This window comes from Pinus tabuliformis, chromosome J (genome assembly GCF_031772625.1).
Source record: "Pinus tabuliformis cultivar Carrire ecotype Pingquan chromosome J, CPIR1, whole genome shotgun sequence".
In the NCBI taxonomy this organism is placed as follows: Eukaryota; Viridiplantae; Streptophyta; class Pinopsida; order Pinales; family Pinaceae; genus Pinus; species Pinus tabuliformis.
The window spans coordinates 1,231,204,169-1,231,348,347 of NC_142295.1; the positions used below are offsets into that span (position 1 = coordinate 1,231,204,169).

Genomic DNA, 144,179 nt, shown 5'->3' on the forward strand with positions numbered 1-144,179 from the left:
TTTCAACATTTTATAGCCATGTCATTATAGAGAAAATATCACGAGTACAAAAAAGCTGAAAATTTTAACATTTTCTAGCCGTGACATTATAAACCAAATATTATACAAAAAAGACCTTAAAACTCAAGACCTAAATCTAAGGGTAATTATACCAAGATAATTTTTTTATTAAGACTAAAGTTATAGATCTTTTGAGATCTTAGCCTAAGACAACTTCACCCATTTTCAATTAGACACTAAAATTGCAATATTTTTTAACTAACTCTTAGAAAATCATTATTAATATACACAAAATCATGAAAAACACCCTTTAAAAAAAAACAAAAAACTGCCACATAATTTGGTTTTTTTTTTTTAAATTAAAAATATGTTTTTGAAAGAAACTAACTAATTAAAAAAAATGTATTTTCTAGAAAGAATGAAAAAAGAAATAACGACGACAAGCAAAATGAATGTAATTAAAAAAAAAAACAAAACAAAACAAAATTTATATTTTAGAAAAATGTAGGACATTTAAAAAAATATGTAATTTTTGTTTGAAAATGGAAAATAATAAAAGTATATGTTAAAAAAGTTTCAGAAATTTAAAAGAGGAGAAATTAATAAAAAAAAATTAAGAAAATAAAAAATTCTAATTCTATAAAGAAATATATAAATGAATTAAAAAAACATATTTAATTAAAAAGAATTAAAAATAAATAAAATATAAAATATAAAAACAAAATGCTTGTCATCACCCCATTGCCAGGTAGTGAGTGTCATAACAGGCTACGGGATGTGCCGCCCTTTGCCTGGGGGTTCCCATGGACAGAAAAACGATGACGAGCATCACCCTCTGCCACACAACACACATGTGTCTCGCATTATGTGGGGTAAGACAATGCTCATTGTTGGCCCCCACCCGTGGCGACCCCATGGCCAAAGGGGTGATGCCCCACAATAATTTTTTTGTTTCATATTTGTTATTGTTGTTGTTGTTGTTATTATTATTATTATTATTAGTATTGTTAAATTAATATTTATTTTTAATATATTTACAGATTTTTTAATGTTTGTTTATTTATTTATTTATAACTTATTTAATTCTAAATTCTAAATTCACACCCATGAAATCCCCATGGAGTGGTGATGCCTCACACTACATTTTTTTGTTTTCGTGTTTTTAGTTATTATTAATTTTTTAATTAAATTAGTATTTATCTTTAAAAATTTTGTTGGTTTTTTTAATGTTATCATCAAAACCTCAATGAATAAATAGATTAGAGATGTCGGTTCACAAAAAAGTTGAAAAATCTATTTAACATCAATAAAATAGCAAAAATTAAAAATAAAAAATAAAACTTAGATAAAAGGAAAAAATCAATAAAATTTTAAGAAAATATAACGAAATATGAATAAAATAACTAAATAACCTAAATGTAATGTAATACAAATTCATTAATATGTATATTTTAATACTAAATTATAATAATAGGTCTCAGGGTTAGTTCAATTGTTCAAGTACCCATTGCTAAAGCACCTTGTCACTGGGAGGCCACAGGGTCAATTCTCCTAGACATCGTTAAGGTTAGGCTCCGATTAGTTCGATAGGCGGGATGTGACCCCTTTAGGTCGATCTATCCAGATTTTCCTTGGGAAAAAAAATATAAAATTATAATATATAAATCTTAATGTAATGTTATGCTTATATGTAAAGAATAAATTTATATTAATATATTAGTCCCTAAATATAACTATTAATACACTAATAATAAATTAAAATATTAGAAATGAATGATTCAGATAATAATAATAAATTATTTATAATAATAATATCTTAAATTATTAACGTTAGACTATAAGGGGACAAACAAGTGAAAATTTGTATTAATAATTATATATAATACTTATATACAGATTTTAAGATTGTAAATTAATCGAATAAGATAAAGGAAACACACAAAAAAAACTGAAGGGGGTGACCAAACAAATAAAGATAGATTAATATGACAAGGGGGACAAGGAGAGGATTAATGAAAGGAAAAGGTTTAAAGGGGAAATACAAGAGAGTAGACTAAGGATAAAGAGAAAAGAGAAAAACAACTAATATATACAAGAGAGGAGACTAAGGATAAAGATAAAAGAGAAAAACAACAAATATAAATGACCAATATTGAGCAAAACAAGAAGAAAAAAGGGAAAGAGAGGGATTAAGGAGGAGAAAATTCTGAAGTAGGTTGGAATACAATTCATACTGATTTTACAAACATCATCCCAGTTTAGATTGCCCAAGTATTTTTCAACCTCAATGGATTCTTTGAATTTCTTAAAAATTTTAAATCTAAATAATAATTAATAAATAAACAAAATTTATGTAATGTCACTTTTTGTTTGTAAGTTAAATTTTCGTTTTCTGCAATTTTCAGATTACATCCCTAGTACATCAATATTTACAACATGTACACAAAACTGGGGCATTTCCCATAATCAAAATCTAGATCTAACAATAATTAACGAATTTTTTGATCTTCCATCATTGAACATGGGTGGTTTCTAAGTTACTTTTATTGTTTGATACATCAATCGATTTCTAGGGCTTGTCTCGAATGATTTTTGAGGATAAAAATTATTCCTTTTCTTGAGGCATATCTACTTCTGAAGGGTTTTAAGTGTTGGCTTCTTCCTTATCATTATCTGAATGGTTCAGTTCATGGAATTGCTTGTGCCCAATCATAAGTGAGGCCAAAATTATTCATGAGTTTTGTTTCAACCTATTCATGAGGAGATCCCCAACATTATAGGAATGAGTAAGGATGGTATGTGGCTATACTAAGGTTGTAGGACTTGAATTATATTAATGTGTTTTTGGTTGCTACTTCCTTCCTTGTGGATGAATAGGAAGTTACTTAAAACATGTTTAAGTTTTAGGATCCTACTACCCTTGGGTCTTTTTCATGTCTATCGAGGGTGGAGAGGGCCCTTGAGAAGAAGGAAATTCATTAGCCTACCTTCAGTTTGGAAAGGTCTTGCACAGCCTTTTCCAATATTATACAACCTTTTTCCACCATTTTGACACATCTAAAACCTTCAAAACTCCTTTAGATGAGAACTAGGACATCCTATAGTAATTCCTATAAAAACTACAGGAAACCCTATAGCGGTCCCTCTAGTACTACAAGAAACCATGTTTAAACCTATTTTGAGTAGAGGTTCATCTAGGGTAGGCCCTCAACTTGACTTCCTTTTCTTTCTCTCATTTCTATAACATCTTTTAGGCCCTGTACAAAAGCTAGAAGGAGATTAGAGACCTCTTGGAAAGCCTCTTTTCATCACTGTAGTTTGAGTTCTATTTTGATGGTGAACTATTTCTTTCCTCTTACTGCCTTATACTTCTATTCTATGGCCTAGGTGACTGCCTAATGGCCTTGTATTTCTCTGTTTTTATTAGGTCTCTCTTAGGCACTGCAATTTTGGGTTTTAGCACAATTTGTTCCTTTCTTCCTTCTTGTAGCAACATTTTGTCTTCCTGTAGCAGTCGTTCCTGCTCTTTCAGGGTATTCTAACTATATGGGAGTGATGAGAAATGATGTAGAGGGTTTAGAGGATGATGCTATGGCTCAGAGGGAGTAGTGTAGGTTTGTGAAAATGGATAGGATATGCTTAGTGTGCTTTTTCAAGAAATTTTTAGGGTGAGAGAGTGTAGAGTTTGTTCTTCAAAAATATTAATTTTTTATTTATGAAATGGGATGGGTGAATGATGGATAGATAGTGGATATGAAGTGGATGGAGGTCTTGGATTGCTTTGTTGACTTTAGCTTTGCACAAATTTCCTCTTTTAACTATTATCTCCATTCCTCGAAATCATCACCCTTCATAATTTAGTTTTTCCACTTTGCATGAGTGAAGGAGTGAGTTGAAATTAACTATTTGAAGGCAACTAACATTGTTGAACCATCCTTAGCATATAAAACCTCATATATCATGCATTGACAACAAATTTCTAACTATAATATGCTCAAGAGAAGAGGTCAAGAATATTTCATACCTGTAACTACCTGATGGTTGTTGGAGAGACATGCATGTTGATGTTGAGTTGAAGATTGATCCATGGTCCTCTAGAGGTGATAATATCCTTTTATTTCTTGTGCACAGGTCTTCATAGCTTGGTGGTTCTAAGCTTCTGTCTTATAGCTACCATGACCAAATTATCTTAGTCAAATCCAATCTTCTTGGAGTGTTGGGCTTAGCCATGGGTGATGTTCACCTTCCCTATACCTTACTCCACCATTAGACAAATTTCCCACACTTCATTCTACCTTTCCTAACATATCCTAAGATTGTGGCATGTTTCATGTAGTAACAAAGGGCATCCTGTAGTAGAACTAGGATATCCTGTAGTGGTACTACAAGAAACAACAAATTTGCCTTGTTTTATCAATATCTCCCAAACGGTAGAATGGATTGACCTGAAATTTTTTGAGCATGTTTCCATCATCCTTATGCATGTCCCCATAAAAAAAAATTGGCCAATGGATGCATGAATCTAGAGAAAAATTAAAAATGGATTAAGCTGATGGAGGTCGATTTCATGGAAACCGTGCACTGGAATTTTCTAAAATTTCTTGTAAATGTTACCATCATCCATATTCATCTCCCCATGAAACAACTTTTTAAATAGATTCACGAATATTTAGAAAATTCAAAAAAATTTGTAGGTTATGGAGGCCGATTTCTCACAAACCGTGCATTGGAATTTGTTGAAATCGATTGACAATGTTACCAACATCCATATGCATATCCACCTGAAACATATTTACAAATAAATGCATTTTTTTCAAGATATCACAAAAATAAATTTATTCTCTATGTATTTCTATTTCCTGTAGTAAAACAGACCATTCCTGTAGTATTTTAGGACAACAAGGAAATTTAATAGGAAAAGATTGAGAATGATGGGTGGATTGTGGATATAAATGAGGGTGACGGATTTACATGGCCTTGGCCCTTCTAAAGCATCTGAGAAAGGGAGGAGAAAGTCCAAGTTTGACTTCCTTCGACTAGAATTTTGACCATTTTTTCCTTTTTTCAGTGCCAACTTGTTTTTGTTGCTTGCAAATGTTGGAGAGAACCTACATTCATAAGAGAGATACATGGAACGAAGAAGTTTTTTTTCCTTTTTTTATTTTATTTTATTTTAGGCCTACTATCCGCCTCAATGAGGTTTTCAACCCGTAGGTCTACCTAGGTACCTCAAAGGAGGTTTTCACCTAAGATCTTTTATTTTTCTCTTTCTTTTTTTCCTTTTTGCCAACCCATTGACTGCCTCGTGGAGATTTTCAACCAATGAGCCTATATCAGGCGCCTCAAAGGAGGTTTTTGCTTGGGATTTTTATTTTTTCTCTTATTTTTCATTTTTATTTCATTTCCTATCCTACTCTACTTGAAAAAAGGAAATCATTTTCAAGTGTAGGAATACTTCCAATGATGCCAAGTGCACATCAACATGGCAGATAAATTGATGTGTAGGCTTGAAATGTATTACTTGACATGTACCTGGATGTAAGAGACCGAATGATTTTACTTTTATGATATCAAGCACAGTTCAAGAAGAGAGTATTGTTGCAAATTAGTGATTATCTGGAACCATATTTCAATATAGTTGTGATGCCCCTAGTCCACATGCTCAGTTGGATCATCTTGGATGTCTTCTTCTTCCATGACCTTCAAATATTCCTCCTTTTTCTGACTGTTCTCTTGAAAACATGGAGGATTTGATGGTAGCCATGAGGGAACATTCTCAATCTCTCATTTTGATGTCTACTCTTTATGATCCTTTTGTATTATCATTTGAATATTCTTCTTCTAGATGTGGTCCTTCAATGATATCAAGAGAATCACTTTTTTACAACACTCTTCCTGAGCTGAGATGAATACCATTCACAACAAGAGGGGTTATTTGGAAATGTTGTACCTCAACATTGTAAGTGGGTTGAGTTACTTCATTGTGTGGGTTTGGAAATGGTGGTATAGGTAGTTGAGTGGGAGTGGATATTTGAGATGGATGTGGTTAGGTTTGTGATTGTGGTGGAGGTGGATGGTGTGGATAACATGAAGTTGGATATGTAGGATATCGAAGAAAATGTTGAGGATATTGTGGATGGATCCCATAAGTTCCTTGCCAATCTTGTTGCCAATATTGGTTTTGGAGTTTATATGGCCAATGTTGCCAAGGGAAGGGTGTTTTCCAATTACTTTGAGGTGGATATGCATAACCTTGAAATTTTGAATTAGGCTCTTGCATCATACTAGGTTGACTATGTCACCATGGTCATCTTAGAGCTACATAACATAGTTCCATTGGCAATTTACTTGCTCCATTGTCCTTTTGGTAAACTTCCTTCAAACTTGGTAATGATGGACAATATTTAACAATATGTGATTCTACATGGACAACACAAATATCAACATCTTATTTTTCTCCATCTTGCATTCTTAACATTTCTACTTTGTTCACTTAGATGCTAATAATTTATGTTTTAAAGTTATCAAGCAAATTTCCAAGTTTAACTTGACTTGTTGATCTTGATGCTGATTGACTTACCCTTGCCCTTCCTCTTGATATGTGTTTGCATGTTTCACAAATTTCTTCAAATGATAACTAGTATACATCGCCTCAATTCATGAGACCAAGGAGATCAATCCACTCATCCCTAATTATTCCAAGTAAGAGGGTTTTTAGTGTGCCAGATCCTAAATGATGAAGTTTTTCCCTCTTAAAATTATACATGAACCTCTCTATTATATCTTCTAGACTCTCATCTTCTTTTTTATTCATTCTAAAGGTTTCTTCTTTAAGATCATAGCCTTTATATTTTTCTAGAAATACCTTTTGCATACCATTCCATGATCTTATTGAATTATTCCGTAAACTCATGAACCATTTAAGATATGTATCCTTCAATTTTTCCAAAAACAATCTCAATTTTTGAGTGTTTAATAAGTAGCCATAAGATCTACAAAAAATTTCAAATTCAAAGAGAAAGGTTTCCTGTAGTACTACTACAAGAAACAACAAATTTTCTATAGGGACTTATAATTCATGGAATGACCAACCAAATCAAATACAAATTGGATGGAAATATTTTTTTATTGACTAGGATGTCTTAGGTCTCCATTCCAAGTAGAATCACTCAAAAGGACAACTGTTAACCCATGCTAAGAAATGGCAGAAACTTACTAGTCTAAAATCTAGAATTTGAGAACCAGTGAGCTAGTATGTTTATCAAATTCCTAACCTAATCAAGTGAAAATGAAATGGGGTAACTTTTTTTGTTAACTATAATGTATTTTTTATCTAATCCAAGTGGAACCCACTTGATTGAAGCTCGTTAGAAGTATCTGAAAAGTAAAATAAATTTACTGTTATTTTCCATAAAGAAGTTCCAAAATTATAGATTTTGGAATAAACAAACTAATCCAAGTAGCTCAATGATTACTATGACCTTAAAAATATTTTCCAAGGATGAAATTACTCTTTTGATCTTTCAAAATAACTGACATCAACCATTTAACCTAATCCTATTGTTACACAGTAATTTGTCACTGCCTTCCTGTCAGTCACCCTGTTGTGTCAATCACTAAGCTTCATGCCTTCTGAACTGGCCCAAAAAAACCCATTTTCCTAAAGTTTTGTTCATCAGCGCGTCTGTTTGAAAAATACCCGCGATGACTGGCGCTCCATAGTGTATCCCGCGCGTTGCCAGCTCGGAAGGACATCACTTTTCCGCGCTGGTGGCCAGCGCGACTTTCCCGTGTTCTTCCGCGCTGACATGACTGTCCTTGTTATGTGGACGCGGCGACATCGCGTCAGTTTCCTCATAATCCGCGCTGATCCAGTTTGGGCGAATTTGTTCAAACAACTAGCCTTCCAGATAACTCCAGGCTTGGTTGTTAGCTTTGTGAATGTCGACTCCCTTCTCTGGCATGTCTGTTCGACCCTTTGCAACCACTTCCCTTGAAGATAAGCTCATCCTTCCAACCTTTTAGGAGGCTCCTTCTCCTACATATACTTTCACCATTACCATGAGCAGCTAGTTAGAGATAGCTTGGATTGTATAGAGCTTATAGTGCTCAGATTGCTGCTACTATAGGTATTTGGTGTGCTAGGTGTGGAAGTGATTGATTGCTTAGGGAAGGTTGTTTTGTGTTGCTTGTATGTGAGAGAGAGTTGTTTGTCTTGGGAGAATCATCCTCAAAGGTGAATGCTTGAGATACATGCTGACTGGCCCCTCCTGAGAAGGTTACCGACGTCAGAACATTTGGTTGTACTCTTCTCTATTCTGATTAATAATAGATGACTGCTATTATTGTTCCATTCTCATTTGTACTTGCAATGGTTAAATGTGAATTACATCTTTTCTGACTGATGTATGGTTGCTTTTACTAGATTTCACGCTTGCGTTTGTTTCCTCTTCGTGTGTGCAGGTATCTATTCGCGGAGATCACGGAGGATTGTGACCAGCCAAAGCGAAGGAGCGAAGGCAACATCTCTTCGTCAAACGACAGCGCTGGAATCCAAGTAGGTGCTCTTTACCTCTTGTTTAATTGTAATTAGGAACATGCATAGCAGCATTGTTTGATTGTTGCTAGACCCTTGCTGGGCTAGTAGGGATCGCCTCTATCCGTAGAGGGGATTTACCTCATCAACAATTTGGCGACTCCACTGGGGATCAACCTTTTTGTCTCTTGAGTCCACTTTTGTGTTTGACTTTGATTGATCTCTTTTCGAGTTTTTGGGATTGTCTCTTTGCTTATGAACTTTCTGGGTATTTCTGGGAAGCATTTTTATTGTTAAAAGGCTCTTGCCTTTGGTTTGGGGAGCTTTTATTTTTGGCCTTGCTTGTTTTTTCTCTCAGCGCGTTTTAATTCCGAACAGCCGCGCTGACATCGCGACCCTGTTCATTTATTTTTCTATCCATCGCGCCTGTACGTCTAACAGTCGCGCTGACCTTGTTTTCAGAGACAACACGCTTTATTCGTGTCCTTCCGCGCTGGAATCGCGGCCCCGCTTCTTTGTGGTTTTTGTCATCGCGTCTGTGTGCTTTCTTTCTGCGCTGACCTCATTTTTCTGAGACAGCGCGCTTTATGTAAGAATTTACAGGTTAAGTTCCACAGAAAGAATACCAAAAGGACACCGCTCACAACCAGATCTCAAATCAATACACCAGTATTTTTGACGTGGTTAAAACCCTCAGAGTGCAAGGAGGGAAACAGTCCACGGCCTGTCCCAACGTGGGTACTACAGGCAATTTATTAATCAAAGAATGAAAATTTACATAAGCTTCTCTCATGCACGGATTACCCGAACAATGACCCTCCATGCGCTTTAAATAGAACTCATGGACCAATCGGGTGTCAAGCCACGGATCAAGTGTCGGTAATACCGAGGTGAGAGTGAACCGTCGGATCACTACATATCGTGACCGTCGGATTGTAAGTTACAAAATGTACAACGGTAAAGAAACACACTTTACCTAACTCTAACCTAACTCTATACTAGACCAAGTTGAACTTAACTATATCCTATGTGTCGGAATATCCTAACATCCCCCCTTAAGAACAACTTGGGATAGGATTGAAGGATTTACAAATATGACACAATAGGAGAAGGAAGGAGGCACTAGAGCCTATCCCCCCTTAGTGACAACTTCCTGAACTCCAAGCATATATCGAAGTTTAGTGAACTTCGCCTCTGTGAGAGCCTTTGTGAAGATGTCTGCAACCTGATCATCGTTGGACAATATTGCACTTCAAGAACATGGTCATGAATGAGCTTTCTGATGAAGTGCATGTGTAGTTCAATGTGTTTGCTGCGCTGATGCTGGACTGGATCTTTGCATAGCTGAATGGCACTTTGATTATCACACCAAAGTGTGGTTGGATGCTGCTGCTCAAAGCCAAACTCTGATAGGATCTGACGAAGCCACAAGGCTTCCTTACTAGCTTCCACGGCACCACGATACTCTGCTTCTGCTGACGAAAGAGAAATGGCAGCCTGTTTCTTACAAGCCCATGTAATAGGTCCTGAACCAAGAGTGAAGACATAACCGGCAGTAGACTTCCGATCATCAAGGTCACCAGCCCAATCAGAATCAGTGAAACCAACTAACAGAGGAGCTGCTTTGGCACTGTAATGAATCCCAAACTGTACTGTACCTCGAACATAACGAAGTATTCTTTTAGCTGCTTTCCAATGACTTTCACGGGGGTTTTGCATAAAACGAGCAACAAGGCCAACAGCAAAGGAAAGATCAGGACGAGTATGGGTTAAATACAAGAGTTTTCCGACAAGTTGACGGTATAAGGTAGCATCAACTTCAGGAGAAGTACAAGAGACTGAAAGTTTGACTCCAGACTGAAAGGGAGAAGGGGCTGGCTTACAGTCTTCCATGTGAAAATGACGAAGAATATCACAAGCATACTTGGACTGGGAAAGGAAAATACCTTCTTGGGATTGCAAGACTTGAAGACCGAGAAAATAGTGTAAGTGTCCTAAGTCTGTCATTTCAAATTTCTTTTTAAGGCTGGACTTCACATGGTTTATAAGGTTGGGATCACTACCAGTAAGAATAAGATCATCAACATAAAGAACAAGGATGATAAGAGAGTTGCCCACTTTCTTGGTGTAGACAGTATTGTCAGAATGACACCTAGAAAAGCCAGATTCTAAAAGAAAGCTATCCATTTTGGCATACCAAGCCCGAGGAGCTTGCTTGAGGCCATAAAGGGATTTCTTAAGTCGACAAACGAGGCTGGAGTCTGTTTGTATGAAGCCAATGGGTTGTTCCATATAGATTTCTTCCTGCAAGTCCCCATGCAAGAAGGCAGATTTAACATCCATTTGATGGACTTCCCATTTTAAAGAGGCAGCAAGGGAAAGAACAAGGCGGATAGAGTTCATTTTGGCAACTGGAGAGAAGGTTTCAGTGTAGTCAATGCCTTCAACCTGTGAAAAGCCCTTAGCAACTAGACGAGCTTTATGTTTATCAACTTTCCCATCTGGTCCATACTTGGTTCTGTAAACCCATTTGCATCTAACAAGTTTGCGTCCCTTTGGTAGAGGAACAAGATCCCATGTATCATTTGTCATCAATGAATGATATTCTTCATTCATAGCTGCTTCCCAATGTGGATGGCCTGAAGCTTCTGCAAAAGTGTCAGGATCATGATTTACTGGAGCTTGAGCCAGTAAAGAAGAGGCTCTTTCAAACTGAGAACGTGTACGTCGCTGATCTGTAGGATCACCGGCAAGATCACCTGCTGCATCCCGAGTAGCACGGACCCATCTTGGAAGTTGAGGATCCTGAGAAGGTGGGGGAGGATTATCATCCTCGCTTTCATCATCAGAAGAAGAAATGTTTTCAAAGATAGAAGAGATAGGAAGAGGTGGCACATCCGCCGGACTAGGCTCGCAGGCCGATTTATTTTCATCAAATTTTACATCTCTTCTAATGATAACATTTTTGGACTTAAATGGAATAAGTCTATAACCTTTTACATCTTCAGAATATCCAACAAAAGTACATTTCTCACTCTTAGGTTCTAAAGCTTTATGCTTTTCATCTGGAATATGGGCCCATGCTTCACTTCCAAACACACGAAAGTGACTTACATCTGGTTTAATGGAACTCCAAGCTTCTTCTGGAGTGATATTCTCTAGAACCTTAGTAGGAGTGCGATTGATTATATAATTTGCACAATTAATTGCTTCGGCCCAAAAACTAAGACTGAGTCCTTTAGATTGCAGCATACAATTAGCCATTTCCTTTAAGGTGCGATTTTTCCTTTCAGCTACACCATTTTGTTGTGGAGTGTATGGAACAGTATGTTGCATTTGAATTCCATTTTCGGTGCAAAAGTTGATGAATGTGTTTTTAACATATTCTCCACCATTATCAGTTCTTAGCTTAAGAATTTGATGTCCAGATTGTTTTTCAACAAATGCTTTGAAGGCCAAAAAAGTGTTAAATACTTCGCTCTTGAGTTTTAAGAAGTATACCCAAGTGCGTCTAGAGAAATCATCAATGAAAGTTAAGAAGTACTTGCAGCCAGAGAATGAAGCAACAGGAAGAGGACCACATAAATCACTGTGCACAAGCTGTAAAGGGGCTGAGGCGTGCCAAGAGGCACGTTTGTCAAAACTGTCCCGATGATGTTTTCCGAGTACACATCCGGAACAAACACCATCTTTGCAAGATACCATAGGAAGACCTGTCACCATATTTTCTTTACATAGATGCTGAAGGGAGCGATAGTTTAAGTGACCAAACCGCTCATGCCAAAGTTTGCTCACTTCATCATTATGAGCAACAAATACTGAGGGAAGATGGGATGACCCAAAGTTGTGAAACTTATACAACCTTTTGGAATCATCAGCAAGACCAGTAGCTAGAATCTGTTTAGGATCTTTTAGATCCTTGATTACAACATCATGAGGTGAAAATTCAACAATTTTACCTTCACCTGAATGAGTTATCTGATAGACAGATAGAAGGTTGCAGGATAAGTTTGGAACACATAATACATCATTGAACTGACCATTGTCTAGATGAACAGTTCCAGTCCCTACAACATTAAGAGATCTATCATCACCAACATATATATTTTTGGTGTTACAATCATTTAAAGAAGAAAACATGGCTTGGTTTTTGGCCATGTGACAAGAGGCTCCAGAATCAATGAGCCACTCATGAGAATGAGAAGAAGAAGAAGATACATTTAATGCATAACCAGACTGAGATGATTGACGATGACATGCAGAAAGTGCCGTTCCGGAAGTTGAAGTTGAAGTAGGCTCCACATGGATGTTATGTTTCTTCATTGCGGCTTCCAAGGCTTCCATCTTCTTAAAGCATTTAGATTCTAAGTGGCCATCTCGATTACAAAAGTTACAATGTCTATCAGTCTTCTTCCATTTGTTTTTATTGGTCTTATCATTTTGCTGAAATGATCTTTCATTTTGAGGCTGAGATGGTTTAGGACCATTCTTTTGAGGATATGACTTCTTAGGATTCTTTGAATTTGGTTGCTGCTGGGCGGCTAACGCTTTTGTGGAAGAGTTTCCAAGATTAAGAAGACCAAGGTGTAAGAGTTTTTCTTGTTCTCTTATTAAGGAATCACAAAAGGAGTCAAAGGAAGGGGCCTTGTAGTCTTGTCCTTGACAAATGAAAGCTTCCCTTGTAGAATGGAAAGTGGAAACAAATACAGAGTAGGCTGGTCCAACTTAGTAAGGATGGAATAAATAAGGTTACCATCTTCTTTCTTAACTTTAACACCTTCCAAGAGATATCTAAGGGTCTTGAATTTTGACAAGAAATCTTCAATGCAAGAAAAATTATTAGGATCCAAAGTAAGCAGCTCATTTTCAAGTTGATGGGTTCTAATTTCATTTTTAATCCCAAAAACTTTAGCAAGTTTTTCTAATGCTTCATGAGGAGTCTCAAGTTCTGTAATGTGGAATCTAAGATCAGGAGAAATAGACATCCCTATCAAACCACGTGCTTGATCTTGTCTATTTTCCCATTTTGCCGCCTTGTCTTCATCTTTGGGTTTCTTCTCTTGGTTTGTGGCTATTCTGAAGAGACCTTTACTTCTAAGTAAATCTTCCATGTATTCTACCCATTGGAAGTAGTTAGTGCTGTCAAGAATGACTTGGCATGGACTTTCCATTTTAAAAAAAAAAAACTGAAGCTGAAGATGCTGAAAGTAAGTGTACCAATGGATAGATCTCGAAAAAATAGGCGGTTTTAAAAAAAACGGCTCTGAAAAAGGCTTCCGGATGAAGAAGTTATGGCTTTTTGAAAAAAACTTGTTGACGTTGCCGGCAAAGTGCGCGAATGTGCGGGAATGAAAAAATCCGCCCCCACAAAATGGAGACTTGAACCCAAGACCTCTACTCTCTTAAAATAGCTTTGAACCAATTGATCTATACAAAAAATTTGAGAGAGAGAGAGAGAGAGAGAGAGAGAGAGGGGGGGGGGGGGGGCCTCGATTTGCGTGCTTGCCTTGAGAAAGCTCTTTTTCCCTACAAAACACAAAACACAAAACCCAACACGAATATGCAAAGAAAAACGAACCTTGCGGCTCGAAGTTAGCTTTAGCCAAAAAACTAGAAATTTTAAAAAAAAAATCTCAAGTTAGCTTTAGCCGAAAAACTAAATATTTTTCTCAATGTTTCTGATTTTCCGAGATCACACTAAGGTGCAGGGAAAAGAGCATACGCATGAGAAAAATCCTTCCTTTCTGTTTCTGATTTGCCCAGATCGCACAGAGTCGCAGGGCAAAGAGCATACGCAGAAATGAAAGGTATAGATCCGGTTAAAAAAAAAAGGCTAAATAAACTGAGACCGAAATAAGCAGAGAGAAATTAACAGTAAACTGCAAAAAAACACTGTATACCTCCCGATCTAAAAAATGACGCAGCTAGGGCTACCGGAAACCTTTTCGCATGAAACGAAAGGGGTTCCTCACTGGAACAGATGCTCCGAACGCAACAGAGCAGTCCTCTCAGCCCGAAAGCAGTCAGAAATAACAGATCTAGGACACGACAGCCGCATGCAATTCTACCGGCTTCAGATTTGGATCACCAACGGACGCGGCCCTCAAATAGCTCCGATACCATGTAAGAATTTACAGGGTAAGTTCCACAGAAAGAATACCAAAAGGACACCGCTCACAACCAGATCTCAAATCAATACACCAGTATTTTTGACGTGGTTAAAACCCTCAGAGTGCAAGGAGGGAAACAGTCCACGGCCTGTCCCAACGTGGGTACTACAGGCAATTTATTAATCAAAGAATGAAAATTTACATAAGCTTCTCTCATGCACGGATTACCCGAACAATGACCCTCTATGCGCTTTAAATAGAACTCATGGACCAATCGGGTGTCAAGCCACGGATGAAGTGTCGGTAATACCGAGGTGAGAGTGAACCGTCGGATCACTACATATCGTGACCGTCGGATTGTAAGTTACAAAATGTACAACGGTAAAGAAACACACTTTACCTAACTCTAACCTAACTCTATGCTAGACCAAGTTGAACTTAACTATATCCTATGTGTCGGAATATCCTAACACTTTATCCCTGTCATTCCGCGCTGACGTCGCAAAGTTGCTACAGGCCTCCCCCTGTCAGTGCCGAGTTGCTGAAGGCTACCCACGCTGATCCTGTAAAATTCATTTTTGACCAAATTGGCCTCTTGAACCTCTTGCTGTGACTTTCCCTTCTTCTCTCCACCTGTCTGATGACTTGTTTTTCATTGTCTGAACTCTGAACTGCTTGATTGCGGAGCTTGGTTCCATAGGGTTCCGTTTTTGCTCAGTTCTTAAGTTTGCAAATACCTTCCCTTTTTGCTTTCGCTGCTTGGTTCGTGTTTCCATCGTTACTTTTGCAATTGTTGGATTGTGTTGGGTCTCTAGTTGACTGGTTGTGACTCTCGTCCTTCGGGTGTTCGCTTTTCTCCATTGATTTCACACTCTAGCCCTAGGACATCTAGAGGCCGTGTGTGTGTCAAGCCTACCGTAGGGATCTTGTTTGCTTGTTCGACCAGCCGATTTCAGATTTGTTTATGCACTTGTTCAGTGATTGTTGGAGTGTTTGGATTGTGTTTCCGAGTGGTTTTTCGCTTCCTCCTTGCTTGCAATCCTCGCTTGTCTTGAAAGAGCTTAGATCACATAGCTCGTGCGGATTTTGTTTTCCTTTGATTTGGAAGCTTTGGTTGAGTGTTTCGGGAACTTTGTGTGCTTTCATTAAGTAGTTTACTTGGTGTTCCGGTTCCTCCAAATTCATTTAGATGCTTTGTGTCATTGAAAAGAAATCAAACTAGTAGCTTTGCTTTAAAAAATTGAAAAGGAAAAGAACATTTCATTGATTTGCATCTTCAAAAAGAAAAAGTTTCCTTTCCTCGCTTTAGTTGCATTAAGTTGCTTGTTTGCTTGTACTTGTTTTGTTTGATTAAAAATTCCTTGCCCTCTCGTAGCTAGAATTCATCGAACAAAACGGAATTTTTTGGCATATAGATTGCATCTAGGTAATTGTGAGAGAACATACGATAGGACCTGAAATCGAAACTTAATCTCAAGATCAACTATAAAATGAACCGAATGAATCTAAAAACGCATTGGAACTAAACGCAAACATCTACAGGTCTAGGTTAGAGACGTGTTCCGGCGTCTTTAAACATAGTCACTGTTGTTTCACATTAGGTTGGGTGATTCCTCCTTCTGTGACTCGATAGTGGTCTAACACGGACTGCGCTCCCACGTACTGTCGCGTATATAGGGAGACCCCACTAGGATTTTATCCTTTATCCATAGGAAGCCGAGTCGGCCGCCCTACGATTCGCAATGCAGTGAACACAGCATTCACGAAGATCGACCACCCGTACCCTAAAAAGTATTCTGTGGTTTTGCGAAAAGTTTGGCACACCCTCTACCTAGAATTCCAGAGCAGTCACTTTTGATCCTTTTTGAACTCCCTAAACGAAAAGGTGCCTGTGAGCGTCTTGTCACTTCGTGCTCATTAAACATTCGAAGGAGACTGGAGTCATCTTTTCGTCCTTTTCTCGACTCTTGAAACATGAAAAGGTCAAGTTTGGTTCTTGTGTCTTAAAAGTTTATTCGGCCACGATAACATCACCTGGTTAGATCTTGTGTGCGTTAGTTTGAGTAGGTTTCGTTTTCGTTTGCTATGGCAACTTTTCCGGGATTCACTAACCCAGGTTCCCCCTCTGGTGGGAATCCAGGACAATTCCCTCCTCTTGGGAATGTTGGTGCTCCGTATATGGTGACGTTGTCCCTACCAGGGTTAACTGTCGGGTTGCCTGTGTGGTTGTTTTCAACCTCTTTGGTCCCTACCGTATCGGCTATTAGTCCCCCTCGACGCCTACTTCTACGTCGTCCTCTTGTACTTCGCCTGGTGAAATTCTCGATGTGAGTAACCAGGTGGCTAAGAAGAAGAAGAGGAAGACCAAGAAGAAGAAGTCCCCTCAGGGAGAGCCTACACACACAGTCCCCCTCTCAAGTCCAGCTATCTACTCCAGTACACCTGAAGTCAGGTCACCTTCTGCTCCTCTGAGGAAGGTCAAGTTTCCTTGTTGATTATGCAAGGAGCACCATCTGCTTCGTGATTGTCCTGGCATTCCCAGGGTATTAGAAGTTTGGTCTCATGATCCGACCCGCCCTTCATCATCCACTGATGATCATGGCAATGCTACCTAATCCGTTGGGAATGGTAAGGAGAAAGGGAAGCTTCGAATCCCCTGTCGACTTTGTGAAGGAAAACATCCCCTTCACCTTTTTCCACTCATGGATAAAGCCTTTGCTGTACTGGAAAGTCTTGCTGCTCCTTCGAATCCATTTCCTGCTGGTTATCAACGTCTTTCTGCGACTGCAGATCGCGTCCCTGCTGACCAAGAGATTACTTCAGATTCTTCTCTTGTACAACCCCCTCTTCCTGAAGCCGGCTGTTCCCAGCCTGTCCCAGACCAGTCATCGGTCGGACAGAGTGTTGGCTCGAGTTCGCCACTCGCTCACTCTGTTCCGGAAGAGCAAAATTCTCATGTTCTCCTCATCTCCTCAGATTCTCCTGAGCTTGATAAAGGTTCTCCTATTGCAACCGCTCCGGAGAATTCAGATTCGGTTCTTCCCGAGTAGGGGGGCAACCATATGGTTCCCCCACCAAGTAGTTCGGTCATCTCCTTTGATTGGAGTCGTTTGACTGCCCCTCCCCTCCCGTCCCATGTGCCTTTCTGGGTCACCGCCTATGCCTGCAATAAGGCACTTCCCGAAACTGTGTTAGACGAAGGAGCATCGGTTAGTCTTATGCCCGTTACTACTTGGCAAGCTTTGGGTTCCCCATCGCTTGTACCTGTCGCACCGCATCTCACTGCGTTTGATGGAGGAACGAGTCAGCCATTAGGGATCCTTCCAAAGTTTCCTATTACTTTGGGGGGCAAGACTGTCTATATAGACGTCTCAGTTACCCAAGGTTCTTTAGACTTCAGTCTTCTCCTTGGTCGTGATTATGTGTATGCCATGGGAGCCCTTGTTTCTTCACTTTTCCGTGTGGTCTGCTTTCCACACGATGGCAGAATAGTGACATTCGATCAATTATCGTTCGTTCGTCCACAAGCCCCTCCGGCGCACTCATCCTTCCCTCCTGGTTTTCATCCACAAGTTGCATCTGCCTCACCGCAAATCAACTACGTGGCCACCTACCCCGTGCCCGTACCCAGTGATGACACCATCGTGCATAGTGTCCTGGGGGCATTAGGTCCTGATTTCCAAGATGTCGGCCTTCCCTCCGGAGCCACTTTCTTGGGGGCCTCCACTTCCCGTTCATTATGATGAAGTCTGGATGGAGCATAGTTCCTTTCCTGTGTCAAGCTCCTTAAAAAATGAAACTAGGTCTGATTGGAGCATAGTTCCTTTTCGATGTCAAGCTCCTTAAAAAATGAAATTGGGTCTGGTCGGAGCATAGTTCCTGATCTTGTGTCAAGCTCGTTAAAAAATGAAACAAGGGTTATGAGGATAGTTCTTTTACTGTGTCAACCTCATTAAAAAATGAAACAACTCCCTTTCCAAATCGAGTCTTTTGATTAAGATCTCGTAAAATACAAGTCGAGTATTTCATCGATCTCGAGAGTGAACCTTCATTCCATCCACTTTGTTGAATGCAATGAAGCTTGGGGGGCATGTACCTCGATTTGCGTCATTATGCTGGGGGCATGCGAGCTTATAACAAGCATAGTTTTTCGTTTCAAGCTTGTGTCAACATGAAACTGAATCCAAGCAAAGTTCTCCACGGTTCAAGCTTGTGTAAAAATGAACCCATACCTGATTTACATCTCGTGATTGCCTTTTATCTGCAAATTTCTGTTAGATGAACCTTGGTTGTTTCATTCCATTGCTACCATCTCTTTCGCCGATCATATGCTCTCACTTGGTTGTTTATCCTTTCCTAAGGAACCACAACGATCAGTGGTTTTATTAGCCAGCCTCTTGACCATTACATGTTTTGAGCAGTTCCACCATCACCGGAACCAGTTGCTACCCTTTATACCACTCGTTCCTCTAGGACGAGTCTTCTTTAAGCTCTTTTCTGACTCGTAAAATGTGAAAAGATTGCCGAGTATTTTTCCCTTTTTGACTCGTTAAAGAGAATAAAAATGGAGGTCTGCTTTCAGCTCTTTTCTGACCGTTTAAAGACGAAAAGATTGCCGAGTCCCCCTCTCGGCTCGTTAAAAGGAACGAGAGGCGGTCGCATTTAAAGCTCTTTTTTCGACTGTTTAAATTAAAAAGATTGCCGGGTGTTTGTCGTTTCACGCTCGTTATTGGCTTTAAAATGACGTGTTTCCGACCGCTTTTTTACTTTTTCGGGTCGAAGGCACTATTTACGAAAAGTACTCCTCGATCGTAATGGTCGGGCGGTTCTTTCGAGCATTGTTTTATACTTTTTCGGGCTCGAGAGACACAACTGTACGAAAAAGGACCCCCCTAGAGTCTCCTTTTCCGCTGTCTTTTCAGACTCTCTAAACAAGAAAAGACGTCGAGTTTTTCCTTTGTCAGGCTCGTTAAACACTTGATGACATCGGGCATCCTCGAAATGACACTCTTCAAGCATATGCTATCCCCGTCAAGCTTGTCATCCAAAAATAATCGGGGTACCTGCCAGAAATGGTGGGGAAAATGGAACTGTAATCATAGTTGCGTCGGCAGTATGTCGCTCTTGAACATGGCACTCTTCTGCTTCGTGTCTGGGTGGGACCATCTCATCTTGTTTTTCACTGGCCTCCGTGGGTTTGGGTTATCCTATTCGACCTCTCATCTGCCCATTGCCATCATCACTATACCCTTTGCTCATTTGATGTCAAATACTTCCAAACCCACTATAGTGCCACCGATATGTTCAAGAGAAGTTGACCTCTGCAATAATACAACCTCATCTGCTATCTCAAACAAATCATTTTTCCTCTGTCTCGCGTCGATGATGTGGGAAAAATTATGGCCCACCTTCGATCAAGGTCACTTCCTGTCGACATCAGCTCATTATCCGGGAAGGTGACTTAGAGACTCCCTTCAGGTGCCTTAGAGCCTGCATGCCCTAATGGCAGGTTCTTCGTGTTCGACGTGAGGTTTACATCATTGGCCTCCGATCGAATGATTCTGTGGGTGTTCGACACCAGCTCATTGATTCACATGCCGCGGATTGTACCTATAGTACCTTGAGGGCCATTGTCATTATTGGTGGTACCTCTCGCGTCTGTTAACAGTTTTCATCATTGACTGGTAATCAGACGATGTTCATGCATGTTCGACTCCAACCCATATATTCACATGCTTGAACTTGTACTTTGTTCGGATCGGGACGGAGTGCAAGACCCTGGATCCCTGTCTGTTACGGTCCAGGCTGCGATTTTGTGGATGATCATTACATGACTCATTGATGGATGGCTGCGCCCATACCTGAGTCTTCATGGATGGCTGCGACCATACCTTATCATTCTTTTGGTCTCTTTAGCTGGGTGGCTGCGTCCATTCCACAGACCTTTTCGCATGTCTTTTTGGATGGCTGCGCCCATGCCTAGACTGCATGTATTTGATTATCAGAGATATTTCGGTCCTTCCTGGTGGTGTTCCAGTTCGGCGTGTGTTGTACAACATTTCACCCCTCCCACTCTCTCGGTCTTCATGCTTTAGGGGGCATCTGTTACACAGTAATTTGTCACTGCCTTCCTGTCAGTCACCCTGCTGTGTCAATCACTAAGCTTCATGCCTTCTGAACTGGCCCAAAACAACCCATTTTCCTAAAGTTTTGTTCATCAGCGCGTCTGTTTGAAAAATACCCGCGATGACTGGCGCTCCATAGTGTATCTCACGTGCTGCCAGCTCGGAAGGACATCAATTTTCCGCGCTGGTGGCCAGCGCGCCTTTTCCGTGTTCTTCCGCACTGACATGACTGTCCTAGTTATGTGGACGCGGCAACATCGCGTCAGTTTCCTCATAATCCGCGCTGATCCAGTTTGGGCGAATTTGTTCAAACAACCAGCCTTCCAGATAACTCCAGGCTTGGTTGTTAGCTTTGTGAATGTCGACTCCCTTCTCTAGCATGTCTGTTCGACCCTTTGCAACCACTTCCCTTGAAGATAAGCTCATCCTTCCACCCTTTTAGGAGGCTCCTTCTCCTACATATACTTTCACCATTACCATGAGCAGCTAGTTAGACATAGCTTGGATTGTATAGAGTTTATAGTGCTCAGATTGCTGCTACTATAGGTATTTGGTGTGCTAGGTGTGGAAGTGATTGATTGCTTAGGGAAGGTTGTTTTGTGTTGCTTGTATGTGAGAGAGAGTTGTTTGTCTTGGGAGAATCATCCTCAAAGGTGAATGCTTGAGATACATGCTGACTGGCCCCTCCTGAGAAGGTTACCGACGTCAGAACATTTGGTTGTACTCTTCTCTATTCTGATTAATAGTAGATGACTGCTATTATTGTTCCATTCTCATTTGTACTTGCAATGGTTAAATGTGAATTACATCTTTTCTGACTGATGTATGGTTGCTTTTACTAGATTTCACGCTTGCGTTTGTTTCCTCTTCGTGTGTGCAGGTATCTATTCGCGGAGATCGCGGAGGATTGTGACCAGCCAAAGCGAAGGAGCTAAGGCAACACCTCTTCGTCAAACGACAGCGCTGGAATCCAAGTAGGTGCTCTTTACCTCTTGTTTAATTGTAATTAGGAACATGCATAGCATCATTGTTTGATTGTTGCTAGACCGTTGCTGGGCTAGTAGGGATCGCCTCTATCCGTAGAGGGGATTTACCTCATCAACACCTATGATAAGAAATCATTAATTCTAAATGCAGAAATAGAAAGAAACTAGAACAAGAGATGCATGTGAATAAGAACTCAAAAGAAAAAAACAAATGATAAAAAAGTTCTTTGAGGATCTTGGGATGTAAAATACCAAGGAAAATCAAATTACCATGGAGGAGACTAATATTTAGAACCCGACGATGACACCAATATTCATTATTTCCATCAATAAAATTACATCCCTGCAAGAAATGACAATGGAGCTGTGAAAATACGAGTTATCTCCCCATGAATAATAATAAAAATCAATGCCTAGAGGAAAATTGAACCTAGTACTTATAAAAAATGATTAGGAATCATTCCCCATGAAAGGAGGAAGCTTTCCCCACCAAAATCCCTTGATTAGTTGATCTGGTTCCCAATATTAGGAATCTGCATTAAATGGCAGGGAACACATTCCTAAATTTTCTCAATCATTGGATCTCTACAATATGTGCCATAATTCCATAATATCTTGTTGATTTATTATTTAATATTGATCCTCCCGTAGTAGGGACTAGGTCCCTAGATTATCTCCTCCTCCAAATCTCCATAATCTTCCCAATATTCTCATAATATTCCAAAAAAATAAATAATATTAGGCACAAATATATAATTATCCATAAACCTTCCTAATAAACACATTAAAGTTAAAAATAAATTATATAATGCAAAAAGAGAGGTTTAATGTGCTAAAGGATGGTCATATGTGCCTTAATTTATGTCTAATTTAGAGGCCCATCATAACCCTAAGAAAAGGGGTGATGTTGCATCAATAATTTTCCATTGCAACATGTTTTTTCATGTCTTTCATAGTTTTGATATTTTGTCTTTATTGGGCCATCATTGAAAAATGTTTGAATTTAACCCTTTAAAATAAAATGGGCAATTTTGCATCACCGCTTTTGCATTTCAATGTGTTTTTTCATGTCTTTCATGGTTATGATATTTTGTCTTTAATGTTATGATTGAAAAATGTTTGAATTTTAACCTTGAAGAAAAATGATGGTGATGTTGCATCACTACTTTTTCATTTCAACGTAGTTTTTCATGTCTTTCGTAATAATCATATTTTTTTTTTAATGTCATGGTTAAAAAATGTTGGAATTTTATGCCTGAAATGAAAAAAGGGTGATGCGGCATCAACAAAATTTATAATAAACATGAAAATTATGAGTTGATGCGACCTCCAAAAATACGAGAACTTGTTAAAGTTCTTGTTAAGTTCTAGGTGGCATTGTTTTTCCTTCTGAGAATTTTTTTATGAATAGATCTTAGAAATTAAGGGCCACTGTTCCCAACAATTATAATGCTTTGACTCCTAATACAAGATCAAAATGATCCATTTGGATTGAAATAATGGTACTAACCAATAAATACTCCACCATATTCAACTTAATATTATTGCACTTCCCTTAACAACTTATGGTACCTCCATCTGCAATCATCACTTAGAAATATGGGGCTAGATATAAAAAGAAATTAATAATTTTTTCCAAATTTGTAATTGGTGAAGTTATGGGTACTACCTAAATCAATAAAATATTTTACCCTTCCTTTTGATATGTCCTTCTATCTTGAGGGTTTGTTGAGTAAATATGTTGTCCATTTCATGACAAGATATTGTTGGAGTAGTCACATTAGTATTAGATGACGTGAAGTTTCCACTTCTTGATCTTCGTCATCTTCACAGTCTACATAGAATAATTTATTGTCAATGAACTTATTCCCTTTACTGTACTTTTTTTCATAGTATAAATATAGTCCCATTTATTTTCATTCATCCATTTGTTGAGGAGTCCACCTTGTTTGTTTATGAAAAGGAGCATGATTTTCTCTCTATTTATTAGTCACCAATTTTCTAGTGACCACATTGTTAATTTCAAATTTGCTTTCTAGATTGAAAGCATGCTCTAGAGATTTAGGTTCAAAGAGATTCACCTCATGTTATATGCTTTCCATTAAAGTTCCCATAAATAGGTCTAACATGTTATCCTATGAAATATTCATTACTATGAGACTCAATTTGTAGGATTGTTAAATGTGCTTCGTAACTATACCTTTTTGTCGAAAAGTTACCAATTGATTAAAAATGAGTTTCCCTTGATACCCCCATAATTTTCTATCATTTCCTCTATAAAAATGGACCAGGATATAATAGAATCATTTTTTCTTTCACAAAGCCATTGATACCATACATGTTGGTCTTTTTCTAAAAGTATGGATGCAATATTCACCTTTGGTAAGGATGCCTCCTAGTGTATATCAAAGCGTTTCTCCATCTGAAATATCCATATTACAAGATCATTACCATCAAATTTCCTCATATCAATCTTTATAATGTACCCATTCCTTGCTGCTAACTTGAATCCCCAATGATGTGAATCTTGGATTTAAAATTCATGATTATGGTTTTGCGATTCAAAATTTTTTCTAGCCAATTGTGATAGCATACTCCCCATATGAAATTGATTCTCAATAGTGTGCTTCTCCTTATGTTCATTATTTCCTTGGATCTCCACATCCCTTTTAGGAAGTTTCTCCAAGGGAACAATTTCCATGGCCAACATGGATTTTTGTATTTCTTCCTTACTTTCATTCATCCTCTTTTCTATTCCTTTTTTCCTCTTTTGTATTCCTTTCTTATTTTCATTCATATTCATTTATATTCCTTATATCCTCTTTTCTATTATTTCATTATTTTAATTAATATTATTTTCTATTCCTTATATCCTCGTTTATATTGTTTCCTTATTTTAATTCATCTTCTTTTCCATTTCCATTTTAAGCCTTTCTCTAGAACCTGAGAAATCACTTTTTTTAGCATACTACCATCCATTTCATTTATTTTCTTCTCTAGTTGAGATAACCTAAATTATAAGTATTCAATTTCTTCATGAGTCAATGATGGGCATTTAGAATATTTAATTGATGTAGTAACTTTCTTTGGACAGATGTTAGAAAATAGTAGTATCCCTCCTCTTTATTACAACAAAAAGGGGATATTTTAATCAACAATTGGGTCACTAGTATGTTACGCACCATAATTTGGAGAATATAAGAATGATTGAAGATTTAATGGTATAACTCTAATATTTGATCCCTCTTCGATCTAAAAATTTGTTCTGTAATACTCTGATATTTAGTTTATGCAATTCCACATGTGTGAACTGAATCTCATGTGCCAACTTAAAGACAGTAACTTTCCATAAACTTGTTGATTTTTTTGCCTCTTCCCACAAGAAAACTTACATAGCATGACATGTGTCAAATTATTGAAATATAATTATGAAATTTGTACATGTGGTACTTCTATGTCTCCTAAAATTCCTAAATATTTCACAGTATGAAAATTTCCAGACAAGAATATATAGCAAAAATATCAATATGACTTTTTTAAAATTTATTTCGTGACTGTTCAAGAAACCCAAATTCTATATGGTGAAACTCTAAAAGTATAGAAAAAATGATTATGAAAATGGAACCAAATATTCCTCGAGAATTATCCTCAATATGGTCCAATTTTCCTTTTATGATGCAAAACATTATAGCACAAATGCCAAACTGACCTGTTTGAGACTACTTTTTAGAGCATATAAATACCATAAATTCCTTTGAGAATATATCTAAAATGTTGAAAAATAATATTTGTAACTTTTACTAGATGGTCACCACAAGTTCACCTCAACATGCTCCAATTTTCACAATCTGAAGCCTCACAAAGAAAATGTTTTTGTGAAAATTCGGAACTAATTTGCTTGAGACATGATTTAGGATAATTAAAAAACCCTAACATCCTTGGACCATATATCCAAAAATATATTGAACCAAGATTTAAAACCTAAACCAAGTATTTCTCAAGATGTCTTCTCAATCTTTTCTAAGTTTCACCATCTAAAGTCTCCCCAGAAAATAGTTATAGCAAAAATCCCATGAAGACTTGTTTGAAGAAGCAAAAACCTATGATCAAGAGATATGAAACCAAATGTTTTGATCCTTTCACCTTATAATGATAAGAAGCCGATAATTAATTTCTTATTTTAGAGAAAAGCCTCATTTCACAATAAATGCAATTGAAAAGATAATATTTGATGATCTTAAGAATAGGCCTTATAATAAAATAGGGCCATGAGGGGTCCTAGCCTACGTAACAATATAACAATAGAACTGTAGTCACTCAATAACTAGGGTTTCATAAAGGTTTTTCAGGTTAACATTGGGATTATATAGGGCCTATACCATATGTCACTTATCCTCCTCCACAAGCTAACTCAACCACTACTTGGCATTTCCACCTAGTATTTCCATGTTACTGCTGATGTCATAGTATGGAAATTTTTAAATTTTGAAATTTATAATTCCCTTTTCATACAATAAGGCTTATTTTCAAAAAAATTCGTATACATGAACTTTATAGCTTCACTACTCTAATTGATCCCTCACCTCACTGATTATGAGCTTGTAATTATTGACTCGAAATTTGTATTTATCATTCTTAGTGAATTTCATCCCAAATTGATAATTTTACCTAACTTCATCCCTTGCAAAATTATATCAAATAATTTCCATGTAATATTTAATATTTCCACTACAAGAAATGTTGGATCCATACATCAGGCTGTGTTGTAACATGGGCTTTGTTACCACTTTATAACACTTACAACCACCTATTGGGATATCTCAATACTCTTGTACCCTGATTTTTCTAAAGTTTTACTTTAATTTATTTCATGTAACATATCTTATGCATGTCTAATGCATTCTATAATGCAATGCACTCATATACAAGAATGATTTTTCATAATAATTCCATTTAAATTACTATTCACACACAACACATAAAAACACATAATTAGTTATAATGGGAGTCATATATATATATATATATATATAGATAATAAGAGACATCGACTAGGTACAAACCTCAGACGTTCCACCTAACCATAAAACAAGTGCTCATAATCCCTTAGGCGTAGGTCACCCCTAAGTTAGGGATTCAACTCCATATGGTAGTGGCTTACCTAAGCTAGGTACATATCAATATCATACATAACTAGGTCAAGGTACTAAACCCAACAAACTCCAACCAACAAACTCACATCCCCCATCAAACCCAAAGCCTAGGTAGTGCACCCCCTTCTTTGGATGCATCATCTATTATACCACTACCCTTCTTAGGTGTCCAACTTGCCTGAACAAGGATTTCTAATAGCCCCATGGTTTCCAAGGATACCAAATACTTCAAAGGTCTCAAATTTCCCATTCACCTCACACCATGAAACCTATTCCATTTACCGTGAATACCACTCAGACTTTACTTGGGGTCCATCTTGTCACAGGCTTGCCCTTATTTACCCTCGAGGGATTCTAGTCACCCCCTTAGTTAGATGACGTAATGTGTGTGTAGTGATTTTGACAATCTTCACTTTTATGTACATTTCATTCTTTTGATACATGACGCTCTGTAAAGTCACTTTATGGACCTTGGTAGAAGCATGTCCACTTTTTGACTTAGATTTGTTTTAATAATAGACTAGCCACCTAGGATGAAGTCCTTTCATTAATTATCCCTTATCCCCCCTTTACAATAGTGGGTCCTTATCCCCCATATTATTTTTCTTGACCACTTCTGGTGTAGTGGTGTGTTTTATTAATATGCACGTGACTTCATTTTTACAAAACTAGGATCTTAGGCCCCGAAACATATGAACACAAGCATACTAGATTGAAACACACATGCACATGGGAACACTAGCCCAAAAATAGTTTTTGGCTCACTATCCTAAACTTAATATTTACATCACACACAATGGTAATCTTAGGGGTGTTACATATAACTCGTATGACACTTGTCCAATCATACGAATAATCTTGTAGAGCCTATACAATATTAGAGATAATTTCTTATTCTTTTTTTTCTTGAGTATATATTTCTTATAAGGTTGTGGTCTCATAAATACTTAATCACCCTCGTCAAATTTTCCTTCACTTTGATGTTGATCCACTTGTTAATTGATCTTGTTTTGTGCCTCCTTGAGAATTCAAATTTTCTTTAGTCTTCTACATACGCGAGTCTATTTCTTGTACTTTGGACTTATCTTGTAAAAGATATGAGTCCATGGATATTTCCTATTTGAAGAATAACATCATATATAACCCTATAAATGTACATTTATGATTTATATTTGACCATATGTTAGTGGATGATATGTTGAACTCATCGCTAGCATTGTTCCACTCATATTCCATAATTATCTCCAAAAATTACTTGTGAATTTTGGATCTTTGTGACTTACTATTTCGTTAGGAAGACCATGAAATTTATGAATTCCTTTATGAAAACTTCTACCACTTGGCTTTCTATGTATATAATTTGAATTCCACAAAAATGTGCATATTTTGTGTCTATCAATGATGACAAAAATGGAATATTTATCTTCATATTTTGGTAAGCCTATAATTAAGTCCATTGACATTTCTTTTCAAGTTTGATTAGGTATGTGTAATGGTTGAAGTAATGCTAGAGAATTTACTGTCTCTCTATTTTTTTGGCATAACTCATTTTCACTTAAATTTTTTTAAATATATTTGTTCATTCCTTCCAAAAAAATATACTTTTTGATTCTTCAATATGTTTTAAGAAACCTACATCCCTGCCATTAAAGGATCATGGGATTCCATTCAAATATTTTTCTTCAACTTTGATTAAGGGCATACAAATATCTTACCCTTGTACAATAGTATATCTCCTTTCAATGCCCGATGTTCCATAGAATTCATTCCTTCCTTTTTAGATTGTATTTTTTTTTTTTTCAGTATTGTTGTCATTTTGCCATTCATGGTGAGCTTATTCCATCCATATTGGGATATAAAATGTAATAAAATATAAGATCAGAGATTTTTCTATTCTATAAATAACATCCACTACCACATTGTCTTTCCCCTTCTCATAGATTATTTTAAAAATATTTGCATTTTGTTGCTCTTCTAATAAAAATATTTTCTCGAAAAAGTAATTTAGTATATCAAAATATATATTGAATTTAAATTTTTTCCCAAAAGGATAGTACCTCCCAATGACACTTTAATTTATGCCATTTTCTTAGTCTCCCCTTTTTGTTGATGATGATATCTAGAAGGATTTTTACTAGGAGGATTGCTTTCAGCTATTAATTCAATTTGATGTTCATTTTCATTATATGGAGGTATACCTTCAAAAATTTCTTTGGAGACCATATGGTTATTTTCCAAGGTACCTTTTAATCCTTTGTGAATATTTTTGTCTTCCTTCTTAAGATCCGTAGAATACAATTTAACCACAATTCCGTTGCTACCCGTTTTTAGGATCTTTTCCATTCTATGAGAGTTGATGGATTCACAAGGCATAAATTTTAACCATTTTGTCTCATATTGAACTCATTCCAATTAAATTATCATGAATACTTCATTATAGTTTATAGAAATTATACCCAATGTTATCAACCATTGAATTCCTAAAACAACATTTACACCTTCGATTGGAATGACATACATGGAGATTTCTGATTTATATTTTCCAATACTCATTTCAAGGTCATGGAATTTTCCCACATAATAAATACTCCCTTAATTGAAAACTAGAAATTGACGATTTTTCATTGGATATACAAAAAATTTGAGGAACTATGCAATATTTTATTAATGAAGTTATTGGTACTACCTGAGTCAATAAGCATTGTGAATATTTTCTTCTTAATTTAACCAACAATATTATGGGTCTGAGGAGATAAAAGCAACATGAATGCATGAACATATATCTCACACTTATTTGAATCAATGTTGTGTACAATTTTTGTATGTATTTCCTACTTTTTAAGTTGGAAAGTTATTCCTCACTTCCTTGTGTAGATGCCTCCATTTCCTCTTCATCATTTTTTCAAAGGTGAACAATTTTGTTTCTTGACATTTATGTCATTTTGATCATTTGTTGTTACAACCAAATCATATTCCTTTTACTCTTCTTCCCTCCATTTCCTTCTATTCTATTCTAGTAGGTTGAGGTAGGATTGTCTTACGGAACCAAAAATGGTCTTTGCTTCTTGTATATTCTCCCATGGTAGGCTTGTGTGTATCCTTAATCTTTTATAGAGAATGACATGAAAATAGCATAGCCTCCATAAATTATATTTCTATTTTAGGAAAAATGAATGTTTAATGTCTTCTTTTAATCCACCCATGTAAGATTCAAATAAATGTTGATCACTTATGCTATCCACCCTTGTGGCCAAAAACATAAAATTCAGAATTATTGTCTTCAATATCACCAACTTGCTTGATTCTCGTGAGTTGACTGAAATAATCTTCTTCCCATGGTTTGCCATATTGAACTTCTAAGCCTCTTATAAATAAACACCATGTATAATGATAAAAATGGGGTTTCCTTTTAAACACTGATTGACACCAATGATAGGGTTTATCATGAAGTTCAAAGTTGATACTTGAAAGTTTCACTTGCCATCCATAATATTATGAAAATAAAAAGAAATTCCATTTGGTACAGCCAGTAAATACCCATGTTCCATCAAAATCCTTTAATTCAACATTGGGAAGGTTCACTCCTTTAGGAAACCATCCATGAGTAGCTCAATAATTAGAGTCAAATCCACTTGGAAAATTCTTTTTATTGGAAACTTGTTTAATTTGAATATTACCTTTATTTTCATGAGTCCCTTCAAACACATTAATAATTTTATGAAACCTTCCATTTATGCTTCTATAATATTTTATTCCATTTTTTTCATATTCTTATCCATTTATTCCATTTTTTTTCCATTGTTTGTTTGATACCCCTTTTGATTGATTCTTAAAACTATGATAATTGACTTTCCAATTACCTAGTAATTAAAATATTCTATTTCTTAATGAGTCATGGATGAACCTTCAGGAGGTTTAATCAGTGCAATAAATTTTGAATATTTATTTGGAGGCATGTGGGATGATAATAATAATGATATCCCTCTTTATCACAACTTTAGTTACCTAAAAGAAAATGGATCTTCTAATAAGAAGTTATGTGACTTGTAAGTTATGCACATTAAAACCTTAATTTGGAGAATATCTAAATGGTTTACCTTTTTCTTTATATATATTTGATATTTGAGCTCTTTTGAGCCTAAAATTTTCATTCGTAGATAATTATTCTCCCCAATTTCATAGGTTTCACCAAAATTTGAGATTACAAGTGAAATTTATGGTAACTTTGCTAGAATTTTTTATTTTTCACCTCTTCCCAAGAGAAAACTTGTATAGATTAGCACATATCAAATTATTCAAATATAATTATGTAATATGTATATGAGGTACTTTGTTATGTATAAAGTTTCTTATTCCATGATATCACAAAAATAGGTTATTGAAAACATTCGAAGCTCACATGTTTGGAACTGATTTTATGATTAGTCACAAACCCCAACTTCCATGGAGTGTATCTTAGAAAGTATAGTGAACCAAACTATGAAATTATAAAGATATTTTTTGTAAGATCTGACATCAATATGGTTCAAATTTGACTATATCAAATTTCCTATAAAACTATTTATAGAAAAAATTCCAAACTAACCTATTTGAAACTAAAACCTGGAGCATTTTAGAACCCTAACTTCCTCGTAACATATATCTGAAATTATACTTATACAAGATATGAAATTTTAACAAATTGTTCCCTAAGATCTCACCTTAATATTTTCCAAATTTCACTATTTGAAATGTCCTAGGAAAAAATTTATAGAAAAAATTCCAAATTGACAAATTTGAAACTAATTTCTAGAAGTATTGAGGAACCCTAACTTCCTCAGAGCATATCTATCAAAGTATAGAAAAAAATGTATAAACTTAATTAGATTCTCCCCAAGATTTTTCCTCAATATGGTGCAAATTTCATCATTTGAAACATCCCAAAAAATAAGTTATAGAAAAAATATGAAGATGACTTATTTTGAAGTAGAAAAACCATAGGTTCATATGCTCTGATTCGAAATGGTATGAACTTGTGGCTTAAAAATTATAAGAAACTAATAATAACAATCCAATTCGAGGGATAAACCCCCTTTTACAATGAATATGATACGGGAGATAAGGTTTGATGATCTTGAGACTAGGTCTCCTTACCGTCTCTCTCTCTCTCTCTCTCTCTCTCTCTCTCTCTCTCTCTCTCTCTCTTTGTATATATATATAGGAAACAAAAGGTAGAATTATAATAAAATAATACCATAAAATGTTTTATCCAACCTCCTAATATAATAATTGAACTAATAATAAATGCTTATTAAAGCCTTGATATAGGACCTAAATCCACAATAATGTATATCAAAAATAACATTAGATAATTAATTTTCCAATTATATAATGCTAATCTATAAATAATTACTAGAAAATGCACGAATAATGCAATAATAATTCTAATATGTAGATATAACTTTTATATATTATCTCATTAAAGTTAAATATTTAGTCCCCAAATTAAATAGTAATAAGCTCTCTATGTGTGGGGAGCAAATAGTGCTCATACTCTAGTTCTTATTTCCATATGACTAGTTACCAATAATCATAATGGGGTATTCCTCTAAATGATTATCATTTTCTTCCAATATTCCTAAGCATTTATGTGAGTATTTATTCAAAGGTATAGTAAAAAATTAATGGTCGTAGTGTATTTATTCAAATAGAGGCTATAACTCCAAATCACATTAATAAAGGGACAAGTAAAATATGTTTTTGCATGGAATTAATTCCCATTATCCATTGGAATAGTCTCATGAACTCTAAATCACTTTGAACATTTTTGGAGAACGAGTGACTATTCAATTTCTAGATCACAATTTTAATGATAATAACTCTTTGATTTTATGAAGGGAAAAAATGTTTTAATTCCAAAACACTACAAAAATGTTATAATTCCAAGTATTCCTCTAAAACATTATTTGAGAATTCACTCATATATTTTTATTTTCCAATGTATCATTTTAAGATGTAACTCGAAAACAAAAATTTCAATGGGAATGAAAGATGCTCAAAATATTTAATCTTGTTGTGAATTGATTTTCCACAAGATACCAAGCATATGAAGGGATATGAGGTTGACCTATATGTGGAAGGTATTGAAGGAAGTTGTCTCTTGCAAGAAATCAATTTTAATTATCTAATATAAGTGTAATTCATATAAAATGCCCAGGGATGGTGAGAGGATTAAAAACTTAATATAAAGAGTTAGAATAAGAAATCTAGTTGAGTAAAGGAAAACTCTTTTACTATAGACAATAAACTTATTAAACTAATTTAATGGATAGTTTGAGTTTTCTTTTTGTTGTGATTAGAAAAATAATGGCGAGGAATAGAATCTAGGTAGACATGAATATATCTATAGTCTAAAATTTGTTATTGCAATTTAGTGAAAATAGGTAGTAACAAAAGTACCATCATAGAATAACCACACAACAATCATATAACGATTAATGACTCACTGGATTTTTTTTTTTTATGATAGATGTCCAAATGGAAAAACTAAATTTGAATGACGAGGCTTAATACTTATATAAATAGATATCAAAATGGAAAAACTAAATTTGAATGGTGAGGCTTAGTACTTATTCTTGAAAATTTTAGGGTTGTAATGTAGGCTCATGGATCTTTGGGCCATCTAGAAAGTCACATAGCCATGATCTTGTTCTACATCCACTCCTCTCTATAAAATCCCCTTTACATGTCAATCTACAAGAATGTATATGAAGCATTGGTGTATATGAAATACCAAGCTTCCTTGTCCCGCCATTTCCTATTGGCTAACTTCTATTTACCTATTTCATCATTTTCTCATGCATTTTATTTTTATTTTTTCATTTAATATCTTCATTCTTGAATTGTCATTCCCCATTTCTTAAACCTCATCTTTTGTTGAGTTTTTGTGTGTATTGCAACTTGTCCCATTCATTGTTTTTTTTTAAATACACTTTAGATCAAATAAGCACAATAAATTTGAGCATGTTTACTTTCATCATTTGTTCACCATTACAAACATCTTTAAATGTTTTTATAACTAGTTTGTCAGGTAGAGGTGTAGCTTCAACTTGGATGACATTTTGTTAATGTGAAACCATATTTAATACAATGAGTTGAATTCTGTATTAACCTTTTAAGATCGCCATTGTGATTTTGTATTGTATTATTTATGTAATATTTATATTTTATCTACAAGGAAAAACATTCTATAGAATTTTGTGTCCAACATTGTTGAAGGAGAGTTTCTGAGCCGAAGCATCATTCTAAACTCTTCAATTTTTCTTTTCCGAGTGTTTTGGTGAGTATGTCTAAAATTTGTTTATTTTTGAAACAATATGATGAAATTAATAGTCTTGGAATTGACACCTAATCTTTGGGATTAGGAAATTTATGTAAATAATGTGAATAGAAAATAAAGAGAAAAGGAATATGAAGAGACATTGGGAGGTGAAGCCTAAGAGTATCTCCCTCCATGTATATATTTATGAGAAATATTAATGCAAAAATGCAATTCTCATTGTTGATTTACCTCCTACCTTAAGCTGGTATTAGAGCTAACTCCAGTTCCATCTCTTCCTTTGTAACTCCATCCTGCTTATGTTCTGCCTATTTTGCAGATCTAACACCTCTTCCATATATTCTGAGGCTCGAACCCACCTTATATACACTTACATATGTGTTTTCAATATTCAAGGCCTAAATGTTGCCTGAACACATACTCATGAATGTTGTTTGTTACCATGCATACTACTCCGCATATTTTTAATATATTACTATTTCCAGATAGTACTGCTACCCTCGCAGGGGAACCCAGTCCTCCCCTCGGTGGATTTTTCCAAAGATTCACATTTAGCCTATACATAGTCATGACTCATATTTCCCATTCTCCATCGTGACTGGTATTTCTTGTTCACCCTTTTGCATTCTCCCATCGTGAAGGTATTACATGAATGGTGTTGCATGGTAATACACTGTATCATTATCGTCTCCCCTAAATGTTGTATCATTTGGTGATATGTTACGTTGTTTGGTGATACCTATAGTTACCATTGCAAACAACTCCTGGTTCTCTTATCACAATGTTCACCCTCCCCAATGTGTAGTGGAACTCCCAATCCCTTTGGTTAATGACTGAATGTTAATACTTCGCTTTACCACAACGCTCCTCCTCCCACCGGTCACCATACGTTGATCCTCCCATCACCTCCGTGTTATATGTCGACCCTCCTACCCCATATAATACCCTCCACGCATACACCCTCCCCCTTATAACAACTCCCTCAAGTAATACCCTTTTCCAAAAAAAAAAAAATACACCATAATATTTCTTTTACCACCAGAAGTGAAATATTTTGCAGTATATTGCGAGCAGAGTATATTTTTTTTTTACAGAGTACACAGTCTTTAAGATGGATTCACTTATATCAACTATTGGAGTAGTCCTCTCTAGAAAAGAGAACTATCCATAATGGTCAAGGAATATTAAACACACTCTCATTTTTAATGAGTTGTGGAAAGGAATTTGTGAAGGAGAAGGAGATAATGAACCCAAAAAGCCCACCTCATATAAGGAGATTGCCATTTGGGAAAACAAGAACAACAAGGCCTATTCTTTGGTTGCAACATATGTAAATGAAGAGGTGAGTCACCATATTTCACCATTTTCAAATGATTTTGAAACCTTATAGAAGTTGAAGGAAGTCTATGACTCACACTCTAAACTTGAAGTTGTCCAATTGAGGATTAAATTGTTCAGTCTTGAATTGAAAATTGATGACCCTCTTGCTTTAGCATAAGAAGTAAGATCTATTATGCATGATATTAAAACCACTGGTGTTCAAATAGAAATGTCACTCATAGCTTATTTCAAGGCACTATATGCCTCTTATTCAAATAATCTTGAGTCATTGCAAGCAAGTGGAAACCTCAAGGAGATTACTTTTGACTCCCTTGAGAAGACGTTTTCTAAGAGAGAGAAGGATTTCGGGAAGAAGACAACTCCTCAACCTTCTGAAGAAGTTGTGTGTCTTTCACATAGAGAGAATAATCATTCTCAAGTTTATTCTAGAGGAATAGGTGGTCGAAGACAAAGAGGAAGCGGAAATTTTAGAGGTAGGGGTGGCAAATAGTTTCAAGGAGAAAAATCTAATCTTCATTGCATATGTTCCAATAGAGATGGACATAATGCATCCACATGTAAGTTTCGTTGAGACAGAATTGAGAAGGAAAGAAATGAAATGAAAGGTAAAATCCATGATAAAGAGAAAGGTAAAGCACCCGAATCTGCTCACTATGTTATGGCACATTGCAATATTGGAGTAATTGAAGACTTGTTTAATGCTTCACTTGCTCCTTGGAAAAATGATTGGTTTCTTTATTGAAGAGAAACTTGACACATGAATTTTAGAAGAGACTGTTTTGAAAAATTTACTAACAATGTGGATGGAGCAATATACTTTGTGGACAAATCAAAACTCATGCCATTAAGGCTTGGCACCATCAGGCTCAAATTCCTTGGTCTTCCAAAATTTCTTCTACATGTTGTTTTATACCTCCCAAAGTTGAGGAGAAACTTGTCGTCCTTGTTCCACATCTGCCAACAAGGAAACTCCATTCATATTTTTTATGGCAAGGTTGAGGTGAGAAAAGCATCAGATCATTCACTTGTCATGACAGGGATAGAAGAAGAAATACTTCTGAAGCTGCAAGATACCTATGCTCGTGAATACAACTTCTCATACAATTCTCATTATGATGAACATACACTTCCATCAAGTCTTTTATGGCATGCTATGTTTGGACACATGAATTATGACAACCTTCATATGTTGAAGAAAAGTTGTGTTACTGGTTTGCCTACAATTTCTAGGAAACTTAAGCAATGTGATGCTTGTGTTCTAGGAAAGCATAGCAAAAAGTATTTTTATGATTAACATTCCAGAGCATATAGAAAAATTGAACTCATTCTTTCAAATTTATGTGGCCCAATGCTTGTTCCTTCTACAAATGGCAATAAATATATGATGACATTTATTTATGACTACGCGAGAATGTGTTGGGTTTATTTATTGAAGAAAAAATATGATTCTTTTCAAACATCCAAGAACTTTCATGCATGGATTCAAAATGATGCACAATCTCATATTGGATCTATTTGCACTGATAATGGAAAATAATACACTTCAAATGAATTTGAAAAATATCTTTGCTAGCATGGGATAAATCATAAAAAAAATATGCCATATAATCCCCAATAGAACGGAGTAGCTAAAAGAATAAACATGGCAATCTTAAATATGGTACATTCCATGATGTTTTTCTAGAATCTAAAAATGATTTTTTGGGTTGATGCAGTTCTATGTGTTTTGTATGTAAAGAATATATTTCCAGCTAATTCTATTAGAAACAAGACTCCTTATGAAATGTGGTATGGCCACATTCCTTTGGTAAAGAATCTCAGGGTCTTTGGTTCCACCTGTTATGCCTTGATACCAAAGGAACAAAGAAACAAACTTGGTGCAAGGAGTCGTAAGTGTATCTTCTTGGGGTATTCAAATAACTCCAAAGCATATTGTCTATGTGATGAATTTAATAAGAATTTTTTTGTATCTAGAGATTGATATTTAGTGAATCTTCCAAGGCTGAAAATGTTGTTGAGTGGCAACTTGATTGCTTGGATAGATTCAGACATGCAAAGTCATTTCAAGAATTTTATAATCAAATTCCACATCTTGAATGGGGGATTCCTATACTAGATTAATCTATGGAATCTTCTTCTGAAGAACTCTCTCCCCCCACATGAAGCTCCAGCCACAAATGAAAATTTGAGTGATGTGATTAACAGAATTGGGAGAATCAATCTTGATTCGACCCTAACTTAGTGCGTTGAGCATTTTGGGCGATATCAAAAAGGTCCTCCAAAATGGCTAACAAAGGCACTTGAAATTGTTCCTCCTGATGTGGATGGAAAGACAGGAACATGAAATTCAACTAGGAAAAAATGGAGGTGATGTAGATGATTTTGATTCACCTATTGATATGGATTTTTTTGATGATTGTGAACTAAATTTGTCTACAGATTTTGAACCAACTTCCTTCAAAGAAGACACTTCTAACGATGAATGGAAAGGAGTGATGTAGAAAGAGTATGATGGCTTGATAAAGCATGGCACTTGGAAGCTGGTTCATCCTCCATTGGGAACTAAACCGATTGGATGCAAGTGGGTCTATAAGAACAAGTATAAATATGATGGCTCACTTGACAAGCACAAAACCAATCTTGTGGAAAAAGGTTTTGCACAGAACAAAGGGGTCGATTATGAGGAGACTTTTTGTCGCATAGAAAAATGGGTTAGAATCCAAACACTCTTTTCCTTGGAAGCTCAGAACGGTTCGAAAGTACATCAAATGGATGTAAAAAACTACTTTCTTGAATGGAGATATGAAAGAGAATGTTTTTATGTCCCAGCTAGAAGGATTTGTTGTGAAGGGACAAGAACACAAAGTATGAAGGCTTTTGAAATCCTTCTATGGCCTCAAGCAGGCACTGTGACCCTAGTATAAAAAGTTAACCGAGCATCTTCTGAAGCTCAACTTCAAACATTACGATCTTGATGATGCAAATTCATTTGTCAAGAAAGTTGAAAAATAATTGTATATCTTGTGGTGTATGTAGATGATCTTTTGATGATAGGGAATAATGAGAGCTACATTGCATCCATAAAGAAGGAATTGAGGAAAGGTTTTGAAATGCCTAACTTGGGATATCTTCACTACTATCTTGGTATTGAAGTAACTCAAGATCTAAAGTTTATATTCTTGTCTCAGAAGAATTACATTGGAGATATGTTTAACAGGTTTGGCATGGTTGAGTCAAATCCTTTGACTAATCCAATGGAACAAAACTTGAAGCTCACATCCATTGGAGGAAAATAATTTCAGCATGCAAAAAAGTATAAACATATTGTAAGAAGTATCAACTACCTGACTATTGCTAGACCAGACATTTAATTTTCTATTGAAATCCTCTCTATGTTTATGCAAAAGCCTTATGAGGGACATTGGTCTGCTGCAAAAATAGTTTTAATATACTTGAAGGGAACTCATGACTTTGGAATCAGGTCTACACAGGTGGGCAACCTCAACTTCATTGGATATTCAGATTCAAAGTTTGATGGAGATAAAGACACTAGGGTATCTACTTCATGTTATGCTATGAGTCTTGGATCAAGATGTGTCTCCTCGAGGTCACACAAACAATCAATTCCAACAGATTCCACAATAGAGGAAAAATATGTGGGAACAACTAAAGAAGCAAAGGAAATTGTGTGGCTTACGAAAGCTATGGAAGATTTACAGATGAAACAAGTGCATTCAACTCCAATCATGATTGACAATATTTCTGCCATAAAGTTGGCCAAGAACCTAAAGCTCCATGATCGAAGGAAATTGTTATGAAACCAGCTCGAGAAAAGATAGAAAAGATAGATCAGCACCTTATAATTCAGACTCTTCGAGGGGGAAACCTCATTTACATTACATAAGTGAACAATTCTTGGATGATACAAATGAAAAGACCTCCTTTCTATATATAGGAGTCTAAGGGGTCATAACATAATCTGAGCCGACATAACAATAATAATGTAAGGGCACAATAATAACAATAGTGGGATTCTATGGGGCACAATAGTAACAATATGGGCACTACATGGGTACATCAATATAATAAGTGGGTTGTACTAATAACAATAAGGGGTTACACTAGTAGTATAGGGCCCTAACATGCCCCTCTCCTTCAAAAAGCATTGTCCTCAACGCTTGAGTAGTTCTTGATTCTTCTGTATAAAATTCTTGTCCTCCCATGTGGAATCCTCAGTGGGTAAGTTCTTCCACTTGATGAGAGACTCTGAAATTGATCGACTTCGTAGCTATCAGGTTCTTGTTTCTGTGACTGCTCCAGGTTCCAATATGAGTTTTCCTTCCTCTTCAATTTCTGGAAATATTGTTTGAATTGGGATCTTTTGCAACTTTTGAATAAGTGGCCATACTTCTTTGTCCTTCTTCCATTCATCCCTTGCTTCATTTATCCAATCTGGTTGGATAATAGAAATAACAAAAAACAATGCTTCCACATCCTCATCGTTGAAGAGTCTTCCCATTCGGTAAGGTCGCCATTTTTATGTGCATGTAGTATTACCAACATTTCCTTCTCATAAATAGCTTGCTTGAGATGTAGGGGTAAAAATACCCAATCACCTACATCAAAACATTTTTCACTATGATGTTGATCTACCTGTTGTTTCGTTTGATTTTGCACCGAAGTGGCATTATCCTTTAAAAGTTGGAGAACTTGTTGTTGATGCTCGATGTGATCTTTCACTGCTTGAACCTTTTTCTTCTTGATATGTCCTTCTATCTCTAGAGTTTGAGGAGTGGTAATTTCTTCCAATCCTTTACAAGATATGGCCGGATTCATTTCTTGATGCTCGATGTGATCTTTCACTTCTTGAACATTTTTCTTCTTAATATGTTCTTCTATCTTGATAGTTTGAGGAGTGGTAATTTCGACCAATGAATTACAAGATATGGTTGGATTCATTTCCTCTTTCTCAATGTGATCTTTCACTTCTTGCACCTTTTTCTTCTTGATATGTCCTTCTATCTTGAGAGTTTTAGGAGTGGTAATTCTTTCCAATGCTTTACAAGATATGGTCTGATTCATTTCTTCTTTCTTTGGGGTGGGGTCTTGGCATATATCTTCTTCCTTTGATGTTTCTTTATCCTTTTCTTCCTCCTCTTCATATTATATGTAAAATAATTTCTTCTCATCGCACTTATGACCTTTAGTGCATTTACTATCACAATTGTAACAAAGCCCTTTTTCTCTTTTTTCTTCCAATTGTTGTGGTGTAACCCTTGTAGGTTGTGGAAGGCTAGGAGAAACAACACTTCCATCTTTATAGTTGTGAGGGGTGTGCTTCTTGGTTTCCGTAATTTTGCTTTCCACTATGTCACAAAGCCCTTTTACTCTTTCCAATTGTTGTGGTGTTGCTCTAAAAAAAGTGTTTCTCTTTGTATCCTCATAATGTGCTATCATTTCCTCTGTGAAAATTGACCACGTAACAAGTTGTTTACGAGAACAAAGCCCTTCATACCATAAAAATTGATCTGGTTCTAAATATGAATATGAAATACATAGCTTTTGTAACAGTGGTACACCATGTAGATCAAAATATTGCTCCATCTGAAGTATCCAATTTACCGGATCCTTGCCATCAAACTTCCTCATCTTGCTTTCTCTTGATTTTAGGTGCTCGATCTTGAAACGACTGTAAGTCTGTACTTTCGGATATTTAAGTTCTGAAATTGTGATCTATAGTAGTCCTCTGTGTCCTCTTTCCAATGCCACCAGTCTGATCCAAATTGGATTCTCCAAGAAAGAGTTATGCACAATCTCCCAAGATGACCTAATTATAGACCTTTCCAGAACAGAGAACTTGTATGAAGTGCCACGTGTCACTGTTTCAACCTTTGGCAATGAAAAATATATACAAGTAACTACAATCCGATGCTCAGAGAGAAAGTTATGACGATTTTCCCTAGATCACCTGTTTGGAATGTAATTCAGGAGTCTGCAAAAAGACCAACTTCCTCAGATCATATTTGTGCAAATATAGTGCGAAAAGATTGAAATTTGGACCTGAGATTCAGCACGATTTCTTCTCAAATAGGTTTTTTTTTTTAGCTTCTGAAACGTCGCATAAAAAAATTTATAGGGAAAATGCCACGATGACCTGTTTGGAGCAGCGAAACCCTAGAATCCAAAGCTCTAATATCAAATGTTATGAAACCAGCTCAAGAAAAGATAGAAAATATAGATCAACGCCTTAGAATTTAGCTTCTTCGAGGGGGAAACCTCCTTTACATTACATAAGTGAACAATTCTTGGATGATACAAATGAAAAGACCTCCTTTCTATATATAGGAGTCTAAGGGGTCATAACATAATCTGAGCCGACATAACAATAATAATGTAAGGGCACAATAATAACAATAGTGGGCTTCTATGGGGCACAATAGTAACAATATGGGCACTACAATGGGTACATCAATATAATAAGTGGGTTGTACTAATAATAATAAGGGGTTACACTAGTAATATAGGGGCCTAACATAAACACATCAATACAAAATACCATCTGATTTGACATCATGTTGAGTTTGATACAATCCATCTATGCCATTGTTCTACAAATGAGCAGATTGCAGACATCTTCACCAAAGCACTTCGAAGAGAAAAGCGCGAAGGATTTAGAATGATGCTTGGACTCACCGACATCCCTTCAGATTAGGGGGGAATGTTGACACCTAATATTTTGGATTAGTAAATTTATGTAAATAATGTAAATAAAAAATAAAGAGATTAGGAATATGAAGAGAGACTGGGAGGTGAAGCCCAAGAGTCTCTCCCTCCATGTTTATATTTATGAGAAATCTTAATGCAAAAATACAATTCTCATTATGGATTCACCTCCTGGCCTGAAAAAAACAACATGATACCAAATTAAGTGATACCTTGTGTTAATGATCTGAATGGACAAATTAGTGTTTGTTGTGCTAAATTCCAATTCAGAATAGTAAGCAAAGTGCTTGAGGATTATGAGATTAATTTCAAGTTTTACATGAGTTTTTTTTGTCGTTATATACAATTCATGAGCTTAAAACATGAATTAAAAAACATTAAACAACAACATAATAGTAATACACTCAACAATTGATAAAGGAGCTCACCCCTCCTGGGCTACGTCTTCTTTGTCCAACTTCGAATGGCTTGACCCAATCTCACTATGCTCAAAATACTTCAATGATAAAGAGTACATAAAGTGTGCTAACCAAAAGAGTGGGTAGTTTCCCCTTCAAGGAAACATTGTTTTGCAAATAACTCACACTCTGAGAAACATGAAAACCTAGAGTTAGTCATGAAAAAATTGGGAAGGAAAGGGTTCTCAAATCAAGACCCCATACTCCATCTAACGATGAGCATAACCAGTACAAAAATTCACCTCAAGTACTAAAAGAGAGTTTTCCTCAAATACACAATGATAAAAGAGAAACATGATCTACGCCATAGATGTATTAGGTAATACAAAAAACATATGAATGCTAGAAAACCCCTACAAGGTGCTCTTCATCCTCAAAAGCCTTCAAAAACTGATTCAACCTCCTGGTTGATCCTAGCACCCATAGACTTAGACCCGCAAAACGTCTCTTCACATGTTCTCCAATGGCTCAAAAACCTATTTCATTGGCCTTAGAAGACCCAAAAATGTCTAAGTAGTATGTTCCTATGCTCAAACTGGACAAAAACTGAAGACATTATGCGCTCTCTAAGTTTTGCTACTACTTGACCCACAAATTTGCTAATTTTGGCTATCTGCCCTATAATTTCGCCTTATTTTCTGCTAACAGAGCAACAAATTGGCACAATACCGATGCAATTTCTTGTTTAGCTCCCTCCAAATTGGCCCTTGGTTCCTGGGCTATGGTTGCATGCATTTGTTTTAAGGTCGCAAGGGGGGGTGTTTTGGAGAATTTAGCATCTACGGATAAATACTAATTCCCTATATAAGTAGCTATATCTAGAACAACAGTTTAAAGTGTTTTAGACTTTTCCTATAAACAATAGATAATATGAGAAGATAGAAGGCCTACCTATAGTTCCGCTTCTCTCTTGTCTCACTTGTATAGATTCCATCGCTCCTTCCCACACTTAATGTTCTTGAGAAGTATCCTGTAAACACAATAGAAGACAAAAACTGATCAAAGCATACGATCTATTGAATATAAGTGAAAGGAATCAGATACAATTCACACATATAAGCATTATGAAACAATACAGACATATGGGAAAAATGTTTGTTACACTAAAATTTGTCACCATGACTATTTGCAGTTAGTATGGCTCCATCAACTGTCATACTATCCTCCTTGGCAAGTCTCATACCTCTGCTCTTCATGTCAAACTCCAAGAAAGAGAGAAAGTCTTTAAAAATCTATATATCTCTGGGTACGCAGTTTCTCTTAGCCTTACCTGCGTGTACGCACCTCAAGTTCACATTCCATGCGTACTTGTACGCTCTGTCTGTAAAGGGGTGGGTGCGTACTCCTGTAAAGGTCAAAAGGCGCAAGTTTCACTTCAAAAAAGTTACTTGTGGTCATTTCTAGAGCATTCTAGAAGTTTGTTTGACGTGTATTGAGCGCCTCCAGATGGTTCATGTATCCCTATGAAAGAGGAACTTATCCCATCAAGAGGGGAGCTATCCCATTCAAAGAGGGGCTTATCCCATTGATGGTGGACCTGATTAACTTCCTCTAGAGCACTATAAATACAGGCATTGGGCCAGAAGGAGGGGAGGTTTAAAGCTGAACATTCCTAAGGGTAGATGCTGCTGGAATTAGGACTCCCTTGTAAAGCTTGAGAGGAGAGATTCCCATCCTTTCCTAGCCTTATTTGAGAGTGGGTGAGCTGATCAAAGTAAAGGAAAACTCTTGCTGGACCCTAGGAGGGACCTGCACAACACCAAGGCTCAGGTTGTAATGGTTTCTTTTGTTTCCTATTAATACAAATAAGTCCATTCTTCTCAGCAATTTTTTATTTATGAGTTGTTTCATATACTCCTTGGCTATATGTTAAATATGTTTTATTTTATGAGATTTTCAGGTGCTATTTAATCGTTTGATTGTTAGTGAATGCAGGTTTCGAAGAGAAGGAGGAGCTCATCCGGATCAACGAAGCTGGACTACTGCAACAGCGTTGGGTTACAGGTAGGATCTAAACACTTGATTACTCATATTGTAAATGAATATTTAGAGAAGGATTTCTCTTAATTGTCTTGTTTGTCACTACAAAGCCTTAAGCTTCTAGGGAGGTTGGCTTTGTCCACAAAGTTGACTCTTTCCGCATGAAAAAATGGCGACTCCGTTGGGGAATCCATGAATGTGTTTGAGTTCTTTTTGATTTGATATTTTGGTCTAATAAAAATCGCTTGTTTTCTGATTTTTGGCTGTCTAACTGTGTATTTGGGTGGGTTAGCTTAGAGTCAAATTAGATTTTTATTTTTCTTAGCTTTGCCAGCAGTACGCAGCCTCTGAGTTAGGCACAGTGCGTACTTGTACGCACTGCGTCTTTGTGCACAGGGCGTACCCGCGCCTGTGTCGACAGATCACCTGTGTACCCCTGTTAAATTTGAGAAAATTTCATTTTTTTTCTTTTTGCCTTTTAGATTTTAGTTTTCAATTTGTTTTTCTGCCCAGATCCACTGGTTTCCTGCCATAAATCTTCACCTAAGCTTGTTTCATTAGCATTCCTACTTAAAGCTTTCATCAATTGGGTGTTTTGAGTCTCTTTTTTGAGAAATTCTTGATTTGTTTTCCTTTGGTCATTACTTGGAGGTTTCTCTCAGTCCTTTCACAATTTTGGATCTTTTTGCTTTTGTTTTTGCAAAGATGAGTGTTAATCGCCTTTGAGTGTTTTTATTTTTGATCTTTGGAACTCTCACCCAATTTTCTCGTCTTGCACTTGATTGGTTCTTAGATTACATTAGAATCATCTTTTGTTTGAGAATTCTCTTGCATAGATCACATTTGCATAATTAGAATTCTCATTTTCAGAATATGAATGAAAAATGTGCATAGATTACATTTGCATACTTTTCAAGTGAATTGTGCATAGATTACAATTGCATAGTTTACATTCTGAAAAATCAATCATAGATTTAGATCATTTTTCTTTGATTTGAATTTACACAAAAATATAAAATAAAATGGTTTGGAATTGATTTGCATTAGTTTTTCTTGATTAAATTAGTGCATTAGAGAATTTGTTATATTTTCTCTTAGTGATCAATTTTTTTTTGCATTGTTGGAAGTGAATGGAAACTGTCTCCTTACTTTAGTTAGGATTCATCGAATTGCAAAGATTACATTATCATATTCGATTGCATTCAGTTGAGTCAGGTCATAACACCATTGGTTTCATATCCATTTACCCATTTGAGTAATAACAGCCTAAATAACAGAACGCTTAATTAAAATTCATCTAGTAATTTTTACATTTCTAGGGCTCTGAAACACCAACATAGCTTAGGCAAGTGTCTTGGAGTAGGAGAGTAATTAACTCTCCAAGATAGCAAAACCAAACAAGTAGCTCATCTTGTGGTAGGATAAATCCAATAGTTACATTTATGCTCTGGGAAAGCTCCTCTTAAAGGAGAAGCACGAGACCTTGTCCAAACCAGTGAGGGCATCAATCCTCCTTCATTGGGAAAGACGCCAGATACGCACGTACTACAAATGGTAAACCTTGGATTATTGTCGAGGAGCCTGGGGTCACTTGTCGGTAAACCTTGGATTATTGTCAAGGAGCCGGCAAGGGGATTGAGCTTGTTACTCTGCCCTTGCATGCTATCGGGTCATAAACTGTTCCCCCAGGTGTATTTGTTGCTGTTGGTGACCTTAGTGACCATTATCTTTAGGGTTCTACCCAAGGTGACGGTGGAGGGAAGATCCCACTGTACCTGGAGCAGACGTCGGCTAGACTCACTTGGATTTTCTGGGGCGTTCACTTCACTCGAGATGGTTAAAGTGGAGGAATTTGGTCCAGTCTATTCATTAAGCAGGTTGTCGGGGTAACTGTTCCACCCGCCATTTCTATACTGAATTCTGCGATGTTGGATTTCATCACCAACTAGTGTTTTCGGTCCGGAAAGTTACTGTTTTTGTGTGGTTTGACTCCTAGATTCGATAGCGCGTGTTAATTTGTTTGTTTTTACTTTTAGAGACCATAGGTGTGAATTGTGAATTTTAATTGTTAGGTGTGAATTGTGAATTGTTAATTTTAGTTTTAAAAATTGTTAATAAAATTCACTGAAGTTGAATATAATGGCAAATGTTCCGGAATTTACCAACCTAGGAACCCCTCATAACGAGAATCCTAGTACTTTTCCTTACTTTGGAAATGTTGGTCCTCCTTATATGGATACTTTGTCATTACCTGGATTTACAATAGGTTTACCGATATGGTTATTTTCAACTTCGTTGGCCCAAAATACTCCAATTGTTCCATCTCAACCGGATGCTTCACCTCAACAGAGTTCACCATCTCAACATCACCAACCTTCTGTTGACCCTTTACCTTCTTCGCCTAATTTTTCTTCCTCCATTTCTTCCTCTTCGCCTAGTAAAAGCCTTGATGCTAGTAACCCGGTGTCTAAGAAGAAGAAGAAAGGGAAGAAGAAGAAGAAGAAGAAGAAGCAAGATAAGAAAGAAGTCAACCAACCAACCATGACTGTAAGTGTTAGTGGTGTTGAGGAAAACTCCAACATGCATCGTAAACCCAAATACCCTTGCAGGCTTTGTAAGGGTGACCACTTCCTTGTCAATTGTCCTGGTATTCCAAAGATCTTGGAAGTATGGTCAGAAAAATCTCATCAACTTTCCATTGATCCATCAACCAGTGATAGTCAGATTCCTAGGAAAAAGGGTAAAGTTAGGTTTCCTTGTAAGTTATGCAAAGGGAGTCATCAAACTCACATTTGCCCTCACATCGATGAAGCCTCAATATTGTTGGAAAACCTTACTGTTCCACAGCAAGAATTTCCAACTGGTTACCGTAAACTTTCTCCCAACCTACCGTCAACTAACGGAGTGATTGATCCAATTTCAAGTACAATCAATCACACTCTTCCATTAGAGAGTGACACTCCTGTCACTCAGGTTGATGATCCATTAGTTGATCAAGTGGTCGATTCAATTTCACATTCGGTCGATCCCACTTTCCCTCTAGAGAGTGAACTTCATACCGCTCAGGTTCTTCTTGTTACATCAGATTCTTCTATGCTGGGGGGCATTTCATCTGTTTCTATAGAACCCCCTCCAAGTACTGAGGTCTTTTCCTTTGATTGGAATAGACTGACAGAACCTCGTCTTCCTTCCTCCATCCCTTTCCAAATCATTGTCAAGGCTGGTGGTAGGGACATACATCGTACTCAGGTAGATGAAGGTGCTTCTGTTAGTATTTTATCCTCAACTGTTTGGAAAGCTTTAGGTTCCCCTCAGCTTGCGCCTATTACGCAGAATCTGAAAGCTTTTAATAGAACCATTAGTGAACCTTTAGGGATCCTTCCTAAGTTTTCTATTACCTTGGAAGGTAAAACTGTCTGTATTGATCTTATGGTAGTTCGAGGTCCCTTGGATTTCAATTTACTCCTTGGGCGAGACTATGTTTATGCAATGAAAGTTGTCGTATCGACACTCTTTCGCGTGATGTCTTTCCCTCACAATGGCAGTATTGTGACTGTAGACCAGCTTTCGTTCCCTAGTCTTTGTTTCCCTAGTCTTTGTTCAACTACCAATAATATGACAGCCCTAAATGTTCCTGATTCTAAAGTGGTATCTACCCTGCCACGGGTTAATTATGTGGCAACCGGTCCCATGTTTTCAGTTACCGATGTAAGTGAACCTCCCACTGTTTGCTCATCTTCCTTTGATTTAGATCTGGTAATTGACATGGAAAACTCTATGGGATTACTTGAACACGATGTTTTTATCCCTTTTGAGTCCCTTGACATGTGTTCCTTCGAGAGAAGTATTCTTCCTTCTGATGAAGACCTCTTGGAAGCCATGATCAAGGTCAGTCCATTGACATGTCTTTCTCCCAGTTGGAAGCCATGATCAATGTCGTGAGGAAAGTTCCTTTTACTGTGTCAACCTCGTTAAAAAATGAATCAGTGTGAGTGAGGAAAGTTCGTTTTACTGTGTCAACCTCGTTAAAAAAATGAATCAGTGTGAGTGAGGAAAGTTCCTTTTACTGTGTCAACCTCGTTAAAAAATGAATCAGTGTGAGCGAGGAAAGTTCCTTTTACTGTGTCAACCTCGTTAAAAAACGAATCAGTGTGAGTGAGGAAAGTTCCTTTTAATGTGTCAACCTCGTTAAAAAAATGAATCAGTGTGAGTGAGGAAAGTTCCTTTTACTATGTCAACCTCGTTAAAAAATGAATCAGTGTGTGCGAGGATAGTTTCTTTTCCTGTGCCAACCTCGTTAAAAAATGAAACAGGCTGTACGAGGATAGTTTTTTCCTGTATCAACCTCGTTAAAAAATGAAACAGGCTAGCATGAGGATAGTTCTTTTACTGAGTCAACCTCATTAAAAAATGAATCAGGTAGATTTTAGGATATGTAGGTAGATTGTAGCAAGTAGGGTTTGGAGGATAGTTCCTGTTACTGAGTCAACCTCGTTAAAAAATGAATCAGGTATGAGGATAGTTCTTTTGTTGTGTCAACCTCCTTAAAAATGAAACAACTCCCTTTTCAAGGTAAATATTGAAAGTACAATCCATCTGGTTGAATGCAATGAAGCTTGGGGGGCATGTACCTCGTTTTGCATCATTATACTGGGGGGCATGTGAACTTTTTGAGCATAGTTCCTTGTCTTGTGTCAAGCTCGTTAAAAAATGAAACAAGGGTAGGTTAAGTAGGTAGATTATAGAGAGTAGTCATGAGCATAGTTCCTTGTCTTGTGTCAAGCTCGTTAAAAAATGAAACAAGGAGTCTTGAGCATAGTTCCTTGTCTTGTGTCAAGCTCGTTAAAAAATGAATCAAGGATTTTTGAGCATAGTTCCTTGTCTTGTGTCAAGCTCGTTAAAAAATGAAACAAGGGTAGGTTAAGTAGGTAGATTGTAGAAACAAGGAGTCTTGAGCATAGTTCCTTGCCTTGTGTCAAGCTCGTTAAAAAATGAATCAAGGATTTTTAGAGCATAGTTCCTTGTCTTGTGTCAAGCTCGTTAAAAAATGAATCAAGGTTTTTAGAGTAAAGTTTTTTGTTAGGTAGATTGTAGAGAGTAGTTATGAGCATAGTTCCTTATCTTGTGTCAAGCTCGTTTAAAAAATGAAACAAGGGTTTTGAGGATAGTTCTTTTCCTGTGTCAACCTCACTAAAAAATGAAACAACTCCCACAAGTCTTTCCATGATCTTGAAAGTAAACCTTCATTTCATTCACCTGGTTGAATGCAATGAAGCTTGGGGGGCATGTACCTTGATTTGCGTCATTATGCTGGGGGCATGCGAACTTATAAACAAGCATAGGTTTTCGTTTCAAGCTTGCGTAAACATGAAACCGAATCCGAGCATAGTTCTTTTCCTGTTTCAAGCTCCTTAAAAAAATGAAACAAATCCTCCTCTAATTGAGTCGAGAGTTTGACTAGATCTCATAAATGTTAAGTTGTATATTTAGGTTAGTTATTTCAGGCTTTTGCATAATTTTCTTACAGTTTTAGGTCGAGTCTTTCAAATGATCTTGTCACTGAACCTTCATTTCATCCAACTGGTTGAATGAAATGAAGCTGGGGAGCATGCGCTCTAGCAGTTATGCTTAGGGGGCATCAAGCACAGTTTTATCTCTGTTTCAAGCTTGTGTAAAAATGAAACTACTTTGAAGCATAGTTTTTCCCTGTTTCAAGCTTTTGTAAAAATGAAACCTATTTCGAGTCAATTTCAGTTATTTTCAAGACTCGTTAAACTCATGAAAATCTCGAGAATATTTTGCTATATTTCATTCTCGTAAAACAAATGAAAATGCCGAGTTCTTTCCGTCTTTTCCTGCTTGTAAATTAAATTGAAAGTCGGCCATATGAGTACATTTTTATCATTTTTTCGAACTCATTAAAACTTACGAAAAAGTGAAGACCATGAGTACATTTTTATCCCTTTTTCGAACTCGTTAAAACTTACGAAAAAGTGAAACCTTGGAGTTATCTTTTAAGCCCTTTTCAGACTCCTAAAATATGAAAAGATTGCCGAGCGTTTCTTTTACACTCGTTAAAACGGAATTAAAAGACGGTCCTCTTACAACTCTTTTTCGACCGTAAAAACATGAAAAGGTTACCGGATTTTTGTCGTTTCAAATTCGATATTGGTTATAAAACGACGTGTCGTTGATCGCTTTTTTTACTTTTTCAGATCAGTGACACTAATAACGAAAAGTACTCCTTGGTCGCAAGATCAAGCGGTTCTCTCAAGTATTATTTTATACTTTTTCGGGCTTGGGAGACACAACTTTACGAAAACGTTCAACCCTGGAGTCTTCTTAAGTTTTTTCAAACTCTGTAAAATTGAAAAACGCCGAGTTTCTCCTATACTGGACTCGTTAAAATTTCACAGTAAAGGACCTGTTCGATTACAAACAGGAACGGACCACTCCTTCTTAGGGTTCGAATCAAAACTAAGTTGGACTCATCCGAAGGATGAGCTTATAATCAAGCATATGTTATCCTCCTCAAGCTTGTAAAAAATAAAGAGGTACTTGCCAGAAATGGTGGGGGAAAAGAGAGAAAAATGAGCCCATTTGTTATCCTTTGTCTCAGAAGAAGCCTTATTACCACTCTTGAACACGACACTTTTCGTTCACCTGGGTTGGGAAATCCTTTGCCTCACAGTTGATCAAACCACATTGAAAGTCTTTAGCCGGGTATTAACTTTGGGTCAAATGTCACCAAGCCATCTGTCGTGTCGTTATGTGTTCAAGAGGTCTCTGCAATAAACATTCATCTGCAAAATACTTATCATCCATTTTGACCATCCCTGAGTCAGTCCTTACAGCTATATTTCTTCAACTTGATCTATGATTTCGTGTTGTGGGCTTGCCTGCAACGGGTCGCTTTCTATCGACATCAGCAAATTATCTAGAAAGATGACCTAGAAATCATCAGTACCTTGACATCTGCATGCATCAATGGCAGGTTTCTCGCCTTTGACGACGATTTACATCATTGACTTTCGATTGAAGGATTCCGTGAAATGTTCGACATCAACTCATTCATTCACATCTCATGGATTGTACTGGGTACTTTGAGAACCATTGACATCACTGGTGGTCTCTCTCACACTTGTTAACAGTTTACATCATTGACTGGTAATCAAGTGGTTTCTACCATGTTCGACATCAACTCATTTATTCGCATGGATAGAATCGTACTATTTCGGGAAGTAGAAATGAAGACCCTGGATCTAGTTTCCACCATCCAGGCTGCGAGGAGTTTTGTATTCATTGTATAGTAGACTAATCATAAACAGATGGCTGCGTCCATACTGTGTCTACAAGAGTCTATGATTATGATGTACTGCGAAATCATTCCTGTATCAGAGCAGTAGTTAGTTTGTTAGTTAAAGTTTTTGATCTGAGTATGGGAATGCCTACCTCAGCAATGATATGATCTCATACATGTATTTTGTGTTGAATATTTGCAGGTTCCGACTGGGCTCTCCACAAGATAATCCTTGAAATGATAAAGTACTTCACCCTTCCTAGATGATATGAAACCCTAATCTACTACAGGCTTCGCACTTTAGGGGGCAATCTGTTACACTAAAATTTGTCACCATGACTATTTGCAGTTAGTATGGCTCCATCAACTGTCATACTATCCTCCTTGGCAAGTCTCATACCTCTGCTCTTCATGTCAAACTCCAAGAAAGAGAGAAAGTCTTTAAAAATCTATATATCTCTGGGTACGCAGTTTCTCTTAGCCTTACCTGCGTGTACGCACCTCAAGTTCACATTCCATGCGTACTTGTACGCTCTGTCTGTAAAGGGGTGGGTGCGTACTCCTGTAAAGGTCAAAAGGCGCAAGTTTCACTTCAAAAAAGTTACTTGTGGTCATTTCTAGAGCATTCTAGAAGTTTGTTTGATGTGTATTGAGCGCCTCCAGATGGTTCATGTATCCCTATGAAAGAGGAACTTATCCCATCAAGAGGGGAGCTATCCCATTCAAAGAGGGGCTTATCCCATTGATGGTGGACCTGATTAACTTCCTCTTGAGCACTATAAATACAGGCATTGGGCCAGAAGGAGGGGAGGTTGAAAGCTGAAAATTCCTAAGGGTAGATGCTGCTGGAATTAAGACTCCCTTGTAAAGCTTGAGAGGAGAGATTCCCATCCTTTCCTAGCCTTATTTGAGAGTGGGTGAGCTGATCAAAGTAAAGGAAAACTCTTACTGGACCCTAGGAGGGACCTGCACAACACCAAGGCTCAGGTTGTAATGGTTTCTTTTGTTTCCTATTAATACAAATAAGTCCATTCTTCTCAAAAATTTGTTATTTATGAGTTGTTTCATATACTCCTTGGTCTATATGTTAAATATGTTTTATTTTATGAGATTTTCAGGTGCTATTTAATCGTTTGCTTGTTAGTGAATGCAGGTTTCGAAGAGAAGGAGGAGCTCATCTGGATCAACGAAGCTGGACTACTGCAACAGCGTTGGGTTACAGGTAGGATCTAAACACTTGATTACTCATATTGTAAATGCATATTTAGAGAAGGATTGCTCTTAATTGTCTTGTTTGTCACTAGAAAGCCTTAAGCTTCTAGGGAGGTTGGTTTTGTCCGCAAAGTTGACTCTTTCCGCATGACAATGTTCAAACACTTTATTAGATAGAAGAAGGAATTACAACCATTGGTTTCTGATTCAAAGCCATTCCTATAGCTTGGATCCCATCCACATCATATCAAAAGCATGAAAAAATTGTAGCATCACAATACTTGCTTCAAAGCCAAATCTCATAGCAGCATTATCTCCTTACAATTTAACATAGTCTAGCCCCTAATCACTTAGATGAGTGGTCAATTAATAGGAGGATGAAGGAGGTTTTGTCATTAATAATGGCATTGAATGGCCTTCCATACTTAGAATTAGTTCCATGAAGGAAGGGATGAGAGGATAGGATGCACCTTAACTCATTCCTCATTGTTATGAAACCAGCTCAAGAAAAGATAGAAAAAATAGATCAACGCCTTAGAATTCAGCCTCTTCGAGGGGGAAACCTCCTTTACATTACATAAATGAACAATTCTTGGATGATACAAATGAAAAGACCTCCTTTCTATATACAGGAGTCTAAGGGGTCATAACATAATCAGAGCCGACATAACAATAATAATGTAAGGGCACAATAATAACAATAGTGGGCTTCTATGGGGCACAATAGTAACAATATGGGCACTACATGTGTACATCAATATAATAAGTGGGTTATACTAATAACAATAAGGGGTTACACTAGTAGTATAGGGGCCTAACATACCCCTCTCCTTCAAAAAGCACTGTCCTCAACGCTTGAGTAGTTCTTGATGCTTCTGTATAAAATTCTTGTCCTCGATGTGGAATATTCAGCGGGTAAGTTCTTCCACTTGATGAGATACTCTAAAATTGATCGATTTCGTAGCTGTCGGGTTCTTGTTTCTGTGACTGCTCCAGGTTCCAATATGATTTTTCCTTCCTCTTCAATTTCTGGCAATATTGTTTGAATTGGGATCTTTTGCAACTTTTGAATAAGTGGCCATACTTCTTTGTCCTTCTTCCATTCATCTCTTTCTTCGTTTATCTAATCTAGTTGGATAATATAAGTAGCACAAAACAATGCTTCCACATCGTCATCCTTGAAGAGTCTTCCCATTCAGTAAGGTCGCCATTTTTTAAGTGCATGTAGTATTGCCAACATTTCCTTCTCATAAATAGCTTGCTTGAGATGTAGCAGTAAAAATACCCAATCACCTACATCAAAACATTTTTCACTACGATGTTGATCTACCTGTTGTTTCGTTTGATTTTTCACCGAAGTGGCGTTATCCTTTAAAAGTTGGAGAACTTGTTGTTGATGCTCGATGTGATCTTTCACTGCTTGAACCTTTTTCTTCTTGATATGTCCTTCTATCTCTAGAGTTTGAGGAGTGGTAATTTCTGCCAATCCTTTACAAGATATGGTCGGATTCATTTCTTGATGCTCGATGTGATCTTTCACTTCTTGAACATTTTTCTTCTTGATATGTCCTTCTATCTTGATAGTTTGAGGAGTGGTAATTTCGAACAATGAATTACAAGATATGGTTGGATTCATTTCTTCTTTCTCGATGTGATCTTTCACTTCTTGCACCTTTTTCTTCTTGATATGGCCTTCTATCTTGAGAGTTTGAGGAGTGGTAATTCTTGCCAATGCTTTACAAGATATGGTCTGATTCATTTCTTCTTTCTCTAGGGTGCGGTCCTGGCGTATATCTTCTTCTTTTGATGTTTCTTGATCCTTTTCTTCCTCCTCTTCATATTCTATGTAAAATAATTTCTTCTCATCACACTTATGACCTTTAGTGCATTTGCTATCACAATTATAACAAAGCCCTTTTTCTCTTTTTTCTTCCAATTGTTGTGGTGTAACCCTTGTAGGTTGTGGAAGGCTAGGAGAAACAACACTTCCATCTTTATAGTTGTGAAGGGTACACTTCCTGGTTTCCATAATTTTACTTTCCACTATGTCACAAAGCCCTTTTACTCTTTCCAATTGTTGTGGTGTTGCTCTAAAGAAGGTGTTGCTCTTTGTATCCTCATAATGTGCTATCATTTTCTCCGTGAAAATTGACCACGTAACAAGTTGTTTACGAGAACAAAGCCCTTCGTACCATAAAAATTGATCTGGTTCTAAATATGAAGATGCAATACATACCTTTTGTAAAAGTGGTACACCATGTAGATCAAAATATTGCTCCATTTGAGGTATCCAATTTACCGGATTCTTGCCATCAAACTTCCTCATCTTGTTTTTTCTTGATTTTAGGAGCTCGACCTTGAAATGACTGTAACTCTGTGCTGTCGAATCCTTAAGTTCTGAAATTGTGACCTATAGTAGCCCTCTGTGTACTCTTTCCAATACCACCAGTCTGATCCAAATTGGATTCTCTAAGAAAGAGTTATGCACAATCTCCCAAGATGACCTGATTATAGACCTTTCGAGAAGAGAAAATTTTATAAAGTGCCTCGTGTCACTGTTTCGACCTTTGGATCTGAAAAATTCATACAACAAACTACAGTCCGTCCTATTTCTGTACCTTCTTACGAAATTTCAATCCGATCCCCAGAAAGAAAATTATGACGATTTTCCCCAGGTCACCTGTTTGGAATGTAAGTCGGGAGTTTGCAAAAAGACCAACTTCCTTAGATCGTATCTCAACAAATATAGCGCTAAAATCTCTGAAATTAGTACCCAAGGTTCAACACAATCTCTTCTCAAATGGGTTTTTTTTGCAACTTCTGAAACTTCACAGAAACAAAGTTATAGCGAAAATGCCACGATGACCTGTTTGGAGCAGCAAAACCCTAGAATCCAAAGCTCTGATACCAAATGTTATGAAACCAGCTCAAGAAAGGATAGAAAAGATAGATCAACGCCTTAGAATTCAACCTCTTTTAGGGGGAAACCTACTTTACATTACATAAATGAACAATTCTTGGATGATACAAATGAAAAGACCTCCTTTCTATATATAGGAGTCTAATGGGTCATAACATAATCAGAGCCGACATAACAATAATAATGTAAGGGCACAATAATAACAATAGTGGGCTTCTATGGGGCACAATAGTAACAATATGGGAACTACATGGGTACATCAATATAATAAGTGGGTTATACTAATAACAATAAGGGGTTGCACTAGTAGTATAGGGGCCTAACACTCATCCATTTTCGAGCTCATAGGAGTTGATAAGTCAGGGAAACTTCTAGATGGCTCCAAAAGATAAGAATATTCCCCAAAGCCTATGTGAATTTCACTCATTCTCGCCCAACACAGGTGAAAGGAAGCCTAATTTCTCTGCAAATCACCCTAGCAGTGGACGTAATTTCTCTACAACACACCTTCATAAGGGCTTACCTATGTTGGTCCCTCTAGAGGCTATTTTTGGATGTCTTCAAGTCATGAAATTATCTGGGAAGGAGGAATTCAAAGGGGTGACTTGATTAGGGCATGAAGAAATTTAAATTAGGGTTTGATGAGCCCTAAAATACTGATATAAATGTTGGGATTTGATGTGCCCAAATGGATCTGTAACAGCTGGCACCTAAAGCATGAAGTCGAAAAATGCCAATGTCGAATGAAATGCTTTACGATGTGATGAGGAGTTATCAAAGTGGAAGGTGACCTGCATATATTACAATACATATATCATGATATTTGATTTTACATGAATTGTTGAGGGAAGGCATACCCATGCTCCACTTATAAACTTTCATTACATGTACATAAATATTCGTCTACAGATATAGACCCATGATCAGAATGACCATCAATGTAAATCCAATGTACATATGATTTAGTACTCCTGAAATCGCAACCTAGATGGATGAAACTAGATCCGGGTTCTTCAATCTCATTCAACCGTTTGCTCAAGTACGAGTCTAAACAAGTGAATATGTGATCTAAAGTCGAACAAGGGAAGAAACCATCTGATTACCAGCCAATGATGTAAGCTGTTAACAGATGCGAGAGAAATCACTGATAATGATAATGATCCTTAAGGTACTATAGTACATTATGCATGGTGTGAATGGATGGTTTCATGTCAAACACCATACAAAGTCTTTTGGTCAAAGGCCATTGATGTATGCCTATCGCTAAAAGTGAGAAACCTACCATTGATGCATGCAAGCCTCAAGGTACTAAATGGGTGTTTCTAAGTCAACTTCTTGGATAATGTGCTGATGTCGACAAGAAGCGACTCATCGCAAGAGGGCCTTGATGTATCCCACATCAACGACATTAAATGAGTGTAGTGATTTTAGAGATGGAATTTGACTAACAACACAAGGTTCAGGAATGGTGGTCATTAAAATGAAGGTTTATGCTATTGCAATGGATGAATTTTGACTGAATGACTTCTCTTGAAAACATGTCAGCAACACTAAAGTGAATTGGTAGCTTTGACCCAAAACAAAGTGATGGATGGTATGATAGACCAATGGTGTGATAACCATCAAGCTAATAACCCAACCCAAATAGTCACGGTGATGGAGTGAAAGTATCATGTTCAAGAGTGACCTGCTACCATAAAGTGGTTTTCCCCTTTTGCCATTTCCCCTAGTCATTGCTGACCAGTACCTCTTTATTTTTATCAATCTTGAGGAGGATAACATATTCTTATTGTATAATTTCACCCATTGGGCGAATCCATTGCTATTTTATGTTTTAACGAGTCTAGAAAATGTGAAACTCGATCTTGTCTAGATGGACAAGTTTGTCTCTATTTGATGTTTTAACGAGTTTAACAACAAAGATAACTCAGTCCTTTTCATGTTTAGAGAGTTTGAAAAGGGAAAAAAAGAAAACTCCACAAGTTCCTTTTTGTAAATTAATATCTCAAGCATGAAAGAGCGTAAAATAATACAAGAGAGATATCATTTCTAATCCATTAACGAGCTGGAAAGAACAAGCACTCGACAATCTTTTCATATTTAGAGAGCCTAAAAAGAGCTTAAAGAGGACTCCATTTTGAGAAACGAGTGGCTTCTAGGATAGAAACTAGTTCTGGTGATGTTGGAACTTCTCAAAACATGTTGATTTATGTGAAGAGATTGGCTAATAAGACCACTCATTGCAACTGTTCGTCAAAAAGGGTAAAACAACCAACTGAAAGCATATGATTGGCCAAAGGGATGGTGGCGATGGGATGAAAACAACCAAGGCTCATCTAACGAAAGAGGTTGATACAATGGCAATCACGAGGGTTAAAAATGGAAATGGGTTCATTTTTAAACAAGATTGAACCATAGGGAACTATGCTTGGATTTAGTTTCATGTTTACACAAGCTTGAAACAAAAAACTATGCTTGGAACTAGTTTCATTTTTACACAAGCTTGAAACGAGGAAAAACCTTGCCTGAAACTGGTTTCATTTTACACAAGCTTGAAGTGAGGAAAATATTTGCTTGAAACTGGTTTCATTTTTACATAAGCTTGAAATGAGGAACTATGCTGGAAAGTGGTTTACATGCCCCTAGCATAATGAAAGGGAGAGTCTCCTGTAACTAGATGGAAGTCACTGCGGTGAAGCAGGACGGTTATCCAACACCTTTTTGGCTTCGTCCAGATAGGGACAAAGGTGAATGGGGTGATTCCTTTCACATAACCTATGGGGAAACTTAACTTTACCACTAGGTGCATGCCCCCAAGCTTCATTACATTCACCTAGGTAGACTACTCGTGGCTATTAGGTGGATGGAATGAAGGTTTTTTTACGAGATCAAGTGAAAGACTCGACTGGGATTTTACGAGATATAATCAAAATCTCGAATTGGAACTTTTCTCCAAGGGACCTTGTTTCATTTTTTAATGAGCTTGAAACAAGACAAGGAACTCTACTCAGATTATTTGTTTCATTTTTAACGAGCTTGACACAAGACATGGAACTATGCTCATACTCCTTGTTTCATTTTTTAACGAGGTCGACACAAGACAACGAACTATCCTTAGACCTGTTTCATTTTTTAATGAGGTTGACATGGTAAAAGATCTATCCTCATGGACCTGTTTCATTTTATAATGAGGTTAACAAAGTAGAAGAACTATCCTCATATTCCTTGTTTCATTTTTTAATGAGGTTGACACAAGACAATGAACTATCCTCGGTGGAGTTGCTTCATTTTTTAATAAGGTTGACACAGTAAAAGAACTATCCTCATATCCTTGTTCACGACTCATAAGAGGTCATGACTTCCAAGAGGTTCTCATCTGATGGGAAAAAAATCCTTTGGAAAGAGAGATCTGGTTCCAATGCCCCTATTACATAATGTACAACATCATGGAATTGATCGTCCATCGATGTAGGCATGGAACTGGTTGCCACAAAATTGACCCATGGCAGGGATGATACCATTGGTACAAAAGGACCATTTAGGGAAGATGGTTAACTAGAAGACATATTTGGACCGGGAAATGTAAGCTAGTCAACGGTGACAATTATACCTTCATGCGGGAAACAAATCACTCAAAAGAGTGTTGAAATAATAGCTCCCATGCCATAAACATAGTCACATCTAAGAAGTAAATTGTAATCTAAAGGGTTTGGGACTACCATCATGTTCAGATAAATGATTTTTCCTCCCAAAGTAATAGGCAACTGAGGAAGGATCCCTAATGGTTGACTGGCTCCTCTATTAAAAGACAATAGATTCTGGGTAACTAGCATTAGTGGCGGTGAACTGAGCTCTTGCCAAGCAGTTGAGGAAAGGATACTCACTGATGCACCTTCATCTATACTAGTGCCTGATACAATCATATTACAAACTTGTACTATGATCTGGAAAGGCACATAAGAAGGAAGATGAAATCTTGCCAGTTGATTCCAATCAAAAGAAGTGACCAGACTACTTGGAGGGGGTCCCGTAGAAACAAGAGAATTAACCCCTTGAGTTATAAGAATCGGAATATTTTCCTCCTGTCTTGATGGAACAGGTGGATTGTTCCCAAGCTCATTTTAATCTGAACAAACAAAAAGAACCTGAGTGGTATCATATTCACTCTCTTCGGGAAAGGTACGATTTACTGAAGGTGAAATCAAGTCAACTGTTACCTCGTCCTGTTGATTTGGGTTGGGTATAGACTCATAGGAGTCACTTTCATATAGAATGGGTTTGATCGACAATTTATTTTGGTCAATCAATTCATCAACTAGTGAAGAATTAAGGGAAAGTCTCCTGTAACCAGATGGAAGTCACTGCGGTGAAGCAGGACGGTTATCTAACACTTTTTTGGCTTCATCGAGAGAGGGAAAATGGTGAATGGGGTGATCCCCTGCACATAATCTACAGGGAAACTTAACTTTACCCTTCTTTCCATGAACTTTACTATCACTAGTTGATGGTGTGTCACCAGCATGATCTCCAGAAGTTGATGATACAGGATGATGTGAACGAGAAGACCATTCTTCTAAGATTTGAGGAATATTAGGACAATTTCTAAGAAGATGGTCTCCCGGACAAAGTTTGCATGGATATCAAACTTTGTGAGGCTAGACAGACAGTTTCTTCTCAGATGTTGCATTCAAAGAAATAGTTGCTTGATTTCCCCTATGCTAAATTTTTTTCTTCTTCTTCTTCTTCCCTTTCTTTTTCTTCTTAGCCACTTTATTACTAGTACTAATGCTTTCACCAGGTAAAGAGGAAGAAGGGAAGAAAGCAAAAACCGAGGAAGAAGGAAAAGGGTCAACTTTAGGATCAACTAGAGGTTGATTTTGTCTAGTTGGAGGTGTACTCGATTGCAGAGAAATCATGACATTTTGAACCAAGGAGGTTGAAAATAACCATATTGGCAAGCCAATGGTAAATCACGGAAGGGACAATGTCACCACATAAGGAGCACCAATATTTCCGAAAGGAGGAAAAGGACTAGGATTCCCATTAAAAGGAATTCCTTAATCGGTGGAATCCGGATTTGTCGCCATATGTTTCAACCTATGATCAACTAAGGAGTGAGCGTGGAGGTTGTTATCCACATTCAATTAATTGTATTTTAATCAAAGTAACATAACAAAACAAAAGAAGGATAATCTAGGCAAAAGGTTTACCAAGCAATTGTGAACTGCAAAATACCTCTAGGCGAACCAAGAAGTATGGGCAGGCAATCTCCCCGAATGTTGTGTTCGGTGTATCACAGTATACAAGATGGCCAAATTGGTTACCTAAGGATGGATAGAAACCTAGTGTTGTCCTCCCATATATACCCAACGGTACATGGAGGCCAATCCGTATAAGCATTGTCTAATGCAAAACCACACAGTAAGAGCATTCCCATATACATTACATATTATAACACTTCCCTATATACGAAAGTACGTGGAAGAGCTATGATATACTCACGTACGTGGAATGAGGTATCACACTTGGGATGTATTGCAGACAAGTTAGCAACAATTGCTTTGTTTTACGACGTCGAAACACGTCTCTAGCCTAGAAACACTAAATGTTTTTTGTTAGGTGACAATGCTCCATTAGGTAAATTCAGATAAATTTTAATTTGATATTCTTTAGAATTTTCCTTTCAAGGTTCACCACGTGATGTATGTTTGAAATTCCTAAAATGAAACTAATATGATAAGCACTCTTTCCATTCAATTTAACAATTAAAATCCTTAGCTAGTAGGGATAGAGAAATCAGATTTTGACAAAGAGCAAAGAGCACATCTAATGCAATTTCCCTAGCTATTCCTTTCAAGCATTCACAAACTACAATATGAACGATGCAAGTTTTTCTTTTCAAATCCCTTAATGCTATGATGAACAAAAAGGAAATATGCACATATAATAAATCAATCTTTAATAAGAACGAAGACTTTGACGACAGTTCTATTTCGAAGGAAAAGAAGACTTTACGACACTTTCTTTCGAAGAAAGATTAATCAAATGTATTCTAACTTTCACTATAGACTGATAATGACAAAGAAAACTTTTAAGAAACATTAATCAATCAAATCAAAGTAGGGCTAGACAAGGAGATAGAAACATTTTCTCTAAGACATGACATTCATTGATCAAACAACAAGCAAACAAACAGAGAAAAGTTGGCAAAAACACTTTCTAAAGGTGGGAATTTGACCTAAGGTTGATCAACCCAGGTCAAAGAGGGCCTAACTGCGCTACAAAGCATTGTCTCTCACTCAAGGGTTCTCTGCAGAGCGCCGTCCCCTGGCCAAGCCTATGCTGATTTCTAAGAGGCCACTCAAGGGTCATCTAACCTCAATTTTTGACCAAAATTCAATGCAAAAGAGCTGAAATACAGTCAATGAACACAAGTAGGGTCTACAAGAATGTCTTAGGAGGTGGATAAGCTATTAGGAAAGAAGAGTCTTCCCTAGCGGAGTGGCCAATTTTTTTTGGAGAATTTAGCATCTATGGATAAATACTAATTCCCAAGGTAAGTAGCTATATCTAGAAAAACAGTTTAAAGTGTTTTATACTTTTCCTATAAACAATAGATAATATGAGAAGATAGAATGCCTACCTATAGTTCCACTTTCCTCTCGTCTCCCTTGTATCGATTCTGTCGCTCCTTCCTGTACTTGATCCGCTTGAGAAGTACCCCGTAAACACAACAGAAGACAGAAACCGATCAAAGAATATGATCTATTGAATATAAGAGAAAGGAATCAAATACAATTCACACATATAAGCATTATGAAACAATACAAACATATGGGAAAAAGGTTCAAACTCTTTATTAGATAGAAGAAGGAACTACAACCATTGGTGTATGATTCAAAGCCATTCCTCTAGCTTGGATCCCATCCACATCACATCAAGAGCATGACAAACTTGTAGAATCACAATACTTTCTTCAAAGCCAAATATCATAGCAGCATTATCTCCTTATAATTCAACATAGTTCGGCCCCTGATCACTTAGATGAGTGGTCAATTTATAGGAGGTTGAAGGAGGTTTTGTCATTAATGGTGGCATTGAATGGCCTTCCATACCTAGAATTAGTTCCATGGAGGAAGGGATGAGAGGATAGGATGCACCTTAACTCATTCCTCATCCATTTTTGAGCTTATAGGAGTTGATAAGTCAGGGAAACTTCTAGATGACTCCAAAAGATAAGAATATTCCCCAAATGCTATGTGAATTTCGCTCATTCTCGCCTAGTGCAGGTGAAAGGAAGCCTAAGTGCTCTGCAGAGCACCCTGGAAGTCGAATTAATTGCTCCGCAGCGCACCTTCATAAGGGCTTACCTACGCTGGTCCCTCCAGAGGCTATGTTTGGATGTCTTCACGTCATGAAACTGTCTGGGAAGGAGGCATTCAAAGGGGTGACTTGTTTAGGGCATGAAGCAACTAAATGGGATTTTATGAGCCCTAAGATATTGATATGAATGTTGGGATTTGATGTGCCAAAATGGATCTTTAATACGAGGGTGGAGGGGCAGGACTGAGCCTCAGCCCTTGGTCCTACCCCTAGTCCATTTGGGCATAGTGACTAGGGTTGGGGCTAGTCCTCAGCCATTAACCCCATGCTAAGCCCACTTAATGTTTAAAATAATAATTCAAAGGTCCTTTCAATAAGGACTACCATGGTGCGTTCGTATGAGAGGAATTTAGTTGAAGGGAGGTGACAAGTTTGAACCTTGCAGAGTGTAATATTGACTTGCACTAAAATTTTAGTGGCCACGGAGGTGCCACGTGGTGGCCTCTAATTGGTCCATGCCACCTGCAAAAAATTGACCAATAAATAATCGTCAACTCATCATGAATAAGATTATGAAAAGTGGCATGATGTCATTGGCCCTTTTTGAAGCCTAGTGATATGAAAATTTAGCAGGCCCAGTCAGTATGCCATGTCACCATTATAGCCTATTGACTAGGTAGCCCTGCACAAAATTTTGAATGTTTCCCAAAACAATCAGAACGAGATAATTTTTTCATACAACGTTCGTTTGACACGCCGTTTGTGCCGTTGGATCATGGTGACGACATCTATGTGGTTGTTCAAGTTCCATGCCAATATGATAACTTTGATTTTTGAGCAAAATTTTGAGCTCCAAGTTAGTTTATATTCTTGGTTCTATCATAGAGTCTAAGGTTCTGGTCCAATTTGATTGCAAAAATATTGCCAACTAAAAGAGGAGTACAAATCACTTGTTTCTCTTGTATATCTTCAAGTATTTTCCTAAGACATGAAATTACTTTTGATGCTCATGTATCTACCACTTATTTTTCCTTGTTGTGGAATTTGTTGAAATTGACTATTTGCATGACCTCCTAGAGATAGTTGTTGACCCAAGAGTAATGAGATAGCCTAGAGTTTATAGTTTACATTCTTTATGCAAATCAAATTCTAAATTATAATATCCAATGAAGCTAAAGTGATCGAGTACAAACTGTTTAGTTCTCTTGAAGTATTTCAGAACTCGTTTTGCAATAATTTCCTTCATAAGGTTTTTTCATAATCTTATAAAGAATCCCAACACTAAATGAATATGTAGTGTAGAGGTGGTAATGTATATAAGTCTTTAAACAAGTTTTATATAGTTGGTTGCATCCTTGAATTAATCAAATTCGTTTGATGTGAGCTTCAAATTTTCTTCCATTGGAGTAAAAAGAAGGTTGCACATAGCCATGCCAATCCTATTCAAATGTACTTATTTTGGGAGATGAATATGTATTTTGGATGTTGAGTCACTTCAACGCCCAGGTAGAAGTGAAGATGTCCCAAATTTGTCATCTCAAATCCTTTCTTCATCTCTTTCTTTATGGATATAATATAGATTTTACCATTTCTTGTCATCAATAGATCACCTACATACACCACAAAATATACAATAGTTTTACCAACTTTTTTGAAAAATAGAGTTCCATAATCAAGATTAAAGTTTTTGAAATTAAACTTTAGAAGATGCACAATCGACTTTTCATAATAGGATTGGAGTTCTTGTTTCATGCCATATAAGGATTTCATGAGTTTACATGCATTCTATTATCGTCCCTTCTCAAACAAAACTTCTAGGTGAGACATGAAGACATTCTCTTTTCAAGTATCGATTCAAGAAAGTAATATCCACATCCATTTGGTGACAGTTCTATCCCTTTTGTGATATCAAGGAAAAAAGAGTCTAAATGGTGGACCATTATGTTGTGGGGCCAAAATTTTCCTCATAATGAACACCTTTCTTCTATGCAAATCCTTATTCCATGAATTGTTCTTTGTGCTTGTCAAGTGATTGACCTGATGTTTACTTATTCTTTAAGACCCACTTGCATCCAATTGGTTTGGTTCCAAATGGAGGGTCCACCAACTTCCACATCACATTCTTGATGAGAACATCTATGGGCCTCAAAATTGACATCCGTTTATGCCCTCTTTTCCTTATTATTAATTTGTTTTCATTTTCTTATGAGCTTGTTTTAGTTCATTCTAATTATTACGTGTTTGATTTAGTCATAAAATGTTTTCCATTTCCTTCCTTAGTATTTTACATGAGTTTATGATCGAGAATTAGAAAAGGATCACATTTTCATTTTTCTTTGAGTTAATTTGAAGAAAATTTGTACCAGGAAAGTTGTTAGGTGGGTTGTGAAATTTCCATAGGGGATGTTTTCATTAAATTTGTTGCAACTCCAAACTCAATTCTTGTAGCTTTTGTTGTTGCAAATCTATTTCATGTTATTGCTGCAACTCTTGTTGTTAGAACCCATGTTGTTGCAACTCTTGCTATTGGAAACCATGATGCTGCAACTGTCGTTGTTGAAACCCATGTTGTTGCAACTTTGAACTCTATTGCTACAACTCCCATTGTTATAAATCTAGCTCAAACTACTACTGTAATTACTTTTACTGCAACTCTCATTGTTTGAACTCTCGATGCTATAACTTCAAAGTCTATTTTTGAAACTCCCTTTGCTGCAACTCAATTTCACATTGTTTTGGAAACTTTGGTTTTTTCGACTCTTGCTGCTATGACTATAATTCACATTATTACTATAACTGCTATTGATGCAAATTTAGTTCATGCCATTGATACAACACCCATTATTGTAAATTTAGCTCATGCTATTGCTTCAACTCCCATTGTGGGAACTCCAATTCATTTCATTCTTACAACTCATCAATTACACTACAAATCACTTCCACAATTCTAATGCTACAACTCTTTGTTGTATTTCTTGTGCTACAACTCTCAAAACCATGAGTCAACATTGGACCCATGATCCAATGAAACATTGAGTTAATTGTAAACTTGAGTTGATGTTGTTACATACTTGTTATTCCAATATTTAAATTTGGATCAATATTAGACATGATAAATTGAGTTCTTAATAATTATTTTGGAATTATGTATGATTTTTTTTATTGTTTAATAATTATTAACAAACTCCATGATAAACTTGCGGATCTCATTTATTAGTTGTTATTTTATTTTTAAACAAATGTTATGCATACAAAGAATTACGCTTTCATTTAACGGAGGAGGACTCTTAGAGAAATGTCCAAATCGTAATGAAATAATTATTAATATATTATTTAATTATAGTTTATAATTTTCATAGTTTATGATTTGATTAATTAATTTAATTTATTTCTTTTTTGCATATTTATTTCCTTGAATATTTATAACATATTAATTTATTTTAACTAGTTTAGTTCATTTATTTATTTAAGTTATGAATGTAACAAGTGATCATAAAAATCAACACATTGTTCTATGGAGTTAGGGATCACTCTAATAGATCATAGTGTTGCATAATTTAGGTAGTTCCTTTTTCTAGTTGAGTGATTTAACTCCTCAGTGATTTCTTCACGTAGAATTTTTTTTTATTTAATTCTATAATTAACTTCTTATTCTCCAATTTTATCTACTTACATATTAAAGTATCCGTGCATCAATTTATTTATGCAATTGATTACTCATGTTTATTTCTTTTTTGACATGCGTGCATTTTATATTGGTTTCATTAATTTATGTTGTTGAATAAATGTGCTCAACGCATGATTACATTTGTTGGTTTGAGTAAAAAAATGAATCATTTTGGCAAGGATTAGTCTTTTCATTTCCCACATGTGTGGTTTATTCTACTTGTGCTAGGGTTTATAATGTTAAGGTTCCTAATCCCACTAGGTAGAAGTGTGGTTTTTCAGTCTCACAAGTGTGATATTTAATTGCTTACAAGTTTATTTAACTTCTTGCAAGCATGCTTACTTTCCTGCAAGCAGGTTCAATGTTTTGCAAGTGTGTTTACTTTCCTGCAAGTAGCTTTAGTAGCTTTACTTGTGAATTAAATTTGTAGAATTCTGCCAACCTTGTGAACTTCATATACCCCATCTACAAAAGTAATCATTGATAATTTAGCTACAAATGATCCGATGAAAGTAAAAAGTTTGATCTGCATGTACAATGCATGATATCTGGAAAGTTCCATATGAGCCACATGTTGACAATTATAAGGTAACTAAAAGGCTCATAATTTTTGGTGCCTTTTCCATGGAGTTACCAAAGGCTCATTTTTTTTCTTATATTGGTTTCAATTTCAAATTTTTATATCCATAAAAAATTGTTTTCTTTTGTTGCTTTTAGAGTACATGATATAGTTCATTTAAATACATTTTGAATTGCTAAATATTTTTTAATCTGAACTTAAGCAAGAACACAACAAATTACAGATTTAATAATAAATATAGAGATGTAGTAGAAATAACACTTCATTCCATTCATAGAAAAATATTGAACTATGCTTACAAACATAATGGAAATGAACTAGCTTGGGCGAGTGTAGCTTATCTCTGAGGAGAGATGTGGCAGCTACATGCCTCTAAAATACTTTAAAATGGGGCTAAATGGCCTATTTATTATTTAAAAATAAGGGAAAACCATAAACAATGAAAACCCTAACCCGAGGAGATGGAATGCCAAGGGTTTGTGGGCCCCATTGTGGTTAATTGGACAACCAACTTCCCGGGGTCATAACTCGGTCATATTATCTCTGTTTAGTGCGTATGATACATTGTTGGAAAGGTCTTCTTGAGTTCTACAAGATATGTAGCATGCCACTGCTTATGGAAACCACCCTGCTGCAGACCTAAAAATACGCCTTTTAGGGGATCAAAACTGCTCTGGAAGTTTAAGACCCAAAAAACTCCTAAAAATAGTAAATGCTGAAATAAGCAAGGAAACAGATGAAACTGACTAGAGATATAGGTGGGATAGGCGGGTGGCCACCAATATCCACCTGGATCAATCCTCCCTCCTTAGGAAGCAATGGTCCCCACTGTGTCCAGAGTCTCCATGAGGTGAGAAATTTTTTGTTGAACATGGTTCCTTGCGACCGCTTGCCCTGGTGAAGGAGTTGGCCTACTTTGAAAACTTGATAGAGATGGATCCTCTATTCGCGAGTGTTCTTGATCTGTGTATCTATTACCTGATCAGTTTGGGCATGTTCCACGCAATCTGCATTCAACTCTGTTGGTGTGTGTTGTTTTGTAATGTCAGATGTGTCTAGGAATGGTGCAAAGTATGGCTACAGGCGGTCTACATTGAACAATTGGTGTAGACCAAGGAATGTTGCAATTCTAAGCTCAAAGGAATTATCCCCCACAAACTTGGTGATGGTGTATGGCCCATATTGGAGAAGGTCAAGCTTGCAGTGGGGTCCAACAAGTCACTCCTTCTGCAAATGTAGCCAAACTTTGTTGCCCAACTGGAACTTGTGCGAAACCTGAAGGTGATCATGGTGTTCATTGTACTTAGCATTGGCTCTATCCAATATATCATGGATATACTAGCAGATGTTTTGAATGCACTCATTGAAAATGGTAGCCCTGACAGCTTGGGAATAGATGTGAGCCGAACCAGCTTGAGTAATTGCAAAGGGTATGACGACATCAATGGGACATAATGGTTGAAATCCCAAGCCTACCTAAAAGGGGTTGTGGCCTGTTGAGATGTGGAGAGCTCTGTTGTAGCTGTGATGGACATAGGGGATACTTTCATCCCATGTGCATGGATGCTTCGAGTTGTACATGTGCATAATGTGTACGATCATCCTCTTGACAACCTCTGTTTGGAAATCAGCTTGGGGATGGAAATTCGTGGACATAGTAAGTTTTGTATCCAGTGTCAACTAGAGACTTAACCAAAATGCACTCAGGAATCTACTGTCAAAATCTGAGACAATGGACTATGGGATCCCAAAGTGTACCCACACTCGCTCAAAGAAGAGCTTACAAGTTGCCTTTGCTATGATACTCTTCTTGTAGGCCACCATGATGGTCATCTTAGAGAATTTGTCGATGACCACGAAAATGCAATCATTGTCATTCTTAGTAGAAGGAAGGCTCGACATGTAATCCATGGAGATAGATTCCCAAGGCCGGCTAGGAGTAGGTAGAGGAGTATATAGGCCTTTCTTCTTGATGGTTTCTTTGGCAATGGTGCAGGCAATGCAGAATCTGATGTACTTCCCAACATCCTGACGAATTTTTGGCCAATAAAAATACTCTTACAGTACCACTAGTATTTTGTCTACACCAAAATGTCCAATGATCGGACCGTAGTGCGCCTCCCAAATATTTTTGGCATGCTCACTTGAAGGAACACATATGTGTTCCAAGTGGCATAATAGTGTATATTGGAGGTGAAAATTTGTAACTTTCTTCCCTTCCAGGTGTGTCTGGTATGCACTACCAAACTCTGGATTGTTCTAGTAAAGATGCTTCCACCTCGAAGTCTCGTGCCCACAGGAGTCTATCATAGTGATCAACGCCGTGAGTAGTTAACCGAGGGGGCGGTCTGAAAAGCTATTTCACCACAAACCATTTTCGTTATGTATTCCCCCTGGCACATTTTGACCCCTGTACCTAAAACCATTTACTGCGCCCCCTCCCTTCTTTGAAATACACTTTCGCTATTTCCCAGCTACTGTGACCATTGATTGTTGTGCTCCTGCTCCACTCCAATCCTGCCAAGTGGCGCCCCCCGTCCCCACCTCATGCCTATACCATTGTGCCACATGGAACCCCCTATTTGTTCCTTTCCCATCATATCAACATCCTTTCCCCCTTCACTCCAACTCACCCTTGGCGTACACATTATCTAACCGTTCCATCCATACCCATTCCCATGGTAACGGACCCACTCCGGTTTAACGTCCAAATTGCAATGGGAGGCCATTCTTGTCTATAAAATAAACCAAAACCCATTTTGGAGCCCTCCTTTAGTTGTTTCAATACATTAGTGATCAGAGCCTTTTTCCATTATGCAGTCAGCAAAAAGAGCCTATCACAATGCCCAGTTAGTGAACCAGATCGCTACTGTGAACTGCCAGCAAGCTAATTACCTCTGCACTTGAGACACCAGTCTTAGACCAAACTTTACCAGGTAATTAAAATTCTTGTGTTCATCTTCCTTTCATTATGGCTCCTAAAGGTAAATATAAGGTTACATAGGAGAACCCCCTTCTACCCCCTGTGGTCGATTTAAACCACCAACCTTTGGTAGACTAAGAATACTCGAGACTATTTTAATTAGTACATGTACACCATTGATCAATATTGGTATTTGAAATTCTTCAATAGAATTCTGATAGACCACTTTGAGCACTAGGATAACATCTTACACTCTTTGGAGAACCTTCACTGTCACCTGAGGGATACAGATCAATGCTTAAGATATATTGAGCAATGCCTTGGCATTCCTCCCCCAATGAGGAACACCCTTGGCAACACTGAAGACCAAATCCGAAGACCACTCAGGTTATTACTATTGACTTTAATCGCATGCCTTAACAACGAAGACCACATTTAGGTTATTACTACCAAATCTAATCCCATTTGTTAACCTAAGTGTGCTATGCTCCTGTTTATTTTACATTGTGACTATCTAGTTCATTCTGCTAGCCAATCTAGCATGTTTTACTGTACACATTATCTATTATTTTTCATTGTGAATATCTAGTCTGTTCTCCTAACCAATCGAGCATGTTTTGTAGTATACATATTATATATTTACTATTTTTGTAAATCATAATCTATCTAGTGTCTATTCTCCCTAATAAAAAACTAAAATAAGTTTCTAATGTGTGAAAATGAACTTCATTGGGATTGTAATTCATAGAAATCAATAGGAGATCACGCTTCTAATTTGTGAAAATGATGGATGGTCACAAATAAATGGATAGTGTATGCATTGAATATATATATATATATATATATAACATGATATTGTTTTTAATTTGTTATGTTTTTCTCATCAAAATTGGTGGTGTTAATTGGATTAATTGTTAAGAGAATTTTAAGACATTCATGTTCTGTAAATTCAATAATTTAAAATTATGCTTTTCCCAATTTCTAAACAGAATTTCAATAAAATCAAATACAAAATCTATGAGCAGTCACAACTTCCCAGAAACCTCACACAAGTTCTATATAATGGCCTCAAATCTATTAGAGGTTTGCATTAGCGAGTGAAAGAGGTAGGGTAGAAGTAACCATAAATCAAAAAGTTCCCATCCATCATAAAATTAGAAACATAAACCATATGTAAACCAATGTAACCAAAAATAGTGTGCAATCATTGTAACTCCACAACGTACTATGTGAACCATTCATCTGTAAATCTAGATGTTGCCCTGCAATGCAAGGGCCCAATATGTTTCTTAAGTTGCATTTTTTAGTTGATTGAGTTAAATTTAAAATGTGTTATTTTAACGTATCATATTCATCATGCAAAAAGACTATTAACATAGGTTAGGTAGATATGCTTGGAAATTAATCCATTTTTCTTATTGAAAACCACAACACGATGCCTACAAGATTCAGTTTTGTTGCCCACCTTTATTAACCATGACCTACGGAAAGCAACTCATAATAACAATAAACATCCTAGATCCATCTAACTCCAAATCTATAATGTGCCGAGAGGGATGAAATCCCTAGAGGAGCAAACCTTATTTTTCGAATATAGAATTTGAGGAAGGGTTTGTACCTCGAGGAATTCGATCCTTCTCGGCACATGATAGATCCAAAGTTAGATGGATATAGGTTCGTTCCAACTCAAGGCAACAATTTCATATTTTTAGATTATCACTATTATGTATATGTTTGAAATAAACTTCATACTTTGAAATTTACATCTATTTTTTCTTTGCCTCATATGACCATATAATTATGTTGCTTAATTTAGTCTATGTTGCTTGCCATGAATGGTTTGTAAGTTTATGTTTGGATGTTTTGAGTGGTTTGTGTGTGTCTGTGTTTGGATGCTTTGAGTGGTTTTTCTATTTATGTGTTGGGATTTGGATGGTAATATTTGTGAATGTTACAATTTTAATGTTATATTTCTATATGTGCATGTAATTGTTGATTAGTAATTAGTTGGTGATGAAGAAGGAAGACAATCTTGTCAATAACTTGCAGGAGGATTGATATTGTACATCTATTTCATTTAATTTTAGGTATCATAGTTTTTGACAACTAATTAATTCTTAATAGTGTCCCTCTAGGTGTTATTAAATATATCTTGAAGAGTACTTTTAATTTTAAATTTTTTGAATTACCTCAATCTATTGAGATGATAGATATTGTTAATAACTTTAATTATGAAAAATGATGAAATAAAAACTATGTAAGCAAAGTGACAATGTAATAGTTTTGAATGGAAAAACATGTGAATAATAAGAATGTAGTCAATTACAAATACTCTTCATTGTGATCAATCTCAACTGTTAGTTTTTCTATATTTTCATATTGATTATATGGAAAGTGCAGTTGAAATTGTAAACCATTTATATATTTAACTCAAGCTATTTTAGTAAACATCTTATCTTTTCTCTCTTGCTCTCCAATATTAATAAGTTGAACTACTATAACACAAAAATCAATGCACATTTCCAATATTTGTTTTTTGCTTGCACTAAAATCAATTACACTATTAATCCAATCACTTTAAAATTAATTTACCATCACACATCTAGCTATATCAAATTAGAAATCAACATCTACACTAAAGTCAATGCATCCAATGCAAGAAATCAAATATGATAAGAACAAATCATTTAGACATTGAAATCAATGCATCTAATGCAAGCAACCAAACAAGATTAGAAATCGACATCTACATTGAAATCAATGCATCTAGTGCAAACAATCAAATATAATAAAAAATCAACATCTACAGTGAAATCAATACATCCAGTACAAGCAATCAAATATAATTAGAAATCAACATCTACACTAAAATAAATCCTTCTAGGTTCCGTAAAGGTGAATGTAGGGAGGCAGAGCGGGACTGCTGCAAACCCTAGGGTTTCTGAGAACCCTGCAAACGGCAGAACTGACTTTCAAGGTACTGCAAAGCAGACTCTGGCGCGCCAGAAAACAGAGGAAAGTGCCCATACGGAACAGGCCAACATGAATCCCACTCCGCGGGAGGGCCACGGGCCTCCCCCCAATCCGGAAAATGATTTTATGCATACGGCCGACAAAGAAAATGAGAATGAGATGAGCAGCGACGGCTTGGATAACAGACAGCAGAAAGGAAAGAATATTGAAGAAGATGAAAGAAACAAAGCCAGTTCTTCAACTTGTAAGCCTGTAGCAACGACTAAACCAAAAGTGTACTTCCCAAGCGAGCGCATCAACGCCAGAATACAATACATGAGAGACCATGCGCTGATTGGCAAATTCATAGGAATATGGCCGACGGAAAGAGCACTGAGAAGCTGGATAAATACTAAATGGCACCCAAAGGGGCACCTCTCGCTGCATCTAGGAGCCAAGGGCTTCTTTACTGTGGTGTTTAACTGCCTGGAAGACCGCAATAGGATACTAGATCAAGGCCCCTATTTTTTCAACTCCGCGGGACTATATCTCAAAGGCTGGGTAGAAAGATTCAACCCAGACAAGGAGGATCTAAGCTATGCGCCAGTGTGGATAAGGCTTTACTCACTGCCGTGGGAATACTGGGAGGAAAAATCTCTGCAAGAGATTGGGAATGCCATTGGCGAGTTTGTAAAGATTGCTGAAGAAACAAAACTATGCGGCTATACATCCTACGCCAGGATCTGTGTCTACATGGATCTCAAGCAACCGCTACCAGACACGGTAAGTTTCTTCCATGAAGACTCTGAATGGACTCAAGTTATAGATTATGAACATGTGCCTTTTAGATGTAGAAAATGCCATGAAATAGGGCATCTTTTCAGAGACTGTCCTCAAAACAAGCAACCCCCTCCCCAAGGAAGCAATGATAATCAAAACTCAGATGGATTCACCAAAGTAAAAAATCGACGGAGAGGTAACAAGAAAGCTACAGGCAATCCCCGGACAAATCCAGTAACCAAGGCAATGCCCACAATCAGTAACAGATTTGAAGCTCTGGACACGGATGATGAGCAAAATCCGGAGAAAGAAAAAGCGAGAGACAAAGGGGAACATCAGGAACATATAGCCGAGACATCAAGACAAGCAGGAAAGAAATCCCATGAGCCAGCAAGCCTGAATACTCCAGCCAAAACCACGCCAGGACAATCTCACGAAATGGAGGTTGAATACTTGCAGCGAAACAAAAAAGACTCACAGGAGAAAGAAGGAAGCTCTCAAGCACCACAGAACATGGAAGAGGACACAGAACCATTAGACATTGGGGAGCTGGACATTCTGAACTTGGAACTCGCATGCAAGACGGGAAATTTTGAAAAAATACCGGAGACACAAGTGGACAACCTAGTAGAAGTCCTGAACAAGGCACGGAAAAAATATTCTCTAGGCGTCCAAACAGGAAGTCCTTGGGATGGAAAATTCATCACCAAGGACAACAAAAAGAGAGGAAGAAAAACTACACTAGAAAGAACTATCAAGATTGGAGAGATACTAGTGGAGTCAGGGAGGTATGCCAAACTGACCAACTATTTCGACACAAACCCCCACCCCTCTCAATGAAATTGATATCATGGAATATCAGAGGCCTCAATGGCCCCAGAAAAGGCAGACTACTAAAAAATATGCTAATGCAAGAAAAACCAAGTATCCTATTTTTGCAGGAGACGAAATGCAGCTCAATAACTTTGGAAAAAATTGCAGCGAAAGTTTGGCCAGGTGGACTAGTTGCAGCTGTTGACGCTCAAGGAGCTTCAGGAGGTCTAGCAATCCTTTGGGATGCCCGAGCTATCCATCTCAATAACATGCAAGCCAATAAAAGCTTCATCCAGGCTACCTTCCATCTCTCAGGTACTAATACTCATGGATTGCTAACCAATGTATATTTTCCTCAGGAAACGGCTCAAAAAGCCCAAATCCTGACCTCACTGTCGGATCTAAATAAAGATAGGCCATTCCCTCTATGGATCACAGGAGGTGACTACAACATGATAGCCAGCATGGAAGAAAAACAGGGAGGCAGAAGCCAAGCGAACAGTGATGGCAACATTCTAAAAAACTTCATTAATAATAACTGGTTGATAGACATTCCTACCAGTAACGGCCTATTCACATGGACCAACAAAAGGGAAGGTTCGCAGCAAATAGCCTCACGTCTTGACAGATTCCTCATCTCAGATAATGCTACTCACTTAGGAGGGGAGTTCACAGCCTCCATTCTCCCCTTCTCTGGATCCGATCATTGGCCTATTGAGCTTCAATGGAATAGACCAGGCAAGAATCTCAAACGACCCTTTCGGTTTGAGGAATTTTGGTTCTCTCACCCGGATTTTGAAGAGCTAGTCAAATCATCCTGGACTAACTTCATCCCACCTGAAGGGACCTGCATGTCTCGATTCCAGCAAAAACTCAAACACCTAAAAGGGGCTATCAAAAAATGGAATCACACATCGTTTGGAAACATCTTCAGCGCCCAAGCCAAGCTCAATGAAGAGATGAAGAATATTCAGCAAACCATCATCACTGCTGGGCGAACGGAGGAACTAACCAAACTAGAACAGGTCACAGAATCAAAAATCATAGAAAGAGACAAACAAGAGGAGATACTATGGAGACAAAAATCAAGAATCAGATGGTTAAAGAATGGTGAAAAAAACACAAATTTTTTTCACAAAACCACTGTACAGCGTCGCATGACAAATTGCATCACTCACATTAAGAATGTCCAGGGGGAGAAAATTGAAACTCATGACGGGATTGAAGGGGAATTTCTCAACTACTTCAAGGAAGCCCTTCAGGAACCCAACATCAACAGAATACCGGCTATCAACAAACTTCTAAAGAGTATACCCAAAATAATAACAGAGGAACATAATAATCTTCTCATCAAGCCAATTAGCCTACAGGAAGTTGAAGAAGCTGTTCAACAAATGAAGGAGGGGAAAGCGCCAGGTCCGGATGGCTTTACATCGATTTTTTTCCATAAATTCTGGGATCTGATAAAATTTGAGGTATGGCAGGTCGTGGAAGAATCCAGAACTCTCAGATGGCTGTATCCAAGCTTAAATGCTACCTTCATTGCCTTAATTCCTAAGGGGGAAGATTCCAATACACCTGACAAATACAGACCTATCGCTCTCTGCAATCTCATTTACAAAATTATCTCCAAAGTAATAGCAACGAGATTAAAGCCGCTCCTCCCTCTCATCATCTCGCCTGAGCAATCTGGATACGTTGAAGGACGACAAATAACAGATGGGATAATCTTAACTCATGAGATAATCCACTCCCTAAAGCAAACCAAAAAGCCAGGTATGTTGCTTAAGTTAGATCTTTCCAAAGCTTTTGACAGTCTCAGTTGGGTCTACATTCAAAAAATTCTTCTTGCCTTCGGATTTGCTAATACATGGGTCAGATGGATTTATAACCTTTTATCTTCAGCTTTCTTCTCTGTGTTAATTAATGGCATTCCCTCCGCTACATTCCGTCCCTCCAGAGGGATCAGACAAGGAGACCCTCTGTCTCCTTTTCTCTTTGTGATCATGGCTGAAGGCTTGGGTAGAAGTATAACCGCAGCTAGGCTCGAAAATCGGTTAAGAGGCCTCTCTTTCAACAATTCCCCTGCACACTCCCACCAGCAATTCGTTGACGACAACATGCTCTTTGGCCATCCTTCGGTCCAGGAAGCCAGCCTCATCAAATCCATTTTGTCTACCTTCTCTGAGGCGTCCGAAGCCCTAATCAATCGAGTCAAATCCCAAATCTTTTTCTTCAACACCCCTGTCCCAACTCAGAAAGCTATAAGTCGAATTTTGGGTTTTACATGTGCCTCCCTTCCATCCAAATATCTCGGAGCCCCTCTTATGGCCTCTGCTCTCAAGCATTCATCCTGGAAACAATTGCTCGAAAAGCTAGAATCGAGATTATTTCTATGGACTAATCGAGCTCTGAATATGGCCAGTAGAATTGTTCTTATCAAGGCAGTCCTCCACTCCATGCCCCTTTATCTTTTCTCCATTTTGGCGGCACCCAAATGGGTTCTAAAAGAAATCAAAAATCTTCAGCGCAATTTTCTGTGGGGAGGCTCAGGCCAAAACCGCAAATGGGCTTTGATAAAATGGGACAAAGTCTGCCTTCCTAAAAAAGCAGGAGGTATTGGTCTGAGAGATCCTGAGAACAGCAACAAAGCAATGGGCGCAAAAATCTGGTGGAGATGGCTTGCCCATCCCAACACTCCATGGGCCTCCCTATGGACAGCAAAGTATGCCAACAACTGCCCTATGGAAGAAATAATACGCATGACTGAGATGAGCAAGGGATCAGTCATTTGGAACTCAGCTATACAACATAGGAATCTCATCCAAGCTCATTGCTTCTGGGAAATCAAAAATGGCTCATCAGCTCGTTTCTGGAAGGACTCCTGGCAGCAACTTCCAAAAATAAAGGACATTCTCCAGGATACTCCTATCCTTGAGAGGGAGATAAATGACCTTTCCAAAGTCAATCAATTCTGGACCACAGATATAACTCAAGGATTTCGGCATTGGCAAAACGCAAGTCAAATTATACCCAACAGCCCGGCTCAAATTCAATATCTTCTCAATGAAGAATTACAGAAGAGGCAAATAGCAGTCTCAGAAGGAGTGGACATCTTACGGTGGGGTTATGGAGAAAAAGGAATCTTCACTACAAAGGAAGCCTACAGCATCATAATACAAGAGCAGATAAACAAAGATAACCTATGGGATAGAATCTGGCACACTTCCAACTGGCCGAAAGTCTCCACATTCCTTTGGCTCCTAGGACATAACAGAATCTTAACATGGGACAATCTCAGAAAAAGAAGCTTCTCGGGTCCCTCTATTTGCTACATGTGCAGGCAAGAGGAGGAAACAACACTCCATCTCATGCAAAACTGCCAAACAGGGAGGAAACTTTGGGAGAAGGTAGCCTTCCGCTGTCAAAGAGAGGGAAGAGTGCAAGGAGACCTCAAAGCCACCTTACGAGAATGGAGTCAAAAGCCTTTTCAAAGCAACCTCCTCAATAACTTGTGGCAACTTATACCCGGTCTTCTTATGTGGAATATATGGAAAGAGCGCAACAAAAGAATATTCAAAGATCAAATGCTGCCTCTAGACCAAATCTGGAACAAGTTCCATCAAAACATCATGGAGACTCTTTCAATTAAAGAATGGCACACAGAAGACCTTCCCACTACACCTTTGGAAAAAACAATCTGGGGCAACTGGGAACTTCAAATAAAGCAAAACTCAATCAATAAGAAGAACCTCACTTTGCACAGTCAGGAAGCTACCTCTTGGTCACCGCCGCCCTTAGAAATGCACAAGCTCAACTTTGACGGGGCTTCCAAAGGAAATCCTGGGAAAGCCGGATACGGAGGAGCCTTCAGGGATCATATGGGTAACCCTCACTGTATATACAGGGGATCGATAGGATGGGACACCAACAACTCTGCAGAACTGGAAGGATTATGGCGAGGTCTCAAAATAGCTCATGAAAAGGAATATTTCCCTCTCATCATAGAAGGCGATTCGCAAATATTAATCAGAATGATCACAAAGCTTCAGCATGGTTCCTCCATTCACAAGGTAAGCAACAGTTGGAGGATGGCCCAGAGGCTTGAGTTAATAAATCACTGGCTCTCCCAGCACCAAGCAATTGTATTCAAACACACCAGAAGGGAAGGAAACAAGCTTGCTGATATACTTGCCAATATCGGAGTGGAGGCTATGGATGGGTACTATGAAGGCACTATAGACAACTTAAACTCCAGGGAACAAATTGCCAAGATACAGGAAATCATCATACAAGACAATTCTCAGGGGAAGAATAAGCACCCGGATGCGGGTGTCAACCTCAGCATTTAAGGACATGGCTTATTGCCAAGCCACCTGGATTGCCAGCCGGCAGGAGGCTGATCTTCCGGCCCGCATGGAAAAAGCCATATTAAGGCTCATCGCAAATGAATTTATGTCTGCTCAGTCTTGGACGGCGCTACAATTCAATGCGCGCATGGCCCTTTCGTCCTGGTTCGCGCTCTCCAACATGACGCGCCTTCATTCTCCCGCTGCGGGCTTTTCCTTCTGCCTTTTTATCACCTTGTGGTCTCAGATGCTCCATCTCGTCCCTCCTGTGGCCTCTGTCGTTTGGCTCTGCAACATTTCGGGCCTCCATAGCACCCCTGCTCCGCCGGTTCTTCTCAGTCTCAGCTGTTTTCTTAGGTTCCCTGGCGCTTCCCCAATGCCTCGCAGTCGAGGCATTCCGCGAAGGGGTGGTCGCTCTGGTATCAGAGTAAGCCCCTCGCCTTCAGAGCCCCGACAGCTAACTCCAATTGCATTGGCTCAGCCCTCTTCTCCGTCGTCTGACCAGGAGGGAGCCAACCCAAATAGCTCTTACCAGTCGTCCAGTTTTGTCTTCCAGAGTCGGATTAATAAACCGACGGTCACTGTGAATTTCTCTGTGTTCATCTCTGAAGAGGCAACCCACCATACCAGCTCGACCCCTCCGGCTTCCCCCAGTTCTCAGAATGAAGGCGTTCTGCTCGGAGATATGACGGGAGTGGTTTATCAACCGGACCTCATCAACGACGGAGCCCCTGCTTCGAATGTTCCTCAGCAACCCGCTCAGGCCATGGAAGAAGACAAAGTCAGAGAACCAGCTCATTTCCCTTCTGGAATTTTACACCTGGTAACGGACTCGGCTAGAGAACCGCTGATGGACGAAGAAGGCTATGTCACATGGGTAGCCTCTCCAAGTCCACGGAAGGAAGAGAATTTGGCCTCTCCATGTCAAGCTGACAGATGCGACTCCGGGTGCCTGTTATGTTTTTTGACTCCGTGTCTATGGTTTTACAATTCAAGTCTCGAGTCTTTTTTGTCTTAGGCTTCAGATGGATATAGCACTGCTAGAAAATTCAGAATTTTTTCTATGTTATACAGTCAGTCTTGACAGATATCAATGTATTTTTGAAACTACTGAAGGATGGGAGTATCATAGTCTGGTTATTTTTTGTCAAGATGTCAGGGATAGCAATCAGTTTCTCAAGATCTGCATTGTTCATCCTGTGAACAGCACCTATTGTAAAATCCCTGAGTTTTTGCTAAAGGATTGGCTTCGGCCTCCTGTGCGGCTCTGATCATTGTACATATCTTTTTACTTTTTTAATAGAATAGCATTTACCAAGAAAAAAAAAAAAAAAAAATCCTTCTAGTGCAAGAAATCAAATAGAATTAGAAAGCATATACACTAAAATCAATGCATCTAACGCACACAGTCAAATAGGATTACAAATCACATTTACACGGAAATCAATGCATCAAGTGAAAGCCATCAAATGGGATTAGAAATCAACATCTACACTGAAATCAATGTATCTAGTGCAAACAATCAAATATCATTAAAAATAAACATCTAAACTAAAAGCAATGCATCTAGTGGAAGCAATCAAATCATACTACAAATCACCATGTATGTTAAAATCTATTCATCTAGTGTAAGAAATATTCTTCCCTCTCCCCCCTCCATATATATATATATATATATATCCCTCCATCCCTCCTTCTTTGTCTCTCTATCTCACCCCCTAACATACACACAATCTCTCCATCTCTCCCTTGTCACTCCCTCTCTCTCTCTCTCTCTCCTTCTCTCTCTCATCCTTCCTATCTACCCCTTTCTCTTCCCCCATCACTCTTTCTCTCTCTCTCTTTCTTTGCCCTCCAACCCTATCACTTTCTCCCTCCCTCTCTCCTTCTCTCTCCCCTCCTCTCTCCCCCTCCATATTTGTGTCTCCCTCCCTCTCTTATTCTTCTCTCCCTATCTCACGCGTCTCCTTATCTCTCTCTTCATTCCCCCTCTCCCCTCTAATTTAATTTATCTCATTTATCGCAAGAAATCAAATAGGATTAGAAATCACCTTCTACACTGAAATCAATGCATCTAGTGCAATAAATCTTCTTCTCTCTCTCCCTCCTCCATCTATATCTATACCTCCCTCCATCTCTCCTTCTTTCTCTCTCTATCTCACCCCCCCAAACACACATGATCTCTCTCTCCATATTTATCTATCTCTTCCTCTCTCTATCTCTCTCTTCACTCTCTTCACCTTCGGTCTATATCTCTATATCCCTTTGTCCCTCTTTTGTATTTATATATCTCCCCCAAAACATACACACTCTTTCTTCATATATACCAATCTCTCCCTCCAGCTTTGTCTCCCTCACTCTCTCTCTTCCCCTTCTCTCCCTCTCTCCCCCCATCTATCTTTCTTCCCTCCTTCTCTCCTCTCTCCCTCTCTCTCCATGTTCATTATCACTCCCTCTCACTCTCCCCGCCTTTCTCTTTATGTGTCTTTCATTTATGTTCCTCTCTCTACCTTCCTCTCTCCTCTCTCTCATGTCCTCGCTCTCTTCCTTCCTTTCTCTCCCTTTCTCTCCCACCTCTCTCTATATCTCCCCCTCAACTCTCTCTCTCTCTCTCTCTCTCTCTCTCTCTCTTCCCTCCAACTCTCTCACTATCTCCCTCAATCTCTCCTTCTCTCTCCTTGTGTCGCCCCCTTCTCTCCATCTCACCTTCTTCGTCTCTCTCTCTCACTCCCAAGAATAAACATTCTCTCTCCATCTTTTCATTGGCACTCCCTCTCTCTCTCCACATTTCTCTCTCTATGTCTTTCTTCTTGCCTCCCTTTCTCTACTTCCAACTCCATCTCTTTCCCTCCCTCTCTCCTTTCTCTCACTCCCTCTATCTCTTGCAAGCAATCAAATCGTACTAGAAATCACCATGTATGTTAAAATCTATTCATCTAGTGTAAGAAATATTCTTCGCTCTCCCCACTCCATCTATCTATATATATATATATATATATATATATATATATATATATATATATATATATAGATATATAGATATATCTCCCTCCATCCCTCCTTCTTTGTCTCTCTATTTCACCCCCTAACATATACACAATCTCTCCATCTCTCCCTTGTCACTCCCTCTCTCTCTCACTCTTAAATTCTCTTTCTTTGTGTCTTTCTTCTTTCCTCCCTCTCTCCCCTTCCAAATCCATCTCTCTCTCCCTCTCTCTCTCTCTCTCTCCTCCTCTCTCTCATCCTTCCTATCTATCCCTTTCTCTTCCCCCATCACTCTTTCTCTCTCTCTTTCTTTGCCCTCCAAACCTATCACTTTCTCCCTCCCTCTCTCCTTCTCTCTCCCCTCCTCTCTCCCCCTCCATATTTGTGTCTCCCTCTCTTTCTTATTCTTCTCTCCCTATCTCACTTGTCTCCTTATCTCTATCTTCATTCCCCTTCTCCCCTCTAATTTAATTTATCTCATTTATTGCAAGCAATCAAATAGGATTATAAATCACCTTCTACACTGAAATCAATGCATCTAGTGCAATAAATCTTCTTCCCTCTCTCCCTCCTCCATCTATATCTATATCTCCCTCCATCTCTCCTTCTTTCTCTCTCTATCTCACCCCCCAAACACACATGATCTCTCTCTCCATATTTATCTATCTCTTCCTCTCTCTATCTCTCTCTTCACTCTCTTCACTTTCGGTCTATATCTCTATATCCCTTTGTCCCTCTTTTGTATTTATATATCACCCCAAAAACATACACACTCTTTCTTCATATATACCAATCTCTCCCTCCCTCTTTGTCTCCCTCACTCTCTCTCTTCCCCTTCTCTCCCTCTCTCCCCCCATCTATCTTTCTTCCCTCCTTCTCTCCTCTCTCCCTCTCTCTCCATGTTCATTATCACTCCCTCTCACTCTCCACGCCTTTCTCTTTATGTGTCTTTCACTTATGTTCCTCTCTCTACCTTCCTCTCTCCTCTCTCTCATGTCCTCGCTCTCTTCCTTCCTTTCTCTCCCTTTCTCTCCCACCTCTCTCTATATCTCCCCCTCAACTCTCTCTCTCTCTCTCTCTCTCTCTCCCTCTCCCTCTTTCGTCCAACTCTCTCACTATCTCCCTCCATCTCTCCTTCTCTCTCCTTGCATCGCCCCCTTCTCTCCATCTGACCTTCTTCGTCTCTCTCTCTCACTCACAAGAATAAACATTCTCTCTCCATATTTTCATTGGCACTCCCTCTCTCTCTATGTCTGTCTTCTTGCCTCCCTTTCTCTACTTCCAACTCCATCACTTTCCCTCCCTCTCTCCTTTCTCTCACTCCCTCTATCTCTTGCAAGCAATCAAAGCGTATTAGAAATCACCATGTATGTTAAAATCTATTCATCTAGTGTAAGAAATATTCTTCCCTCTCCCCCCTCCATATCTATATATATATATATATATATATATATCTCCCTCCATCCCTCCTTCTTTGTCTCTCTATCTCACCACCTAACATACACACAATCTCTCCATCTCTCCCTTGTCACTCCCTCTCTCTCTCACTCTTAAATTCTCTTTCTCCGTGTCTTTCTTCTTTCCTCCCTATCTCCCCTTCCAAATCCATCTCCCTCTCTCTCCTCCTCTCTCTCTCTCTCTCTCCTCCTCTCTCTCATCCTTCCTATCTATCCCTTTCTCTTCCCCCATCCCTCTTTCTCTCTCTCTTTCTTTGCCCTCCAACCCTATCACTTTCTCCCTCCCTCTCTCCTTCTCTCTCCCCTCCTCTCTCCCCCTCCATATTTGTGTCTCCCTCTCTCTCTTATTCTTCTCTCCCTATCTCACTCGTCTCCTTATCTCTCTCTTCATTCCCACTCTCCCCTCTAATTTAATTTATCTCATTTATTGCAAGCAATCAAATAGGATTAGAAATCACCTTCTATACTGAAATCAATGCATCTAGTGCAATAAATCTTCTTCCCTCTCTCCCTCCTCCATCTATATCTATATCTCCCTCCATCTCTCCTTCTTTCTCTCTCTACCTCACCCCCCCAAACACACATGATATCTCTCTCCATATTTATCTATCTCTTCACTCTCTTTACTTTTGTTCTATATCTCTATATCCCTTTGTCCCTCTTTTGTATTTATATATCACCCCCAAAACATACACACTCTTTCTTCATATATACCAATCTCTCTCTCACTCTCTCTCTTCCCCTTCTCTCCCTATCTCCCCCCATCCATCTTTCATCCCTCCTTCCTCATCTCTCCCTCTCTCTCCATGTTCGTTATCACTCCCTCTCACTCTCCCCGCCTTTCTCTTTATGTATCTTTCACTTATGTTCCTCTCTACCTTCCTCTCTCCTCTCTCTCATGTCCTCGCTCTCTTCCTTCCTTTCTCTCCCTTTTTCTCCCACCTCTCTCTATATCTCCCCCTCAACTCTCTCTCTCTCTCTCTCTCTCTCTCCCTCTTCCCTCCATCTCTCCTTCTCTCTCCTTGTGTCCCCCCTTCTCTCCATCTCACCTTCTTCGTCTCTCTCTCTCACTCCCAAGAATAAACATTCTCTCTCCATCTTTTCATTGGCACTCCCTCTCTCTCTCCACATTTCTCTCTCTATGTCTTTCTTCTTGCCTCCCTTTCTCCACTTCCAGCTCCATCTCTTTCCCTCCCTCTCTCCTTTCTCTCACTCCCTCTATCTCTTGCAAGCAATCAAATCGTATTAGAAATCACCATGTATGTTAAAATATATTCATCTAGTGTAAGAAATATTCTTCCCTCTCCCCCCTCCATATATATATATCTATATATATATATATATATATATATATATATATATATATATATATATATATATATCCCTCCATCCCTCCTTCTTTGTCTCTCTATCTCACCCCATAACATACACACAATCTCTCCATCTCTCCCTTGTCACTCCCTCTCTCTCTCACTCTTAAATTCTCTTCCTCTGTGTCTTTCTTCTTTCCTCCCTCTCTCCCCTTCCAAATCCATCTCTCTCTCCATCTCCCTCCTCCTCTCTCTCTCTCTCTCCCCTCCTCTCTCTCATCCTTCCTATCTATCACTTTCTCTTCCCCCATCACTCTCTCTCTCTCTCTTTCTTTGCCCTCCAACCCTATCACTTTCTCCCTCCCTCTCTCCTTCTCTCTCCCCTCCTCTCTCCCCCTCCATATTTGTGTCTCCCTCTCTCTCTTATTCTTCTCTCCCTATCTCACTCATCTCCTTATCTCTTTCTTCATTCACCCTCTCCCCTCTAATTTAATTTATCTCATTTATTGCAAGCAATCAAATAGGATTAGAAATCATCTTCTACACTAAAATCAATGCATCTAGTGCAATAAATCTTCTTCCCTCTCTCCCTCCTCCATCTATATCTATATCTCCCTCCATCTCTCCTTCTTTATCTCTCTATCTCACCGTCGCAAACACACATGATCTCTCTCTCCATATTTATCTATCTCTTCCTCTCTCTATCTCTCTCTTCACTCTCTTCACTTTCGGTCTATATCTCTATATCTCTTTGTCCCTCTTTTGTATTTATATATCACCCCCAAAACATACATACTCTTTCTTCATATATACCAATCTCTCCCTCCCTCTTTGTCTCCCTCTCTCCCCCCATCTATCTTTATTCCCTCCTTCTCTCCTCTCTCCCTCTCTCTCCATGTTCGTTATCACTCCCTCTCACACTTCCCGCCTTTCTCTTTATGTGTCTTTCACTTATGTTCCTCTCTATACCTTCCTCTCTCCTCTCTCTCATGTCCTCGCTCTCTTCCTTCCTTTCTCTCCCACCTCTCCCTATATCTCCCCCTCAACTCTCTCTCTCTCTCTCTCTCTCTCTCTCTCCCTCCCTCTTCCCTCCAACTCTCTCACTATCTCCCTCCATCTCTCATTCTCTCTCCTTGTGTCCCCCCCTTCTCTCCATCTCACCTTCTTCGTCTCTCTCTCTCACTCCCAAGAATAAACATTCTCTCTCCATCTTTTCATTGGCACTCCCTCTCTCTCTCCAAATTTCTCTCTCTATGTCTTTCTTCTTGCCTCCCTTTCTCTACTTCCAACTCCATCTCTTTCCCTCCCTCTCTCCTTTCTCTCACTCCTATCTCTTGCAAGCAATCAAAGCGTATTAGAAAACACCATGTATGTTAAAATCTATTCATCTAGTGTAAGAAATATTCTTCCCTCTCCCCCCTCCATATATATATATATATATATCTATATCTATATATATATATATATATATATCCCCCTCCATCCATCCTTCTTTGTCTCTCTATCTCACCCCCTAACAAACACACAATCTCTCCATCTCTCCCTTGTTACTCCCTCTCTCTCTCACTCTTAAATTCTCTTTCTCTGTGTCTTTCTTCTTTCCTCCCTCTCTCCCCTTCCAAATCCATCTCTCTCTCCCTCTCTCTCCTCCTCTCTCTCATCCTTCCTATCTATCCCTTTCTCTTCCCCCATCACTCTTTCTCTCTCTCTTTCTTTGCCCTCCAACCCTATCACTTTCTCCCTCCCTCTCTCTTTCTCTCTCCCCTCCTCTCTCCCCCTCCATATTTGTCTCTCTCTCTCTCTCTCTCTTATTCTTCTCTCCCTATCTCACTCGTCTCCTTATCTCTCTCTTCATTCCCCCTCTCCCCTGTAATTCAATTTAAATCATTTATTGCAAGCAATCAAATAGGATCAGAAATCACCTTCTACACTGACATCAATGCATCTAGTGGAATAAATCTTCTTCCCTCTCTCCCTCCTCCATCTATATCTATATCTCCCTCCATATCTCCTTCTTTCTGTCTCTATCTCACCCCGCAAAACACACATGATCTCTCTCTCTCCATATTTATTTATCTCTTCCTCTCTCTATCTCTCTCTTCACTCTCTTCACTTTCGGTCTATATCTCTATATCCATTTGTCTCTCTTTTGTATTTATATATCACCCCCAAAACATACACACTCTTTCTTCATATATACCAATCTCTCCCTCCCTCTGTCTCCCTCACTCTCTCTCTTCCCCTTCTCTCCCTCTGTCCCCCCATCTATCCTTCTTCCCTCCTTCTCTCCTCTCTCCCTCTCTCTCCATGTTCGTTATCACTCCCTCTCACTCTCCCCGCCTTTCTCTTTATGTGTCTTTCACTTATGTTCCTCTCTCTACCTTCCTCTCTCCTCTCTCTCATGTCCTCTCTCTCTTCCTTCCTTTCTCTCCCTTTCTCTCCCACCTCTCTCTATATCTCCCCTTCAACTCTCTCTCTCTCTCTCTCTCTCCCCCTCTTCCCTCCAACTCTCTGACTATCTCCCTCCATCTCTACTTCTCTCTCCTTGTGTCCCCCCTTCTCTCCATCTCACCTTCTTCGTCTCTCTCTCTCACTCCCAAGAATAAACATTCTCTCTCCATCTTTTCATTGGCACTCCCTCTCTCTCTCCACATTCCTATCTCTATGTCTTTCTTCTTGCCTCCCTTTCTCTACTTCCAACTCCATCTCTTTCCCTCCCTCTCTCCTTTCTCTCACTCCCTCTATCTCTTGCAAGCAATCAAATCGTATTAGAAATCACCATGTATGTTAAAATCTATTCATCTAGTGTAAGAAATATTCTTCCCTCTCCCACCTCCATATATATATATATATATATATATCTCCCTCAATCCCTCCTTCTTTGTCTCTCTATCTCACCGCCTAACATACACACAATCTCTCCATCTCTCCCCTGTCACTCCCTCTCTCTCTCTCTCCTCCTCTCTCTCATCCTTCCTATCTATCACTTTCTCTTCCCCCATCACTCTTTCTCTCTCTCTTTATTTGCCCTCCAACCCTATCACTTTCACCCTCCCTCTCTCCTTCTCTCTCCCCTCCTCTCTCCCCCTCCATATTTGTGTCTCCCTATCTCACTCGTCTCCTTATCTCTCTCTTCATTCCCCCTCTCCCCTCTAATTTAATTTAAATCATTTATTGCAAGCAATCAAATAGGATTAGAAATCACCTTCTACACTGACATCAATGCATCTAGTGCAATAAATCTTCTTCCCTCTCTCCCTCCTCCATCTATATCTATATCTCCCTCTATCTCTCCTTCTTTCTCTCTCTATCTCACCCCGCCAAACACACATGACCTCTCTCTCCATATTTATCTATCTCTTCCTCTCTCTATCTCTCTCTTCACTCTCTTCACTTTCGGTCTATATCTCTATATCCCTTTGTCCCTCTTTTGTATTTATATATCACCCCCAAAAAATACACACTCTTTCTTCATATATACCAATCTCTCCCTCCCTCTGTCTCCCTCACTCTCTCTCTTCCCCTTCTCTCCCTCTCTCCCCCCATCTATCTTTCTTCCCTCCTTCCCTCCTCTTTCCCTCTCTCTCCATGTTCATTATCACTCCCTCTCACTCTCCCCACCTTTCTCTTTATGTGTCTTTCACTTATGTTCCTCTCTCTACCTTCCTCTCTCCTCTCTCTCATGTCCTCACTCTCTTCATTCCTTTCTCTCCCTTTCTCTCCCACCTCTCTCTATATCTCCCCCTCAACTCTCTCTCTCTCTCTCTCTCTCTCTCTCTCTCTCTCTCTCACATTATCTCCCTCCATGTTGTTGGGAAAAGTATCTATTCAGAACGCCCCTATCCCACTCTAAGGTGTGACAGTGCCTTAGCAACAAACAAGGAAAACTACTTGTGTATTCTTCTTTATGAAATGTAAACGAAGAGGAGGGATAAACTAACATGTGTCTTGCGCTAGTTTGTTGATCCAATTGCTCTCCTCTTCAACAGCTTCCAACTCCCTGCTCCCTTACTGGCCCAGCTTCACCAAATTCCTGCAAGATCACAAGAGAGAGAAACTACACGAAGATATAGATTTACATTCATAAAAAGCTCAGGATCAGATTAAGCTAAACATGCAAATATAACAAAACATCACTGATACACAAGCATGTAGAAGAAACTCAAATAGTTTTATTAATGCAATAAGAATATCCAGGAGGAGATACAACCAAGTGAGTCCCGATCCAGCATCTACCTCCCAGCAAAGGAATCCCTTCCTCACCTCCAAAAAAGCATAAATCACCCAATGCACTAATCTCAATCTCAAACCAACAGCAATTCTCTGCAAAGTACAAAATTCCAGCCTCTGGATCTCTGGGATGAGGGATCCATATATAGATGTATGAAAAGAGGATGAGTCAGCTTATGTTTTGACTTGTGGATTCTCTCTGTCAGTTCTTGCTTCCACTTGGAGGCTGAGAGCCTCTTACTCATCACTGGTCGCATTCAGTGAGGCAAGTGTCATTGGAGAAGATTCTGGAAGCTTCCATTGTCTCTCCACCTCGTTGAATGACTCTGCCACTTGACATTTCCCGCTCAACGCACCTGGGTAGTGCATTCAAGTGCGTTGCAATGCACCTAGCCAGTGTATTTGGGTGCTTTGCAACGCAGGCAGCTAGTGGAGCTTCTGAATTGATCCTGATTTGACTAATTTTGAGCAGTTTCTGGTGGAGAACTTCTGGGAGAAGCTGTCATTGGTTGACCTTGTTCCTTTAGGAGCTGGAACAACATCTTTAGGGACTTAGGATCCCTTGGTTTATGGACATTTCATGCTTATAGCTGTAAGGCACAAAAATGTCTATAATAGTTGCCCCCTAAAGTATGAGGTCGTTTATCGGGTGAAATGCTTTATTAGGAGGATCCGAAGTTCTTTCAATGCTCGGAGGAGACCTGTAATAAGATACAATACAATACATTATTTTCATACTGTTTTCATGATCTAGCTGAGGCGCGCATTCCCATGCTCAGCTTTATAAATTCATTTTTATGTACACAGGACAGACAATCGTCTGATGGTAGACTGATGATTTTGATGAAGTCATCATCCTTTTGGTAGGATGATCATCTGTGCTGCAATGCTGTACATGTCAATGTCTTTATTTTTCCTGAATATATATCGCAGCCCGGATGGATGAAACTAGATCCGGGGTCTTCAATCTCGTCCGATCTTCACTCGAAGTACAAGTCGATCCATGTGAGAAATGTTTTGAAGTCGAACATGGAAAGACATCGATTGATTACCAGTCAATGATGTAAACTGTTAACAAGTGCGAGAGGAATCACCGATAAGGATGATGACCCTCAAGAAACTGCAGTACAATTCACGTGGTGTGAATAAAGGACTTGGCGTCGAACACCACGCAAAATATTTCGGTCAAAGGTCATTGATGTATACCTATCGCCGGAAGTGAGAAACTTGCCATTGAGGCATGCAAGCTTCAAAGTACTGAATGGGGTGTTCCTAGCTCAACTTCTCGGATAATGAGCTGATGTCGACAAGAAGCGATCCGTCAAAGGAGGGCCTTGATGAATCCCACATCAATGACACGGAACGAAGCAAATGATTTTGATGGAGGTGAAAACAATCTGATGATACATGGTTCAGGGTGGCGGTCACGAAAGAATGAAGTATAATGTATGGCAGTGGATGGTACATGGTTGACTTCTCTGGATGACTTCTCTTGAACATGTCGGCGACACTTATGTGATGGATCGGTAGCATTTACCCCAAATGTGGATGGTATGGCGAGACCATGGTGATGTAACCGGTGAATGAAACAACCCAACCCGACTCAGGCACGGAGTGGAAGTGTCATGTTGAAGAGCTACTTGCTACCAATAAAGATTCTTTGAGTTTCTTCCCAATTTTTCCCCAGTCATTGCTGACCAGTACCTCTTCATTTTTGTCAAGCTTGAGGAGGATAACATATGCTTGTTCTATAATTTGCCCTTCGGGGAAACCCATCGCTATGTTTTAACGAGCCTAGCGATAGTGAAACTCATTCTCGTCTAAAGACAAGTTTGTCGCTATTAATGTTTTTAACGAGCTTAACGACAAGGATAACTCGGTCCTTTTCATTTTTAGAGAGTCTGAAAAGGTACGTAAAGTTAACTCCAGAATTCCTTTTTCGTCATCTAATCCCTTAAGTCCGAAAAAAGTATAAAACAATACAGAAGGGATGAATTTTTGATAGTTTTAATGAGCCGAACAAAACAAGCACTCGATCTTTTTGTGCAATAATCCCTCAGGTCCAAAAAGATTAAAATCTAGAGGAGGGATAGCTCTTCCGGTCGCTTTAACGAGCTATAAGGCCAAAACTCGGCAATCTTTTCATATTTTACGAGTCAGGTGAAAAGAGCTTAAAGAAGTGATAAAATGAACGAGTGATAAAATGGGTAGCAGCTGATTCCAGGTAAGGGTTGGAATTTTCCAAGCACGACAGTGTCACAAGGATGGCTAGTGAAATCACTCTTCACAGCTATTCCTCAAAATGGGTAAACAATCAAATGGAGGTGAATGATAGGCCAATGGAAAAGTGGAGGTGACGGTGCAAACACGACCAAGGCTTTAATGGATGATAATGTTACATTCACAGTGGTTATTTACCAGAGGATAGTTCATTTTTTAACGAGCTTAAACGCGGATTGAAACACTTGCTCAGTCTTATGTTTATTTTTTAACGAGCATGAACTATGTGCTAAAACTGCTCGATAATCGAGTCATATGATAAGAACGTCTCATATAAAATGGCAACATTCAGATTTTTGCCCCACTTCCTTTCTTTATGCAAGTTAGGAAACGACTAATCCAAAAAACAGATAAATAATCGCTCTTTGCTTGCACTCCAAAAGGTTTGCATGCCCCCAGGTATAAAACAGAGTTTCAAGGTTACCTCTACTTCACTTCCGCCAAAACAATTGTTTTACCGAGAGAGGCCTACCTCTTACAGGTCACCCAAAGATTGTTCCATTAATCTTTCAAAAAAAACACTTCTTCGGCGATGTCTACCGAGATAAACAAAGGTGAGCGACGATGCCCGCCAACTCACATAACTTTGACAAAAGAATCTTATTCTACAATAACCCCTATCTCAATCACGGATGGGGTACATACTAGTCATATTCTCCCGCGGAAACCTACCCTATACCCGAAGTTTTCCTGCCGAAGCAGACCAGGACGCATGCCCCTTGGGTTACAGTCATATCCCTCCGAATTACTCGCGCTCATCGGGAGGACGGACCGTGGGTTGAGACATTTCTTGTGTGAAGAGACCATTTAGGGATGGTATATGACTATTTGCGATGCGTGATCCGGGAAATGAAAGCTAGTCCACGAGCTTGACCACTCTTCCTTCGTGCGGAAAACACATTACTCTAAAGAGTGAGGAGACGATGGCTCCCATGCAATAAATATAGTCTCGTCCAAGGAGTAGGTTATAATCCAAGGGTCCTTGAACGACCATTACGTTCATTTGAACGGTATTCCCTTTCAATGTTATGGGCACATTGGGGAGAATTCCTAAAGGTCGACTGGTTCCTTTATCAAAGCCTGTCAGATTTCGCATTTCAGGCAAAAGCGATGGCGAACCAAGCGCTTTCCAAGCAATAGAGGAAAGGATATTCACAGAAGCCCCCTCATCAATGATGGTAGCAGCCATGACCATTCTGTATATTTGAACGATAATTCGGAATGGTATGCTTGCTGGTAAACAGGGTCTGCCTAGCTGGTTCCAGTCGAAGGATACAACTAGGTTGCTTGGAGGTGGGACCGAGTAGACGGCCGGGTATGGCTCTAACGAACTTCCTTCCTGCGATAAAGGAATGGGTGGATTGCCCCCGTGTTCGTCGGAGTCTGTGTTGATGAAGAGAATTTGGACGGTGTCATCCTTATCCTCTTCAGTGACTGTATCATTCGAAGATAAAACCTCTGAAGGCAAGACCGGGTCAACTGCCGCCTCGACCTTTTGACTTTCGTCTGGTATGGATTCAATTGGTTTATCTTCAATGATAGATGCTTCAGCCGACCACTTGAGCGGGCCAGCTGGATTCTCAACTAGTGACGGACTTGGCAAGAGTTTTTTGTATCCAGGAGGAAGTCGCAACGGTGAAACCGGACGACCATCCAAAACTCTTTTAGCCTCGTCTAAGAAGGGACAATGGTGGAGGGCATGGTCGCCTTCGCACAATCTACAGGGAAATCTAGCTTTCCCTTTTTGTCCTGGGGCTTCACTTTCAGTAGTTGACGGTGTACTTTCAACATGATCTCCAGAGGTTGATGACACCGAATTGTGCAAACGAGGAGACCAGTCCCGTAGTATCCAGGGGATGCAAGGACAATCTCTGTGAAAGTGGTCTCCTCTACAAATGACACATGGCAATTTAGGCCTGGTCAGTGCTGTGTGTGGATTTTCATTAGACGACACTTGTTTTCCCTTATTTGCCTTTGGCTCCTTCTTCTTCTTCTCTTTCTTCTTCTTCTCCTTCTTCTCCTTAGGAACTTGGTTTTTAGCTTTACCAGTCTTGTCAAGCGAAGAGGAAGGAAGAGAGGAAGAATTAGAGGAAGTAGAAAGTTGGTGGGAAATTCTGGACTCGTCTAACTGCTGATTCGACTGCTCAGGAATAGTGGTGTTCTGAACGACATTGGTTGAGAAGAGCCAAACTGGCAAGCCAATTGTCGGTCTTGGAAGCGACAATGTGGCCATATGGGGCGCACCAACATCTCCCCAAGAGGAGAAGGGACTAGGATTTCCACCAAGGGGAATTCCTTGGTTGGTAGGCTCCATTTTCTCAACCTAAATATCAACGCAGGAAAAAGGGTATGAATATTCCGTTTAAAATAAATTTTAACACGCTTTGACACAACTTTGTTTTTTCAGTTTTAAAGAGTCGAGAAAAAACAAAAGATGACTCTAGTCTCCTTCGATTTTTAATGAGCCTGAAGTGACAAGTGCTCAGATGGACCTTTTCCGTTAAGGAGTCTGAAAAGGAACGAAAGGGACTGCTCTGGAGATCTAGGTAGAGGGTATGCCAAACCAATCGCAAAACCGCAAAATACTTTTTAAGGTACGGGCGGTCAATCTTCCCGAATGCTGTGTTCAGTGCATTGCGATCAGTAAGGCGGCCGACACGGCTTCCTATGGATAAAGGTTTTGTGCCTATAGGGGTCTCCCAATATATACTCGACGGTACGTGGGAGCACAATCCATACTGGCACTTATCGTCTCACAGTGGAGGAATCACCCAACCAATAGTGAGGACAATAGTTACCAGGCTTTACGACGCTGGAACACGTCTCTAGCCTAGACCTCTATGTTGTGCGTTAAGTTACAAAGCGTTGTTAAGTTCATTCAATTTATTTTAGCTTGATCTTTCTTAGAAGTTTGCCTTTTTGGATCACCACGAGATGTAGATGTAATTCCTAAATGCAGTCTAAAGATGATAAGCAAGCTTTTATCTCTTTTCAACAATGAAAATCCTAGCTACAAGGGGAAAAGAAAGACACAATCTTTTCTCAAAGAGCAAAGAGCACACTGTAAATGCACTTTTCCTAAATCAAGCCATACAAACTGTCAATATGCAAATGCACTTGTGCATGTATTTGTTTTTCACTTTCTTAATAATGTTGCCTAAAAAGAAAGTTGTTGTACAAATTTGAATTCGATTTCAAGTGAAAAACACAAACAAGCTTCTTTTCGAAATCAAAAGGGTAGAGACGATTACGACACTTTATGATTTTGAAGTAAACACTTGTTTCGACACTAGAAATTCAAAAATTCAAACCAAAAGGCAAAAGTAAAAGCGCAATCAACTATCAACAGCAAATAAACTTTCTCCTAAGATCAAAACGACACCTACGACAGATCTAGATCTAAGGGCGACAGTATGATCAGTTTACTTTTGCAATGGGAAACTGTAAATGACGTAACAAATACACAAAAACAAATACAGTTTCTTTTATACAACTGAGGCGGAATTAAGGCAAAGAAAAGGGGTTTTCAGATAGGTACACACACTGATAACAGGCTGCAAAAATCAGAGGCAAAACTGGAAAAAGTGAGCAAAGAACCTCAGCTAGGCAGGGCTAGGCTGATCAACGCACCTGCTACACAGAGAAACTGAATTGCAGCGCAGGTAGCCCTCTCGGGACCTGCCTTGAAATGCAGAGTCTCTTCACTGAGCCTGCGCTGAAGCAGACACGAGAATTTTCTCTGGGTTCTGGGTCACGGTTTGCAGTTTAATCTATGGTTTTTGGCCGGATAAAAGCTATCAGTAAGGTACAATCAGAGGGATGATTTAAAGGAGGACTAAGAGCTATCACAAAGGGCAATTAGAGCATTTTTGGATCAATTGTTCAGACCATAAACAAGCCCAGTGAATGGACTAGAGTAGCAGATCTCTACTTTGCATTTGTAAATGGCAAATGCAGTTCGATTCTCCACTCCTGAGTTTATGAGATGAACAAAAATAGACACACAAATAAACTAACTAGACACGGTCCCCAGTGGAGTCGTCATTTTATTGTTGGGAAAAGTATCTATTCAGAACGCCCCTATCCCACTCTAAGGTGTGACAGTACCTTAGCAACAAACAAGGAAAACTACTTGTGTATTCTCCTTTATGAAATGTAAACGAAGAGGAAGGATAAATTAACCTATGTCTTGCGCTAGTTTGTTGATTCAATCGCTCTCCTCTTCAACAGCTTCCAACTCCCTGCTCCCTTATTGGCCCAGCTTCACCAAATTCCTGCAAGATCACAAGAGAGAGAAACTACACGAAGATATAGATTTACATTCATAAAAAGCTCAGGATCAGATTAAGCTAAACATGCAAATATAACAAAACATCACTGATACACAAGCATGTAGAAGAAACTCAAATAGTTTTATTAATGCAATAAGAAGATCTAGGAGGAGATACAACCAAGTGAGTCCCAGCAAAGGAATCCCTTCCTCACCTCCAACAAAGCATAAATCGGCCATGCACTAATCTCAATCTCAAACCAACAACAATTCTCTGCAAAGTACAAAATTCTAGCCTCTGGATCTCTGGGATGAGGGATCCATATATAGATGTATGCAAAGAGGATGAGTCAGCTTATGTTTTGACTTATGGCTTCTCTCTGTCAGTTCTTGCTTCCACTTGGAGGCTGAGAGCCTCTTACTCATCACTGGTCGCATTCAGTGAGGCAAGTGTCATTGGAGAAGATTCTGGAAGCTTCCATTGTCTCTCCACCTCGTTGAATGACTCTGCCACTTGTCATTTCCCGCTCAACGCACCTGGGTAGTGCATTCAAGTGCGTTGCAACGCACCTAGCCAGTGTATTTGGGTGCTTTGCAACGCAGGCAGCTAGTGGAGCTTCTGAATTGATCCTGATTTGACTAGTTTTGAGCAGTTTCTGGTGGAGAACTTCTGGGAGAAGCTGTCATTGGTTGACCTTGTTCCTTTAGGAGCTGGAACAACATCTATAGGGACTTAGGATCCCTTGGTTTATGGACATTTCATGCTTATAGCTGTAAGGCACAAAAATGTCTATAACACTCCATCTCTCCTTCTCTCTCCTTGTGTCCCCCCTTCTCTCCATCTCACCTTCTTCGTCTCTCTCTCTCACTCCCAAGAATAAACATTCTCTCTCCATCTTTTCATTGGCACTCCCTCTCTCTCTCCACTTTTCTATCTCTATGTCTTTCTTCTTGCCTCCCTTTCTCTACTTCCAACTCCATCTCTTTCCCTCCCTCTCTCCTTTCTCTCACTCCCTCTATCTCTTGCAAGCAATCAAATCGTATTAGAAATCACCATGTATGTTAAAATCTATTCATCTAGTGTAAGAAATATTCTTCCCTCTCCCCCCTCCATATATATATATATCTCCCTCCATCCCTCCTTCTTTGTCTCTCTATCTCACCCCCTAACATACACACAATCTCTCCATCTCTCCCTTGTCACTCCCTCTCTCTCTCACTCTTAAATTCTCTTCCGATGTGTCTTTCTTCTTTCCTGCCTCTCTCCCCTTCCAAATCCATCTCTCTCTCCCTCTCTCTCCTCCTCTCTCTCTCTCTCTCTCCTCCTCTCTCTCATCATTCCTATCTATCCCTTTCTCTTCCCCCATCACTCTTTCTCTCTCTCTTTCTTTACCCTCCAACCCTATCACTTTCTCCCTCCCTCTCTCCTTCTCTCTCCCCTCCTCTCTCCCCCTCCATATTTGTGTCTCCCTCTCTCTCTTATTCTTCTCTCCCTATCTCACTCATCTCCTTATCTCTCTCTTCATTCCCCCTCTCCCCTCTAATTTAATTTATCTCATTTATTGCAAGCAATCAAATAGGATTAGAAATCATCTTCTACACTGAAATCAATGCATATAGTGCAATAAATCTTCTTCCCTCTCTCCCTCCTCCATATATATCTATATCTCCCTCCATCTCTCCTTCTTTCTCTCTCTATCTCACCCCCCCAAACACACATGATCTCTCTCTCCATATTTATCTATCTCTTCCTCTCTCTATCTCTCTCTTCACTCTCTTCACTTTCGGTCTATATCTCTATATCCCTTTGTCCCTCTTTTGTATTTATATATCACCCCCAAAACATACACACTCTTTCTTCATATATACCAATCTCTCCCTCCCTCTCTGTCTCCCTCACTCTCTCTCTTCCCCTTCTCTCCCTCTCTCCCCCCATCTATCTTTCTTCCCTCCTTCTCTCCTCTCTCCCTCTCTCCATGTTCGTTATCACTCCCTCTCACTCTCCCCGCCTTTCTCTTTATGTGTCTTTCACTTATGTTCCTATCTCTACCTTCCTCTCTCCTCTCTCTCATGTCCTCGCTCTCTTCCTTCCTTTCTCTCCCTTTCTCTCCCACCTCTCTCTATATCTCCCCCTCAACTCTCTCTCTCTCTCTCTCTCCCTCTTCCCTCCAACTCTCTCACTATCTCCCTCCATCTCTCCTTCTCTCTCCTTGTGTCCCCCCCTTCTCTCTATCTCACCTTCTTCGTCTCTCTCTCTCACTCCCAAGAATAAACATTATCTCTCCATCTTTTCATTGGCACTCCCTCTCTCACTCCACATTTCTCTCTCTATGTCTTTCTTCTTGCCTCCCTTTTTCTACTTCCAACTCCATCTCTTTCCCTCCCTCTCTCCTTTCTCTCACTCCCTCTATCTCTCCACCTCTACCACTCTACGTCTTTGTTCTTCCCTACTATATATATTTAGAGTTAATATATATCATTATAATATAAAAAAATAATATTATATTAAATTTAATATTGTATTACTTAAAAGTTATTAAGTTGAATAATATTAATATTAGATTGAATATTAATATTCATATGAATATTAATCTTCAAACATTAATATTACATTTAATAATGTTTTTAAGATGGCATGATAATAAAATTTATAATAAAACTACATGAAATGAATAATTTTATTGAAAATTAAAACTTGGACATGGAAATATTTGTGTATATAGAGATTTTAATATATCTGTAGAATATGATTTTCCTTTTTAAGATTTATTTTACAAATAATTAGTTAAAAATAATATTAAAAGGTTTTAGAGCTTAAGACTTTGGATTCTTGTTATTGAATCAAACTTTTTTACTTTGATTAAGAAATGGTAGTGGTTTTAGTAAAAAGTAAAGATGTTTTAAGTTTTACCTAATTTGGAATTTATTTTAGTGTAGTAAATTTTCTTGTTGAAAGTAAATTTATGATCCATTTAAATTTAGCTTATATGATAAAACAACTATTAAACACATGAGATAATTGTTTATATCTAAACACACGAAATAATTATATTGAGTAACATTAGCGAAAATTGCACTTTGAGCACAAAAATATTTACAGATAAGAACACTAGTTTGTAAAATGACCCTTTCGTAAACATATAAAATAAACTTCCCGCTCTGCTAGATTGCCAGTATCAAACAATACAAATATGACCAAAAGGTGTGAGACCAAGAATACAACTACCAGTTTTCTAAAATCCATGTTCACATTGGGCGTCAGACTTCCACACTTCCGAAGGCATCAGCAGTCTGAGAGATTTTGATGCGGCTGAATTAATTTCCAGCAGTTAAAATTTGATTCAAGCATTCTTAGTATAAAGGCTGGGTAGACGACGCCTTCTCAAAAGCGAATGTATAAATCACAGCACTAACTGTTTATTAGTCAAAAGTCTCAGAAAGTTTCAACGTCGATCCGCCGACATGGACAGAAGATCTGAGTACAAGCATGACAATGTTATTGAATATGGGTTTTTAATTTATACGATCGGTAACATTGGAAGAATGTTAAGCACTTGGACAGAAATGTCGTCATTGGCTTGTACTCACTGTACTCCATAACTATGATGCTTAATGGTGTAAATATGAATGGCATTTCTGTCTATTCGGTTAATAATGTTCGCCGTAATATCTCATTTGATTTAGCTATGAAAACTCACCAGGACTAGGTCACTGATTGGAGTCTAATTAACAGCCGTTTATAAATTGGCCGCAATATTAATTGAAAGAGCTATGTGTACTTTCGCTTTCTTTGCCGCCGAGTTCCTTATCCCATTTTAACGATGAATATAGAACTGTCTAGAAAGAAATTTTTCGAGGACAACTTGCTTTGCACCTTGAAGCTCTTGTTCTTCGTGTTGTGACTTCAGTGAGTAGCTCTTGCCAGTCTGCCTCGACATAGTTGGTTTTGTTGCTTCATTCAAAAACTCTGCGTTCCCTTCTGCTGATTTTATGATGGTATAACGCACCTCCAAAATATAACATTGCTGTAATGGCTGTTTAAAAAGCCAATTGTCCACGGATAAACCGCTCAAGCTCCCTAGATAAATCAATGGAAAATAAAAATAAAAATGAGGTGAAATCAAACAAAAATGAAATTCATTTAACCTGCTAACATGTCATTTAGCATTTACATGGTTAGAAATAGTAATTACTTATTCATGTGGAGTAGGCCATTGATTAAGTGGTTTAGTTGAGTTAAGTGATAGACTATTTTCAGTGTGTGGTTGCTAGTTGGAAAAAGATAAATACCTTTGGTCCATTGTAAGTATCATGCTTTGTGATCAATAGAAAACAATTTGTGTGTTTTATGTTGGTTAATTCATATTTTGTCTCCTCCACCTTTTCCACTGTTGGAGACACGATTTCCGTTACACCAACTCTTGGAGACACTGGAGACACGATTGTCGTTACACCAATTGTTGGAGACACCATTGCCGTTACACCAAAACCCTCAGGTGTTAGTAAACAGACACATCGCTAGTGTTAAGCACATGCAGTTACACCAATTGTTGGAGACACGATTGCCGTTACACCAAAACCCGCAAGTGTTACTAAACAGACACATCGCTAGTGTTAATCACATGCCACAGACACATCACTAGTGTTAAGCACATGCCACGAACACACGGGAGCGTTGGATCAACACCGCCATTAACAGGGAGCACAACAATCTCCCCCCTCAACGCAAGCTAGGTGTGTTTCGAGACCTTTGGGTCTGATACCACTTATTGGAGACACGATTGTCCTTACAGCAAAACCCACAGGTGATAGTAAACAAACACATCGCTAGTGTTAAGCACATGCCACGGAACACATGAGAGCTGGATCAACATCGCCATTAACGGGGAGCACAACACCAACGAATTGATAGCAGAGCGACGTTATAAAAAACTAAAGAAAACAGATCAGTAGTAATCCGTGAGAAAAAAAGAGATAATTTTTTCCACTTTAAAGTACTATTCAACGCGCTAAAACCCTCGTGGGCTTAGCACAGAGCGCGTGGGTTAGCATAGAACCGCGTTAGCGGTGAAAAGCTTACCGCGTTTTGCAAGCACGCTGCTTTCCTCCTAATACAGAGCCTTATGTTGAAGTTGTAATTTCATCTGCGCGTCATCAAAACCACCGGTATCTTCCCCGCACCACCATTCACAAAAGGTTGTTTCCGTAAGGAGGGCTCCGACACAATCAGCACGAGACACGCGTCCAGTGTACAACCATGAAACCGCTCATTCCCCGGCCATTAAAAGTCGTTTGAGTTGTGTGAGGTTGGTGTGCAAATTGCGTCCGATCAGGTCAACGCATATGGATTCACTCCAATCTATCAGAACGTTAATCTTTCTTTTACCGCTGGCTTTTAATTAATGCATTAAATGCTTAGTCATAGTTTTAGGTAGAAACTTTTAATTTTATTGTTTTTTAAACTTACGGAGGTATGGGTAAGAAAAGCACGTAAGTTTTTTTTTTATTTTGGTTGCATATGTATCGTATATGAAATATGTTTTTTTTTGGTGTTGACCATTGTAATATGTGAGCTCGGGGCAGCAAAAGAGAACAGAGAGGAGTGCACAGCAGTGCATAAGTTATGAATTGAACAGCCTGTGAAGCAAGGAGGAGATGAACGCACAACAGTGCGAAATATAAAAACCTGAGTTTTGTTGGTTGCTTAAAAAAAAGGGAAGAACGAATGAAGATTTGTATGGTGTGAGCAAATAATTTTTTTGTGAATGTAATGAAAAATTTTACTGCATATGTAAAATTATTTTTACGGCAGTATATGTAAAATGCTTTTTACAGCAGTAAAATGTGAATGAAGATTTTACACAGCAGTGTAAAAATCATTTTGTAAAAGAGAGACAGAGTATTTTGTTTTGGTGAAAGTTTTTTTTGGTAAATCCCTCTGAGTGAAAGAGGAAGAAAATTGTATCAAGCCTTTTATGAATTAATACAAGTTTATTATGGGTGTGAAAAATCTATGTTCTCAGAAATTTTATTAGCTTCCTTGTGTTAAAGATCCTGTGGAGAGAGAAACAGAGCATTGCCTCTGTGTTGAGTTTTATTTGTGTGTTTTTGGGATTTTACCAGAAAAATCCCCAACAGTGGTATCAGAGCAGGCTTAGGCTCTTTGAAGGTGTTCAAGAAGCTGAAGGGAGGAGTCTTTTGTTGCAGCAGTAAATCTTCTCCAGCAAAGTGAAGTCTCAGGCAAAAGATTTAGGTATTCCTCAAAGTTTTCTTTTTGTTACTATGAAGCAGTCAGTGTTTTAAGATACACAGTCAAGAAATTGAAGCATAGTTGAGGATGCAAGGAATGGCTAGCACCAAAACTAGTATGGGTATGTTTAACACCCAGCTCCCACAGTTTAATGGGAATAACTATGACTACTCGTCAATAACCATGAGAGCTTTATTTATCTCTCAAGATTTATGGGAATTAGTTGAATCTGGGTTTGCAGAACCAGCAGATGAAAATCAATTTAACAACTTAACTCAGGCAGAGAGAGATCTGCTAAAGAGCAATAGGAAGAAGGATGCAAAAGCCATTGTATTGTTGTATCAAGCAGTGGACCAGAGTGTATTTCCAAGGATAGCAGCAGCTAAGACATCCAATGAAGCATGGAAAACTCTCAAGATAGCCTATCAAGGCATGGAGAGAGTGAACACAGCAAAACTACAATTGCTGAGGAAGGATTTTGAGAATCTGAACATGAAGGAGTCAGACAACATTGACTCACTCTTCACACATGTGATTGGTCTGATCACACAAATGAGGACTCATGGAGAAACCATTGAAGAAAGGAGGATTGTGGAGAAAATATTGAAGGTATTACCCTCAAAGTTTGATGCGATTGTCACCACCATTGAAGAGACAAAGGATCTCTCAAACTTTTCAGTTGATGAGCTACATGCATCACTGATAACACATGAGCAGAGGTTGAGTAGGAATGAAAACTCATCTCTAGAGCAAGCCTTCAAGACCCCGATGTCTTTTGGAAGAGGAAGAGGTCAAGGCAGAGGAAACAAGAGAGGAAGAGGCAGAAGCCAGAACAGAGGTGGAAGGAACAGTCCAGCAATCCAAATCAGAACCAAGGCCAAGGCAGCAGCCAACAAAGAGGACAACATCATGCTCAAGGACAAAGGTATGAAAAATCCAATGTCCAATGCTATTATTGTAAAAAATTTGGGCATTATTCCAGTGAATGTAGGAAGAAGCAACATGATATGAGTAATAGACAAAATGCAAATGTCACTAGAGAAAACATCAGCCATGATAATGTGTTGTTAGCTTGTAACATGGCTGAAATAAACAGTGAGTACATATGGTTTTTAGACTCAGGTTGCAGCAACCTTATGACAGGAAACATATCCCTCTTTTCTGCCCTAGATAAAAATATGAAATCAGAAGTCACACTAGGAACTAATAGAAAAAATTCTGTTATGGGAAAAGGAGAGGTAAAAATATTTACAAAGCAAGGAGAAAGGAAAACCATAGCAGATGTCTACTATGTCCCTGGAATGAGATGTAACCTCTTGAGTATTGGACAACTTGTTCAAAAGGGTTATAATGTTTTCTTTGTGAATGATGTGTGCACCATCATGGATATAGCACCCAGCAAACGATGCATTGCTGAAGTGAAGATGACAAGGAACAGGATGTTCCCTCTTAGAATAAGGGCAGATTTGAAAAACAAAGGAGAAATTGCAGCAGTCACCCAAGAGGCTTTCCAAAGCGTGCCAAAGGATGAAAATTGGTTGTGGCACTTGAGATTTGGACATCTCAATTTTGGAGGTCTAAACTTGTTAAGCAGAAAAGGAATGGTAAGAGGATTACCATTGATAGAGAAACCAGACAGCCTTTGTGAAGGTTGCATTTTGGGGAAACAACATAGAGAAAGTTTTCCATCAGGTAAAAGCATAAGGGCAAAGGCACCCTTAGAGATTGTCCACTCAGATTTATGTGGACCGATGCAAACTCCATCACTTGCAGGCAGCCTATATTTTCTAACATTCATTGATGATTTTACCAGAAAGACATGGGTTTATTTCCTTAAGAACAAAAGTGAAGTGTTTGAAAAATTCCGGAATTTCAAGGCACTTGTGGAAAACCAAAGCGGGCTGCATATCAAAGTTTTGAGAACTGACAGAGGAGGTGAGTACATCTCCAAAGAATTCCTAAGGTTTTGTAGAGAAAATGGAATTCACAAACAGTTTACAGCTAGGTACACCCCACAACAAAATGGAGTTGCTGAAAGGAAGAACAGGACCATCATGGATATGGCGAGGAGCATGCTGAAGGCACAGCATTTGCCAAATGATTATTGGGCTGAAGCTGTAAATTGTGTAGTGTATATTTTGAACAGGTGTCCTACAAAAGCAATGTTGAACAAAGTGCCGGAAGAAGCATGGAGTGGGAGAAAGCAAGGTGTCACCCACTTGAAAGTTTTTGGATGTGTGGCCTATGCACAAATTCCGGATCAGCTAAGGAGGAAGTTGGACAGCAAAGGGGAGAAATGTATTTTCATTGGATACAATGAGGAATCCAAAGCCTACAGGTTGTATATCCCATCCACCAAGAAGTTTTTTGTCAGCAGAGATGTTTAGTTCATTGAGGAGGAAGCTTGGGATGGAAGCATAGAGAAAATAGTGAATGTAAAAAACTGTTTGTCTCATGATGAAGATGATGAGGAGGTGGCTGAAATGCATCCCCAAACAGCAGCGCCAATACAAGGACAGCAAGGGACACCATTGAGGATAAATGAAAGTGCTTCTCCAAGCACACCACAAGGAGGAAATTCGAGTGCATCTTCAAGCACTTGCACACCAAATGAAAGAGGTAAGAAGTTTAGAAATATAAGTGACATTTATGATGAAGGAATGAATTCCTTGTTTGCCTTGTATTGTCATGTTGATGATCCTATTCATTTCGAGGATGCAATTAAAGATAGGAAATGGATAGAAGCTATGGATGAGGAGATGAATGCCATAGAGAGAAACAAAACATGGGATTTGGTAGAGCTACCAAAAGGTAAAGAGGTCATAGGAGTTAAATGGGTCTACAAGACCAAGTGCAATGCTGAAGGCAAGATAGAAAGGCACAAGGCAAGGCTAGTTGTCAAGGGATACAAGCAGCAGTATGGGAGAGACTATGAGGAGACTTTCGCACCGGTTGCAAGAATGGAAACCGTGAGAGCAGTGTTGTCCATAGCAGCACAAAACAATTGGAAAGTCTACCAAATGGACGTGAAGTCAGCATTCCTAAATGGAGTGTTGAAGGATGAGGTTTATGTTGAACAACCTCTAGGCTATGAGAAGAAAGGTGAAGAGCACAAAGTGTGAAAATTGAAGAAAGCTCTTTATAGGCTGAAGCAAGCGCCAAGAGCATGGTACAGTAGAATAGATTCCTATCTACTGGAGAATGGATTTGACAAATGTGAAGGAAAACCCACCGTCTACATCAAAGAAAAAGATGGTAAAATTTTAATTGTTGTCTTATATGTTGATGATGTTATTTTCACAGGTAATGATGATCAGCTCATTGAGAATTTTAAATCAGTCATGAAAGAGGAATTTGAAATGACTGACATGGGTTTCTTGAGATACTTCTTTGGCATAGAAGTAGATCAAAATGAAAAAGGAATTTTTATCTCACAAGCTAGATATGTAAATCAAGTGTTGGGCAGATTTAACATGCAAGAATGCAAAGCAGCGATCACTCCCACAGTAATGGGATTAAAACTCAGCAGAGAGGACAGCAACAAGGATTTTGATCCTAGTTTGTACAAGAGTATTGTTGGCAGCCTTATGTATTTAACAGCAACTAGGCCTGACATTATGTTTGCTGTTAGTTTAATTTCCAAATTCATGGAGAGGCCAAAGGAGGCACATTGATAGGCAGCAAAAAGAATTTTAAGGTATGTCGAAGGTACCAAAATGTTTGGAATTTTATATAATGTCTCAGAAAGTTCAGATTTAATTGGATAGACTGATAGTGATTGGGCTGGAAGTGTAGATGATCGGAAAAGCACTTCCGGTTATGTTTTTCATATGGGTTCAGGAGCCATTTCATGGGATTCTAAGAAGCAGTCCATTGTAGCATTATCTACAGCAGAGGCTGAATATGTGGCAGCTACAGCAGCAGCATGTCAAGCAGTTTGGATGAGAAGAATGTTGAGGAGCTTAGGCCAAGAGCAAGCAAAAGCGACAGTGATTTTTTGTGACAATAGCTCAGCTATTGCATTGTCAAAGAATTCAGTGTTTCATAAGAGAACGAAACACATTGATACAAGGTTTCACTACATCAGAGAATTGGTGAGCAATGGAGAAATTGTTCTAGAACATTGCAGGACTCAGGAACAGGTTGCAGACATTTTGACCAAGCCAGTGGACCAGAAAAGCTTTGAATTTTTGAGGAAGTGTTTGGGTATGACTGAATGCCCAGCAGCTGAAATTAAAGGGGAGTGTTGAAGTTGTAATTTCATCTGCGTGCCATCAAAACCACCGGTATCTTCCCCGCACCACCATTCGCAAAAGGTTGTTTCCGTAAGGAGGGCTCCGACACAATCAGTACGAGACACACGTCCAGTGTACAACCATGAAACCGCCCATTCCCCGGCCATTAAAAGTCATTTGAGTTGTGTGAGGTTGGTGTGCGAATTGCGTCCGATCAAGTCAACGCATATGGATTCACTCCAATCTGTCAGAACGTTAATCTTGCTTTTACCGCTGGCTTTTAATTAATGCATTTAATGCTTAGTCACAGTTTTAGGTAGAAACTTTTAATTTTATTGTTTTTTAAACTTACAGAGGTATGGGTAAGAAAAGCACGTAAGTTTTTTTTTATTTTGGTTGCATATGTATCGTATATGAAATATGTTTTTTTTTGGTGTTGACCATTGTAATATGTGAGCCCGGGGCAGCAAAAGAGAACAGAGAGGAGTGCACAGCAGTGCATAAGTTATGAATTGAACAACGTGTGAAGCAAGGAGGAGATGAACGCACAGCAGTGCGAAATATAAAAACCTGAGTTTTGTTGGTTGCTCAAAAAAAAGGGAAGAACGAATGAAGATTTGTATGGTGTGAGCAAAGAATTTTTTTGTGAATGTAATGAAAAATTTTACTGCATATGTAAAATTATTTTTACAGCAGTATATGTAAAATGCTTTTTACAGCAGTAAAATGTGAATGAAGATTTTACACAGCAGTGTAAAAATCATTTTGTAAAAGAGAGACAGAGTATTTTGTTTTGGTGAAAGTTTTTTTTGGTAAATCCCTCTGAGTGAAAGAGGAAGAAAATTGTATTAGGCCTTTTATGAATTAATACAAGTTTATTATGGGTGTGAAAAATCTATGTTCTCAGAAATTTTATTAGCTTCCTTGTGTTAAAGATCCTGTGGAGAGAGAAACAGAGCATTGCCTCTGTGTTGAGTTTTATTTGTGTGTTTTTGGGATTTTACCAGAAAAACCCCAACACCTTAGAGGACTAACACGGTCTTTCTATCGTGGATAGCGTTGGCACGGAACGCTCATGTGACAACGCCAGGTTAATAGAGCGAAGAGGATTTTTCGATAAAACAATAAGTCAAGATTCATTGGTTTAAATGGTGAGATGGTTTTTGAAATCATAAAGTTATTTTTGCGTTGATAAAGCTTTAGAAGGCTCGGGATTATTTGAATTTAAACGCATATTAAAAGGCTTTCTTTTTTAAGGTTTTGGAAACTTTTTGAAAGGTTTGATTTTATATTTATAAAAGGGATTTCAAAATAAAATGTTTTGCTAGTATATATTAAAGTTTTTCAAAAAGGGTTTTTTTAAAAAGGTTTTAGAAAACGATTTTTTAAAGTTTTTTAATAAAAAAAAAGGTTAAGTTTGGGAGAGAAATATTTACATGGTTTTTGGCAAGAAAATTTGGGGCTTTGTAAAGCCCGTTAGTTTACAAAAATATTTTGGTGTTTTAAACATGATAGTTTTTTTTGGTGAAGATTGTGTTTTACGGGGAGCATATTGAGAATTATATATATATATTTTTTTTCCCGGGCGATATGGAAGATAGCCTCATGCAATTAGTAAAACAACTATAAGAAAAAGAATCACATCAGTCATGGGTGGCAAAGTGTGACTAAAGAAGAATAAGAAAAGGAATAAAAAAGAAGAGGGAGATATCATTACCATGGTTAGAGAAGTTCACGTAGTAGCTGAGGAATTGAGAAGTCTAAAAGAAGACAAAGAAGAAATCGAGGGTGATTGGTGTAGCTTTGATCTGCTACCACTTCCTATGTTTACATGTAAATATTTTGATCATTGGGTTATAAAGATGTTAACTTTTCTTAGAGCTAAAGAGTTAATTGAGTATGGGTCTAATAACCCATATGCTGAAGTATGCGATGCTTTAGCATTGAATTTTATAAAACAAGCATTGGATGAGCAGTGTTTGCGTAAAGTATCAAAAGCTACAACTTCCAAGGAAGCATGGAAGATCTTAAAAGAAGAATTTGGTGCAAGAGAGAGTGACATGCAGCAGCAAGATGTGTCACAATTTGTTGGGTCAACTGCAGATCTAAAAGTATATGAGCAAGACTCTGAGAAAAAAATAGAGCTTGGAAAATTCTACTGAAAAGTGGATGATGGTTGTGAAAATCATAAATTGAAACCCACTATGCAAGCATGCATATGGATGAAGAAGATGCAACAAAGATCGCAGAGAGAGAAGCAACAACCTCTGTGTGTGAAACAGAGAAAGAGCATATAAATGCTCAAAGAATTCATTCTAATGTGGATGATATAGATGGTGAATCCCACTGTGATGAAACACATGTGGATGATAACTGCAAAGTTATATATGAATTGGTGAATCCAGCCGCAACTGATGGATTTGGTGAAGTTGAAATTGATAATGAGCACATGCATGCTCAGATATCCCACCATAGTGTGGATAAACATTATATTGATGATATGTGTGGTTTCTTTTTTGAAACATGGATTAATTGTGGCAATATGGTAAGCGCAATGTTTCATGAAACATTGAAGGTTGAAGCCGCCATTGTAGCAGCAATATATGAAGCAGTTGGAACTGCTCATGCAACAATATGTCATCTAGCAACAACTAATGATCAAGAACAAGATAAAGTGATTGAAGAGTTTTTGATGAGAATATCCACTAACAACATAACAGTGAAAGACAACCTCCGTGCAGTTGAAAAGAAGGCAGATGTAGAACATGAAGTTATCACTGAAATGAGTCATATTAAAGATGTTTTTAACATTATTTTTTAATATGCAGGTGTTCCGAATAGCATGGGAAAAAAATTGAAAACAAGGTTGTTAATAAGTTTGATGCAAATTTGAAGCTCATTGAAGAAAGGATTCAAAAACCAATAGAACAAATTGATGCGAGTCTTAAAGTAGCAGCTGGAATAAAAGAATTGAATGAAATGGTGAATATTGATTTTGAGTTTGCAGATTACAGGGAAAAGTTAGCAATCCCTGATGATGAAAGTGAAAAGAATGAAATGGATGTTTTTGAAGACAAAGATGAATGCATTGGAACCATTTTTCAACAATGGAGTCAAGAAGAGATAAAATTATGCTATCAAGAAATATGGCAGAATGAAAGTGAGGAATATGAAGCGCAAGAAGCAGGGAAAATAAAACAGTTTGAAGATGCAATGTTATGGCCGCAGTCTATGGTTGAACGAATATTTGAAGAGTCCAGTGTAGAAGACATGATCCAATTGTTTTTCAGAACAAGTTCAAAACAAGTCAAAGAAAAATTGCAGCAACAACAAGTGAATAAAGCCTACAACAAGAAAGTTCAATAGAGAATGAAGCAATTTCGAGGATATAGAATTTGGAAGCACAGAAAAAGAAAATGCAAAATTGTAAAATTCTTGAGTCATAGTAAGCCTAGCTTAGACATAGACCGATAGGCATGTTTGAGTGATAATTGAGTCAGGTTTGAGTTATGTTTAGTCATATGGTCGTAATTAAGGGGGAGTGTTAGAAATAGTAATTACTCCCGCATGTGGAGTTGACTTAGTTAACTGATTGATTGAATGGTCGAGTGTTTTAACGGTGAGTCAAGTCGAGTTAAGTGATAGACGACTTTTAGTGTGTGGTTGCATGTCAAGCCAAGTAGCTAGCTGGAAAAAGATAAATACCCTTCACCAGGTTCATTGTAAGTATCATGCTTTGTGATCAATAAAAGAGTAAGAGCTTGATGTGTTAATTTATTTGTTTTGTCTCCTTTGTCTTTCAAGCATACATAACGTCATCTAAAAAAAGATGGCGTTTAGATAACATATTTGAATTGCAGAAAGGATAGAGAATCTGTAAAAATCTATCGTTAGATAAGTCTTCCCATTAATCTCTCCTCTATTCTCAAAATCTACGATCCAATTAAACTCAATTCAACTGACATAACTGGATCATCTAAACATGTGCTCTAAACGCTCAATACCTTTAAACCTGCCCTCTAAACCCGGAATATCTTATAGATTTCGTGTTTCCCGTTACACGTTGATAGCCTTTTAGATGACACGTTGCCAGTTAACCTTTTTCGTTATCGGTGCGTATGGGCCAATATATTCACCTCGATAGTTCTCGCTATCGGTGTGTATGTGCCAATATATCACCTAAACTCTTGATTCTTTTTAGATGCCAACGCCGATAGTTTTAGTTATGGGCCTGTATGCCAACCTGTCACCTAAACCCTCTATCCTTTAATGTAGGGTTTAAGCAAGTTATAACAAATAACTCATCGTTATGAATTTCAATCTGAATTTGATGCCACCTACATGTTGCTTTTAATTTTGGATTATATGCAAGTACTACATATATGTGTTTGCTCCTGTTTTAGGTATTGGCATGTAACTGGTACTTAAACGCGCTCTATCCTGTCATGTTGGTTGTTGAAGCAAGTTATAATAAATAACTCATTGTAATAAATTTCATTCTGAATTCGTGCCACTTAAATGTTATTTTTAATATTATATTAGCGTATTCATAATATTAAAATTAATAATAATAATATCAAAATTGCAATATTGAGAATAATATTATTAATAACATTATTTTAATAGTATAAATTGATAACATTAAAATAATAATAAAATATAATCTTATTAATTAGATTAATAAAATTATAAATATTAATGTTATTAAAAATATTTAAGTAATCATATTTACATTAATATTAAGAACGTAAGAATAATAATAATATTAAGAGAAACTTTACAAGTCAGTCAAGATGTTATTATCTAACATTACATTTAAAAATAATAATATATATTAATTTTCATAAAAAATTATATAAAAAATATATATTTCTTTTATAATTATTTTTTAATTAATATATATATGATATATTACATTTAAAAATAAAAATAAGTTACATTTAAAAACAAGTGTTGTTGGATGCAACAAGGTCTCTCCATATATATATATATATATATATGAAAAAACAAAACAAAAATTGTCAAATGAGATACCAAAAACATTAGAATATATTCAAGAACTTTAATTAATAAAATCTAATGAAATAATAAAATATGATAAGCTGCTAGATAACTCCTACATGATCATCTAAAGAACACTCTACAAAGTTGGATAATTAAAAAAGTCCTTATCTATTTTGATGAACATTTAAGTATATATAAGTGTGTCTATATATATATATATATATATATAAATGAAATTATTATAATATGCAATTGAGAAAAAACGAAATTTTTAAAATTAATTTAAAATATGTTTATAAATTTTTGATATACCAAATTTAAGAATTATCACAAGAAATTTCGGTGTAAATCACAATCAGAAAATCATTGCCGAGTCAACAAACCATTTTAATAATTTAAAGGAAGTTAGTTAATTCGGTGACCATACCTTTAAGATATACCTAAAATAAAAATAAAAATAATATAATCGGTGTTTAAGTTTTTTTTTTCTCGGCAATACTAACTACTATTATATTAATATGTACAGAAAAACTTTACATCCAAAGAAGCTGGCTGCCCAGGGCCAACTGTGGCACCATGGGTGGCATTATCAGACTTGTATTTTTGCCTCGCAGGGCAATATTTTCAGAAAGATCAAAATTCAAGACGCTGAGAGTTTCCAGAATAGCACCATAACGACCCACGCAGGGGCACTTACAAAAAGACATGTAACCCAAACAGACTGTAGAAATTGAAAGCATGACCTTAAACATACAAAAACCAGGCAACGATATAAAGCTTGTGCCCAACAGAAGACTCCGTCCCCACTGCGACGGTGGAGACCGCGTGCAGGACTTAGCAACAAGAAAAACACAGACCACCATGTAGAACAGAAAATTGAAATTGTCCATACCCTGGAACCCGAGCTGAGAGAAGGAGGCAAAAGCAAAAGAGCGCCGCGGAGAGCTATTCCCCTGGCTCTTCTTCCATAGCCATAGGATTTTGCGCAGGGTCTGGCTGCTCGGGAGCTCGAAGATGGGAGGGGGGATGAGAATGCTCTCTCCCAGAATTGCCCTCCTCAATTGCCGGCTCCCCCACTGGGAGCTTCCCTTTGCCGCTCGCTGAGCTTTCCGCTGCAATTGACGGCTCCCCCATTGGGAGCTTCCCCTTGCCGCTCGCTGTGCTATCCTCAGCCAGGACCAGTGACGACTCTTCTTCGTTCTCCTCTGGGATTTTGGTGAAAAGCACAGAGATGTGTGCATTAATTCCTGGATTATCCCCGGAGCTTCCCAGTGTGAAGATGACTGAGCCAAATGCTGGGAGCTTGGGCTCCCCTCCACTAGAGCTACCAACTTCCATAACTTGACAGGTCGGGATAGGGGTGGCACCCATTCTTCTATAACAGTAACAGCAGCAACAATGATGATGCACGTCCGCTGCTGGGGGACGAGAGGGTTCTCCACGCCCTGGGCCTCTACGACAAGGCATCCTTTCACGCACCATGATAACCACCAGCACCTTCTTTTGTTCCCGAGCAGAGGTGGTCCGGCAGTGGTTCCGAGCCCTCCCCACAGCTTGCGGTCCCCAATTCGGGATTGAACAATACTCAAATAAGCGCAGACACAGTCCAGGAAACGCAGGTATGAAGCGAACCTCGGCCCAACTCTCAACCACCAGCTCGCGGCATAGACACTCAACGCTCTGTGAATTCCTCTCAACGCGTTGAGCTCCCTTCTCCCTCCCATCCTCATACTTAAGCCGAATAACATTACCATTGAAATGACCTGCATTGAATGCCCGTTGCAGGTTTGCCATCCCCGCCAGCGGCTCCATTAAGGATGCCCTGAGGCCTCTCCGGTATTGAAGTTTCGGCGGCTTGAGGCATTAAAGGCCCAAGCTCTTTCACGTGGCAGCCCATGCCCGGCATGTGGCTCGCCATTGTTCATCTCGATGACACCCGCATCCGGGGATAATCGTTGTTTAAGTTAGTTAAAAGGTATCATTTAAAAATTAAAAATTATAAGTTAATTGTAACTTTAATGGGATTTAGTTGTATGGAAAAAAAATTAGATAATAGTTAGTTAGACTAAATAAATAGTGGAACGAGAAAAAAAATAATAAAGATTAAATTAAATAAATAAAATACAGATAAATAAAATAAATAAAATAAATAAATAAATAAATAAATAAAAATAATAAAATAATAATAATAATAATAGTAATAAATAGATAAATAAATAAAATAAAAAATAAATTAAATTAAAAAATAAATAAATAAATAAAAATAAAAATAATAAATAAATAATAATAATAATAATAATAATAATAATAAATAAACAAATAAAAATAAAACATAAATAATATAAAATAAAATGAATAGATAAAAACAATATATAAATAATTATATCAGAATAAAATAAAAATAATAAAATAAAATAAAATAAATAAATAAAAATAAAAAGAATAATGATAACACTACAAAAAAAAAAAAAATGGACATAAATTGAAAAGACGGAGAAGGACAGGAAAAAGACCATTAGAAGACTAGAGAGAAAAAAATGATAAAAATAATGAAAGGTCGAAAGGAATGAAAGGGGGGGGGGGCGGGCAGAAAAGAAGACTAGGAAGAAAGGGCAGGGATCCAACAGCTACTGATCTTCCAGCCGTCATCTCTATTGAGATTGTTAGGCCTTCTTTCAATCTCAATAGCTTCCCTGAATTTACGATGATGAAAATGAGCAACTTTGGCAATAACCTTGGCCTCCTCTATACACACCTGATGCTTGGTCTTTTCCGCATGCTCTGCTAACGCGGAAGACTTGGTTCTCCCATGTCTTAGGTTCGTTGCATGTTCGCTGATCCTCTGATGGATGGAGCGCCCTGTTTCCCTGATATAAGGGGTACCGCAAGAACAAGGGATCAAGTAGACACCCTTCATGTCCTTAGGGTCAACGGGATCTTTCACCGATCGGAGGGATTTACGAATGGTGTTGAGGGGCCTAAAGGTTGAGGGAATATCATACCTCCTAAGGATCCGAGCAATCTTGTCTGTGGTTCCCTGGACATAGGGAAGATGGACCCCTAGACGATGCTCCTTCAGCTCTTTTTTAATAGACGTATTTTTAGAGGTTTTAAGGAAAGCCTTCTGACCAAGGTGCCTACTATAGCCATTCTCAACAAAGACATTAAGGAGATGGGATTTCTCTTTATCAAAGCTCTCATGATCAGAAATCCTAAGGGCCCGAGTAGCGAGGGTGTTAAGAACACCCAACTTTTGAGCAGGGAAATGATGGGAATCGACATGAAGATACTGCTCAGTATGAGTTTTCTTTCGGAACACCGAGTGGGAGAGAGAGCCATCCTTATTCTTAGATAAAAGAATATCCAGGAAAGGGAGGCAACCATTAACCTCTTTTTCCATGGTGAACTTAATGGCAGAGGACTGACAGTTGAGGTGATTGAAGAAGAGATCCAGTTCCTTTTGGCCATGGGACCAGATGACATTAGTGTCATCTACAAACCTTTTCCATAGCTTGGGAAGGAGACGAGCCGAGGCTAAAGCTTTGGCTTCGAAATATTCCATAAAAAGATTCGCAACAATAGGGGAAAGGGGGGAGCCCATGGCAACACCGCAGGTCTGTTCAAAGAACTCACCCTCGAAACAAAAGAAAGTGGAAGTGAGACAAATCTCAACTAGATACGCGGTATCAAGATCTATTAGACGATAGATTGCTTCTAAGGCCTCCTTTATAGGGATGCAGGTATAAAGGGGGACCACATCAAAGCTAACGAGAATGTCTTCAGAATCCAGCTTAATGTCCTTAAGCTCTTTAATGAAGGATGCAGAGTCTTTCACAAAGGACTCCGTATAGCCAACCAGGGGTTTAAGCTTAAGGGCAAGGAACTTAGCAAGAAGGTAGGTCGGACCACCAATGGTGTTGACGATAGGCCTCAGAGGGACCCCTTCGGGTTGCCAAAATTTCACAAAGAAGGGGTCCCTCTGAGTCTTATCGTTAGCACCATTGGTGGTCCGACCTACCTTCTTGCTGAGTTCCTTGCCCTTAAGCTTAAACCCCTGGTTGGTTGTACGGAGTCCTTCGTGAAAGACTCTGCATCCTTCATTAAAGATCTTAAGGACATTAAGCTGGATTCTGAGGACATTCTTGTTAGCTTTGATGTGGTCTCCCTTTATACTTGCATCCCTATAAAGGAGGCCTTAGAAGTGATCTATCGTCTAACAGATCCTGATACCGCGTATCTAGTTGAGATCTGTCTCACTTCCACTTTCTTCTGTTTCGAGGGTGAGTTCTTTGAACAGACCTGCGGTGTTGCCATGGGCTCCCCCCTTTCCCCTATTTTTGCGAATCTTTTTATGGAAGATTTCGAAGCCAAAGCTTTAGCCTCGGCTCGTCACCTTCCCATGTTATGGAAAGGGTTTGTAGATGACACTAATTTCATCTGGTCCCATGGCCAAAAGGAACTTGATCTCTTATTCAATCACCTCAACTGTCAGTCCTCTTCCATTAAGTTCACCATGGAAAAAGAGGTTAATGGTTTCCTCCCTTTCCTGGATATTCTTTCATCTAAGAATAAGGATGGATCTCTCTCCCACTCGGTGTTCCGAAAGAAAAATCATACTGAGCAGTATCTTCATGCCGATTCCCATCATTTCCCTGCTCAAAAGTTGGGTGTTCTTAACACCCTCACTACTCGGGCCCTTAGGATTTCTGATCATGAGAGCTTTGATAAAGAGAAATCCCATCTCCTTAATGTCTTTGTTGAGAATGGCTATAGTAGGCGCCTTGGTCAGAAGGCTTTCCTTAAAGCCTCTAAAAATGCATCTATTAAAAAAGAGCTGAAGGAGCGCCGTCTAGGGGTCCATCTTCCCTATGTCCAGGGAACCACGGATAAGATTGCTCGGATCCTTAGGAGGTATGATATTCCCTCAACCTTTAGGCCCCTCAACACCATTCGTAAATCCCTCCAATCGGTGAAAGATCCCGTTCACCCTAAGGACATGAAGGGTGTCTATTTGATCCCTTGTTCTTGCGGGACCCCCTATATCGGGGAAACAGGGCGCTCCATCCATCAGAGGATCAACGAACATGCAACGGACCTAAGACATGGGAGAACCAAGTCTTCTGCGTTAGCAAAGCATACGAAAAAGGCCAAGCATCAGGTGTGTATAGAGGAGGCCAAAGTTATTGCCAAAGTTGCTCATTTTCATCATCGTAAATTCAGGGAAGCTATTGAGATTGAAAGAAGGCCTAACAATCTCAATAGAGATGATGGCTGGAAGATTAGTAGCTGTTGGATCCCTGCCCTTTCTTCCTAGTCCTTTTTTTCTTCCCCCCCCCTTTTTATTCCTTTCGACCTTTCATTATTTTTATCCTTTTTTGCTCTCTAGTCTTCTAATGATCTTTTTCCTATCCTTCTCCGTCTTTTCAATTTATGTCGATTTTTTTTTGTTGTGTTATCTTTATTCTTTTTATTTTTTATTTATTTATTTTATTTTATTTTATTATTTTTATTTTATTCTGATATAATTATTTATATATTGTTTTTATCTATTCATTTATTCATTTTATTTTATATTATTTATGTTTTATTTTTGTTTGTTTATTTATTCTTATTATTATTATTTATTTATTTATTTTTAATTTTTTTAAATTTAATCTTATTTATTTATATATTATTATTTATTTATTTATTTTTTAATTTAATTTAATTTTTATTTTATTTATTTATCTATTTATTACTATTACTATTATTATTTTATTATTTTATTATTTTTATTTATTTATTTTATTTATCTGTATTTTATTTATTTAATTTAATCTTTATTTTTTTTTCTCGTTCCACTATTTATTTAGTCTAACTAACTATTATCTAAATTTTTTTCCATATAACTAAATCCCATTAAAGTTACAATTAACTTATAATTTTTAATTTTTAAATGATACCTTTTAACTAACTTAAACATCGATTATATTATTTATATTTATATTTTAGGTATATCTTAAAGGTATGGTCACTAGATTAACTAACTTCCTTTAAATTATTAAAATGGTTTGTTGACTTTGATCCCTAAGTCAAAATTAGCAGTTGGTCAAGTTAGCCGTTGGAGGCTCTTCGCAGACTATTTAACATGCAAAGATGGATCTGTTTTCTTCAACTCGTCCTGACGATGAACCACGTTGGTTGGTTCCAAAGGCGTCGACAATGATTTTCTGATTGTGATTTACTCCGAAATTTCCTCTGATAATTGTTATGGATCACGGAAGCCTCAATTCAATCAAATTTAAGAACATAAATTAAAATCATAATTTCTATTTTATAAAAAAATTTAAAATAATAGTCAATTATTTTAATTTACAAATTTATTATTATTATTGTTATTAACAGATAAATACATCTTTAATTATGTTTATAAAATTGATTGAAAATCAAAATGATATGATAATTAAAAAAATTAACATATAAAATTTGTTTAAGATAAAACCAATAATCAACCAATATTTCAGTTTAAACCAAGAAATTTTTATTTAAGTAAGAAATAAAAACTTATTTAATTACTTAATTTTTTATTTAATTAAGAAATGAAGACTTATCTAATTGGGATGTTTATATCTTGAATGTTACATTATAAAAACAACAAACAGCAGATGATGCAATGTAAATATCTCGGATTGTTCTGAATAATGCAAATATCTATTTAATTGTGAAATTGTTCGATTCCTGAATTAATACTATTATTCCCAATTCGGGACCAGTGAGTCGACTTATCGCGGATTACTTACACTTTTTACGCGGTCTTCTCTTTTGGCGTTTGCTGTAAATCATTGGTCATCATATTCTCAACAGGCAGATGTCTTGTAGAGCATCTACGTAATTGATAGCGAACAAAATCAAAGAGGTCTTAAAGATCAAACGATGTTGAGGCTCATTAAATTCTATCGAGTTTATCTCTAGGGTTTGATCTCCAGAAACCATAATTGAGAAAACGAGATAATTAGAGTTATCACTAGGGAAGGAACGGCCCATCCTTTATCTCATAGTGCCGATTAATGCCCTTGGCCTACGATCCATGTGAAAGAAATAGCCTTCTAGTACATTAATGAAATAACACCTCTGTTATAATTGGGTTTAAAAATTGAACATTCAAAAAATCCAAAATATAATTATAATGTAAATAACACCTCTGTTATAATTGGGTTTAAAAATTGAAAATTCAAAAAATCCAAAATATAATTATCAAGTTATGTCTGTTAACTTCTGTCCATTTGTTTAATTAGATTATAAGATTTTGTGAAAATTGGTAATTCTAGCGGAAAAAAGTGAGTTTGTGAGTGATTTTCATGTGCAACATGGTATAGATGTCAATAATCCTAATAAAAAAATATAATTAAGTCAATAAAATGTTAATTTTTTTAATTAAAATAAAAGTACTTTAATTATTTATGAAGTTAAAAATTATAACCTGTCATGGTCGGTGATCAACATGCAAATCAATCGCTAGAATCTTGTTTGGTTAAGGAGTAATAATATTGATATTATAGCTATGTCATTCTGTTTATCTTCACTTGATGTGTGATAATTAAAAAACTATATAGCTACGAAAAAAATAGTCTAATATCTTTTTATTTCTCACACACCTATAGAGAGTTAGCTTTCTAATTCCATTAATATGGAGTTTACATGTATCATTTAAAAATACATATTAATAACAAAAGATTTTCAATACAAATAGAGATAGAATATGTAAAGCAAATGAAATTTAAAAAAAAATTGATGGTTGAAATATTTTATGCATGTTTTGTTCAAGGTGAATGAGATGTGTAATTCCTTCCATTCATAAGTATTTTTTTAATAAATTGACATCTAATATTTTAGAAAAATATTAATAACAAAAAAAATTATATAAATATCTATTTATTTATAGAAAGACAGACTATGTCTATATATAAAGAAAATGAAAAGAAAAAGGTAACTAAAGCATTTTATTTACGTGACGCTCAAGGTTAAGTCTATGTGTAATTATTTTCATGTCTAACATGGAGTTGAGACATGGCATATATATAAAATAATGATCATAGATCCATGTTAACCTAGAACCTATCAAGCATACAGAGTGATAAGATCTCTTGACGTGCAACTCTTTATCTCTTGAGGTGCAACTCTTTATTAAGGTTTTACACTTTAAAGAGTTTTTCAACTCAAGAAAGTTGTTCCGTCTTGGTGCTTGATAAAGGCGAGATTAACATGGATCTATCTGGGTAATAATAACAATTTTATTAATAAAATTTATGAAATAACATTAATGTTAGTAATAATATTAGTGTAACATAATTAATAACATAAGAAATGTTAAATGAACAATAATACACAAATTATACAATAATTACAATATTAATATCATTATATAATAATATTGTTGTATTTAGTAACTCATTTTATTAATCCCTCAAAGGCATGACTTTAGCAATCACTTTTTTTTGTTGGCCATCATTAGTTCAAGGTTTATTAATGCAACTTATAATGTTTAATTTTGAAAAATAAATATTTATTATTCAATATTATTGAGAAAAATGATTTTCAAACATTTGATTGGACCATAACTTGAAGGTCTTATTTGAAACTTTGTACAAGATAATGTCATATGAATAACTACCTCACATATGTTATGCCATAATTTATGAATATAGTTGCAACATTTACGCATTATTTTTAGACATTTTAGTCTATTTATCATTAAATTCTTACTACCATAATTTCAGTAAGAATTTACATAAAAATGGGTAGCAATAACATGTAAATAAATATATTTACTAGGAGTTACTTCTCACCATTATTTTTGTTTTTCTCAAAACTTATGTAGGAGTAAAACAATAAATATCTAGTGGTTACTACTCACTAAAATTTATGCAATTTCATGTTCATGAGTAAGAAATTAATTTATCCACTTCACATTTCAATTTAGGAATTACTTTTCACCATTATTTATGTTTTCCTCAAAACTTATGTAGAAGTAAAACTATAAATATCTAGTGGTTACTACTCACCAAAATTTATTCAATTCCATGTTTTGAGTAAGCAATTAAATTATCCACTTCACATTTCAATTTATTAGGTCCTAAGTAGGGAAAATGTTAAGGATGGAAGTTTATATTAAAGTTTAGAAACTTTGGGGAATCTTACTAGTGAATTATAGACAAATTGTAAAATGTTTGATGATATTTTTGTAAAAATATATAATTTAGGATTATATTATATTATTCTATATATTATCTTGACAATTTTAAGGTAAAATAAATTTCTACTATAGCAAATAATTTTTAGAAAAAATAGAAATTGACGAATCTATTTTTTGGAAAAGGTATAGAAAATTAGCCCACTTACGAATATTAGCCCCTAAATAAGATTCCATTTTTCCTATTAACCTCTAACATTGACGAATGTATATTATAATATTTTATACAATTCTTGCAATAATATAGTTTTTAACTTGAGTAGCTGAGGTTAAGCAACCTTATAACATTTGTTAGAGTATTATAATTTTATAAATTATTTTATTATTAATATTACTATAATTAATAATATTGATATTTACATCATAATAATAATATTATTATTATAATGAATGTTAAAATGTCCACAATCAAACAATCAAACACTACTACTATGGTAAATGTGTACTTCTAATCTACAAACATCAATGTAAATAATATAAAAATCATAATTTTAAAATTAATACTAATATCATTAATATTAATGATATTATTGTTAGTAACATAATTAATAATATTATCAATGTTAAGTTATTAACTATAATAAATTAATTATAGCATAAATACACAGTTAATATAATTAATGTATAATATTATTATATGTACAAACCATCTTAGTATAATATAATAATGTTATTAATAACACTTATGTAATAATATTAAGATTAATAAAAATAATAATACATCATATTTTGATACTACATGATGAATAAACATGATGTCACAAAGTGATGAATATTTCCCTACATGATTTTGTGATGAGCATATCCCCATGTCACCTTTTAACGTAAACCTTCACCCTTCATTGACACCACATTATGTTGTCATTCAATAGAATTTGACAACACTATGTGCTAAATGTATGTGATGGGCATTACCTAATGTCATATTGTGACAAATAAAATTCTCTTGCAATATATATATACAAAACCCCAACAACACAATTTGATGAACATAACCCAAAGTTGTAATGTGACCAACCTAATTTGACATTACAATATTGTAAACATATCTTAGAGTCTCAATGTGACAAACATAATCCACCATTAGAATGTGCTAAAAAAACCATATGACAACTTGGTCAACCATATACAACATGCTCAAACATTGTCAACCTTAGTCATAATGGTCAATAGTGTTCAACAACAAAACATTGTCTAATTAGGTTGGAACCATAAATGGTCATCGATATCCGCATATGTACAATCTAACACATATTATGGTGGTTATGTTCCGTGTTGTACCCACTCAACATAACACATGATTTTCTCTTAAATCTTGCTTGATTGATATATTGTTCCCTTTATTATTTGGGTGATTTTCAAAAATATAAAAATTAAGTGTAGATTACTTTAAATTCATCATTTTTCACACCCTAACGAAAAATATTCTTGGACCACCATCCTAGGCTTGTACCCTCCTAAAAGCAGGCTAATTTAAACACACATAATTCCCCCATCATGGGTCATACAAGAAAATTATATTTTATGTTAGAACCCCGAGGTATGCACCCAAATAACCCCCCTTTGTTGTTTTCATCTAAGACATATTTTTTTAGGGATCTTTAAATTCCCCACAACCCGATGTCAGAAAGCTAAGAAAAACTTCCTAAAGGGGGAAACACTTAGAATAATGATTATCATGGGCCTCCTATAGTCTCCCAACTTATGGAAGGGGCTCTAAATGTACGATTTATACCCAAAACATAATATTCTCTCACCCACATACGACATAGGTATTTTAGTGTCCATTTCTTAGAATATTTTACTGAAGGTGGCAAGTTTGGGAGCACTTGCACCAGTAGGCGATTTAGCATGGCTAATGGAGGAAATGATAGTTGCCTTGGGATGTACCACAATACCCTTCATTAAAACCCTTCTTTTATACCTTCACTAGTTTTCTTCTAGTGGACACATACCCCACTATTGAAAACTTTTAGAGCACCCAGTTATTGTTGAGTGGAGGGACATTATGTCTTTTAGGATTAAGTGTGAAAACACCTCATTAAAACTTGGGTTGTTTCATACATTAAACATCATTAAATTAATAAACCCTTAGTTTTTGCTTTGTTTTATGTTTCTATATATTGGTTTACATCCTTAACATCCTCTTTACATATATCCATTTCAGTGGACAACATAGGGGACAATTGTGTACATCAATTCTCTCATCATCTTCAAGGCCCCCCACCTTTGGTAGGAGCAGTGGCAGGTCTTATAGTTTTACCTACTCAACCTTCCCATTAGAGATAACCTACCAATCTGACCTTTTAAGCTCATATACCCTCGATGTCACTTTTCTACATACCACTTTATCTCAAAGTAGCACTACAACCCACACATGTCACACCACTATGGGAAACAAATCACCTAATATTCCATGCTTTTGCTTCATTGAACCTCCCAATTCTCTCGAAGTTGATGATTTATCTCATATCTCACAATGTGTCATGGTCCACCATGCCCAATAAACTAGCTCTAGATAGCCCTAACCTTAAAGGAAAACCTAGAGATGACATTTCTAACCATGTTATGACCTTTCATATATGGTGTTCTTTGAATAGTATCATTGAGGACCCAATTTGATTGAGGCTTTTTAAGTGAATGCTCAATGGTTCCTCGCCTAAGTGGTACATTGATTAGGAGGTTGGGTATCACACTCCTAAGTTGTTTCTAACACTTTTCCAACTTCATGTTTTTCATGATATGATATTGAAATTATTATCAAATTTTTAACAATCATCGTCCACCCACATCATGGACCACATTCACAAGTGGTGCAGACAACATAATATTTACAATTTCAAATTCCCCAAAGAACTTCTATTAGAATTATTACCAAAGTCACTTTTTTAAGTTATAAAAAAGAATGTTACAACCATCATGTCTTTAGATGAGAACACATTCATCTCAAAAATTCAAGATTTTGATCTAATTTACTCCCAATAAGGGTACCTTTATATGATCATCCTAAATGCTCCTTGACCCCAACCTTTAAATATAGAGAACATGAGGGCATCGATTGTTATACAAAACAATGTAGATTCCATGATCCAATATAAGCCTTAGCATGAGAATCAAATTCCCTACCAAAAAAACCCATATGGTCCACCTCCAATAATTCCTAATATGCCTGAGACACTACTTGTTCGCACAGCATAATGGCAAAATATTAACGCATTATAATTATTGAAAAACAATTATATTTTTTAAATTTTTATAAACTCAAAACTAATAGTCTTAAGTCAACATCATGCATAGGATTGAAAATAAAATTATTCTTCTAATGATCCTGACTTGCGTCTCAAATGAAATGTTCAATTTTGTTTTTTATGATCCTAAATTGATCTCCCAATTATAATGAATCATTTTTTATTAATAATCATCACAATGATGTCCACACTAGAAACATTTTATTTTTCATTTACACTATCACAATCAATTTTAAACAACGATTTCCCTTGATTTATTATCAAGGTTTTGATATTAGGTTATTCATATTGTTATCACCTAAAGATGTTAGGTCCCTATACTACTAGTGTAACCCCTTATTGTTATTAGTACAACCCCCTTATTATATTGTTGTGCCCATGTAGTCCCCATATTGTTATTATTGTTCCCCATAGAAGCCCACTATTATTATTATTGTTCTCTTACATTATTATTGTTATGTCGACTCTAATTATATTGTGACCCCTTAGACTCCTATATATAGAAAGGAGGTCTTGTCATTTGTATCAACGAAGAATTGTTCATTTGTGTAATGTAAAGGATGTTGCCCCCTCGAAGAGACTTATTTCTAAGGCACTTATCTATCTTTTCTATCTTTCTGTGAGCTAGTTTCATAACATTTAGTATCAGAGCTTTGGATTCTAGGGTTTCATTGCTCCAAAAAATTCATTGTGGCATTTTCGCTATAACGTTTTCGCTATGAAGTTTCAGAAGCTAGCAAAAACACCCATTTTATAAGATATCTGTCTAAACCTCGGGTCTAAATTTCTGATCTTGTCTTGCTATATTTTCAGAGATATGATATGAAGAAGTTGGGGGTTTTGTAAGCTCCAGAATTTCATCTCAAATAGGTCATCGTGGAATTTTCGCTATAATATTTTTTATACGAAGGTTCATACTCTGAAATTAAAACCCATTTGAGCAGAAATCTTCATGAATCTTGGGTCCAAATCTCAAATTTTTTCTCGCTATATTTTTGGAGATATAATATGAGGAAGTTAGGATTTTTTCAGACTCCTGAATTACATTCTAAACAAGTGACGTTGGGAAAATCGTCATAACTTCCTATCTAAGAAACAAATTAAAATTTCGTAAGAAGTTATAGAAAGAGGACAAACTATAGTTATCTGTGTATATTGTTCAGATCTGAAGGTCGAAACAGTGACATGTGGAAAGTTGTACAAGTTTGCTCTACTAAAACAGTATATAATCAGGTCATCTTAAGAGATTGGGGATAACTCTTTCTTGGAGAATCAAATTCTGATAAGGCTTGCAGGGTTAGAAAGAGGACTCAGAGGGCTATTGCAAGATGCAATTGTAAAACTTGGAGATCTGAAATTCCAGAGTTACAGTTGTTTCAAGATCAAGCTCCTAAAATTAAGAAAAGGTGATATGAGAAAGTTTGATGGCAAGGATCTGGTAAATTGGATACTACAGATGGAGCAATATTTTGATCTACATGAGGTTCAACTGTTGAAAAAGTTACATATTGCATCTTTATATACCAAATCAATTTTTATGGTGTAAAGGGCTTTGTTCTCGTAAAGCACTTGTCACTTTGTCAATTTTCATGGAAGAAATGGTAGCACATTATGAGGATACAAAGAGTAACACCTATTGAGATTTTTCTGTTTTAGAAGAAATAGGCAAAAATCCCAGTGTGTGACAACAATAGAAAATCTGTTGGTGGATTAGCTCAAGGTTGTTGGGAGAAAATTAATGCATCCTAAATTTGATGTGAGAGGCAGTTAGATTCTCCTTGCTATAAAATAGGTAGTCATACGGATAGCTGGGCGTAGTGTGAGAGTTTGATTTATGTAATCTCCTGTTTTGATTAATAAGAATTGTCGATGCCTATGTTTGGTGGACGTAGCCCAGATTGGTTGGGTGAACCACGTTAAAACACTGTGTTTCTTGTGCATGATTTATAGCTGTGTATATGCTTTTATGTTTGTTGTGCATCTGATCACCAACAATTGGTATTAGAGCATGTTGGAGGCATGGTGTAATATGAAAATGGAAGATGTCCATTTACCTGCGCGCTGAGGATTAAAACTGCGAGTGGTGGTCTGAGCTGTGGACCTTTGTTGCATGCGCGTGGGATTATATTTTACTGTTTTTTTTAAATTACGCTGGCTGTATGTTAATGACCACATGACATATATATATATTCTGCTGCGGAAGCATTAAACAGTGGAATACCTTGCGTGGAGATGTTATTGATTTCGCCGGATATAAATAGCGCAGCGAGTTATGTGTAAATTTAAAGAGCCATTTGTTTAAAGAGCGCATGATATAAATAATTTCAGGGCTGGTGACATTCTGGTTAATTGGCTGCTAGTGCGTGGTTGCTATTCAACTGCGTGGAGGTGCGAGTTGTTGAACCTGCATGCTGTGTATTGAGCCTGCGTGGAGGCCTGTACATTGGTGCGTGGTAAACACTGCTGCGTGGAGCGCTGGTCACCACGGATCATAGAGCTATTCGCCACACGAATTGTGGTCCCAGGAGTCAAATAAATGTGCGTGACTTGTTAGTTGTATGTTGCTGCGTATCGATTTGGTGCTGCCGCGTATACGTGTAATGTCAGAGCACGCCAAAAATTGTTGAGTGCGTTTTTGTTTTTATACGTTTTCTGCTTGGCACGGGTTATGTCAAAGTTGTCGCGCCAACCACCTGAATTAGCGCGGAAAAAAATTAATTAAGTGCGCCAATGCGCTAATGAGCCAATAGGTGCGCTTTTGAGTGGAATTCTCGCTCCATTTTGTCATCCCTTAGAGCGTTTTTTATTTGGCGCGGTTCTTGTGGGTATTAGCAAGCGCCATTTGTTTTTAAACTGAAACTTGAGATTTGTACTGCAAAAAAAAGGGGGTAAACTGAGACATAGGCACTTATTGTGATTCATTTGTTTTTTAAATTGACATTGGAGATTCTTTGATTTAGACGAGATGGCGAAAACTCAGAGTGCCCGATTTGAAATCGAGAAATTTAATGGCAAGAATAATTTCGAGATCTGGAAAGTAAAGATGCATGATCTGCTGGTACAATAGGGCGTGGCAAAGGTGTTGTTGGGCAGATCCAAACTGCCTTATCCCGTGACAGATGATGAGTGGAATGAATTGGATGGAAGAGCCTTGAGCGGAATTCGGTTGTGTTTGGCTGATGATGTTTTATTTAACATCGTGTCAGAGAAGACTGCAGCTGGCTTGTGGACGAAGTTGGAGAAGCTGTATATGACAAAATCCTTGACAAATCGGATTCTCCTGAAGCGGTAGCTATACAGTCTGTGAATGAAGGAAGGTACTTCCATTACTGACCATTTAAATGTTTTTAATACTTTAATGGTGCAATTAGAAAGCATAGAAGTAAAAATTGAAGACGAGGATAAAGCCATAACTTTATTGTGCTCGTTGCCTGAGTCGTGGGATCATTTTGTCACGTTTATAAGTCTTAGTTCATCCGAAACCATTGAATTTGATGATGTCGTCGGAGCTTTGTTGTCCGAGGAAACCAGGAAGCGGTCGAATGCTGACACCTCTACATCAGAGGCAATGATGGCTAGAGGTTGTTCTAGAGAAAGACACTCTGGTAAGCGCAGCGATTCGTGTTCAAAGTCCAAGGGGAAGAAGAGTAAAGCCAAGTACTGGTTCTGCGGCAAATCAGGGCATCTGAAGAAGGATTGCTGGAAGCGACAACAAACTTCTAAAGAAGCTTCATCGACAGAAAAGAAGGAAGCAAACACGACTGATACAGGTTCAACATATGGTTCAGGTATGAGCAACGAAGTCTTATAAGTTAATTTGTCAAATCATGATCAACATTGGTTGCTAGATTCCGGTGCATCAAACCACATGTGTATTCATAGAGACTGGTTTAAGACATATAGATCAGTGAATGATGGAGTTGTGTACATGGGTAATGATGTAACATCTAATATTGTGGGAATAGGGAGTATACAGCTGCAAATGTTTGATGGGACAACCAAAATGTTAACTGATGTAAGACATGTACCAGATTTAAGGAAAAATCTAATTTCACTGGGGGAACTTGATACAAATGGATATAAAACTGTCATTCAAGGTGGAGTAATGAAAATTTACAAAGGTATTTTACTGGTAATGAAAGCTAAGAAAGTAGGAAATCTATTTCAGTTAGAAGGAAGAACAGGGTCAGTTCATGTGTCTACGGTGTCTGAACAGGATAGTAGTTCCATTCGCCTCTGGCATCAGAGGTTGGGCCATATGAGCAAAAGAGGATTAAAGATTTTGGCTGATCGCAAGTTACTTCCTAATCTAAGATCTGGAAAGTTAGATTTCTGTAAACATTGTCTGTTTGGCAAACAAAGTAAACAAAAGTTTAAAACAGGCAAACATACTAGTAAAGGGATACTTGATTATATCCATTCAGATGTTTGGGGTCCAGCACCTACAACCTCGTATGGTGGCTCGTCGTATTTTGTGTCGTTTATTGATGAATTTTCTAGGAAAGTATGGGTCTACATGTTGAAAAGGAAGTCTAATGTGTTTTCTGTTTTCAAGCAGTTTAGAGCATTGGTAGAAAACAGCACTGGTAGAACAATAAAATGTTTAAGAACTGACAATGGTGGTGAGTTTACTTCCAAGGAGTTTGACAACTATTGCACGGATGCAAGGATCGAGAGACATAAGACCACGGTTTATACTCCTCAGCAGAATGGAGTTGCTGAACGCATGAACAGGACTCTTCTAGAGAGAGCAAGGAGTATGCTGAGTAACGCCGGGTTGCAAAAGGAGTTGTGGACAGAAGCAGTGGCAACATCTTGTTATGTGACAAACCGATCGCCATCGACGACGATAGGCTGCAAGATTCCGCAAGAGGTATGGAAAGGACACCCTTGTGACTATTCTAAACTCAGAGTGTTTGGTTGTGATGCATATGCTCTAGTGCCTAAACATCAGCGAACTAAATTAGATCCGAAATCGAAAAGGTATGTCTTTGTTGGGTATGGTGATGGAACAAAGGGATATAGATTGTGGGATCCTACTACCCGCAAAATCATCATCAACAGAGATGTAAAGTTTAATGAATCCTCTCTTGTACAGTTAGATGTAGATAGTAGATTGAAACAGGATGATGTATCTGATTTCCAGCACATTCAGTTTGACAGCATTTCTAATGATAGTCATGATGACCATAGTTCAGATTCTAGTCATGAACAGGTTTCAGAATCAGATTATGAACAGGGTTCAGATGGAGGTCATGAACAGGTCTCAGATGGCGATCAGGAAGAAGTTCCTACCGATGATAGACAACCAATTTTGGAAGCACCATAAACATTCTTAAGGAGGTCTACAAGGATCAAACGCCCTCCGAGAAGGTATGATGATTATGTTACTTCAGTTGCTTTGACCGCTAATGATGATGAACCTTTGTGTTATCAGGAAGCTGTAGAAGGTTCAAAGAGTGACAAATGGAAAGCAGCCATGAAGGAAGAAATGATGGCCTTAGGTAAGAATGGCACATGGGATCTGGTTGAACTTCCCAAAGGTAGGAAAACTGTGGGATGCAAGTGGGTGTTCAAGGTTAAACGGGGTGTGAATGATACGGAAGACAGGTACAAAGCGAGACTGGTTTCAAAAGGGTTTTCTCAGAAAGCTGGCATAGACTTTCATGAGATATTTTCACCAGTGGTTAAAATTGTTTCAATTAGAGTTGTGTTAGCATTAGTGGCTTTGCTTGATTTAGAATTGCAACAATTAGATGTTAAGACTGCATTTCTACATGGAGACTTGGATGAGGAAATATATATGGAACAACCGGAAGGGTTTGTTCAGCATCGCAATGAGAAATTTGTCTGCAGGCTCAAGAAGTCATTATATGGCCTGAAGCAGTCGCCTCGGCAGTGGTATGAGAAGTTTGATTCTTTCATGTTGAGTCAAAAATATGTAAGAAGTGAATATGATCATTGTGTTTACTTTAAGCAGTTAAATAATGGCATGTTCATTATCTTAGTGTTGTATGTTGATGATATGCTTTTAGCAAGCAAAAGCATTGAAGAAATCAACAGGTTGAAGACTCAGATGGCAAGGACGTTTGATATGAAAGATCTAGGAGCAGCAAGACAGATTTTGGGCATGGAGATTTTCAGAGACAGGAGTAATGGTAAGCTGTGGCTATCACAACAGAAGTATGTTGAGAAAATACTTTTGAGGTTTGGTATGAATAATGTGAAGCCTGTGTCAGTCCCTTTAGCTTCCCATTTCAAGCTTTCTTCTAGTTTATGTCCTAATACAGATGAAGAAAAGGATTATATGTCTCGAATTCCATATGCCAATGTAGTAGGATGTTTGATGTATGCGATGGTGTGTACGCGACCAGATATTTCACATGCAGTTGGGGTTGTCAGCAGGTACATGGCAAATCCAGGTAAAGAGCACTGGTCAGCAGTGAAATGGGTGCTTTGGTATATGAGAGGCACAAGTAGTTATTGTATTACTTACAATAAGAGTAGTGAATCTGTTTGCGGATATGTTGATTCTGATTTTGCAGGTGATTTGGATAAGAGAAGGTCAACTTCAGGGTATGTCTTTACTCTTGCAGGTGGAGCTATTAGCTGGATGTCAAAGCTACAAAACATTGTTGCTTTATCCACTACTGAAGCAGAATACATTGCTGCTTCACATGCTTGCAAAGAGGCGGTTTGGTTGAAAGGTTTGCTTGGTGAGTTTGGTAGGTTACAGACAACATCAGGTTACTTTGTGATAGTCAAAGTGCAATACATTTGGCTAAGAATCCGGCCTATCATAGTAAATCAAAGCATATTCCAATTAAGTACCATTTTGTAAGACAGGTTATCACTGAAAGGGGAGTCTCTCTTGAAAAGGTGCATACAAAGGAAAATTGTGCAGACATGTTCACGAAACCAGTTTTGTTAGAGAAGCTACGTTGGTGTTTGGCTTCTCTTGGCTTGCAGAAAAGATAAAAATAATAAACAAACAGGGCATCAGGCTAATTGTTGTCAAGGTGGAGATTGTTGAGATTTTTCTGTTTTAGACGAAATAGGCAAAAATCCCAGTGTGTGACAACAATAGAAAATCTGTTGCTGGATTAGCTCCAGTTTGTTGGGAGAAAATGAATGCATCCTAAATTTGAGGTGAGAGGCAGTTAGATTGTCCTTGCTATAAAATAGGTAGTCATACGGATAGCTGGGTGTAGTGTGAGAGTTTGATTTATGTAATCTCCTGTTTTGATTAATAAGAATTGTCGATGCCTATGTTTGTTGGACGTAGCCCAGATTGGTTGGGTGAACCATGTTAAAACGCTGTGTTTCTTGTGCATGATTTATAGCTGTGTATATGCTTTTATGTTTGTTGTGCATCTGATCACCAACAACATCTTCTTTAGCCAATTGCTAAATCTCGAACAAAAGGGTTCAGTGGTAGAGCACATTGAGGACTTTCAAAAATTTAATATAAGGGTAAATGATATTCCAAAGAAGCAAAGGATTGATGTCTTCATAGGGACTTTAAAATATAACATTGAACATGAGGTTCCTCTTTGGGAACCTGATTCATTGGAGAAGGCATTCAGGTTGGAAAGAGAAATTTAAAGCATAATTATCGAAACAAGGAATCCCACCAATAATGACTATAATTATCGAAGTGTTTTTTGTCCTAGCCTTCCACAACCTACAAGGTTTACATGACAACAATTGAAAGAAACATGAGAAAAAGGGCTTTGTTACAATTGTGATAGCAAATACACTAAAGTTCATAAGTATGCTGAGAATAAATTATTTTACATAGATTATGAAGAGGAGGAAGAAAATGATTAAGAAACATCAAAAGAAGAGGATATACATCAGGAACCAACCTCAGATAAAGAAGAAATGAATCTGACCATATATTGTAAATCATTGGAAAGAATTACCACTCCTCAAACTCGCAAGATAGAAGGACATATCAAGAAGAAAAATGTTCAAGAAGTGAAAGCTCACATCGAGAATGAAGAAATGGATCCGACCATATCTTGTAATGCATTGGTCGGAATTACCAATCCTCAAACTATCAAGATAGAAGGACATATCAAGAAGAAAAATGATCAAGAAGTGAAAGATCACATCGAGCATCAAGAAACGAATCCAACCACATCTTGTAATGCATTGGAAGAAATTACGACTCCTCAAACTCTCAAGATAGAAGGACATTGTTGGGTCCCTATAATATTAGTGATTACCCCATTAGTATTGTAGTTGCATCCCTTATTAATATCGTTGTGCCCCTATTATCCCCATATTGTTATTATTGTGCCCCATAGAATCCCTCTATTGTTATTTTTGTGGCTTTATATTATTATTGTTAGGTCGGCTGGGTTATATTGTGACTCCTTAGACTCCTATATATAGAAAGGAGGTTTTGTCATTTGAATCATCCAAGAATTGTTCATTTATGTAATGTAAAGGAGGTTTCCCCCTTGAAGAGGCTAAATCCTAATGCGTTGATCTATCTTTTCTATCTTTTCTTGAGCTAGTTTCATAACATTTGATATTAGAGCTTTGGATTCTAGGGTTTCACTACTCCAAATAGGTCATCGTGGCATTTTTGCTATAAAAAATTTTCTGTGACATTTTAGAAGCTAAAATAAAACCCCATTTGAGAAGACATCACGCTGAAACTTGGGTCTAAAATTCAGAGCTTTTTGTGCTATATTTGCAGATATATGATCTGAGGAAGTTGTTCTTTTTGGAAACTCTTGAATTACATTCCAAACAAGTGACCTAGGGAAAATTGTCATAACTTTCTCTCTGAGCATCGGATTGAAATTTCGTAAGAAGTTACAGAAAGAGGATGAGCTATAGTTTCTTGTAGATATTTTTCAGAACCAAAGGTCGAAACAGTGACTCGTGGCACGTCGTACAAGTTCGCTCTATTGAACTAATCTATAATCAAGTCACTGTGGGAGAATTCACATAACGCCTCCTTGGAGAATCCAATTTGGGTCAGATTGGTGGCATTGAAAAGAGGACACAGAGGGCTACTGCAGGTCGCAATTTCAGCACTAGATGATCAGAAAGTGCAGAGATACATCAGAGGCAATATCGAGCTCCTACAAAGTGAAAAAAGGTTTGTAGATTTTTTGAAATTTTTTCTTAAGCTTGGTTTGAAAATTTATTTTGAAGGAATTCAAAGGGCATAGTAAAGAATTATTATCGGTAACTGATGCCCCAAGAAAAGAAAATGAAAAAATCTAGTAAGAAACCTAAAAGCTCTAGCATGACTCGTGAAGAAGAGGAAGAAATGCTACATGATATATCAAAATTACAAGAACAAGTGCAACAAATGTCACTCTCACAAAAGCTATCAGAATCTAAGATAAATGGTGTGGAATCTAAGATAAAGGGCGTGGAAGCTAATATGGACGATTTGAAGATATATTTGAATAGAGACATGGCAGATTTGAAGAGAGATTTGAAGAAAGACATGACAGATTTGAAGACAGATTTGACAAATTTTCTACAAGAAATACTTACTAATGGTGAAAAGGTAGTGAAGGAAACTCATGATGCGAACAAAAGAAATGATAATCATGATTTCTTAGACTCTAATGTTGGATCGAAGACCCACCATATTCCAAAAATCGATATGAGGAAGTTTGATGGCAAGGATCCCGCAACATGGATATTACAGATGGAGCAATTTTTCGATCTCAATAATGTGCAAAACACACAAAAGGTACGTATTGCAACTTTATATTTGGAACCAAATCAGTTTGTATGGTATCAATGGCTTTGCTCTCGTAAACAAATTGTCACTTGGGCAATTTTTACGGAAGAATTGATAGCATATTATGAGGATACAAAAAGAAACACTTTTTTTAGCGAATTGATAAGTCTCAAACAAAAGGGTTCAATAATGGAGCACATTGTGGAGTTCCAAAAATTGAACATAAGGGTAAAAAATATTCCAGAGGAGCATAGGATTGATGTGTTCATAGGGTCTTTAAAGGATAATATACAACATGATGTTCGCTTTTGGGAACCTGATTCATTAGAGAAGGAATTCAGGTTAGCAAGAAAAATGGAAAGCAAAATTATGGCAACCAGGAAGCATACCACTCACAACTATAAAGATGGAAGTGTTTTTGCCCCTAGTATTCCACAACCTATAAGGTTGACACCACAAAAATTGGAAGAAAAAAGAGCAAAAGGGCTTTGTTACAGTTGTGATAGTAAATACACTAAAGGTCATAAGTGTGCTGAGAAGAAATTATTCTACATAGATTGTGAAGAGGAAGAAGAAAAGGAGTAAGAAAGGTCAAAAGAAGAGGATATACTCCAGGAACAAAGCCTAGATAAATAAGAAATGAATCTGACCATATATTGTAATGCATTGGCAGGAATTAGCACTCCTCAAACAATCAAGATAGAAGGACAAATCCAGAAGAAAAAGTAATAGTGTTGATTGATTCAGGAAGTACCCACAATTTTATTCATTGTAAGATAGCAAAAGAATTGAATTGCTTCTTATATCCAGCACCAGAGTGTCAAGTGATGGTTGCAAATGGAGGAACAATAAATTGCTCTGGAAAGTTCCATAATATCATGTTATCAATGGGAGAATATGTATTGACTAGCCCAATGCATTCCATTCCAATGGGAGGTGTTTATGTTGTACTAGGAGTCTAATGGCTACAATCCTTGGGTACAATAGCTTTTAATTTTCAAGAACTTTTCATGAAATTTTATGTGGAAGGAAAGGAAGTTGAATTAAGGGGTATTGCAGGGAAACCGGGAAAGATAATCAGCTCTAACAGTATGACAAAGCTTATAAAAAGGGAACAAAGGGGTGTAATTGCACAATTATATTCGCTAGATGTTTCCACATTGCAATCATCTATTTCTCCAGATCTCCAAAAAGTCTTGGACAATCATTCCAAGGTATTTGAGACTCCCAAAGGTCTCCCACCTATTCGTGATCATGATCATGCTATTGATCTGATTCCATGAAGTGTTCCTCCAAACATCAAGCCGTGCAGATATCCCTATGCCCAAAAGAGTGAAATTGAACGTATGGTTGCAGAAATGCTAGAGGCTGGTATAATTCAACCAAGTCAAAGTTCTTTCTTTGCTCCAGTAGTATTAGTGCACAAGAAGGATGGATCATGGCACATGTGTCCGGATTATAGGGAGCTCAACAAGCTCACTATTAAAGATAAGTTTCCCATTCCAGTCGTTGATGAATTACTGGATGAATTGCATGGATCAATTTACTTCACCAAGTTGGATCTTCGTTCAAGATATCATGAAATCAGAATGAAGACTGAAGACATTCCGAAAACAACATTTATAACTCATGAGGGTCATTATGAATTTTTGGTCATGCCTTTTGTCCTTACCAATGCACCTTCAACATTTCAAGGTTTGATGAATTCCATTTTCAAACCATTCCTTAGAAAATTTGTGTTAGTATTTTTTGATGATATACTAATCTACAACAAGTCTTGGAAGGATCATGTTGAACATGTTGACAAGGTGCTATAACTATTGGAGGAGAAACAATTATATGAAAAAAGATCCAAATGTTTCTTTGGAGTACAAGAGGTGGAATATGTGGGTCATATTGTATCTCATGAAGGAGTTAAGGTAGACCCTAGAAAAATTAAAGCCATTAAGGAATGGAAAATCCACACATCCATAAAGCATCTGCGAGGATTTCTCGGGTTGACAGGGTATTATCGCAAGTTTGTTAAGAATTATGGGAGAATAGCAGCACCTCTAACAACATTATTGAAGAAAGATGCATTTTCGTGGACTCCAAAAGCAACAAAGGCCTTCGAACATCTTAAAGAGGAAATGTGCCAAGCACCGGTCTTAGCTACACCGTACTTCACAAAAACATTTATTGTGGAATGTGATGCTCCAAGAAATGGAATTGGTGTTGTTTTAATGCAAGATGAAAGACCCATTGCTTTTGAAAGTCGTCCAATCAATGGAAAGTTTTTACACAAAGCTATTTATGAGAAGGAAATGTTAGCAATAGTCCACGCACTTAAGAAATGGTGACCCTACCTAATGGGAAGACACTTCAAGGTAAAAAGGGATCATGATAGCCTTAAATATTTTTTAGAACAAAGATTATCCTCTGAAGAGCAACAAAAGTGGGTCACAAAGATGTTGGGTTATGACTTTGAAATCATCTACAAAAAAGGGAAGCAAAATGTGGTGGCAGATGCACTCTCAAGAAAGGATGAGGATGTGGAAGCATTGTTGTGTGCCATTTCTATTATCCAACCAGATTGGATAAACAAAGCAAGGGAGGAATGGAAGAATGACGAAGAAGTGTGGGCACTTATTCGAAAGTTACAAAAAGATTCCAGTACGTCTGATACATTTAGCTCGAAAAATGATTCTTTATGGTACAAAGATCGCTTATACCTCTGTAAGAATTCCAAACTAAAACAAAAGATTCTTATGGAATTGCACACTTCTCCTTTAGGAGGGCACTCATGATTTTTAAAAGCTTACCACAGGGTTAAAAAGGAATTTTTTTGGGATGGCCTTAAATCGGATATTCAAAAATTTGTGGCGGAATGTTTGGTTTGCCAACAAAATAAAGTTGAAACAATTAAGACACCGAGTCTATTACAACCTTTCTCCATTCCAAGCCAATGTTGGGAGGAGGTTTCAATGGATTTTATCATAAGTTTACCCAAGTTTGAGGGAAAGAGTGTCATCATGGTGGTAGTTGGCAGACTTACCATGTATGCAAACTTTTGTGCATTATCACATCCATTTAAAGCCAATACAGTTTCTACTGCATTTATGGAAACAATTCAAAAGCTACATGGAAACCCAAAGATTATTGTAAGTGACAGAGATCCCATTTTCATTGGAAATTTTTGGACAAAATTATTTTCTTGTCTTGGTACTCAGTTAGCTCATAACTCATCTTATCATCCTCAATCTGATGGGCAAACTGAGATAGTAAAATTTTTTTTGGAAGGATATCTTTGTTGCTTTGAATCTGATAAATAGACACAATGGGTCAAATGGTTGCCTTTGGCTGAATGGTGGTATAACACTTCCTTCCATACATCAACCAAAATGACCCCATTTATGGCACTTTATGGATATCAGCCACCATCCATCACATTATATTTAAGAGAAAATTCTAAGGTTCAAGCAGTGGAACATCACGTCGAACATCAACAACAAGTCCTCTAACTCTTAAAGGATAACCTCGAGTTGGCACAGAATAGAATGAAACGACAGGCAAATCAACACCGCTTTTGATGTAGGTGATTGGGTATTCCTACGGCTACAACCATATAAGCAAATGTCCCTCAAGCAAGCTAAGAATGATAATAAATTATCACCAAAGTATTATGGTCCGTACAAGGTGTTGCAAAAGATTGGTACTATGGCATACAAATTGGAGCTTTCTGCAGCTTCTCGATTGCACCCAGTTTTCCATGTTTCATGTTTAAAGAAGTTTATAGGCAACAAGATCCCAGTTCAAATAATATTGCCAGAACTTGACGAGGAAGGAAGAATTATATTGGAACTGGAAGCAGTCACAGAAACAAGAACTCGACAGCTACGAAATCGATCAATTTCAGAGTATCTTATCATGTGGAAGAACTTATCCACTGAAAATTCCACATGGGAGGATGAGAATTTTATACAGAAGCATCCATAACTACTCAAGCGTTGAGGACAACAATTTTTTGAAGGAGAGGGGCATGTTGGGTCCCTATAATACTAGTTATTACCCCATTACTATTGTATTTGCATCCCTTATTAATATTGTTGTGCCCCTATTATCTCCATATTGTTATTACTGTGCCCCATAGAATCCCTCTATTGTTATTTTTGTGGATTTATATTATTATTGTTAGGTTGGCTGGGTTATATTGTGACTCCTTATACTCCTATATATAGAAAGGAGGTTTTGTCATTTGAATCATCCAAGAATTGTTCATTTGTGTAATGTACCCCTCGAAGAGGCTGAATTCTAAGGTGTTGATCTATCTTTTCTATTTTTTCTTGAGCTGGTTTCATAACAGACATATCATGAAGAAAAAGATTCAAGAAGTGACATATCACATTCAGCATCAACAACAAGTCTTCTAACTTTTAAAAGATAATGCCACTTTGGTGCAGAATCGAATGAAACAATGGGCAGATCAACATCGTATTGAAAGAAGTTTTAATGTAGGCAATTGGGTATTTTTACGGCTACATCTCAAGCAAGCTATTTATGAGAAGGAAATGTTGGCAATACTACATGCACTTAAGAAATGGCAACCTTACCTGATGGGAAGACACTTCAAGGTAAAAATGGATCTTGATAGTCTTAAATACTTTTTAGAACAGAGATTATCTTTAGAAGAACAGAAAAAATGTGTCACAAATATGTTGGGTTATGACTTTGAAACAATCTAAAAAAAGGGAAGCAAAATGTTGTTTCAGATGCACTCTTAAGAAAGGATCAGGATGTGGAAGCATTATTTTGTGCTATTTTTATTATCTTACCAGATTGGATAAACGAAGCAAAGGATGAATGGAAGAAGGATGAAGAAGTGTGGCCACTCATTCAAAAGTTGCAGAAGATCTTAGCTGAAACAATATTGGCAGAACATGATGAGGAAGGAAATATCATATTGGAGCTTAGAGCAGTCATAGAAACAAGAACCTGATAGCTACGAAATCGATCAATCTCAGAGTATCTCATCAAGTGGAAGAACTTACCCACTGAAGATTCCACATGGGAGGACAAGAATTTTATACAAAATCATCAAGAACTACTCAAGCATTGAGGACAACACTTTTTGAAGGAGAGGGGCATGTTAGGTCCCTATACTACTAGTGTAACCCCTTATAGTTATTAGTACAACCCCCTTATTATATTTTTGTGCCCATGTAGTCCCCATATTATTATTATTGTTCCCCATAGAGGCCCACTATTATTATTATTGTGCCCTTACATTATTATTGTTATGCAGCTCGGACTTTATTATGACCCCTTAGACTCTTATATATGTAAAGGAGGTCTTGTCATTTGTATCATCCGAGAATTGTTCATTTGTGTAATGTAAAGGAGGTTGGCCCCTCGAAGAGGCTTATTTCTAAGGCATTTATCTATCTTTTCTATATTTTTGTGAGGTGGTTTCATAAGAAAAGAGCACACAACTAAATGTTCAAACTAGAAAAAGAGTATCTCAAACGTCATCAAAATTAGAAGTTTCCAAAATTTAATATGTTTTAGATGCTCAAAAGAGGATGATTCCCTATCACTGAGCACACTTCAATTATTCTGTGCAAAACTACTCTTTCGAGTTTCTATGGATCCCCATGACTATTTCTTTGACATCCATTTGGATCAACAGGAAGTAACATTTCAGAAATCTGTGGGGCAAGTTACCTTAAATCAACTCTATTAGGTTGAAGTTCAAAACCACGTGCCCAATATCAACCCTCTACACCTTTAAGGAGGAGTTACAAAGGCTCAAACAAATTCCTCTTGTGTCCCACCAGTATGAGAGGCCCGCTCAAATATAAAATATCATCATCAAAGTTGAGACATGCCATGGACCCTAGCCTATAAATAACATTGCATTGGGGACCATTTGGAAGAGAGAAGTCATTGCAAAGTTATGTTGTATAAAAATTATCTCACAATTGGCATGTCTTTGTAATCTTGGTGCTCAACATTAAAAAGTGTTCAAGAAGATTCTCGAAGAGAGATTACATCTATAAGAGAGCAAAAGGAGAAAACTTATTTAGGAGAGGTAAGGCTCCATTGTCTTCAAGACTCCCTTTATTGGCTCTTGGATATATTGTCCCTCGTCAACATCAATAAAGAGATTTCTTGTTTCCTAGACTCTTTTCTTCTCATGTTCTTATTTTTGCATTGTAGTTTCAAAATCGCATGATAGATTTCATTACTTTGCTTGTTATTTTTTCTTTCCTAGTGTACTAATCAACTACTGGTCGGTTTATGTAGGAAGCAATAGCTTACATAGGAGTGGATTTTGTAACACCTTTTCTCCAAAAGACTAATAAGACTTATGTTGATCGCAAATTCAAGAATACATAGGAAATTTGATGGCCTTGAGTGAAGTTGATTGTTTTACATTTTCTAATATCCATTAGATTTATGAAATATCTCAAAATTTCAATCAAGTTACCCTCATGTCTCATGGTATTTTCCTTCAATCTCAGTTCCCCTCGAAGTATTTTCCTTCAATCTAACTGTCCCTAACATGTAGAAATGATCATTGATAACCAAGAAATGATTGATGGTGACCAATAGAGGGATAACATTCCTAACTTGTGGAATTGATGGATGGTCACAAATAGAGGGATAGTCTATGCCATTGAATTCCAAAAAGAAAATGTTAATTCATAAAAAAAAATTGAATATTTGTGTTATTTAATGAGGTGTTTTTTAGTTTTTCTTGTTAAAATTTGGTAATATTGCGGATGAAATTATATTGTTTAATTATTCTAAATAACAAGTTTAAAATAAAAATAAAATTCAACCTAAAAAAAACCTTAAAGAAATTCAAACGTTTCAAATTGGGTATATTGAATAACTTAAAACCGTAATTTTCCCGATTTCTAATCAAACTTTTATTAAAATCAACCTTATAGTGAAACCTTAAACCTCTACATCAATCACAACTTTCAAAAAACTCACACAAGTTCCATGCACTGTATCCATCCCTTAATTGTATTGGAAATTCGCACTAAGGAGGTAGGGTGGGGATAACAAGGAATAAACAAGTTTCCATCCATCACAAAATAAAAATATAAATCATATAGAATCCAATGTAACCAAAAACAATGTGCAATCATCGTAACGCCAAAACGTACTATGTGAACCATTCATCTGTAAATCTATAGGCCGCAATGCAATACAAGGTCTCGACATGTTGCTGAAGTTGAATTTGTTCAGTGATTTTAGTTCAATATAAAATGTGTGCCTGTAATGTATCATATTCATTTGCGTCATGTATTTGATCAGAAAGATTAACAAGGTACGTTAGGCAGATATTCTTTGGAAATCAACCAGTTTTTTCTTAATGACAAGAACAACACAACGTCAAGGGATTCTGCTTCTCCTGCCCTCCTTAATTGACCATAATCTACGGAAAGCAACTTATAATAATAATAATTAGATCATTAGACCATATGAAAGGGTACCGTTGTTGGCGGATTGCCGACATCGAGCAATACAACTACAACTATCATTTTTATGAAATCCAGGTTGACATTGAGCGTCAGAATTCAAGGCTTCCGAACGCATTGGCAGTCTCCTATTTCAATAGAAAATTAAGCGAATGCATAAATCGCGGCACTGACTGGTTATTAGTCAAAACTCTGGGATGGTTTCAACGCGGATCCGCCGACATGCAGATAAGATCTGAGTAAAAGCATGACAATGTTATTCAATATGTGTTTTTAATTTCCACCTGCGATAACATTCGGCGAATGTTAAGTAATTAGACAGAAATGTCGCCATTGGCTTAATGCAGTCGCTGTCCAGAACCATGATGGTGAAAGGTGGAAACATGAACGACATTTCGGTCTACTTCGTTAATAATGTTCGCCGTAATATCTCCACTGATTTAGCTACGGCAACTCGCCAGGATTAGGTTGCAGATTGGAGTCAAATTAACAGCCATTCATAAAGTTGCCGCAGTATTAAATGGAACAGCCCTCTTCACTTAACGCTTTCCTTGCCGCTGAGTTCGTCGTTATTACACTCAGGGAATAATAAGAGAAAAATGATCCAATCTTAACGATGAAGGTAGAACTGTTTGGAAAGAATTTGTTCGATAACAAGTTGATTTGCACTTTGAAGCTATTGTTCTTCGTGTTTTAACTTTAGTGTGGAGCTCTTGCAGGCCTCGGTCGACATACTACAACAGAAAACAATGCTGTAATGGTTGTTAAAAAAAGCCAACTGTCAACAGAAAAACCCCTCGAGCTCCCTAGCTAAATCATTGGAACATTAAAAAGAAAAAGCAAGGTGACATCAAACTATAATGAAATTCACGACAACGAGCTACTATCATGTCATACGTGGGCAGATAATTAATTAGATCGGTAAAACATTTCGGAGAATTTAATTTCAATGATTTATCAGGGTCAAATTGTATATCTAATTGTTTTAGTTCAGTTTCAGTTAGTTTAATTTAATTAGATTTTAATCTAGTCATTTATTGTTCATTTCCCCAATGTAATATTTTTAACTGACTCTTAATATAAGAAAACAAATCTTCTGCTCCATATTTTATCTTGATTCTTTGTAATGGTATCATTACATGAGACTCCCAAGGTAAGTGAAGTGAAAGCCGCAGATAGAAGCTGGCATAAAACTATTCGGGAGAATTGGAAAAAAAAAATGAAAAAGCCTCTTGAAGCAGTAGAGAGAAAACCAGTTATGGAAAAAAAGACCTAGATTTAAAAAAAATTTGACCTACATCCAAGGTATCTTATCATAAAAATTTATCTACATGCATGCGTTCCTAACGCACTCAAGAAGATGAAGAACTCGGCGTTAAGAGTATGGTGATCTGCAAAATGAATCTGACCATATCTTGTAAATCATTGGAAAGAATTACCACTCCTCAAACTCGCAAGATAGAAGGACATATCAAGAAGAAAAATGTTCAAGAAGTGAAAGCTCACATCGAGAAAGAAGAAATGGATCTGACCATATCTTGTAATGCATTGGCTGGAATTACCAATCCTCAAACTATCAAGATAGAAGGACATATCAAGAAGAAAAATGTTGAAGAAGTGAAAGATCACATCGAGCATCAAGAAATGAATCCAACTATATCTTGTAATGCATTGGAAGAAATTACGACTCTTCAAACTCTCAAGATATAAGGACATATCATGAAGAAAAAAATTCAAGGAGAGACATATCACATCGAGCATCAACATCAAGTTATCCAACTTTTAAAAGATAACGCCACTTTGGTGCATAATCGAATGAAACAATGGGCAGATCAACATCGCAGTGAAAGAAGTTTTGATGTAGGCAATTGGGTATTTTTACGGCTACATCTCAAGCAAGCTATTTATGAGAAGGAAATGTTGGAAATATTACATGCACTTAAGAAATGGCGACCTTACCTAATGGGAAGACACTTCAAGGTAAAAAAGGATCATGATGGTCTTAAATACTTCTTAGAACAAAAATTATCTTTAGAAGAACAGAAAAAATGGGTCACAAATATGTTGGGTTATGACTTTGAAATCATCTAGAAAAAAGGGAATAAAAATGTTATTGCAGATACACTCTCAAGAAAGGATTAGGACGTGGAAGCATTGTTTTGTGTTATTTCTATAATCCAACTAGATTGGATAAACAAAGCAAGGGATGAATGGAAGAAGGACGAAGAAGTGTGGCCACTCATTCAAAAGTTGCAGAATATCCTAGCTCAAACAATATTCCCAAAAGTTGATGAGGAAGGAAATATCATATTGGAGCCTGGAGCAATCACAGAAACAAGAACCCGACAGTGACGAAATCAATCAATTTCAGAGTATCTCATCAAGTGGAAGAACTTACCCATTGAAGATTCCATAAGGGAGGACAAGAATTTTATACAGAAACTTTAAGAACTACTGAAGCATTGAGGACAACACTTTTGAAGGAGAGGGGCATGTTAGGTCTCTATACTACTAGTGTAACCCCTTATAGTTATTAGTACAACCCCCTTATTATATTGTTGCGCCCATGTAGCCCCAATATTGCTATTATTCTTGCCCATAGAAGCCCACTATTATTATTATTGTGCCCTTACATTATTATTGTTATGTAAGCTATGATTATATTATGACCCCTTAGACTCCTATATATAGAAAGGACGTCTTGTCATTTGTATCATCCAAGAATTGTTCATTTGTGTAATGTAAAGGAGGTTGCCCCCTCAAAGAGGCTTATTTCTAAGGCGTTTATCTATCTTTCTTATCTTTTTGTGAGTTGCTTTCATAACAAAAGAGCACACAATCAAATGTTCAAACTAGAAAAAGAGTACCTCAAAAGTCATCAAAATTAAAAGTTTCCAAAATTTAATATATATTAGGTTCTCAAAAGAAGATGATTCCCTATCACT

General features: G+C 37.5%; 1 protein-coding gene across 1 annotated transcript; it reads left to right on the top strand.

Annotated features, from left to right (window-relative positions):
• Positions 1 to 17,348: 17,348 nt before the first annotated feature.
• LOC149231583 (uncharacterized) lies at positions 17,349 to 79,552 on the top strand. Its single transcript, XM_089381683.1, has 3 exons — positions 17,349 to 17,559; positions 73,540 to 75,175; positions 75,343 to 79,552. The coding sequence occupies exons 1-3, from the start codon at positions 17,349 to 17,351 to the stop codon at positions 79,550 to 79,552; spliced, it is 6,057 nt and encodes a 2,018-aa protein (XP_089237809.1).
• Positions 79,553 to 144,179: the final 64,627 nt, after the last annotated feature.

Bases quoted from the DNA above. Each gene is read 5' to 3' on its own strand.
- LOC149231583 (XM_089381683.1), top strand. From the start codon at position 17,349: ATGGATAAAGCCTTTGCTGTACTGGAAAGTCTTGCTGCTCCTTCGAAT. The intron at 17,560-73,539 runs GTTCGCCACTCG...AAATCCTTCTAG, and splicing joins CGGACAGAGTGTTGGCTCGA to GTTCCGTAAAGGTGAATGTA. The intron at 75,176-75,342 runs GTATGCCAAACT...GACGAAATGCAG, and splicing joins ATACTAGTGGAGTCAGGGAG to CTCAATAACTTTGGAAAAAA.